This window comes from Mobula birostris, chromosome 2, assembly GCF_030028105.1.
Source record: "Mobula birostris isolate sMobBir1 chromosome 2, sMobBir1.hap1, whole genome shotgun sequence".
NCBI classification, from domain to species: Eukaryota; Metazoa; Chordata; class Chondrichthyes; order Myliobatiformes; family Myliobatidae; genus Mobula; species Mobula birostris.
In genome coordinates this window covers 33,172,719-33,312,672 of record NC_092371.1, presented here as the reverse complement: position 1 = coordinate 33,312,672, position 139,954 = coordinate 33,172,719, and the positions used below count along the sequence as shown (strand labels likewise).

The window sequence follows — 139,954 nt, the reverse complement described above, 5'->3', positions numbered from 1 at the left end:
TAGTATCATCTGCATACTTACTCATCCAATTTACCACCCCATCATCCAGATCATTCTTCTAGGGTGCATCACAACCTGGTATGGAAGTTGTCCTGTCCAAGACTGAAAGAAGCTGCAGAAGATCGTGAACACGGTGCAGCACATCACACAAACCAATCTTCCGTCCGTGGACTCACTTTACACCACACGCTGTTGGAGCATTGCTGCCAGGATAATCAAGGACACGACCCACCCAGCCAACACACTTTTCGACCCTCTTCCCTTCGGGAAAACGTTCAGGTGCTTGAAGTCTCATACGGCCAGATTTGGGAACAGCTTCTTTCCAACTATGATAAGACTGCTGAATGGATCCTGACCCCGATCTGGGCCTTACCCTCCAAATATCGGGACCTGCCTCTCGGTTTTTTTGCACTACCCTACTTTCCACTTTTCTATTTTCTATTTATGATTTATAATTTAAATTTTTAATATTTACTAATTTTTACTATTTTTAATATTTAATATTTGTAATCCAGGGAGCAGGAAGCACAGAAACAATTGTTTGGCGACAATAAAGTATAAAGTATAATGCATATGACAAATAACATTGGACCCAGTACAGATCCCTGAGGCACACCAGTAGTCAGCGGCCTCCAATCTGACAAACAGTTATCCACCATTACTCTCCGGCATCGCCCATTGAGCCACTACTGAATCCATTTTATTACTTCAATCTTAATACCTAACGATTGAACCTTCCTAACCAACCTTCCGTGTGAGATCTTGTCAAAGGTTTTACTGAAGTCCAGATAGATAACATCTACTGCTTCACCCGCATCAACATTCCTGGTAACCTCTTCAAAAAATTCAATAAGATTTGTCAAACATGACCTTCCCCGCGCAAATCCATGTTGACTGTTCCTAATCAGTCCTTGTCTATCCAGATAATTATAGATACCATCTCTAAGAATACTTTCCATCAATTTACCCATCACTGATGTCAAATTCACAGGTCAATAATTGCTATCTTTTCTCTTAAAACCCTTTTTAAACAGTGGAAGAACATGAGCAATACGCCAATCCTCCGGCACCTTCCCCTTTTCTCATGACATTTGAAATATTTCTGTCAGAGCCCCTGCTATTTCCACACTAACTTCCCTCAAGGTCCTAGGGAATATCCTATCAGGACTCAGAGACTTATCCACTTTTATATTCCTTAAAAGCTCCAGTACTTCCTCTTCTTTAATCATCATAATTTCCATAACTTCCCTACCTGCAGTAGTGAAGCATCACTGCCATTCATGCTATTGGGTTTTGCTTTGTAGCAAGTAATGTCTTGCAGACCCTGCCAGAGTTGCTGTGCATCTGATGTCACCTTCAACCTCGTTTGAAGTTGTCTCTTCACCCTTGAAATAGCCCTCCGCAAATCGTACCTGGTTTTCTGGTATAGGCCTGGGTCGCCAGACTTGAATGCCACAGATCTAGCCTTCAGCAGACAACGTTCCTCCTGGTTCATCCAAGGCTTTTGCTTTGGGAATGTACAGTAAGTCTTTGTGGGCACACACTCATCCACACAGGTTTTAATGAAGTCGGTAACAACTGCAGCATTACCCTATGACTCTATGGCTCCAATAAAATTCAATCACATTGTTGTGAATCAGCATTATGTTAAGGCCAGACAGCATGAGAACAGACAAAGTGCATTAGTTAATAAAGAGATTTAAAAATCCAATCCTATGGTACTGTGAGATCAGTTTATTAAATATACTCTATTTAAATCCTCCAAGGAGAAACTGAATATATACCTATAGTTGAGGCCCACTGGAACAGAAGTCCAGCGATATAAATTGCTTTGCTATTAGCCATATTCTTCAGACTTGACCCAAAAGATGCAAGATCAGAACAGCCATTGAACAGCATGATTAATCATGGGAACTAGATTAGCAGTTAGATAATCTGATTTAGTGTGGACCCCTGTGCTTATGAATATCCGTAAGTAAATTAAATCAGACCCCTTTTCTCCTCGGGCCAATACATAGGTTAAGGACTAGTAGATCGCTGAAGCTATTAACTTAAAATAGCTAGGAAAGGAGTCTTGATTTTTTCATAAAGCATACTTAGCCCCACCTTGGTTTGTTTCAAATTGTCAGCAGAGAACAGAGATGCAGATTGTTGACTTGGGTGGCCGAGGTTCGTCCTAAAGGAATCGGTGAAGAAAACCAGTGGGAGATCATTATTCACCAATTCAAATTTGACATCTGCTTCATACCACACAGATTTTTTTCTCATTGTGTTCAAATTGGTGCAGCCAAATATTCCAGAGGCATTTTTCTTTGCAATGAAAATAAAATCACACAATATGTTTTTAACATAGTCTCCCTTGAGTCCTGACGAAGGGTCTCGGCCTGAAACGTCGACTGTACTTCTTCCTAGAGATGCTGCCTGGCCTGCTGTGTTCACCAGCAACTTTGATGTGTGTTGCTTTTTATAATATTAGAATTATGCAAAAATAGGCAACTAAACAGCAATTGTTTTTAGCTTTCTTGGCTATTCTTATCTCTGAGGTGCATACTCCAATGGGTAAGCTTAAATCAAAATGCAAAATATTTCCTAAATGGGTTGGGGAAGCCTTCTTCCATTGTTGAATTGATGTGATATTTGAGGGAACCTGTTTCACAGTTCAGAAACAGACTGCCATTACTTCTTCTGAATGTCATCAATGTTTCAGAGTGACTCAAAGGCCTGAAGATTTCTACCTTAATAGAGCATTATATCATGTGAATGAATTTGGTCTGTGGCGGAGCTGCGATAATTTTAGTGAAGTTAAATACCCTAGACAAATCAGAAATGTTACCTGCTGTTTTACTTAGCATTCCTTATATTTTTAAAAGACTCACCTCCTGTCTAGTGTAGATTTTAAACTGCTCAAAATCCATTTGCAGCAGACACTTCACTTCCAAGTACATTAACTTCAAAGGCTCACCTATTGACTTTTAACACCTCTATTGTGAGTGGTGATTGATCTTGCAAGTAAGGAATTCAAACATATAAGCTATTTCAAGCAACACACATCAAAGTTGCTGGTGAACGCAGCAGGCCAGGCAACATCTCTAGGAAGAAGAACAGTCGATGTTTCGGGCCGAGACCCTTCGTCAGGACTAACTGAAGGAAGAACTTAGTAAGAGATTTGAAAGTGGGAGGGGGTGGGGGAGATCCAAAATGATAAGAGAAGACAGGAGGGGGAGGGATGGAGCCAAGAGCTGGACAGGTGATTGGCAATAGGGATATGAGGGGATCATGGGACAGGAGGCCCAGGGAGAAGGAAAAGGGGGAGGTGGGGGGAAAAACCAGAGGATGGGCAAGGGGTATAGTCAGAGGGACAGAGGGAGAAAAAGGAGAGAGAGAGAAAGAATGTGTGTATATAAATAAATAACGGATGGGGTACGAGGGGGAGGTGGGGCATTAGCGGAAGTTAGAGAAGTCAATGTTCATGCCATCAGGTTGGAGGCTACCCAGACGGGATATAAGGTGTTGTTCCTCCAACCTGAGTGTGGCTTCATCTTTACAGTAGAGGAGGCCTTGGATAGACATATCAGACTGGGAATGGGATGTGGAATTAAAATGTGTGGCCACTGGGAGATCCTGCTTTCTCTGGCGGACAGAGCGTAGGTGTTCAGCAAAACGATCTCCCAGTCTGCGTCGGGTCTCGCCAATATATAGAAGGCCACATCAGGAGCACCGGACGCAGTATATCACCCCAGCCGACTCACAGGTGAAGTGTCGCCTCACCTGGAAGGACTGTCTGGGGCCCTGAATGGTGGTAAGGGAGGAAGTGTAAAGGCATATGTACCACTTGTTCTGCTTACAATGATAAGTGCCAGGAGGGAGATCAGTGGGGAGGGATGGGGGGACGAATGGACAAGGAAGTTGCGTAGGGTGCGATCCCTGCCGAAAGCGGGGTGTGGGGGGGGGGGAGGGAAAGATGTGCTTAGTGGTGGGATCCCATTGGAGGTGGCGGAAGTTATGGAGAATAATATGTTGGACCCGGAGGCTGGCGGGGTGGTAGGTGAGGACCAGGGGAACCCTATTCCTAGTGGAGTGGTGGGAGGATAGAGTGAGAGCATATGTACGTGAAATGGGGGAGATGCGTTTGAGAGCAGAGTTGATGGTGGAGGAAGGGAAGCCCCTTTCTTTAAAAAAGGAGGACATCTCCCTCGTCCTGGAATGAAAAGCCTCATCCTGAGAGCAGATGCGACGGAGATGGAGGAATTGCGAGAAGGGGATGGCGTTTTTGCAAGAGACAGGGTGAGGAGTGGAATAGTCCAGATAGCTGTGAGAGTCAGTAGGCTTATAGTAGACATCAGTAGATAAGCTGTCTCCAGAGATAGAGACAGAAAGATCTAGAAAGGGGAGGGAGGTGTCAGAAATGGACCAGGAAAACGAGGGCAGGGTGAAAGTTGGAGGCAAAGTTAATGAAGTCAACGAGCTCAGCATGCGTGCAGGAAGCAGCGCCAATGCAGTCGTCGATGTAGCGAAGGAAAATTGGGGGACAGATACCAGAATAGGTTTGGAACATAGATTGTTCCACAAAGCCAACAAAAAGACAGGCATAGCTAGAACCCATATGGGTGCCCATAGCTATGCCTTTAGTTTGGAGGAAGTGGGAGGAGCCAAAGGAGAAATTATTAAGAGTAAGGACTAATTCCGCTAGACAGAGCAGAGTGGCAGTAGAGGGGAACCGATTAGGTCTGGAATCCAAAAAGAAGTGGAGAGCTTTGAGACCTTCCTGATGGGGGATGGAAGTATATAGGGACTGGACATCCATGGTGAAAATAAAGTGGTGGTGGCCAGGGAACTTAAAATCATCGAAAAGTTTAAGGGCGTGAGAAGTGTCATGAACATAGGTAGGAAGGGATTGAACAAGGGGGGATAAAGCCGTGTCGAGGTATGCAGAAACGAGTTCAGTGGGGCAGGAGCAAGCTGAGACAATAGGTCTGCCAGGACAGGCAGGTTTGTGGATCTTGGGTAGGAGTTAGAAACGGGAAGTGTGAGGTGTGGCAACTATAAGGTTGGTAGCAGTGGATGGGAGATCCCCTGAGTGGATGAAGTCGGTGATGGTGTGGGAGACAATGGCCTGGTGCTCCTTAGTGGGGTCACAATCGAGGGGTAAATAAGAGGAGGTATCCGCGAGTTCTCACTGTGCCATATAAGCCATTTCATCTGTCAGCTCCACCTGGTTAAAACAGATATTCTGAAAACATGGAAGTAGAGAAGCTGTGCCTTTATTTAACTATTTGTTTACCAACTTTTTTTTAAGCAAAATGCACCTCTAATGCACTTTCACACTTGCCGATACACCCCCTCCCCAAAGCACCTTCATACTTGCCAACATCCCTCTTGGGCACAGTATACTTTCCAGCACCCCCATAGTGTAAGAACTCTGGTTAGGCCACACTTGGAGTACCGTGTCCAGTTCTGGTCACCTCACTATAGGAAAGATGTGGAAGCATTGTAAAGGGGACAGAGGAGATTTACCAGGATGCTGCCTGGTTTAGAAAGTATGCATTATGATCAGAGATTAAGGGAGCTAGGGCTTTACTCTTTGGATAGAAGGAGGATGAGAGGAGACATGATAGAGGTGTACAAGATAATAAGAGGAATAGATAGAGTGGATAGCCAGTGCCTCTTCCCCAGGGCACCACTGCTCAATACAAGAGGACATGGCTTTAAGGTAAGGGGTGGGAAGTTCAAGGGGGATATTAGAGGAAGGTTTTTTACTCAGAGAGTGGTTGGTGCGTGGAATGCACTGCCTGACTCAGTGGTGGAGACAGATACACTAGTGAAGTTTAAGAGACTACTAGACAGGTATATGGAGGAATTTAAGGTGGGGGCCTATATGAGAGGCAGGGTTTGAGGGTCGGCACAACATTGTGGGCCGAAGGCCCTGTACTGTGCTGTACTATTCTATGTTCTCTGTTCTATGTTCTATGTCTATGTCTACCATACTCTGACATGAGAAAAATGATTCTGCTTCAAATTTCAGTTGTCTTTAAATCTAGCTTATATAGCATCTGTGCGCTGTACAGCAGCTTCGATATCAATGTGATCCTTGAGCTTGATAGTTTTTAGCAAGAGTTGAAATATCTGGATAAAGTTGTGACAGCAAAAGCCATAAGACCCATGTTTAGCAATGTCCAAGAGGTTTCTGTTTTTTTTTGTGTGAGTAGGTGGTTTACTGCATCTTTCAACAAGGTAGGAGGATGGAAATGAAAATGAAGAGCAGTTTGACTTTTTTCCAAAAGCCAACATATTTGAAAAGCATTTTTGCTTCTTCATCATTCTGAATTTCAATAATTTCTTCTTGGAAGCTCTCTTCCTGTTCTTCCATCTTGTAAAGAAGTGGGTTAATTACCCATTCTGGAATTTCCAGATCATTCAAATATTTGAATCAATTCTGAAAATCCTCTTTCATGAATACAGGTGTAAGCAGTACTCTTGCAAATCACTGTCTGTGAAAGAGAGTGCCATACTTTCATGCAGGAAAACTGAGAATATTTCTCTCCCAATATTATGTTTATATATTTCCAATTTTCTGATAAAAGTGAACACTGCATGTTTTGCCTGGATTAAATTGAAATTCTCACCCTCCATTTTCATATTTAGAATGTTCATTTTGTCATACAAATTGGTTAGTTATGCCATATCTCCATGTGGAAGTTTAATCTTTTTTCCCAAGATCTTAATGACTTTGAGTGAAAATTCAACCACAGATTCAAAAAGATCCAAGAAATGTTTTAAACAGCAGCCTTTTGACAGCCAATGCTTTTCAATGTGAAGAAGCAAGCTTTCAAAATCTTCACTGTTGTCTTGCATAACTAGCAACATATTCTGCTACTTAATGGATGAGCTTTAATTTTGTTGGTAGCAGATATTTCAAGAGCCATGCTTGAAAAAAGTCTCTGGCTGTGAGATGTTGACGATGAATTACACAATGGATTGCAAACAGACTTGGAGTTTCTTTTTTCATAAATGCCACCAAACCAACATGGCAACCTGTCATATATGGTGCTCCAACTGTTGCGCAAGAAATCATGTTCCTAATCGGATTACTTTTATCCTCAATTGTAGATTGATTCTCCATTGATGTTTGTTTTAAGTTTTTACAAAAGGGAATCTCTTCATAAACTTTTCCATTGTTGTTAAATTGTACATACGCTATTAGCAAAGTGCCGTTATCTCACACAGTTGACTCATTCAGTTGTATCCAAAAATCTGTTTTTTGGAGCTCTGTATATAGTTGTATCAGAAAGAACTACAGTCTGCAAATCAGTAAATTTGAATGAATCAATGACAGTGGAAGCAGACGGACCAGATGTCTTTGTTCTTGCCATGAGGGAGGAGATGGAGGCTGCCATTTTATGAAGGAACTGTGTTCTCCATTTTGTGATCTGAAGTCACTTGGTTTGATCAGTATTTTAAAGTCAACACAATGCATGCCTCAGGTAATCAGCTGAACTAGAAGTTATTTATGAGGTTTTCTTTTGTTGGATATAACATGCAAGTTTGTAACTGTTGGGGTTTCTATCTGTTCTGCATGATTCAAGCTGGTGGCTGATTGGGAACAAAGAGCCATAAATTACTGATTGTCACTTGCTGGGAAGAGGCCAATAACTGGATGCTGGCCTGGAGCAGAGCCAATAAAAAGGTGTTTAAGGTCAGACACATGACCTACAGCCAATGACACTTGAATGCAATATTTCAATTGATAAGTAATGAATATAAAAACAGACACTTCGAGTGTGCTGACAGTGATAACTCCGTAGGAAAACAAATATCGCAGATGTGAGGTACCCCACAGATATGTGAAGATTCAAATCGGAACTACGAGGAACTTGTGGCCAGCAGCAAAAAAGCTTCTTTTTAACTGCTGATATCTTTTCTGATCTTTGACTGTTCACGGAATGTCAGGAAAACTTAGTTGGTGTGCACACAGATATTGGCTGTGCAAGTTCACATGTTCTTTCATTGAGACAACAAAGGTACTTATTGGCAGTTACAGATTCTCACTGTGTCTCCCTGTTCAGTATTACAATGGGTGATTTGTGTAACAGTTGATACTCAATGTCTTCAACTCATTTTATCAATATAATGAGCTACAGAGTTATTACTCAGATGAATTGATTTTAAAATCCTGGTATCCATTTTGAGAACAGTGGTGAGCACTTTTGACACAGCAGGCACTATTAATCTCTCACTAATTGTATGAGATTTTCCATACTTTGCTCTAATTTTGGAAATGTTATAAGAAGCAATGAGACCACCAATCGAGGTCATTTTTAGCTTTCTTGGCAAATGACTTGAGTGTGCAATGCTTTTCAAATGCTTCTTTCTTCTTTTGGAACTGAGTAATACCATAAGTAGCCTTTTCATGGTGTCTTTTACAGAATTATTCCTGCAACCTTGATGGTTTCATGGCTTCATTGTACAGTATTACAAATAACACACATGAGATGTCGCTGATCTGATCAGAATGGAACAAAACCACACTCCAGGAATGTAACATTGTATTGACACACTTTCTGCAGTTTCTGTTTCTTAGCAGGATTAGAATTCAAGACTTCACTGCCATCAGATTCATCGAGGTCGTGCCCATCATATGAAGCCTCAAGAGGAATCCTCGGGATCGGCAGGTTCGCTGATTGCCTCTATTTCGCCGTTTGGTTCCGGCCAGCTCTGTATCGTTGCACGACCTGTTTTCCGTAGACCTGTAGAGAAAGTTGGGACTGTGTACTTGACTTACCAACTGTTAAATTGCATGAACTCATTCCATGCTGCAAGTCAAGGGAAACTGTTTGCACCCTGCATGCTACATTATGCATCCCCAATAATGTCTGTCTGGTCGGTAAGATTGCCAAATTTCAGACACGTTGTGACAATGAGTGCTCACCACCAGCAGAGGGGTGGTTCTTCCCGTATTCTAGTGGCCTTGTCTTTTTTTATTTGTAAGTCTCAGCTCTACTAACATTCTGTCAGCTCTTGTGTCTCAAACAAGAGAAAATCTGCAGATGCTGTAAATCCAAGTAACACACACAAAATGCTGGAGGAATTCAGCAGGGCAGGCAATATCTATGGAAAAAAGTACCATCGTTTAGGTAGACTCCAACATGATGGCATGAACATCGATTTCTCAAACTTCTGGTAATGCCCCCCAACACCCCCCACTTCACCATTTCCCATCTCCTTTTCTCTCTCTCACCTTATCTCCTTGCCCACCCATCAGCCTGTCTGGTGCTCCTCCCCCCTTTTTCTTTCTTCCATGGCCTTCTGTTTCTTTCACCGATCAACTTCCCAGCTCTTTACTCCATTCCTCCCCCTCCTGGTTTCACCCCTCACTTGGTGTTTCTCTCCCCACTCCCTCCACCTTTTAAATCTATTCCTCAGCTTTTTTTCTCCAGCCCTATTAAAGGGTTTCGGTCCGAAGCGCTGACTGTACTTTTTTCTATTTCTTCTAACTGGCATAATTCCAGTAGCATAATTACACACAAATTGTTTTTCAAATCTGAAAGGGTAGGTGTTGTCTTTCATCACTTTGGGAAATTTACAGTGCACAAGGTGGAGCAGTGTGCTCCCTTGATATTTGTCCAAAGTTCCTCCCTCAGCAGATGATGATCTAGATAAAATATCTCTCGTTTTCCAACTATGGAGCAATTTATTCTGTAGTGTAAACAGTCACTGCATCTTTAGTACATGCAAGATTGCATGGATAAGCACAATTTTGATGCTGATGGTACCACTGTTGGATGAATTACAGGTGGTGATGAGTGAGGTTGGGCTTCTCATTAGCGATGCCAGAACAACAACCGTATCGTCAGCAAAATGAAAGAACAGCTTGTTGACATCAAACAGTGTGGGAGGGGAACCATGTCTCGGTGTGCCCTGTGGGATCAGTGGTGGTGAGAATCAGCAGTTTTAAAATCCTGGACGTTGACAGTCCAGATGACCTTTTAGGGTCTGAGTGAAGGGATTTACTCGGGACCTGAGAGGGAGGCCAGTAAATGGAATAATTGAAGAAGATACATGAACGACATTTAATTGGGCAGGTAAATGGACAGTGATGCTTTAGAGGGATATGGCCAAATGCAGGGATATAGGACAGGCTTTGACAGGAATCTTGGTTGGCTGGGACCAGTTGGGCCATGTCGTGTGGCTCTCTATTATCTCACACCAAGTGCTGGCTCAGATACTTTCACTTGGGAGGAATTTGTAAAAAGTGGTATAGATTAAATTACTTGGTACAAGGTAACCAAATAAATAGGGTGAAGGTGCGACATGAACTGGGGTGGCACAGTTAGCGCTATGCTTTACAGAACACCAGCTGTAAGATCAGGGTTCAACTGCCATCGCTGTCTGCAAGGAGTTTGTACATTTTCCCCATGATTGTGTGGGTTTCCTCCTGGTTCTCTGGTTTCCTCCCATATTCCCACATTACTGAGTTGTGGGCATGTTATTTTCGGTGCTGGAGAAGTGGCAACACTTGCAGATTGCCAGGAACAATCTTTACTAATTTGATTTGATGCAATCAACATATTTCATCACGTGCTTCGATGTACATGTGACAAATAAAGCTAATATTTAAAATCATGTTTAGAAAGAATGCAACTTGGAGTGGACGCAGAAATTGTGGATAATGCAGCTGATGATAAAATGTCATTGTGTGTAAATTCAGCTTGCAGGCTCAGTCTCTGAGGGTGTATGCGCACTAACAATTGTGCCCTGCATAGGTAATTTACTAATCCTGTGATTTTTGGAAGGTTTATATTGTGACAGATGTTACTGAACTGTGCAGCGGTTCCACTACAATATGCAGCAGCTCCTTACTTAAGTAACCAGAGACCTTTGAATGCCTCCCTTTCTATGGAGAAGTCCAACCTTTCACCACTTGCCTGTGGGGTGCATGCAATAAGATTTATGTGCTCTTGCCTGCTCCCTACTTATCTGAAATTCTGAAGTGTTTTGATTTTAAGGAATGAGTGAGACCAGTTTCACAAATATTAGCCTGTAGATCTGGAAGAGTTCCCAGGCTAACATGAAATTTTGAGTTAGTGATTTAGCATTAGCTGATTTGACTTTCTGCACTCCAGAAGCTTATGGAATCATGTGAATTTCTGGATATCAGGACCAAGCAATATTTTATAAACAAAGAAACCCCCCGCTCCCTAAAAAAGCAGCATAGAATAAGAAAGTAATTGTTTGGGAAAAACTTCCACCCATATTACTCATTGATAATGTAAGGGCTCCTGATAGATAGATAGATAGATTCTTTATTGATCCCGAAGGAAATTACAGTGTCACAGTAATAGTAAAAGTGCACAGGTTTACAAATATACGTATATTAGAAGAAAAGTAAAAAAGAATAAAACATAAGTTCCCTCAAACAGTTTAACAAAAAGGGGTCATCACTTCCCCAGCTACAGGTTGACTCGTTGTAGAGCCTAATGACCAAGGATAAAAGTAACCTCATATCGCGCACTTTGGAGCAGCACAGTTGTCTTAGTCTGTTACTAAAAGTACTCCGCTGTTCAGCTCAGGTGGCATGCAGAGCGTGAGAAACAATGTCCAGAATTGACAGGATTTTCCGTAGGGTTCTTTGTTCTATCACAGCCTCCAGTGTGTCCAGTTTGACTCCTAGAACAGAGCTAGCCTTTCTAATCAGTTTCTTGAGCCTGCTGGCATCACCCATGTTGATGCCATTGCCCCAGCACACCACCGCATAGAAGATTGTACTAGTGACAACAGACTGATAGCGCATATGAAGGAGAGGTCTGTCTACTCCAAAGGACCTCAGTCTCCTCAGGAAGTAGAGGCGACTCTGGCTCTTCTTGTACACAGACTCTGTGTAGGTGCTCCACTCAAGTCTGTCATCCAGGTGCACCTCCAGGTACTTGTGGGTCCACATCACATCCACGTCCTAGTTACAGGGAGCAGTGCAGGCTTAGTCTTCCTATAGTCCATCACCTTCTCCTTTCTCTTACTCATGTTGAGCTGCAGATGATTCAGCTTGCACCATTTGACAAAGTCCTCCACCAGGGCTTTGTATTCATCCTCCCATCCTCCCTTTATACAACCAACTACTGCTGAGTCATCAGAGAATTTCTGCCGATGACATGACTCAGTGTTGTATCTAAAGTCTGAAGTAAACAGGGTAAACAGGAAGTCCCCTGTAGGGACCAGTGCTGCTTACAGCCATGTCTGGCACACAACTCTGAAGACACATGAACTGAGGTCTGTTAGTCAGGTAGTCCATCATCCAGGCTACAGTGGAAGTGTCAAGCTGCATTGGGCAGAGCTTCTCCCTCAGGAGTGAGGGCTGTATGGTATTGAAAACACTTGAGAAATCAAACAACATGATCCTCACAGTGCTGCCCTGCTTATCCAAATGGGAGTAGGTTCTGTTCAACAGGCGGATGACAGCATCATCAACTCCAGTGTGCTCCTGGTAGGGAAACTGCAGGGGATCGAGGGCTGATCTCACCAGTGGTCGGAAATGAGACAGGACCTGCCTTTCTAGGACCTGCTTCATGATGTGTGAGATCATTCAAGACTTTCGGTCAGCCCTTCTTGGGTACAGGGACCACACGTGGTGTTTTTCACACAGTCGGGACCTTTTCCAGACTGAGACTCAGATTGAAAATGCACTGGAGAACTCCACACAACAGCTCAGCACACTCCTTCAGGACCTTGGGGTTCACACCATCTGGTCCCAATATTTTGCCGTATCTGATTTTTCCCAGAACTCTTCTCACCTGATCAGTAGTGAAGATGAATCCATGATGACTGGGAAGTTGGTGGAAGGTGGCTCTGGGGTAGGTGAAGGTTGGGACAATAGTAGTTGGTATGTGGAGGTGTGGATGGTAGGCACAGGGCAAGGACGGGATGTAGACAGTGATAGCCTGTGTTGTCATTCACTTGTTGAACTGGGGGGAGGAGGGAGTAGGGGAGGCATTGGTGCTGAGGGAGCACTAGGTGCCTCGGCACTTGGACTGGTGTGAACAGGAGGGCAACGGTCAAACCTATTGAAGAATTAGTATAACTCATTAACCCATTCCCAGCTGAATTCCAAGGCTCTCAAGCTAGGCTGATTGAAGCCAGTGATGTTCTTCATGTCTCTCCACACCTCCTGTGTACTACTCTGCCCAAACTTGTTCTCCAGCTCTCTCCTGTATTCCTCTAAGCCCACCTTGATCTTCTCATTTAACTCCCTCTGCACATGTTTCAATTCCTCCCTGTCTCCTGATCTAAAAGCTTTCTTTGTGTGGTTGAGAAGAGCCTTTAGATCACTGCTGACCCATGGTTTGTTGTTGGGGAATCAGCAAACAGATCTTGATGGTAATACAGCATCCACACAAAAGTTGATGTAGCCAGTGATGCAATCAGTAAATCCATTAATGTCCTCCCCATATGGTTCACAAAGCACGTTCCAGTCCGTAACCTCAAAGCGGCACTTCAAGGCCTCGATGGCCTCTGGAGACCATTTCTTTAATGTCATGGTTGTAGCTAGCTGTTGCTGTACTTCAGGTTTATACACGGGCATGATGAGAACCAGGTTGTGATCTGATCTTCCAAGTGGGGGGAGAGCTGTGGAACTGCATGCGTCTTCAACATTTACAAACAAGAGACCCAGCGTTTTATTGTCTTGACAAACTGATCGAAAATAGGTAGGGCTCTCGAGAAAGAAGCATGGTTGAAGGCTCCCGATACTGAGTGTTGAGCCTGGAGTCTCGCGACGGTGGTGTGTACGGCGTCACATGCAGCATCGGGACTGCATCGGGAAGGGGAATGAGCAATAAGGCATGACTGAACTCATGCGGTAGATAGAATTGACGCAAGCTCACAGCAAGCAGTTGGTTGATGAGCCAGAGAGGTGCCATGAGCATCACAGCTACCTCATAGTTCCAGTGGCTTGCTTCTGATCCTGGCCTCAGGCATTGTCTGTGTGCAGATTAAGCATTCTCCATGTGGCCAACCTCAGGTGTGCTCGTCCCTCCCGTATCCCACGGGCGTGCTGGTTAGTACGTTCATTGATGACTGTGAATGAGGTGGCTGAAGAGAGAATTAGGGAGGTTGTACAATTGGGCAAGTGACAGAAAATAGGTTACAAAAAAAGAGGGAAAAAAGAATTCTGCTGATGTCTGGCATTGACTTGTTAGGGCGAATGTCTTTGTGCTATATTTTGCAAAGTCCTGTATAGAAAATGTGGAATATGGAATTAAGGAAACACCCACATAGCAAACACAAAGGGATAAAGCCGTATCACCTGTATGACACAGAATCTGTTTCTACAGTAAGTTGTGGCAGAACCACTACCTGCTGTACTGGAACAGACCTGGGCAGTTAATAGATGATGACTGATGCGCGGGCGAGGGCTGCTTCTGATATGCCACCCACCCACCCTCCACACCAACAGTTTGACATCAGTCCGCCCCACCAGAAATAGTGAGATAATAAAAGTCGTAAAGTGGGCAAGGGCTGCCTCAGCACCAGGGCCAAATGGTGTTACATACAAACTCTACAAAAATGCACTGAGTCCTAAACTACTTATGGAAACAGACGGAGGTGGTCTAGAAGAATAAACTTATTCCTAGAGCTTGGTGGCGGGAAGGAGGAATTCTAATTCCTAAAGAAAAAGGGTTCTTCAGAAATTGGACAGTTTTGGCAAATAGATCTATTAAATATTGAAGGGAAAATATTTTTCAGTGTTATAGCACAAAGGTTGTCTATTTACCTGGGGAAAAAAAAAAACAACTTCATCGACACTCGTGTGTAGAAGGCGGGGAAGCCGGGTTTCACTGGCCACTTGGAACACACAAGCTTAATTTGGCATCAAATACAAACTGCTAAAAGGGAAAGCATACACCTCCATGTCTTGTTCTTGGACCTAGCCAATGCCTTTGGGTCGGTCTCACATAACTCCTATGGTCTTCATCTAAATTCTTCTGTGTACCAGAATGTGTTACAACCCTGGTCAAAGCCGACTTTCAAGATCTCCAGTTCTCATTGATAACTGCCGAGTACAACACAGCCTGGCAACCTGTGGAGATAGGCATATTGGCAGGTTGTATTATCTCTTTGCTGGCCTTTACCATGGCAATGGAAGTAATCATTAGAGCTTCTAAATGGGTAGTAATAGGAGAAAGACTGAAGTCAGTACTTCGCTTACCACCAATCCGGGCATTTATGGATGATTTAACCATCCTGACAATGACCATCCCACGTACCAAATGGTTGCTTGAGAAGCTCCATTCAAACATCAAATGGGCCTGAATGATGATTAAAACAACGAAGTCTAGGAGCATTTCTATCGTCAAGGGAAGGCTGGTCAACTATAAGTTCCATGTGGATGGGAAAGTAATTCCTACTGCGTCAGAAATGCCTGTTAAAAAGCTTGGGAGTGCCTTCAGTTTGCATGGCTCCCTAAGGTGTTGTGGCCACTGACTCTGTATGAAGTCCCCATCACTCATGTTGAAAAGCTGGAGAGGACAGTTAGTTCCTTCATTAAGAAATGGATGGGTCTACCAAGATCACTAAGTAACATCTACTTGTATGGCAAAGGAGCTCTGGAGTTACCTGTTACGGAGCTGACTGAAGAGTTCAAGTGTGCCACCGTGAGGTTTGAGATGACTCTCTGGGAATCCCATGACAGACTTATCCAGGAAACTGCACCCAGGACCTTAGGGAGAAAGTGGTGTCCAGCAGAGTCAATCAAACAGGTGAGAGCAGCACTCAGGTTTGCAGACATGATGGGCCAGGTGCAATCTGGAAGCGGGAGGCCTTGGCACGGGCTCAAATAGACCCATTTGGCAAAAGGTGACAACAGAAAAGCAAAGACGAGCTATGGTAGTGGAGGAAATACAGCGACAGGAAGAGCAGATGAGGTATGCAAGAGCAGTATCTCAGGCAAAACAGGGACAGTGGGCAAGGTGGAAAAACATTCAGAAAAGAAAATTCAGCAGGAAAGACTTAAGGTAAAAAGAAGGCAAGGAAGATTAGCTTCCTTATAGGTGCTGTTTATGATGTTTGCCCAACTCCCAAAAATCTGAACCAGTGTCTCAGTGAAGACCCAGCTTGTCCATTCTGTGGGAGAACAGCAAACCTCAAGCACATCGTCTCATCTTGCAAAGTAAGCCTCACTCAAGGAAGATACACATGGAGGCACACGCAGATCCTCAGTTGTTTGGCAAAGGCTGAATAACAACTCTAAGCCCCACATGACTGGAAGAACCACCATCCCCGTTGCCCGGAAAGGACAGACAGTGCCACCCTCAGTGAGGTGGTTGGGGTCAATCATACTGGAGCCAGTTCGTGACTGGAACATGGCTGTCGACCTTGACAAAACACTAATATTTCCTCTGGAGATAGCCACTATCACCTTCAGACCAGACTAGGTCTTGTGGTCCAGCAGTCTGAGGCTGTGGTAATCTCAGAGCTCTCCATGCCCTGGGGTATGCAGTCTGTGAGGCGTATGAGGGGAAACATGTAAGACACGCTGTTCTGTCCACAGATACTAAGCAGTGTGGATGGAAGGTGCAGATTGTTCCAGTAGAGGTTGGCTGCAGAGAATTTGTGGCTACTTCCATGGTCAGATTGCTGAAGGGATCAGGAGTCCAAGGCCAGGGCCAGAGGCAAGCTATAAAAGAGCTCTGGGAGGCAGCCACTGGTTATGGATGAAGAGGAGTGATGGCAGCTGGGCCCTAAAATGACCATGGGTGGCCAGATGTGAAGTGGGTGCACCTGGGATGCTGGGTTGCACTGTTGAGTCCTCTGGAGATGCAGTGGGCTGAAACTGATGAAACATCTAAGAAGAGGGGAGCCCACCTGATGACCGCTGGGAAGCATCTACCACCCACCAAGTCCCACCTCAAGATTCCTATGCTATGAGATGAGTTACGATCTGCTTATCAAAGGGATTGAAACGTCTCGTCCTATGAGCTCAAACTGAGCTGCGCTGCTCTGAGAATTTATCTCTGCCTGTACTGGTTCAAGCCAAAATCTAAAGGATAGATGTAAGGTACAGAATAACCACTCTTGGGCACCTCACCACTTCCATACAGTCACTGCTTTGAAGAGGGATTTAGAAAGGCAGTTAAATAGACAAAGCAAGAAGGATACTACCTAATGCAAGCAAAGGGGATTAGTATAGAAATGTAAAAGGGTTCACACAGGCGTGATGGGCCGAAGGGCCCTCTTTCCTTGCTGTAGGACTCTATGACCACTGCCAATGGATGAATGAAATCATGCCTGCATTCACACTTGCAATAGAAAGAGAAGAAGAACAAATAAATGAAGTTAAAAGCAGTTGATATTGTATTCTGTGAGCTAGTTCAACACTGAGTTTGGGGCTTCCTGAGTCTGAGTTTTAACAGGCACAACTTTCTCGATTTAGCACTACAGATACATTGCTGTTCATTCCTTGCACACATGGTTGCACGTTCATACACCTGTGTAATCACATCGTCAAGTTCACCGATGACATGACAGCTCATCAGCTGCAACATTGAGATGGCCTGCAGAGAGGAGGTGGAAGAGCTCGAGGCCTGGTGCTCAGCTTCTTACTCAATGTCACTAACACAAAGGAGATGGTTATTCACTTCAGAACAACTCACACTAGTCATCCCTCTCTTCATATCAGTGTCACAGCAGTGGAAACTGTGAGCAGTTTCAAACTCCTGGGGGTGCACACCTTGCACAACCTCTCATGGTCCCAGAGCACATTCTACAAAGTCAGGAAAGTTCACCAATGCCTCTACTTTCTGAGGAAGCTGAAGAGAGCTGGACTATCTCCATCTATACTCACAGCATTCTAACATAATGCCTCACTGCATGGAACAGAAACTGCACTGCAGCAGGTAGAAGGCTCTATAAGGGTTTTCATCAAAACTGTCCAACACATCATCGGCACTAGACTATCCATCATCAAGGATATATGTACAGAAAGGTGCTGGAAAAGGATCCCTCATGGACTGTCTGTCCCTTTCCCATCAGGGAGAAGGATACATAGCATTCACAGGAGGACCACCAGATTTAGAAACAGTTACTTTCCCCAAGCAGTAAGACTGTTGAACACATCCACCCACTAACCCACCCCACCATCACTACATTATCATTTCCGGTCCATCACTTTATGTACAGACATTCCTGTGCCTTGTGTCACTTTATGGACAGGCAATCAATTCAAGTACATAAGCTATCTCATGTATTTATATTTATTGTGGTTTATTATTATTACATTCTTTAGCTTATTGTGTTTTTTAAGCTGCATTTGATCCAGGGTAACAATTATTGTGTTCTTCTTTACACTTGTTCTGAAAATGACATTAAACAATCTTGAATCTTGAACCTTGTCTGCAGAGCACAATCCTCCACTGGTTCAGTGAGAGAAGAGGCAAGCAGGTGAAAAATGCAATAGAAACCTGAACTGCATAGTTAGAATATTTGCAGGCAATAAATTACAGGCCACAACTTGGTAGAATGAGATAGCATTATGCTATCATTCTTGTCTGCCGGCAAAACAGGTTGGGCAACATTTGGCCAGGCTAATAACAGACAGAGACAACGTGCAGGAATTTTGCAACCAATCACATCATGTCAACAGTATAAATTTGATTGCAAATTTGCCTAGAATCAGTGAAACTGATGGAGCAGCAGAAAGGAGGATTACTTCATCGATAGGAGCATGGCAACATGTGAGTCGCTATAACACTTTTTGTTTAAGGGGTGAGTGGCTGCAGAGGTGGGTGGGTAGCACCGAAGTGGAAAGATTTGATTAAAGTAAGTTCAATGTTCAAATTAAATTTATCATCAAAGTACATACATGACTGTGTAAATGTCTTGGGCATATATGCATAGCTAGGGTGTCTTGGACCTTTGCACAGTACTGTATTTGGTCAATATGGAGCAGAGAGGGAGTTTGTAAATCTGGCAGGAGCAAAAGATGTTGGAAATGGCAAGGATGGAGTGCCTTAGGAAGGGTGTGGGACAGGTGGCAGGAGAGTGCCAGGGGTGAGTGTAACACGGGTGTAGACATATCTGGTCCTGAGACACCAGGCAAGATCTTTCGATTCCAAATAATTGGTTGATTGATCATTAGAAATTGCCTCTCTGGTGCTTTCCGCTCCCTCCCCTCTCCCTTCCCATTTTCTCAACCATGATTCCCCCTCTCCCTATCCCCTTCCCATTCTCAGTCCACAATAGAGACCCATATCAGAATCAGGTTTAACATCACTCACCTATGTCATAAATTTTTCTTTTTATGGCAGCAGTACAGAGCAAGTACTACCCTAGCTAAATACAGGTGCCTAAGACCTTTGCACAGTATTGAATTCACCATATACTACCCTGAGATTTGCTTTCTTGCGAGCATTCACAGTAATTGCATGAAACACAATGGAATTAATAAAAGACTGCCTCCAACAGGACAAACAACTGTGCTAAAGACAACAACCTGTGCAAATGCAAAGAGAAAAATATCATAATTGTAAATAACTATGCAATAAATATTGAGAACATGGGATGAAAAGTCCTTGAAAGTGATTTGATAGATTGTGAGAACGGTTCAGTGATAGGGCGAGTGCAGTTGAGTGAAGTTATCCCCTTTGGATCAAGAGCCTAATGGTTGAGGGGTATGAGTCCTGACGCTCCTGTACCTCCTTCTTGATGGCAGTAGTGCAAAGAGAGCATGACCTGGGTGGTGGGGGCCCTGATGATGGTTGCTGCTTTCCTGCAACAGCGCTCCACATAAATGTGTTCCGTGGACGGGAGGGCTTTGCCCGTGATGGACTGGGTCATGTCCACTGCCTTTTTATATGTTTTGTAACTACTTTTTATAATGTAGTTAACAACTTCATGCGAGTTTTAGAGAGATTGCTATGATTAAAGCCATATTTTTTAAAGAATAAATTTGTAAATGTGCCATTATTCAAAACATGTAAGAAGAGCAGACTTTTATTTTCAACTTTTCTTTTGACTTACTGTGTTGGAAGTTGTATCTATGGAAAATACAGACATGTTATTGCAGACCCAACTGCCTCATGTAAAAAGAGCACATTCAGCTCTTTCTCCTGGACCTATTTTTAAAGATATTCATTATTCCATCCCACCAGCACTTCCTTCATAACATATTAGCCTTTATTTCCCATATGAATTCGATTTTCTATCACTACTTCTGAAAGGCACCTCGAGCGAACGGGTTGTCTCTGAAACATTCAGATAGCAAATTCATGCCTTCTCACAGTCATCACCGATTAGTGCAATTTCCATGTAGCCTGTCTTATTTTGAGTGAAGTCCTCCGTTATTTCTGGTACATCCTAATCTAATGATTATCTGTGCAAAGCCCTTCAATGAAATAGATGCAGCATCAGCATCAGGTACAAACAAGGTAGTTTTCCTGTTCACTTTTATGCACAATAGGAGGAGAAACAGTCCATGGACGTTATCAAAAGAAATGTGTTATCAAGTAATATCAAATGATCATAATGTGATATAAAGAGTCCAGGAGTGGCATGTTCCTGTTATGATGAAGGGTAAACTTGGCAAATTAAAGGAACCTTGGCTGACAATAGATATTGAGGTTCTGTTCAGGGAAATTTAGGAGGTCATTTTTGAGTGAGTTTCTTGAAGACGATAAAAAGATAAAGAATATTCTTCATAGGCAAATTAAAATGGCAAAGAGGTGGTATGAATAGATCTGACAGGTAAGTTCAAGAAAATCCCAAAGAAATTCCATAGGCTATATTAAGAGTAAAGAGGTGGCTACTGAAAGAGTAAGTCTACTTCGAGAACAGCGGTCTTGAGCCGGAGGAAAAGGGTGGGAGTTTTAATAAATATTCCCCGTCATGGTTTAGCGAGGAGAAAACCATGACTGCTCAAAAAATACTAGAAATAATTGGAGATGTTTCGCAGAACATACACATTACTAGGGAGAAGTTATTTGAAAGTCTACAATGTGTTATGTTCGATAAATCCATGGGACCTACCCAAGTGCAACATTGGACTTTGTATCAGGTTAGAGAAGAAATTCAGGAGGCCTTTATAGAAATACCTGCTTCACTGTTAGCTAGTGGTGACTGAAAGGCAGCTAATATTGTTCTGTTGTTTAACCAGGGAGCAGAAGGCTGGTCAGCATGACAGCAGTAGTGGGGAAGTTACTGGAGGAAATTCTGCGGAACAGGATGACAACCAGTCAGCATGACTCTGCATGAAAAGTCATGCTTAATTAAGATTTTAGAATTTTTTGAGGAGGTAACTAAAAAGGTAGATAAGGGTAGAACAGTGAATGCTGCTCATTTGGACTTTATCTTGGCTTTTGGCCAGGTCCCACATGGTAGGCTGGTCTAGAAAATTAGGTCCTTTGGAATCCAGGGACCGCTAGTTACGTGGATTCAAAATTTTCTCAGAGGTAGGAGGAAGAGGGTGGTGGTTGAAGGTTGTTTCTTGGAATGAAGGCAAGCTGATGACTAATGGTGTACGGTACTGCAGGGGTCAGTGTCAGAACCTTGTTACTTGTTTTTTTATGTAAATGACCTGGAGGTGAATGCACAATGCCTGATCAGTAAATTTGTAGGTGACACGAAATTACGGGGAGTTGCTGATAATGAAGAAGGATACCATAGATCAGAGGGATTTAAATTAGTTAGGGAGGTGGGCCAAGGTATGGCAAAAGATTTTAACAGAGGTAAGTGTGAGGTGATGCATTTTAGAAAGTCAAAGCAGCGTAGTATTTATATTATGAACTTCAGCACACTAGGATATGTAATGGAACAGCAGAACCCTGGAGAACAAATACATATAGTTGATTGAAATCAGTGTCACAGATAGACAGTGTGGTGAAAAAGGTGCTTAGCACATTGAAGTCATAGCACTGCGCACTGGAATTTGGATTTTATGTGGCCATTGTCTAAGTTGTTGAAAAGACTGTACTGTGTACAGCTTTGATCACCATGTCAGGAAACATGAGGTTAAACTGGAAGAGTAAGGTAAGGTTTATGAGCTTGTTACAAGGACTAGGCCTGAGTTGAAGCGAGAGGTTGGCAAGGCTAGGTCTTTATTCCTTGGAGCGCAGGAGGGATGAGGGTGATGTTAGAGAGATTTATAAAATCATGAGGGGCCTAAACATGGTGGATGGCAATAGTCTTTTCCCCAGGGGAGGGCATAGATTTAGGTTGAGGGGAGAAAGACTTAAAAGGGATCTGAGGGGCAACTTTTTCACACAAGGGTACTGAGTATGTGGGATGAGCAGTCAGTGGAAGTGGTTGAGGCAGATTCAATAGTATCACTTAAGAAATACTTGGATAGGTACATGGAAGGCTGGGGCTGAGAGGTATGGGGGCTGGACACAGTAAATTGGGACTAGCACGGTGGTCAGCATGGACCCGTGGGACTAAAATATCTGCGTCCATTGTGTATTTCTCTCTGGATCCATGACTGGTGTTCACTTAAAATTCCTCCTCCTTTTTGAAGGAAATGTGAAGGGGTACAACTGACTAATGTCAAACGATGTCAGTTCAACAACTATCTCTTTATAATGCTGTTGATTTTAGACTGAGGCAGCCAATCTAAGGTGCAGTTGTTCGCACTCCTGTGTGAAATTCATCATCAAAGTCCGGCTGACTGGTATTTGGCCTCATATTTTGTCTCCCATTTTTGGACAGAGAACGCATTAAAGCTGTTGCACATTTCACATTCATTATGCTCTAAGTAAGAGCAACTGCAGTCCATCTCCGCACGCCACTACCATTACCATTAAACTTAATGCAAAGTTTGCAGATTTGCTTTATTGGTTTGCGATCCGCCATCATATCAAGTTGTTCACCTCTGCTGCTTTTCATAAGGAAAGCATTTCATGAAAATTTCCTGAATCTACAGAGGCCTAACCAGAAGGAAAGTGACTTTTGTGTGATTTTCCAAGGTTCTAGAAGGTGCTAACAGCATCTATTTCATGATTCAGACATCAGAGGCTCAAAAACTGCTGTAAGAGATTGCACATAGAAGCTGACTGCAAAGGTCCACCTTGAATAATGCCTTGATGGACAGGAGCACGCAGACACATGCATGAGAGTTCCGTCTATGAACTGCATAAAATTTGCCAGGACTCAATCTACTGGAAAGGAGACCTAAAAAGATGCTTGTGATATATTTCAATGCCCTATGATCAGGCACATTTCGTGATGTTGTCACCTGTGTCAAAGCTCTTCACCCTCCTTTCCACAAAACTTCTTAATGTTACAGAATATTGTGACGCCCTGGGGTTCTAGAACCTCGGAAAATCGCACAAGAGTCACTTTCCTTCTGGTTAGGCCTCTGTAGATTCAGGAAATTTTCATAAAATCCTTTCCACAAAACTTCTTAATGTTACAGAATATTGTGACGCTCTGGGGGGGGGTCGACAGCCCACCCCTGCATTTCTGATTACCAATATTGTTTATTGTTCTTGTGTTAAAATGCTTTTGTGGGATTATGGTGGAAAGTTCCAGTTCATTTATTGTTACATTTTAGCTTGGGTTATACGGTTATTCGCCTGTGTACTTGCATATTTGTGGGTCACCCTGTCACCTCCCCCGTCTGCGTGAGACTGGGTGGGTTCTCTCTCTGAGTCGTAGTGCCCGGGCTGTTTTGTGTTTATCACAATAAAATAGTTGTTGAGTTTAACGAGCTTCCTCGTCTGTCATTATGGACCAAATGCTCACCACAATATGTTAAGCCACTGAATCTAGTTAGAAATTAAGGGGCAGCACTTTCATTATAAGCCACATCAAGTGTGTATCATCAGCCTATAATATTGTATCGAAATACTGGTGAGATAAATGATGTTTTTGTTTATGTATATGTAAGGCTACAGTAACATTAGGCAATGATGTGGTGCTAGTGGGGTGAAAGTGGGTTTTGTACCAGGCCATAGCAATTTATAAAATACTTTGTACATACTAGAGACAGAGTTTAGCATATACATGTTTGCTGATCATACAGAACGAGACTGAACTTATGTTTGAAGAGGACACTAAAGGGATATAGACGGTTCAGGTGTTTGGCAGAAGCTGGCAGAGTAAGAATAACAGTTGATTCATTTTCTGAAGTTCACGATGTAATGGGTAATACTCTTGCTTGCTTTGGGAAAAATGTGATTCTAGCGTGGAATTTTTTTGTTAACAGAATACACATGAATCACAACTGATTCATTCATTAAAGTGGATATGTTTAATTGTCATATCCAATAGAGTGAATGAGCTTCTGTAAACTTACACCAGGAGCATTATCAAGTTACTACCTGAGTGTACATATCTGTTTGTTTGAACCATTCCTGCAGAAGAATCCTCCCTTATTGTAGAGTTAACTGAAAAGGAGATGGGTTGATTCGATCTGTCAGCACACCCACATTCAAAAAGATGGCAATAGAAGAACTTCCTGTAGATGCAGTAGTCTCGGGATTAATAATTCTATCATTACGTCACCCAAAAGTACCATTCCTTTCAATAGAAAAAAATCTAAGATATTGCACAATTAGAGGTGTGAAGAACCTTCCACACATCAAATAAGACAACTACACCACATAACCACTCTCAGAGATGTTCCTAACTGCCTCTTTCCTACCTCCACCATTCTACGAGAAAGCACTTCTGTTCAGCACGAACATTGTGTGATGACAACAAATCTTTAGTCCATAACTAGTGAATCCCCAAATATTTAACATCAAATTGTACAGTATTTTCTCCTCGAAAGGTAAAATGGAATATATTGTAGTTCACTTTAATCTTATCTGTTTAATTTCCTTCTGGTGTGGATTCTGTTACAGTTGCTGATTTTCACTGTGAGAAGAACAACCGGCAGCACAGGACCGATGAGATCACCACCGAGCGACTGATCATCAGGAGAGGACAAACCTTCCAAATCTCTGTGCAAGTGAACAAGGATGAATGTATCATAGACCACAACAATGTTTTCTTCACTGCTGAGACAGGTAGTTCGTCATCAATAAAATAGGGAGGGTTGCAATTTAAGATAAACGCAATGTATGAATTTTAATAAGGTATTTCTGTAACAAAAGTAATACACAGCAAATTCAACTGAAAAAGAAGCGCATGTTTTAGTTTCTTGTTATAAGTTGTAGTAAGAATTCATTGAGGGGTTAAACACTCTTCAGAAAGGAAGCAGAAACGACATATTCACATAAATCTGAAATACTTTATCTAAAATAGCCTGCGATATCAAGCCTCACTCCTTAAATGAGACTAAACTATGGAAAATGTTGCTGTCACGTCATTCGATGTTTGTTCAGTAAGGATGTTAGAAGATAAAACATACAACAGAGTACATCACAGTACAAGCCTTTCAGCCCACAATTTTATGCTAACACTAACCTACTCTAAGATCAATCTAACCCTTCCCAGATAACCCTCCATTCTTATGTCATCCACATGCTTATCTAAGATTCTCTTAAATGTCCCTAATGTATCTGCCTCCATTACCACCCTGACAGTGTGTTACATGCACCTGTCTCTGACCGCACCCCACCCCCCCATGTATTCCTCACAACACCTTAAAGTTATGAGCCTTTGAATTAACCAGCTCCACTCTGGGAAGCAGCTATCCAAAGTTCAAAGTTCATCATACATTTATTATCGAAGTATGTCTACGTTTTACAACCTTGAGATTCATTTCCTTGCAGGCAGCCACAAAATAAGAAATCCAATATAACTCATAAAAAAGACCATCAAGACCATCAATGTGCAGAGAAAATAAAACAAATCATGCAAACAATAAAAGTTAGCAAATCACATTCACAACTGAAGTTCACAAAAATGAGTCCATAGACATGAAGCCAGGCATCACTGCAGCTGATTCAGGAGCAGGCCACAGCCTTAGTTCAGCCTCAGGGAGCAGCCAGCTGAATCGACCCATCTCTCACTTCTGGCCCCAACATCCTGACCTCTTCGATCTGGTCTGGCACTTAAATTGTCTGGGTCGTTCCTTGCTCTTAGACATGGGCCCTGACACTTCGATATGTTCTCAGACCAGTGCCCCGCTGCTTTGATCTATGTCTCTTATCATATTGTACAACTCCACCAAGTCACCTCTCATCTCCCTTCCTTCCAAAGAGAAAAGCCTTCGCTTGTTCAGGGAACTATCTCATCACACATACTTTCTAATCCAGGCATCATCCTGGTAAATCTCCTCTGCACCCTCTCTAAAGCTGTCACATCCTTTCCTTAATGATGGGGAGAGAATTCAAAATGCAAAGATGCAAAGGGACTTGGGAGTCCTTGTGCAAGATACCCTAAAGGTTAACCTCCAGGTTGAGTCAGTTGTGAAGAAGGCAAATGCAATGTTGGCATTCATTTCTAGAGGTATAGAACAGGGGTCCCCAACCTTTTTTTGCACCGCAGACCGGTTTGATATTGACAATATTCTTGCGGACCGGCCAACTGGGGGGGGGGGGGGCCGGGGGTAGGGGGGGTAGGGTTGCCAACTTTCTCGCTGTGTTTACCCCAAGAAAGACTACCACGACCATGAAGCCTTGCGTGTGCACCTGTGTGCGCATACATTCCGTGTGCATGCGTGTACGTGCCAATTTTTTTTCTACAAATCGTTTTTGGCGATTCTGCACAGTGAAACCACACTGTACATACATTATTTCTACTTTATATAGGCTGTGTATTTATCATATCATTCCTGCTTTTACTATATGTTAGTGTTATTTTAGGTTTCATGTGTTAGTTGGTATGATTTCGTAGGTTATTTTTTGGGTCTGGGAATGCTCAAAAATTTTTCCCATATAAATTAATGGCAAATTGCTTCTTCACTTTATGCCATTTCGGCACGAAAGGTTTCATAGGAACACTCTACCTTAGCGGGGGAAATACGGGACAAGGGCAGTCTTGTATGGGACAAACCAATTTAGCCCAATATACAGGATGTCCTGGCTAATACGGGACAGTTGGCAACCCAATATCGCTGAATCAGTGGGAGCCCTGGGCTTGTTTCCCTGCAACAAGACGGTCCCATCGAAGGGTGATGGGAGACAGTGATACTCAACAGGGGTTCCTTATGTCCAGTCTATTTTCTGTAATTTAGTTTTCATTGCATTCATTGCAGAAAATCCTGCTTCACCAAGATATGATGTTGGAAATGGAAGCAACGTTTTCAGTGCTTTCATGGCTATCTCAGGGTATTCAGCCTTGACTTTGATCCAGAATGCCGGCAGAGATGCTATGTCAAACGTACTTTGCAGCCCACCATCATTTGCCAGCTCAAGGAGTTGATCTTCTTCTTGCACTGACATGAATGATTCACTGGAGACGTTCACAAATGGGTCACGGTCCCATTCTTTTGCACGTCTTGGGTCATTTGCGGTTGGGAAGTAACGCTCGAATTCTGTCAACAGCGAAGTTAGGTGATCGCGCACTAGCTGTGAGAAAGATGATGCAGCCTTAGTCTCTCCCAAAATCCCAGCTAATGTTGGGAACGTGTCAAATATACCCCTGTCCACTCACCATCCCCACAGTTCCAGTTTGGCTTTGAAAGCAGACACTTTATCTGCTAATTTGAAGACAGTTGTCATTCTCCCCTGAAGTGACAAATTGAGTTCATTGACCAGGTTGAAGATGTCAAACACATAAGCGAGTTTTGCTGTCCACTCCTCGTCACTGAAGTGTGCTGCCAGTGGTGACTTCTTTCCTGAAAGAAATCTCTGCCTCTGCTGTTAACTCAAAAACCCTGGCCAGGGCTCTCCCCCTTAATAGCCACCTGACTTCAGTGTGTAAGAGAAGGCGTTTGTGCTCTGCATCCATTTCCTCGCAAAGCTGCTCAAACAGATGTGGAGTTGAGGGCTTTTGCTTTGATGTGATTGATAACTTCAACAACACACTCAATGCGCTGTTAAGATCAGGTGATATTTTTTGGCTAGCCAGCATATCCCTGTGTTTGACACAGTGTGTGGACTGGCATTCAGGAGCAACCTCTTTGACTCGGGTAGTGAAACCAGACAGCCGTCCAGTCATAGCTGCAGCCCCGTCTGTGCATATTCCAACTCAGAATGACCAGTCCAGTTTGCCTGACATGTAGTGATTCAAAGACTTGAATAGTTCTACCCCAGTTGTGTTAGTTGGCAGCCGCGGTGCACACAACATATCCTCCTGAACATCGTCTTAAAATATATATTGCACATAAACCAGCAGCATTGCCTTGTTGTCGACATCGGTAGTCTCATCGACCTGGATAGCATACCACGGTGACTCGTTAAGCCGTTCCAACAGCTGTGCTTCGATGTCCTCCGCTATGTCATCGATTCTCCTTGAAACTGTGGTAGCTGAAAGAGGAACCTGTGCCATCTTGTTAGCTGCAGCTTCTCCCAACAGTTCTCCCAACAGTTCACGGCACATGCAGACAAAATCAATTCTTCACCAACCGTGAAAGGCTTCTTAGCCTTAGCAATACCACTAGTCACTAAGTACGATGCATTCAGAGCAGCAGCATTTGTGGAGGTGGTGGCTCTCAGCACTTGCTTCTGTCCTGCTTGCTCACGTTTTTTTCCGCTTAAAAAACTCAGCGGGTTTGTCTTTAAGTGTAGGGTGCTTGGACTCAAGGTGGTGAAGCAGTTTTGAGGGCTTCATTGCCTCATTAGACAGCTTGTCTCCACATATCACACACAGGGGACTTGCAGTGTGCGAGTCACTGGTCACAATAAAGCCATATTTTATGTACGACTCGTCGTATTTTCTGTTGAAGGAAGCTTTTTTTTTGCAGTCTCCGCCTCAGCTGTCTCTGCGTTATCATCATCGTTAGGCCTTTTATGTCCTCTTCCAAAGAAATTCTCAAGCGACATTTGTTTTTACTCATACTGGTTGATGACCTCCGGCGTGGGTGATGTCTGGCATGGGTAATGACCACGCGTGCGTAATGACCTCACATGCGTTCAAGCTCAACACTGGGCGTGACAGGGAATGAGGAAAGGTGCAGCTGACACATATTGCTTCGTATCGCCAAATCATATAGTTTCCTTGCAGCCCAGCAGCACATGCTTTGCGGCCTGGTTGTTGCGGACCACTGACAGGGATGTGATGTTGAAGCTCTATAAGGCACTCGTGAGACCACACTTGGAGTATTGTGTGCAGTTTCAGGCTCCTTATTTCAGAAAGGATATACTGACATTGGAAAGGGTTCAGAGAAGATTCTCGAGAATGATTCCAGGAATGAAAGGGTTACCGTATGAGGAACGTCTGCCAGCTCTTGGGCTGTATTCCCTGGAGTTCAGGAGAAAGAGGGGTGATCTCAGAGAAACATTCAGAATGTTAAAAGGCCTAAACAGATTAGATATGGCAATGTTATTTCTCATGGTAGGCGATTCTAGGACAAGAGGGCATGACTTCAGGATTGAAGGACGTCCCTTTAGAACTAAGATGTGGAGAAATTATTTTAGTCAGAGGGTGGTAAATCTGTTGAATTTGCTGCACGAGCGGCTGTGGAGGCCAGGTCACTGGGTATATTTAAGACAGAGATAGATAGGTTCTTCATTAGCCAGCACATCAAATGGTATGGGGTGAAAGTAGGGGAGCAGGGATGACTGGAAGAATTGGATCAGTTCATGTTTGAATGGCCAAGCAGATTCGATGGGCCGAATGGCCTACTTCTGCTCCTATATCTTATGGTCTTAATGAGGTGACCAGAACTAAACACAACACTCCAAGTGCAGTCCATCTAGAGTTTTATAGAGCTGAAACATGGATCTTGCACTCAATCCCCCCACTAATGAAGGCCAACACATTATACCATCCTATCAACTCATGCAGCATCTTTCAGGGACCTATGGACACGGACCCCAAGATCTCCCTCTACCTCTGCTCTGCTCGAAATCCCGAAATTAACCCTGTAAAGACATGCAGGTGAAGTTCTGCCTCAATTGGAAGGACTGTTTGGGGCCCTGAATGGTGGTGAGGGAGGAAATGAATGGGCAGGTGCAACACCTGTCGCGCTTGCAGGGATAAGTGTCAGGAGGAAGATCAGTGGGGAGTGATGAATGGGAAAAGAAGTCTCAGAGACAACGATCCCCATGGAAAGCAGAGAGTGAAGGTGTGTTGAGAAAGATGTGTTTAGTGATAGGATTCCATTGAAGATCGTGGAGGTTAGAGAATTTTCACATACTGACATGTCAGTCCATGGCCTCCTCTACTGCCGTGAGAAAGCAGCTCTCAGGCTGGAGGAGCAACACCTCATATTCAATATGAGGCTCCAGGCTGATGGCATGAACTTTGGTTTCTCTAACTTCCCCTAATTTTGCCCCCCACCTTCCATTCCCCATTCTGGCTCCCTTCTTACACTCTTTTTCTCCTCACCTGCCTATTAGCTATCGCTGGTACCCCTCTTCCTACTCTTTCACCCATGGTCCACTCTCCTCTCTTATTAGATTCTTTCTTCTTCACCCCTTTACCTTCTCCACCTATCATCCTCAAACTTCTCTCTTCATTAACTTACCCCTCCCTGACTTTCCCCCTCATCCAGCTTCACCTATTACCTGCCAACTCGTACTCCTTCCCCTCCGCCCACTTTCTTATTCTGGCTTCTTCCCCCTTTCCAGTCCTGATGAAAGGTCTCAGCCCAAAATATCCACTGTTAAGTTCTCTGCATAAATGTTCCTTGACCTGTTGAGTTCCTCTAGCATTTTGTGTATGTCATAGTCTGACTAAATGTTGAATTAACTTTTTTTTCTTATCCTTTGTTAGGGCCAAAACCCTTAGAAGTATCTGGAACAAAAGCCGTGTTTCAGATAAATTCAATTAATCCAAGACAGTGGAGTGGAGCCGTTGTTTCCAACACCGGAACCATGTTGGTCCTAACTGTATTCCCACCACCAAGTGCCAAGATTGGACGATATACTTTAGTACTCCTGAGGCCCAAAGGATCTCAGATGATGAGGTACAAACTAGGAGAGTTCATACTACTTTTCAACCCGTGGTGCAAAGGTATGTATAATTTTAATGCTGTAACCTATGGAGTTCAAAGCAGGTAGTTTACTGGAGAGGGCCGCTACTACACCAATATTACGTAATTCATGAAAACTTTGATGAGCTACTGGCAATTTGTAGCGTTGCCACAAGTAGCTGCTTCCAATTGCAAAAATTCATCAAGACATATAGGAATTCCAATCATGAAACATGCTTTAAATATTCTAAGTGGAGTTTCTTTTCCCAGAGAATGGCAAAACAATAGAAATTTTTTGCATATGGAGCAATTGGGAGGAAGTACATGGATGATTTAAAGAGAAAGCCAAATCGATATATGAAGGAGGAAAGAATGGAATGTTTGCTGAGAGAATTCAATGAAGTGGGGTGAAAAAATATAAGCATTGAATAATCAGGTCATTTGGCCCATTTCTCTGCTTTAATTTCCAAATTTGACCATTTATTAGTAAATGTGTATAACATGCCAGAGTCACTATGTTTCATAGTGCCAAACCAAATTCCACAGCAGATACTACCTTGTTAATTTGAATGACTGGAGACATCAGTCTTTTTACAATACACTCTTCCAAAATGTATAAGGCATAGAAGAATGTTGGAAAGCGGCCAGTGCGTCAGTGGGCCAGTGAAGGAGTGGAGCTTTGAGGCTTTGACTCGAGAGATTCTGGCAGTTTTGGCAGTTGGTCTGTGCAATCAAGTCAATCAAGATTTAAATAGCTCAGACCCAGCAGAAAGCAGCTGATTGGGCAGTTGAGGTCAGGTGACCAAACATTCTGAAAAGCTCAAACAGATAAATAGAGGGTTAGCTCAAGTGAAGCGGCCAGCGGAAAGGGGCCAGTGAAGGAGTGGAGCTTTGAGGCTTTGACTCGAGAGGCTTTGACAAGAAGAGGCGGAGGACAAGCTAGCTTGCAGTTAGTTTTTACAATGTCTCCTGAGACGGTGATATGCCTCTCATGTGAGATGTGGCAGTCTTGGGGGAACGTCCCTCTCCTGCAGAGTCACATCTGCCAGAAGTGCATATGGCTGGGCGATCTGGAAGACCATGTAAGGAATCCGGAGCAGCATCTGGATGACCTTCGACTCATAAGGGAGAATGAGGTAGTCATAGATGAGAGCTACAGGGAGGTAGTCACACCTAGGCTGTTGGAAGCAGGTCGTTGGGTGACAGTCTGAGGGGGGAAAGCGAAGGTGAGCAGACAGGTAGTGCAGAGCACCCCTGTAGCCATTCCCCTGAATAATAAGTTTATCGTCCTGGATACCGTTGGCGGGGATGACTGACCAGGTGTGAGCTATGGTGGCAGGGCCTCCGGCACTGAGTCTGACCCTGTGGTGCAGAAGGGTGGGACGGAGAAGAGGAGAGCTGTCGATTGGAGACTCTATAGTCAGGGGAGCAGACAGGGGATTTTGTGGACATGAGAAGGACACCCACATGGTTTGTTGCCTCCTGGGTGCCAGGGTCCGGGATGTCTCTGACCGGGTGCACGACGTCCTGGTATGAGAGGGAAAGCAACCAGAAGTCGTGATACATGTTGGGACCAACAACATAGGCAGGAAGAGGGATGAGGTCCTGAAGTGTGAGTTTTGAGAACTAGGCAGAAGGCTGAAGAACAGGACTTCAAGGGTGGCGTTCTCAGGATTGCTGCCAGTGCTACGTGACAGTGATGGTAAGAATTGGAGGAGATGGCAGTTGAATGCGTGGCTGAGGAGTTGGTGCAGGGAGCAGGGTTTTAGATTTTTAGATCATTGGGATCTCTTCTGGGGAAGGTGGGACTTTTACAGATTGGATGGGTTGCACCTGAACTCGAGGGGGAGCAATATCATTGCAGGTAGGTTTGCTAGCATGGTTCGGGAGGGTTTAAACTAATTTGCGAGGGGGATGGGACCCAGAGTGATAGAGCAGTGAAAGAAGTGCATGGAGTAAAGCCAGATCTAACATACAGAGAGGCTTTGAGGAAAGAGAAGCAGAATAAACGGTGTAAAGACAGTAAGGTAGAAGGGCTGAAATGTGTGTACCTCAATGCAAGAAGCATCAGGAACAAAGGTGATGAACTGAGAGCTTGGATACATACATGGAATTATGATGTAGTGGCCATTACAGAGACTTGGCTGGCACCAGGGCAGGAATGGATTCTCAATATTCCTGGATTTCAGTGCTTTAAAAGGGATAGAGAGGGTGGAAAAAGGGGAGGAGGGGTGGCATTACTGGTCAGGGAATACTATTACAGCTTCGGAAAGGGTGGGTAATGTAGCAGGATCCTCTTTTGAGTCAATATGGGTGGAAGTCAGGAACAGGAAGGGAGCAGTCACTCTATTGGGGGTATTCTATAGGCCCCCTGGTAGCGGCAGAAATACAGAGGAGCAGATTGGGAGGCAGATTTTGGAAAGGTGCAAAAATAACAGGGTTGTTATCATGGGTGACTTTAACTTCCCTAATATCAATTGGCACCTGATTAGTTCCATTTAGATGGGGCAGAGTTTGTTAAGCGTGTCCAGGATGGATTCCTGTCACATTATGTGGACAGGCCGACTGGGGGAATGCCATACTAGATCTAGTACTAGGTAATGAACTGGGTCAGGTCACAGACCTTTTAGTGGGTGAGCATCTGGGGGACAGTGACCACTGCTCCCTGGCCTTTAGCATTATCATGAAAAAGGATAGAATCAGAGAGGACAGGAAATTTTTAATTAGGGAAAGGCAAATTATGAGGCTATAAGGCTAGAACTTGTGGGTGTAAATTGGGATGATGTTTTTGCAGGGAAATATACTATGGACATGTGGTTGATGTTTAGAGATCTCTTGCGGGATGTTAGGAATAAATTTGTCCCGGGGAGGAAGATAAAGAATGGTAGGGTGAAGGAACCATGGGTGACAAGTGAGGTGGAAAATCTAGTCAGGTGGAAGAAGGCAGCATACATGAGGTTTAGGAAGCAAGGATCAGATGGGTCTATTGAGGAATATAGGGAAGCAAGAAAGGAGCTTAAGAAGGGGCTGAGAAGAGCAAGAAGCGGGCATGAGAAGGCCTTGGCGAGTAGGGTAAAGGAAAACCCCAAGGCATTCTTCAATTATGTGAAGAAAAAAAGGATGACAGGAGTGAAGGTAGGACCGATTAGAGATAAAGGTGGGAAGATGTGCCTGAAGGCTGTGGAAGTGAGCGAGGTCCTCAATGAATACTTCTCTTTGGTATTCACCAAGGAGAGGGAACTTGATGATGGTGAGGACAATATGAGTGAGGTTCATGTTCTGGAGCATGCTGATATTAAGGAAGAGGAGGTGTTGGAGTTGTTAAAATACATTAGGACAGATAAGTCCCCGGGGCCTGATGGAATATTCCCCACGCTTCTCCACGAGGCGAGAGAAGAGATTGCGGAGCCTCTGACTAGGATCTTTATGTCCTCGTTGTCCATGGGAATGGTACCGGAGGATTGGAGGGAGGCGAATGTTGTCCCCTTGTTCAAAAAAGGTAGTAGGGATAGTCCAGGTAATTATAGACCAGTGAGCCTTATGTCTGTGGTGAGAAAGCTGTTGGAAAAGATTCTTAGAGATAGGATCTATAGGCATTTAGAGAATCATGGTCTGATCAGGGACAGTCAGCATGGCTTTGTGAAGGGCAGATCATGTCTAACAAGCCTGATAGAGTTCTTTGAGGAGGTGACCAGGCATATAGATGAGAGTAGTGCAGTGGATGTGATGTATATGGATTTTAGTAAGACATTTGACAAGTTTCCACACGGTAGGCTTATTCAGGAAGTTAGAAGGCATGGGATCCAGGGAAGTTTGGCCAGGTGGATTCAGAATTGGCTTGCCTGCAGAAGGCAGAGGGTGGTGGAGGGAGTACATTCAGATTGGAGGATTGTGACTAGTGGTGTCCCACAAGGATCTGTGCTGGGACCTCTACTTTTCGTGATTTTTATTAACGACCTGGATGGGGGGGGTAGAAGGGTGGGTTGGCAAGTTTGCAGACGACACAAAGGTTAGTGGTGTTGGAGATAGTGTAGAGGATTGTCAAAGATTGCAGAGACATTGATAGGATGCAGAAGTGGGCTGAGAAGTGGCAGATGGAGTTCAACCCAGAGAAGTGTGAGGTGGTACACTTTGGAAGAACAAACTCCAAGGCAGAGTACAAAGTAAATGGCAGGATACTTGGTAGTGTGGAGTAGCAGAAGGATCGCGGGGTACATGTCCACAGATCCCTGAAAGTTGCCTAACAGATGGATAGGGTAGTTAAGAAAGCTTATGGGGTGTTAGCTTTCATAAGTCGAGGGATAGAGTTTAAGAGTTGTGATGTAATGATGCAGCTCTACAAAACTCTGGTTAGGCCGCACTTGGAGTACTCTGTCCAGTTCTGGTCACCTCACTATAGGAAGGATGTGGAAGCATTGGAAAGGGTACAGAGGAGATTTACCAGGATGCTGCCTGGTTTAGAAACTATGCATTATGATCAGAGATCAAGGGAGCTGGGGCTTTACTCTTTGGAGAGAAGGAGGACGAGAAGAGACATGATAGAGGTGTACAAGATAATAAGAGGAATAGATAGAGTGGATAGCCAGCGCCTCTTCCCCAGGGCACCACTGCTCAATACAAGAGGACATGGCTTTAAGGTAAGGGGTGGGAAGTTCAAAGGGGATATTAGAGGAAGGTTTTTTACTCAGAGTGTTTGGTGCGTGAAATGCACTGCCTGAATGATACAGATACACTAGTGAAGTTTAAGAGACTACTAGACAGGTATATGGAGGAATTTAAGGTGGGGGCTTATATGAGAGGCAGGGTTTGAGGGTCGGCACAACATTGTGGGCCAAAGGGCCTGTATTGTGCTGTACTATTCTATGTTCTATATTTCTAGGGCCATTCTTCCAACATTGGTGAAGTCACACTCTACACAAAAAAGGTCACACATTCATTCTGTTTTACTTTGAAGACGAAGTTGGCAGCATATTGGTTCAGCTGTTTATGGGAATGCCAATAATATTCTGCTGCCCTTCGTAGCCTCAGCTTTACAGTTTTTCCAAAGCAGTTGTACTTCAAACAGTGGACCCTCCCTGTCCCTGCTTCCATTTTGCACCACAAGTAGAGACTTGCTGTTGTTTTAATTGACTATAAGACCCATTCCCCCACTTAAAGTCATTACAATTACAGTTACTTTGTCAGGAATTCAAGACATTGTGAATTGATGCAGAAATGATAAATGAAGTATGAATACTAATTGCATACAAAATGAGCCGTGGTGTAAATTGACATGAGCAACAACATGGGAAGTCCTGTTGTACAGGTCTAAAAGTGTTGTTCAGGAGATCAGTTTGACCATGAATTCAGCCAATTTTTAATGTTGAAATAAATTAACTCAAAAAACTCATGCAACTGAGAGATATATTGAAGCTAATCTAATCTAATCTAATCTATATTGCTCTGGAAGCTGGAGTAGAGATCTCACCTGCCTTGGTCACAGGTGAAGACCTTCAGAAAGAACTGGTAATATGAAGACCATCAGTTGGGTGGCCAAGTAGCTCATTGCAGTAACATCCTGGTAAATATGCACTGCACTCTGCCTGAGAGGCTGGAAATGCAGAGTTCTCACAATGGTTAAGAAATATCTAAACGAGCACTTGAAATGCCAAGGCATAGTAGACTGGAGACCTAGATAAGTATAGATGGATACTTCATCAGTGACATGAATGAGGTGGGCTGAGAACACTTGTTTCTCTCCAGCCTGATTCTATGATTCCATGATGATAGGTTAATTGAAATAGAACCACATCTGATTCAAGAACATGTGCAAAATTAGACTGCAACTGATTGGAACACGTCTTTCACCTGTTGAAGCTGATGGATCCAGATAATCTCCAGTTTGCCAACAAACAATCAATCAAAGCTTATTTTCTGGCTGTACTATGATTAGTCAGCATTCTTCTGTCCCAGATCCACCAACTGACACTCTCCCTCCACATTCCCAATAATTATTTTTCATATTTAGAAATACAGCACAGTATCAGTCTATTACAGACCGATGGCCCCATGAGACTCTGCATCCAATACATTATTCTCCACAACTTCTGCCATCTTCAATGAGATTCTACCACCAAACACATCTTCACCTCCCCTCCCACTCTCTACTTTCTGCAAGGATTGCTCCCTCCAAGATTCCCTTGTCCATTTGCCCCTCTCACTAACCTCCCACCTGGCAAATATCCCTGAAGGTGACAGATATGCTACACTTGCTCATTTACCTTCTCTCTTATCTCCATTCAGGGCCCCAAACAGTCTTTTCAGGTGAGGCAACAGTTCACCTATGTATCTGTGGGGTTGTCTATTGTATTCCATGCTCCCAATGTGGCCTCCTCTACAATGGTGAGACCTGTCGTAAGTTGGGAGACCGCTTTATCAAGAATCTCCGCTCCATCTGCCGAAAGCAGTATTTCCCAGTGGCCAACCATTTTCATTCTTATCTCCATTCACATTTCGGTCCATGGCCTCCTCTTTTGCCATGATAATAGCACTCTCAGAATGACACGGTAACACCTCATACTCCGTCTAGGTGGCCTCCAACCTAATAGCATAAAGATCAATTTCACCTTCCAGTAAACTTTGTTTTCCCTCCACCTTCTCTCTCCTATTCCCCACTCTAGCCTCTTACCACTTCCTCTCACCTGCCTATCAGCTCATCCTGTTCCCTTCCTTCTTCCTTTTCTCCCATGGTCTACTTTCCTCTCTAATCAGATTCCTTCTTTTCCAGGCCTTTACCTTTCCCACCCACCTGGCTTCTCTTATCATCCCCATTTTTTTCATCTGGCATCTTCTCCCTTTCTTTCCAGTCTTGAAGAAGGGGTTCTCATTTCCATAAATGCTGCTTGACCTGCTGAGTTCCTCCTGCATTTTGTGTGTATAGCACTTGTATTTCTTAGTCCTTCAGTTCCATTACTCTCCCTCACCATAGTAGAAGTCCTACATTGGCCTGAGTTTCCAAAATACATCGCCTCAGTCGTATCTGTATTGAAGTCCATTTTCCACTCCTTGGCCCACTTTCCAAATCAATCAAGATCCCCCTTTAATCTATGGTTCATATCCCTCCATCTTCCTTTTTCACTATAAATAATATTGTGTCATCTGCAAAGTTAGTGATTTAAAAGTACTTTGGAAATTTTTGTGCAGGTCTTTTAAATTCATGTGTACACTTTGCAAAGAAATTAATAAGCTATTAAGCTGTTTACCATGTCAGAGGATGAAGTCTTTCTGGATAGTGAGGAACAACGAACAGAATATGTGCTAAATGAAGATGGAATCATCTACAATGGCAGTTATTACCAGATTGATGGTCGCTCATGGTACTTTGGACAGGTATGTGAAATCCTGAATCAATCCTGCATTGCAATCTGATTATTCAGTGAGGTACTTGTATTCATGTGAACTTCATTTATTCATCACTGTTCCTCTTTTGACTCTCATTGCCTCCTGATCCAACAATGATTCGAGCTCATTCTTGGAGGCCTTAAACTTAATTCTTTCCCAATCATCTGCATCTTTTGGTACACTAATTTAAAGCTATATATTTGACCATTCTTGTGCTCTCTGTTCCAATTATTCAACATAGTGTCAGTTTTCTGTCTACTCCTGTGAATATTTTACTACTTTAGAGGTGCAACCCGTGTAAACTATCATTTTTCAGATGAATGAGTTCCAGTTGGATGTTGGAGGGCTCTGGAACCATTCAACACTAGAGCAACACAAAAATACTCAAACCTCTTGCTGAACAAGTGTCATTTATTTTAGAATATTTGTAGCTCAAATCCTGCAGCAAATGTCAGCTTCCTACCAAGGATTCCAAACTGAAGATGAATGCTCTGAAAGTTAATGTAAAAACTCACAAGTAAAAACTCATAATTTATTTTGTTCCACTGTTAAATATCCTATGTCAGCAGGATTGGCTGAGAGAAAATGAATCAATTGTTTTATTCCCCCAGTGTTGCATTAAACAAATTCATACAGTACAGATGAAGAGCACTCACCCAAACCCTTTGCCAATTATTCCCAATTAGTTTTGAATTCTTTCCCAGTACCCTATCAGGAGTGTAATCCAAATGTTGACAATGCTTTCCTATATATTACTCTACTTCTTCGACCAATCACCTTACCTCTGGTCTCACTTTAATAATCAAGAAACATCTTTTTGATAAACCGCATTGGTTTAAACACCACTCAGGGGACTCCCTCTATGTAAATGTTCTAAAAGAAACATCACTAAACCTCCAGGGGATTCATTTAATTGTAATCAGTTAACAATGGAAGTGTTCTTCAAAGTTTACACCCTCTCCAAAATGTTTTCATTCTTCCCAAAGTGTGAGCCACCTGTTATATGTAATTCTTTGACTTTTTTTCTCTGCCTTAGCAGAGACCATGGAACATGGAACAGTACAGCACAGAAACAGGCCCTTCGACCCACAATATTGTGCTGAACCAACTAAAGAGCAAATCAAGAACACCCAAACACTAATCCCTCCTATCTTCATAATGTCCATATCCCTCCATCTTCTTAACATTCATGTGGCTCTCCATGCATTTTAAAAGCCTCCAATGCATTTGCCTCTACACCACCATAGCAGGTAGTGCGTTCTAGGCATCCATCACTCTTTAAATAAAAATTTACCCCTCACATCCCCTTTGAATCCACTCCCTCAAGTATTAGATATTTCAACACTAGGAAAAAAATACTCCTTGTCTACCCTACCTATACCTCTCATAATCTTATAAACCTCTATCAGATCTCCCCTCAGCCTCCACTATTCCAGAGAAAATAACCCAAGTACATTCAGCCTCTCATTAGGCACATGCTCTCTAAGCCAGGCAGCACCCTGGTAAACATCTTCTGCACCGTCTTCAAATCCTCAACATCATTCCTGCAGTTGGGCAAATTGAACTGTATGCAATACTCCAGATGTGGCCTAACCAGAGTTGTATAAAATTGCAACATAACCTCTTGACTTTTGAACTCAGTGCCTCGACTAATAAAAGCAAACACCTCATAAGCCTTCTTAACCACCTAATCAACCTGTGTAGCCACTATCAAGAAACTAAGAACTTGGATCCCAAGAACTCCCTGTTCAGCAATGCTGTTAATGATTTTGCCCATAATCATATATTGTCTCCTTGAATTTGCCCTACCAAGGTGCAACACCTCATATTTATATGGGTTAAACTCCATCTGCCATTTCTCTGCCCGTATCTGCAGCTGATCTTTATTGCACTGTGTTCTTTGCCAGTCTTCTATGCTATCTACAATTCTACCAATTTTGGTATCATCAGTATACTTGTCAGCCCACACATCTACATTTTCATCCATAAACAAGTCAAGTTTTCATTGACTAGAAATTGGATAGTATAGCACCTCAGTTTTTTGTGGTAATCAAACCACGTTCCATGGAAACGAAGACAAATGGATTTGTGGACTTACTTTATTAACTGCAAAATCTGCACTGTCATTTAAGGTGCCTCTGTGTACATCCTATCCTCATTATATGCAAGGGATACGTTCCTCGAAGTTGACGCATAATGTGAATAATTATTTAAATGGGAAAATAGGGATGCGTTCTAGAGGGCTTCCTAAATATGTTTTATTTGTAACTTATTCACATTTTTATACCAATATGACACAAAAGCAGAACTACAAGACAACATTTGTATTTTATATTTAATCAATTTAAAGTAATATTCAATGTAATAAATCATAGAAAGTTAACATCCTCTGTTGTACAGTACTCACCAACAGTGGCAGGTGTGTTCGCTCCGGGAGATGAGTGGTTGTTGTGGTGTCGGGCAGCTTTACATGGATAAGGTGGATGGTTGTGGTCGTCAGGATAATATCAAGCACAGCAAGGGGTGAAAGAAGACTCACAGAACTCTTAGAACTGCGGGCAGCAGAAAGATTACAGCGATTTGCATAAAATGGTGACGGTTGTTTGCTTGGCAGCATTTTGTTTTTCAGCATAAATTTGCTTGTAGGGAAGAAGGGTTGACGGCAGGGAACGACTGAAATGCTGACTCCATTCTAAACTTGGGTCCATGTCCATCGCCACTTGTGTTCCGACTTCCACCATTCCCTCACCGTTGGTAAACTCCCAGGATTTTCAAAATCGTCTGTTGCTTGCAGCATCTGAGAGATAGTTCGCCGTAAAAAAAATACGTATACCTTGAATGTGGATTATACCAACCAAGTGGTTGAATCAGCGATGTTGTGTTAGGCGGCAGGAAACGCACTGTTATGTTAGGATGAATGCTGTCCAAATGTTTAGGATGGGCTGGCGCATTGTCAAGCAACAAAAGAACTTTAAAGGCAAGATTTTGTTCCTGGCAGTAGATGCCGTGCTGTTTATAATTTCCAACTTTTTTTCAAGTGTTAAAGCGGTTCTCTGCCACTTGGCTGATGGCCCAAGACATGACTTTGGACGCTTAGGAGGCGTAATTAAATATTTCAAGCACAAAATCACTGCACCATAGGTAAAACCAACAAAAGTTTAAGATGGCGCATCCACACCTTGCCAAAACCAATGCGAGAGTGGCGGGAGAGAAATTGTGAGGCGCGCGCACCTGATTTGTATTGGCGGGAAAGCAGTGCTTCTCGTCCCAACAGTGAGACCGTGAAGCGTGCGCACGTGACTTGTATTGGCGGGAAAGCAGTGCTCCTCGCATACCTCTGAATTTTGGACGCATATAACGAGACCTTGGTAGAAATAGGTTCCTCGCATAACTGTGAATCCGTATAGTCTGAAGACGCATATAATGAGGATAGGGTGTACCTATTGCATGGTACATCATGATCCTTGGATGACACAAGATTATCCACTGTCAATTTACCACTTCCAAACTCTTCAGCCATACCTGCATGACCCATATAGTCCACAAGCTTCTCATGCAGGAGCAAGTTCTCAGTGCATCCATGAGGTCAGATATGCTTTTACATTGCTCTTGTTCTCCCTCCAGTTTCTCCAGGTTATAGACTTTCCACCATCATACTTACCTTCACACTTCCGTATATGGTATGCAAATTTGTCCCCAGTATAATTTTCAATTTATCCAGCAACTGCAACTGAGCTTAGGATGATTGCCAAGTCATTGACAACTTGGCTGACATTGTTGGCACCCTGGTTTTCCCCATCCCATGATAACATTGCCGGTTGCTTCCAAAAGGCTGAATTACAAGTAGTTCAATTTGCAGTGAAAGCTAGTCAAGTGAGCATCTATTTTGGATTCCACCAATGGTATTATAACAAGAGTTACTAAAGCAAACATGTACATTGATAGGAATGTCAGCAAGAGAAAATGAATACAGAGGGGACCATTTGGGCAAAATGAATATTGTAAAAAACAATTCAAAGTGGAGCAAATATATTGTCAAAGATAGAAACGATCATTCACTTGAGCAGGGGAGCAGCCTTGAAACTTCTGCATACTCCTTTTTTTCTTTGAATGATATAAGTTGGAGAGAGCTTCAGAAATCGAGAATGCTCAACTTGTAAAGATATATGCTTTGTCCTTTTAGACAAGTTTTGAGATAAGAGTGATTCTTATGTTAAGAGATACTGGTAAAATGGGTCATCCTGCTGCACTACAGCTAATGGATGAGGTAAATGGTTGTAACCCAGGGGCTGTCATCTTTGCAGTCCCTTCAGACTTCAGTGGCAGAAAAGGGCAGGTAGGCATTGTAATTTATTGTGGCAAGATGACCCCCAAGAGATGCCCATTTTCAAAAAGGGCCTGATTGAGGCCTGGAGTAGGATTGATGATTATCTGTTTTTGGGGGGGGGGATGATGAGGGTGGTAGTGGGGAGAAGAGGACAGAAACATAATCAGAATCAGAATCAGGTTTATTATCACCAGCATGTGACGTGAAAATTGTTAACTTAGCAGCAGCAGTTCAATGCAATGCATAATCTAGCAGAGAAAAAATAATAATAATAAATAAACAAGTAAATCAATTACGTATATTGAATAGATTAAAAATACGTGCAAAACAGAAATACTGTATATTTAAAAAAGTGAGGTGAAAGATTCAATGTCTATTTAGGAATTGGATTGCAGAGGGGAAGAAGATGTTCCTTAATCGCCGGGTGTGTGCCTTCAGGCTTCTGTACCTCCTCCTTGATGGTAACAGTGAGAAAAGTACATGCCCTGGGTGCTGGAGGTCCTTAATAATCGATGCTGTCTTTCTGAGACATAAATCAAGGAAATGGCCATTTTAATTTTACACTGGAAGAACATCACTGAATATTTCAAAAACTAAACAGCAACCTGTTCTGAAGATTAACCGTCGTTCTTATTACTGCACTTTTAATAATTTTACAAAAAATTATTCTCACTGCGCATTTTCAAAGTGTTCTCAGAAATATCAAAATGCTTTTGCATTTCAGTTTGAAGAAAATATTGTGGATATCTGCCTTATGATATTGGATAAAAACATCAAATGCCAGCAAAATCCAGCAAAGGATTATATACGCAGAAATGATCCCATTTATATCAGTAGAGTTGTGACAGCTATGGTGAGTGTTGAACTAGTATTCGTAAGAATAGTATTTGCAAGAATAAAGGTGTGGATAACTTGTGATAGGTCCAACTGTGGTCTGTTTTTGTTCAGTCGCATACTCACCTCTGTAATCTGAATAGGGTTCATGAAGTTGATGCCACCTTCCCTCATTTCTATAGACTCTGTGCCCATCTCCTGAGTAAAAGCAGACGCAAAATTATTTTAAGATCTCCCTCATCTCTTTTGGCTCCACACATGGATTACCATACTGATCTTCCAGAGGACCAATTTTGTCTCTTGCAATCCTTTTGCTCTTAGCATATCTGTAGAATTCCTTAAGATTTTCCTTCACCTTGTCTGCTAGGGAAACCTCACGTCTTCTTTTAGCCTTCCTGATTTCTTTCTTAAGTGTTCTCTTCCATTTCTTACACTTCATAAGCATTTCATTTCTTCCTTCATGCCTATACCTGCTAGGCACCTCCTTTTTTTCCTGAACCAAGGCCTCATTATCTCTTGAAAACTAAGGTTCCCTACATTTGTTATCTTTACCTTTTATTCTGACAGACACATACAAGATTGTGTTTTCAAAATTTCACTACCAAGTACATCTTTGCCAGAAAACAGCCTGCTGAAATCCACACTTGACAGATCCTTTCTGATACCATCAAAATTAGGCTTTCTCCAATTTAGAATCACTACCCGTGGACCAGACCCATCTTTTTGCAAATTTACTTTGAACCTAGTGGCATTTTGATCACTAGATGTGAAGTGTTTCTCTACATTCAGTAATAGCAGATCAAGTTTCACACACTCTCTTATTGGGAATTTTACATACGGTTGAAGGAAACTTACTGAACAGATTTAACAAACTCTGTCTCAACTAGTCCTTTTACTGTATGGGAGTCCTGGGCAATATGTGGAAAGTTAAAATCACCTACAATAACAACCTTATGTATCTTGCAAGAGTCTACAATCTCAATACAAATTTGCTCCTCTAAATCCCTCAGACTCTTGGGTGGGTTGTGATATAGCCCCATTAACACGGTCACATTTTTCTTATCTCTCAGTTCCACCCATAACACCTCACCGGAAGAGTTCTCCAGTCTATCCTGACTGAGCACTGCTCTGAGTAGTAACACCACCCCACCTCCTTTAATCCCATCTGTTCTGTCACGTTTAAAATAATGGAACTCAGAATACTGAGTTGCCAGTCCTGCCCTTCCTGCAACCAAGTCTCAGTAATGGCCACAAAATCATAATTCCAGGTTTTGATCCATGCCCTGAGCTCATCCACCTTTTGTACGATACTTCTTATATTGAAATATATACAGCTCAGGACATTTGTCGCACCATGCTCAACCTTTTGATTTCAGTCTTTATCTGAGATCTTACCAATATCTGTCTCCACGACATCTTCACTAACTGTTCTAGCACTCTGGTTCCCATCCCCCTGCAACTCAAATTTAAACCCCACTAGCTAGGATAGTGCTGCACTGTGGGGATATTCATGCTAAGATATTAGTTCCCTTCCAATTCAATTGCAACCCGTCCCTTCTGTACAGGTCCCACCTTCCCCCATTCTTTCTTTTTGTATTTGCACAATTTTTGGTATGTTTTTTCTACAAATTGGTTATTTGTCTGTCCTGTTGGGTGCAGTCTTTCTTTGACTCCATTGTGTCTCCTGCATTTACTGTGATTGTACAGAAGAAAATGAATTTCAGCTTTGTACGTACATGGTGACATATGTGTACCTTGATAATAAATTTACTTTGAGCTTTGAACTTTGAGTTACAAAGGAAGAAAACAATAAAATTTATAGAGGATGATGTGCTTTTCATGTTCGAAGGGATGTGGGAAAGTCTGACATCTTCAATGTAAGAAATGTTCAATGAAAAAGTGGAATGCAGTAACTTATGAATACACCCTTCAGGTGGAGCTTTCATATGACAGATACATCATTCATCCTTTTTCAGATAAATTCTGCTGATGACAAGGGGGTACTTACTGGCAAATGGAGTGAGCCATATACTGGAGGGGTGTACCCTTGGTCATGGAATGGAAGTGTTGCAATCCTCCATCAGTGGTATAAGAAAGGCCGTTGGCCAGTTCGCTACGGACAGTGTTGGGTGTTTGCAGCTGTGGCCTGCACAGGTAAGGATTTTATTCTGAAATTGAATTTATTTCTAAACTTCTGAACTTTTGGAAGGTGAGAGTGACTAGTGACAGGAACACAAGTAATTACACAAGCTTCATTGAATGTAAACAAAAGGAAAGAAAGACAAGTGGGGGCAAACCGGGGCCTCTTGAAAACAGAGACAATTATTAATAATGTGGACAAGTAACTGGATGAGCAAGTTTGGAGCAGCACAGTGACACACAGCAGAACTGCTACGTCCCAGCTCCAGTAAAATGGATGCTGTCCGTGTGCAAAGTTTGCACAAACTCCCTCTGACTGTATGGGGTTTCTTCATGTGCTCCATTTTCCCCTCACATTACAAAGGCAACTGGAGAAGATTCTTAGAGGCAGGATTTCTGATAACTTGGAAAAACAAGGATAGTCAGTATGGCTTTGTCAGGGGTAGCTTGATTGAATTCTTTGAGGATATGACAAGCACATTGATGAAGATAGAGCAGTGGATGGGGTGTGTATGTATTTTAGTAAGGCGTTTTATAAGCTTCCCTTTGGTAGGCTCAGTCAGAAAGTCAGGAGGCATGCGATCCAAACTTGGCTGCATGGATTCAGAACACGCCTGCTCATGGCAGATAAAGGGTGGTAGTACGTACAGCATATACTGCCTGGAGGTTAGCGGCCAGTAGTGTTCTGCAGGAACCTGTTCTGGGAGCCTTCCTTTAATGGTGAACCCACGGAAAACATCTAGCCTGGACGATGTACCTGACCAAGTACTGAAGACTTTTGCTAATCAACTGGCTGGAGTGTTTACTGACATCTTCAAACTCTTGCTTCTGAAGACTGAGGTCCCCACCTGCTTCATGCAGGCTTCAAACATACTGGTGCCCAAGAAGAACAAGGTAACCCGCCTCAATGACTACCTTCCAGTTGTGCTTACATCAGTGTGATGAAATGCTTTGAGAGGCTGGTTATGAAATATATAAACTCCTGCCTGAGGATCTGCTCAAATGTTGACTCTGCTATAACAAGTCATCAGCAAATGCCACTTCATTGGCTCTTCACTCAGCTCTGGAACACGTAGAGCATGAAGCTGCATACCTCAGAATGCTCTACGAGTTCAAATTTAATTACCAATCAGCTATACACATGAATACAGCCAAATGATGCAGCTTTCCTCTGGGGCTAAGGTGCAAAACACAGAACCATAGCACACAGCACAAAAAGCATATATAATTACGATAGCAGAAAAATCATAGTTACAATGAAAAACTACTGCTGAAGATTCTGAGTGTAGAGTTCTGTAGATTGATAGTGCGTGGATACTGTCCTGGAGCCACTGTTCTGCCAGAGCAGCCTGAAATATTTCCCCACATCTTGCAGTGCAGCTGCAGCTGAACGCAATCCACCGAGCAATCACAATAAAAACGTCCATGACAATCATTGGATCGTCCATTAGGTTACGCACTGTGTCCATGCGCTACTGATGCCTTCTTCCCTCGGTGGCTGAACACGTTGCAATATGGTGCGCAACAAGTCCAGCTCCATTGCAAACGGGCTAGACCCACAGTACCTGATGTTCATAGTATCCAGCAGTGTCTTGTGATCTAAAAAAAGACATGAAGGACAAACAATCACACCTTTGGTTAGACCCAAGGAGGTTGCTGCATTCAATCGCACCGCCATCGTACTGCCCTCTCCTTTCATGTCGGTGATGTCAAGGAAGTCCTTCTGCAGACTTGCTGTTTCCTGACCGCCACCTTTTTCCCCCACCCACCCACCTATCTTTGTATCATCATCATTAACTACAGATCAGTATTCAACACTATCATCCCCTCAAAACTAACCACTAAGCTCTGTGACGAGAATACACATAGATAAGATGTTAGCTGTCCTGTGTGATCAGCAGTTGGTCTGCCACCTGTCTTCAAGAGAGAGATAAGGAAGACAATGGAGCAGCATCTGGAGATGTGTAATGAAGGGACGGGGGAGAGAGCTGTCTGGAGCGGCTCCCCCTTTGAACCCTGAACTGTTTGAAGTGGTGGACAGGCAATGCCCCAGCAGGGGGATAAAAAGGGACAGGTTCGCTAAGGCAGGACACACACGACACCCGAGGTAGCGAGACCCTGGAAGCGGTGCGCCTCTCACGAGTCGGTGGGAAGTACCGGACAACGCACAGGGTGGAAAGGTACGATCAGTGGGAACCCGGTGTGTGTCCGCCCTTGCTTGGGGGCCGGGTTCACTGCAGAGGATCGACCGCATCTGGAGGAGGGGTCACAGTCGGTGACCTCAGGTGACATCACCAAGGACCCCCGAAAGTTGCTTGTGAGCAATATCGCCGGTCTGTGAGGGGAAGCCGTTTCTGAATGATCAGTCGTTCCCGTTCTCTCTCTCCCTCCCCCCACGTTGTCGATCGCCATGGCAATGATTACTGCGAACTGAACTAAATTGGACTGAACTTTTGTGTCACTTTGAAATTTGGTCATTTACCCCTAGACAACGATAGAGCTTGATTGATGCTGTTATTTTAAATTCTGTGCACATGTGTGATTATCATTGCTGAACTGTTGCATTTATTATCCTTTCGATTACTGTGATGCTTGTTTCTTTATTAAAATTTTCTTAGTTCTAGTAATCCAGACTCCAACTGAGTGATCCATTTCTGCTGGTTTGCCAACCCAGTTATGGGGTACGTAACAGCTCCAAGACCTAGCCCTTGATATCTCCCTGTGCAACTGGATCTTCAATTTCCTCACTTGTAGGCCCCAGTCAGTATGGATTATTTGAGGAAGTAACAAGCAGGATAGACAAAGGAGCATCAGTAGATGTTGTTTACATGGTAGGGGCAGCTATGTTAGGGATTTTAAAGAAATTCTTAGATAGGCACATAAATAATGGAAAAGATGGAGGGCTATGTAGGAGGGATGGGTTAGATTGTCCTTAGACATGATAAAACGTCAGCACAATATCATGGGCTGAAGGGCCTGTACTGTGCTATAAGGTTCTTTGTTCTAGGTCTATCTTTAAGCCTGGAGGTACCTGCTTTCAGGTTTATGTATATTCTGCCTGATCATACCAAGTTATATTGTGATCAGAGCGAATGCATAAGTGAGGTATTTGATTACGAGGTAGCGCTAAGTGTAGACAGAATCCATGGAGGGGAGGGTGGTTTTCCTGATGTGCTGAGCTGTGTCCACAATTCTCTGCAGCGATTTTGCAATCGTAGGCAGAGCAGTACCGTAACAAGATGTGATGCATCTGGATAGGATGCTTTCCAGCAACACACATAAAAGTTGCTGGTGAACGCAGCAGGCCAGGCAGCATCTCTAGGAAGAGGTGCAGTTGACGTTTCAGGCCGAGACCCTTCGTCAGGACACTTCGTTAGGATGCTTTCCAGTCTGGATCAATAAAAAAAGATTGTGTTAAAGGGGAAATGCCAAATATCTTTGGTTTCATAGAAACCATAGAAACTACAGCAAAGAAACAGGCCTTTTGGCCCTTCTTAGCTGTGCCAAACCATCTTCTGCCTAGTCCCACTGACCTGCACACGGACCATATCCCTCCATACACCTCCCATCCATGTATCTGTCCAATTTATTCTTAAATGTTAAAAAAGAACCCGCATTTACCACCTCATCTGGCAGCTTATTCCATACTCCCACCACTCTCTGTGTGAAGAAGCCCCCCTTAATGTTCCCTTTAAACTTCTCCCCCCTCACCCTTAACCCATGTCCTCTGGTTTTGTTCTCCCCTTGCCTCAGTGGAAAAAGCCTGCTTGCATTCACTCTATCTATACCCATCAGAATTTTATATACCTCTATCAAATCTCCCCTCATTCTTCTACGCTCCAGGGAATAAAGTCCTAACCTATTCAACCTTTCTCTGTAACTGAGTTTCTCAAGTCCTGGCAACATCCTTGTAAACCTTCTCTGCACTCTTTCAACCTTATTTATATCCTTCCTGTAATTTGGTGACCAAAACTGAACACAATACTCCAGATTCGGCCTCACCAATGCCTTATACAACCTCATCATAACATTCCAGCTCTTATACTCAATACTTTGATTAATAAAGGCCAATGTACCAAAAGCTCTCTTTACGACCCTATCTACCTGTGACGTCACTTTTAGGGAATTTTGTATCTGTATTCCCAGATCCCTCTGTTCTACTGCACTCCTCAGTGCCTTACCATTAACCCTGTATGTTCTACGTTGGTTTGTCCTTCCAATGTGCAATACCTCACACTTGTCTGTATTAAACTCCATCTGCCATTTTTCAGCCCATTTTTCCAGCTGGTCCAAGTCCCTCTGCAGGCTCTGAAAACCTTCCTCTCTGTCTACTACACCTTCAATCTTTGTATCATCAGCAAATTTGCTGATCCAATTTACCACATTATCATCCAGATCATTGATATAGATGACAAATAACAATAGACCCAGCACTGATCCCTGTGGCACACCACTAGTCACAGGCCTCCACTCAGAGAAGCAATTCTCTACTACCACTCTTTGGCTTCTTCCATTGAGCCAATGTCTAATCCAATTTACCACCTCTCAATGTATACCTAGCCACTGAATTTTCCTAACTAACCTTCCATGCGGGACCTTGTCAAAGGCCTTACTGAAGTCCATGTAGACAATATCCACTGCCTTCCCTTCATCCACATTCCTGGTAACCTCCTCGAAAAACTCCAATAGATTGGTCACACATGACCTACCACGTACAAAGCCGTGTTGACTCTCCCTAATAAGTCCCTGTCTATCCAAATGCTTGTAGATTCTGTCTTTTAGTACTCCCTCCAATAACTTACCTACTACCGACGTTAAACTTACTGGCCTATAATTTCCCAGATTACTTTTCGATCCTTTTTTAAACAACGGAACAACATGAGCCACTCTCCAATCCTCCGGCACCTCACCTGTAGACAGCGACATTTTAAATATTTCTGCCAGGGCCCCTGCAATTTCAACACTAGTCTCCTTCAAGGTCCGAGGGAACACCCTGTCAGGTCCCGGGGATTTATCCACTTTAATTTTCCTCAAGACAGCAAGCACCTCCTCCTTTTCAATCTGTACAGTTTCCATGATCTCACTACTTGATTCCCTTAATTCCATAGACTTCACGCCAGTTTCCTTAGTAAATACAGACGCAAAAAACCTATTTAAGATCTCCTCCATTTCCTTTGGTTCCGCACATAGCTGACCACTCTGATCTTCAAGAGGACCAATTTTATCCCTTACAATCCTTTTGCTCTTAATATACCTGTAAAAGCTCTTTGGATTATCCTTCACTTTGACTGCCAAGGCAACCTCATGTCTTCTTTTAGCCCTCCTGATTTCTTTCTTAAGTATTTTCTTGCACTTCTTATACTCCTCAAGCACCTGATTTACTCCCTGTTTCCTATACATTTCATACAACTCCCTCTTCTTCTTTATCAGAGTTGCAATATCCCTTGAGAACCAAGGTTCCTTATTCCTATTCACTTTGCCTTTAATCCTGACAGGAACATACAACCACTGCACTCTCAAAATTTCTCCTTTGAAGGCTTCCCACCTACCAATCACATCGTTGCCAGAGAACCTGTCCCAATCCACGCTTTTTAGGTCCTTTCTCATTTCTTCAAATTTGGCCTTCTTCCAGTTCAGAACGTCAACCCTAGGAGCAGATCTATCCTTGTCCATGATCAAGTTTCCTGAGGGAGAAAGGCACTGGTGATCTCTCTTATACGTGGCATCAACGTGGTCAGACTAATAAGGCCTTTGATGATGATTATTCCTAGATACTTGAAACTTTCAAACCCCTCAACTTCAGCACCATTGATATAAACAGGACAATGTGTACCACCCCTTTCTGTGTGCAGTAACTAGCTCTTTTGTTTTGCTCATAGTGAGGGAAAGGTTGTAGCTGTGACACCATGTCATAGGTGCTCGATTTCTTTCCTGTATCTCAACTCAACATCAGTGGAGAATAGAAGAAGAAGGAATCAATCTGGCCTCTTAATTCTCTTACCTGCAGCTGTGTTCGATATTGATGGGTAGGGCAGAGCATCCCAAGATGTCAGCCTTGCGGGAAATTCAACTGAACGTTATTGATAATGCTGCTTGTACAGTACATTAACGCCTCCCATGTGGGAGCGGCTAACTGAGTGGCATAGGAGTAACTCTATTAACCACCACTACATCTCCCATTCCTGAAAAAGGTAGAAAAACTAGGTACAGACTTCTTGACCATAGAACTGCATTGAAATTATAGTCACTGAAATTGCATGACTCAGTTCACTTTATCCACAGTACATAACTCATACTCCTTACACAAACAAAAAAAGAATTGTCAACATTATAACTGTCTTTCTCTTTGTTTTTAACAATGTCTCACTCTCTTTGTTTTCTTCCTTTTCTTCACTGAGTTTTTAAAAAATACTTCATTTTGCGAAATGCTTTCAACATTTAAAAAAGCATTAAATCTGATGGAGGTCAGGGTAGACTAGCTGAATACTCCGCAAAGTGAGAGGATTATTCTGCCTCTTTAGTCACTTGCCCTAAGCTATTAGGCTGTGCAGTATATCTCTGTGGTGGGGCAGATAAACGACCATATCTGGTATAGGTCCTGGAAGTGTTGGAGTGGATGGAGATTCTTGAACAGGTGTGTCCACCCCAAGTAAGTGGCCCTTGTTATAAGGGTCAGGCCACTCTATTTCTTTATCTTCCTTTTATGGACTTTGAAACTATAGAAACGCACACCTGTACCACCTGATTTCACTTGTGACGTTCTGATCACAAACAACCGTGGTGCATGCTGCTGGACAATTGTTCCTTTGGTGGATTGATTTTAAACCCAAAAACAGATTCACCACTCCTGAGTGGCCACAAAGACATTATTTATGTCCGAGGTCATGCATGATCTTCGTTTTCTCATGCTGTGTTGTCTCAAAATTTCTCGCTCTGTCTAAGTCCAGTAAGTGAGATTGGAGAAGGGAAGGAAGAACGGGCAGGCTTATTGTCGGTCTCCGGCCCATTGACAGCTCTTATGGACTGCAAGATTCACAAGAGGTGTGAAGTGATAAGCTAACAGTGGTTTGTAGGGGTATCTTGTCTTCAGTAGGAGACTCTTAACAGTTTGCTCTGTTCTGTCCACTTCTCCACTTGCCTGTGGGTACTTGTCTGCTTTTCAAACTCCTGGATTTTGAATTCTGAGCAGCTGAATTGTAGATTGGTGATAACGTATCTTCTTCGCTGACAATCAACACTGGCGCACCTCAAGGGTGTGTGCTTAGCACACTGCTCTACTCTGAATACACATGACTGTGTGGCTAGGCATAGCTCAAATACCATCTACAAATTTGCTGATGATACAGCCATTGTTGGTAGAATCTCAGGTGATGATGACAGGGCATACAGGACTGAGATATGCCAACTAGTGGAGTGGTGCTGTAGCAACAACCTGACACTTAACGTCAGTAAGATGAAAGAGCTGATTGTAGACTTCAGAAAGGGTAAGACGAAGGAACACATACCTATCCTCATAGAGGGATCAGAAGTGGACAGAGTGAGCAGTTTCAAGTTCCTAGGTGTCAAGATCTCTGAGCATCTAACCTGGTCCAAACACATTGATGTTGTCATAAAGAAGGCAAGAAAGCCGCTATACTTTATTAGGAGTTTGAAGCGATTTGGCAGGTCAACAAATACACTCAAAAACTTCTATAGCTGCTCACTACTCTCTGGCGTCTCTGACGGGCTGCATCACTGTCTGGCATGGAGGGGCTACTGCACAGGACTGAAAGAAGCTGCAGAAGGTTGTAAATCTAGTCAGCTTCATCTTGGGCACTGGCCTACCAAGTACCCAGGACATCTTTAGGGAGCGGTGTCTCAGAAATGAAGTGTCCATTATTAAGGACCTCCAGCACCCAGGGCATGCCCTTTTCTCACTGTTACCATCAGGTAGGATATACAGAAGCCTGAAGGCACACACTCAGTGATTCAGGAACAGCTTCTTCCCTTCTGCCAACCGATTCCTGAATAGACTTTGAAACTTTGGACACTACCTCACTTTTTTTATACAGTATTTCTGTTTTTGCACATTTTTAAATAATCTATTCAATATACGTAATTGATTTACTTATTTATTATTACATTTTTTTCTCTCTCTCTGCTAGATTATGTATTACATTGAACTGCTGCTGCTAAGTTAACAAATTTCACATCACATGCCGATGAAAATAAACCTGATTCTGATTGTGATTCTGGACTGTTGTCTGACACAAGAGTCTCTGGTATTCCATGGCAAGTGAATACAGCTTTCAGGTGCTGTATAACTGCTGCTGAGGATGGAGAGGACAGCTTGGACACTTCAACATTCCATGAGTTGTAATCATGTGAGGAGATATTTAACCATATAACCATACAACAATTAAGGCACGGAAACAGGCCACCTTGACCCTTCTAGTCCATGCCGAATGCTTACCCTCATCTAGTCCCACTGACCTGCACTCAGCCCATAACCCTCCATTCCTTTCCTGTCCATATAGCTATCCAATTTTATTTTAAATGACAATATCGAACCTGCCTCTACCATTTCTGCTTGAAGCTCATTCTACACAGCTACCATTCTCTGAGCAAAGAAGTTCCCCCCTCATGTTATCCCTAAACTTTTGCCCCCTAACTCTCAACTCATGTCCTCTTGTTTGAATCTCCCGTATTCTCAATGGAAAAAGTCTATCCACGTCAACTCTATCTATCCCCCTCATAATTTAAAATACCTCTATTAAGTCCCCCCTCAACCTTCTATGCTCCAAAGAATAAAGACACAACTTGTTCAACCTTTCTCTGTACCTTAGGTGCTGAAATCCAGGTAACATTCTAGTAAATCTTTTCTGTACTCTCTGTATTTTGTTGACATCTTTACTATAATTCGGTGACCAGAACTGTACACAATACTCCAAATTTGGCCTTACCAATGCCTTGTACAATTTTAACATTACATCCCAACTCAATGCTCTGATTTATAAAGGCCAGTATACCAAAAGCTTTCTTCACCACCCTATCCACATGAGATTCCTCCTTCAGGGAACTATGCACCATTATTCCTAGATCCCCGTGTTCTACTGCATTCTTCAATGCCCTACCATTTACCATGCATGTCTTATTTTGATTAGTCCTACCAAGATGCAGCACCTCACATTTATCAGCATTAAACTCCATCTGCCATCATTCAGCCCACTCTTTTAACTGGCCTAACTCTCTCTGCAAGCTTTGAAAACCTACCTCATTATCCACAACTCCACCTATCTTAGTATCATCTGCATACTTTCTAATCCAATTTACCACCCCATCATCAAGATCATTAATGTATAGGACAAACAACATTGGACCCAGTACAGATCCCTGAGGCACACTACTAGTCACTGGCCCTCAATCTGACAAACAGTTATCCACCACTACTCTCTGGCGTCTCCCATCCAGCCACTGCTGAATCCATTTTACAACTTCAATATTAATACCTAACGATTGAACCTTCCTAACTAACCTTCCTTGTGGAACCTTGTCAAAGGCCTTACTGAAGTCCATATAGACAACATCCACTGCTTTACCATCATTAACTTTCCTAGTAACATCTTCAAAAAATTCAATAAGATTTGTCAAACATGACCTTCCATGCACAAATCCATGTTGGCCTTTCCTAATCAGACCCTTTCTATCCAGATAATTATAAGAATACTTTTCATCAATTTATCCACCACTGACGTCAAACTCACAGTCCGATAATTACTAGGTTTACACTTAGAACCCTTTTTAAAGAATAGAACAACACGAGCAATACGCCAATCCTCCAGCATCATCCCCGTTTCTAATGCTATTTGAAATATTTCTGTCAGAGACCCTGCTATTTCTACACTAACTTCCCTCAAGGTCCTAGGGAATATCCTGTCAGGACCCAGAGACTTAGCCACTTTTATATTCCTTAAAAGTCCCAGTACTTCCTCTTCTTTAATCATCATAGTTTCCATAACTTCCCTACCTGTTTCCCTTACCTTACACAATTCAATATCCTTCTCCTTAGTGAATACCGAAGAAAAGAAATTGATCAAAATCCCCCCCATCTCTTTTGGCCCCGCACATAGCTGTCCACTCTGATTCTCTAAGGGACCAATTTTATTCCTCACTATCCTTTTGCTGTTACTATAACTGTAGAAATCCTTTGGATTTATTTTCATCTTACTTGCCAAAGCAACCTTGTATCTTCTTTTAGCTTTTCTAATTTTTTTCTTAAGATTCTTTTTACATTCTTTATATTGGTTGAGCACCTCATTTACTCCATGCTGCCTATATTTATTGTAGATACCTCTCTTTTTCTGAACCAAGTTTCCAATATCCCTTGAAAACCATGGCTCTCCCAAACTTCTAACCTTTCCTTTCAACCTAACAGGAATATAAAGATTCTGTACCCTCAAAATTTCACCTTTAAATGACCTCCATTTCTCTATTACATCCTTCCCATAAAACAATTTGTCCCAATCCACTCCTTCTAAATCCTTTCGCATCTCCTCAAAGTTAGCCTTTCTCCAATCAAAAATCTGAACCCTGGGTCCAGACCTATCCTCCTCCATAATTATATTGAAACTAATGGCATTGTGATCACTAGACCCGAAGTGCTCCCCAACACATACCTCCGTCACCTGACCTATCTCATTTCTTAACAGGAGATCCAACACTGCCCCTTCTCTAGTTGGTACCTCTATGTATTGGTGCAAAAAACTACCCTGCACACATTTTACAAACTCCAAAACATCCAACCCTTTTACAGTATGAGCTTCCCAGTCTATGTGTGGAAAATTAAAATCTCCCACAATTACAACCTTGTGCTTACCACAAATATCTACTACAGGTTTCCCCCGTCCTCCGAAGATAGAGCGTTCTTATGAAACGGTTCGTAAACCGAAATGTCGTAAAGCGAAGAAGCAATTACCATTTATTTATATGGGAAAATTGTGTGAGCGTTCGCAGACCCAAAACAACCTACCAAATCATGCCAAATAACACATAAAACCTAAAATAACAGTAACATATAGTAAAAGCAGGAATGATATGATAAATACACAGCCTATATAAAGAAGAAATACTTTTCCACAATCATTATTAAACTGTTCTCCATAGCGAAAATCTCATGCAAGCGCTGTTGGCAGAAAATCTCACGCAAGCGCTGTTGGCAAGAACACGCTCTCCAATAACCTTTAAGCTATGAAGCTGCCAAATCATACCAAATAACATGTAAAAATACACAGCCTATATAAAGTAGAAATAATGTATGTACAGTGTAGTATCACTTACTGGAATTAGGAAGACAGCGCCGAGCACACTGATGTTGGTGTGTTAGGCTGAGGCGTCGCAGGTTGGGATGGTGCAGTGGCCCCCACCCTCCAGGCTGCCGAGTGATACATTGCCATGAAGCATGCAGGAATGCAGCGGTAGCCGGGAGGCACACAGCACATCTTTAAGAAAAAAACTGAAATAAACAAGCTAATTAATTAGGTGCCTCCTGGCTTGTAATTGTTGGCCCAGATCAGTGCCAATTTCCGATTGCGTTGTCTCTGATCTGGGCCGACAATTACTTGTCGGCGGCACCTAATTAATTAGCATGTTTATTTCGGCTTTTTTCTTAAAGATGTGCTGTGTGTCTCCCAGCTACCGTTGTATTCTCCGCTAATCGGTATCTGTCTGTGGCCTGGGGGTTGGGGTGGTGGGACACTGGGGTGTCACCTTGTCATCGTCTGTTTCCATTAGAGCAGGCAACCCATCTTCTTCTATCTCTGCCCGCCTCGATGACGAAAGTCAAGGTTCGTTATCTGATGTGGAAGGCTTGCTTGACTGCTGAGCCTCGTGCATTTTTCTATCACACAGTTCTTTGTAAGGACTCAAACCATCCTGCAAATATCCCCTAAACCGACGTACCCTTTCAAAATTAAAGTTGTACTTTATCATTACTCATTTGGTTTCAATTTTTATCCTTTTTTCTTCCAATTGCATCAGCTCTTCATCTGTCAGTTCTTGGTCATGGGATGCCAAAACCTCTTCAACATCATGTTCGTCAGCTTCCACAAGCCAAACTCACATTGTCCTTACTCGTTCACCACGATCAAAATGCTTAATTATGTCTAGTTTTACGCTAAGTGTAACACCCTTACGAGCTCTTTCAGGCTTTTCTGATACCTTAGAACTGATCTTGCAAACGGCTGCTCACAGGCACGTGTTTAAGCAATGCCGACAAGAATGCAGTTCCGAATCTGGGGAGAGCGGCTGCTCGAGGCATGCGCTGCCTTTTATCGCGCGCTGCTTTTTTTCCGTAACAGTGAAAACACCTTCTGAAAGTGAAAACAGGGTACTAATGTAGGTCTTTCGTAACAGTGAGGTTTCGTAAAGTGAACGTTTGAAAAGCGGGGTACACCTGTATCTCCTTACAAATTTGCTCCACCACTTCTCGCTCCCCATTAGGTACTCTATAATACACCCCTATAAGTGTTACTGCACCTTTCCCATTCCTCAGTTCCACCCAAATAGCCTCCCTAAATGAGCCCTCTAATCTATCCTGCCAGAGCACCGCTGTAATATTTTCTCTGACAAGCAATGCAGCACCTCCCCCTCTTGTCCCTCCGATTCTATCACACCCGAAGCAATGAAATCTTTTCAGTTTGTCTCCTTTCACTTTGAAAATCTCTATGCCTGCCATTTGCCACAAAAAGATTGGGAATTCTGTGAGACAGAAAGACTCAGCATGAATTTTGTGCAGTTTTCTGCATGCTTCACACCACTTTACATAATCTCCCATGGTGAGAAATTTTGGGACAGCACCATGTGAGAAAATCAAGAGCATGCATGATCTCAGACACAGAGCAAAGTCTTTGTCACCACTCAGGAGTGGTGAAGCTGTTTGGATTTCAAAACAATTCACTAAAGGAACAATAGTCCAGCAGTGTGCAGAGCAGGCCACCAGCTGGTTTGTCTTGCTCTTAGGCAATAGTTTTCAATGCCTTGATGTCCTTGGTGGATTTGATTGATGATTTTTGGTGTGCATAGAATTAAAATTTATTTAAATCTTACATCCATCCCACAATGTGAGGGAGTAAAAATCTTTGCTTTTTGTCTCCGTTGCAATGTACAGACAAGTAAATCTGTAAGTCTAATTGCTATGGAAAGAAGCTGTTCTGTAGTCTGATGGTCCTGGCTTTAATGCCGTGGTACCATTTGCCAGGCAGAAGCAGCTGAAACAGTTTATGGTTGGGGTGACTGGTGTCCCCAGTGATCTTCCAGGCCTTTTTTACACACCTGCTGCCATAAATGTCCTCAGTGGAGGGAAGTTCACATCCACAAATGTGTCGGGTTGTCGGTACCACTGTCTGCAGTGCCCAGTGATCAAGGTTGGAGCAGTTCCTGTATCAGGCAGTGATACAGCCAGTCAGGATGCTCTCAACGGTGCCTTGTAGAAGGGCTTGAGGATCTGGGAGTTCATGCCGAACTTCTTCAGTCACTTGAGGTAGGAGAGACGCTGTTGTGCTTTTTTTTGCCACAAAGCGGGTGTGTGCAGTCCAGGTGAGATCATCGATGATGTGTATGCCGAGGAACTTGAAACTACTCACCCTCTCAACTGCAGACCCATTGATGTTGATCGAGCCAATCCTGTCTCTGTTCCTCTTGTAATCCACAATCAGCTCTTTTGTTTTTTGGACATTGATGGAGAGGTTGTTATCTTAGCACCACTGTGTCAGGGTGTCAGTTTCTCCTCGGTAGGCTGTCTCATCACTGCTAGAAATAATGCTGATCAAAGTCGTGTCATCTGTGAATTTGATTAGCAGATTGGAGCTGTGTGCAGCAGCACATTCATGGGTGTAAAGGGAGCAAGAAGGAGGCCCAGACCTTCAATAACCATCCTTCACAACTGGTGGCTGCATCTCACCAAGTTTTGCCTGTTAAATAAACACACATGCACGCGTACACACACTACTTTTATATCTACCAGTTCAGCTCTCCATATTTGTGATACCTCGTGTTCCCGTATATAAGCACCCAAATACACACAAGAAATGAATTTAACTCAACATTGCCTACCCATTCTTTCAGATTTTATCTTCAATGCATATCTGAATCTGAAGACCAGTGCCTGAAATCAGTTAATTGCTACATGGACTAACCCCAATAATCCCTCTATCAGAGTATAGTGGATGATTCTTCAGCAGTTCTAGTCAATTCCATTTCTTTTACATTCCTGCAGTTTTGAGATGCCTGGGAATTCCTTCACGAGTTGTCACAAACTTTAACTCTGCTCACGACACAAACGGCAACTTAACTATCGAGGAAGTAATAGATGAATCTGGAAAACTGCTTGGTGAACAAATATGGTGAGTCACAATGGTATTAATTAAAATTTAATACAGGAATAATTTCAATTGTTATTACTTCAAATTGAAACTAATAATCAAAACTATTGGATTAGACAGTGTACAAGATTTCAGTCTATAGTGAAAATGTTAGTTTAAGCTCTTGGATATTTATCCTTCAGAAATTATGATCCAATATTTGAGACCAACATCCATCAAGCACATTTAATCCATTACTTTCTGTACAAATGTGCATCTGCTCTGTCTGAGGTGAACATTTATACTCATAGAACATTGTGCTATTTCTTCAAGTATTCAAAGATTTTTATTTTCCTTGGCAATTGTGGTGAAAGGGTTAACTTGATTTTGGGGATGGTGGCAATATATAACTTGAGTGAAAGTCTTCATGTTGTAAGACACATTGGTATGTATATAATGTCCACATGGACATTAAAATGGTGTCCATCTTCTTCGGTTTATGTAAACTTATGTCAATTTATGTTTGTCTTGTTCATAATGTATTGCGAGGCTGTTGAAATTGGCTAGTTTTCATGGCACTTGTGCCTTGAGGGTATATGCCATATGACCATAAGACATAGGAGCAGAATTAGGCTATTTAAAGAATCAAGTCTGCTCCACCATTTCATTGTAGCTCATTTATTTATTCCTCTCAAGCCCATTCTCCTGCCTTCTCGCCGTAACCTTTGAGAGACAGTATATAAGCCAGAAAGTTTGACAGTATATAAGAAAAATGTCTTGGGGGATTTCTATCTGCAGGTAGATTGGGTTGGTGCTGGAATTTGTAGAATGTCTACACGATGGCTGTTTTAGAGCAGCTTGTGGTGGAGCCTACTAGGGAAAAGGCAGTTCTGGACTGCGAGTTGTGTAATGAACCAGATTTGATTAGGGAACTGCAAACAAAGAAAGAAAATTGGAGGCAGTGATCATAATATGATAGAATTCCCCCTGCAGTTTGAGAGGGATATATCAGATACCAGTATTACAGTGGAGTAAAGTGAATTACAGAGGCATGTGACAGGAGATGGCCAAAGCTGGTTGGAAGGGGACACAGTCAAGGATGACCATAAGACTCTAAGAATTAGGCATTTGACCCATCACACCTACTCCACCATTTCATCATGGCTGATCCACTTTTCCTCTCAGCCCCAATCTCCTGCCTTCTGCTTGTATCCCTTCATGCCCTGACTAATCAAGAATCAATAAAGCTCTCCATTAAATACAGTGCTTATAAAAATAATTCACCTCCCTCGAAAGCTTTCATATTTTATTTTTACAAAATTGAATCATAATGGATTTAATTTGACTTTTTTTGACACTGAACAACAGAAAAAGATTTTTTCATGTCAAAGTGAAAACTCATCTCTACAAAGTGCTCTAAATTCATTATAAGTATATGTCACATACCCCATGATGGGTTAAAGATCCAGCAGAAATGGAAAACACTTGGGAGTCCAGTATTGCTATTAACTAATGGTATTTATTAGTAACTACGCAATACAGTAATATAAAATCAGATATATAAAGCAGGTTAGCAATGATTATATATAAGTAAGTGTGGAAATATATATAGAAACATAGAAACATAGAAAATAGGTGCAGGAGTAGACCATTCGGCCCTTCGAGCCTGCACCGCCATTCAGTATGATCATGGCTGATCATCCAACTCAGAACCCTGTACCAGCCTTCCCTCCATACCCCCTGATCCCTTTAGCCACCAGGGCCATATCTAACTCCCTCTTAAATATAGCCAATGAACTGGCCTCAACTGTTTCCTGTGGCAGAGAATTCCACAGATTCACCACTCTCTGTGTGAAGAAGTTTTTCCTAATCTCGGTCCTAAAAGGCTTCCCCTTTATCCTCAAACTGTGACCCCTCGTTCTGGACTTCCCCAACATTGGGAACAATCTTCCTGCATCTTGCCTGTCCAATCCCTTTAGGATTTTATACGTTTCAATCAGATCCCCCCTCAATCTTCTAAATTCCAACGAGTATAAGCCTAGTTCATCCAGTCTTTCATCATATGAAAGTCCTGCCATCCCAGGAATCAATCTGGTGAACCTTCTTTGTACTCCCTCTATGAAAACCAAACTTCTTTGAGTCTAGGGGTAAATAGATAGCCTTACAAAGATGAGTAAAGTTCAGTTCAGTTTGTGGTATTGAGTTGAGTAGTGATGGAGAGACAGAGAGAGAGAGATTTGAGTCTTCAGGTAAGCTGACACTGTCAATCTTCCCGTTGTCCTCCGAAATCCTTTAGAAGTCACTGACTGTAACCACAACAAGGGGACCGTTCTTCTGTGGTAGAGCTATCAACCCAGGCGAGGGTTGGACACACAAATAATTCCCCACCGTCTTTGCACTGCGAGAGCCACTGATCGATTCTCCTGATCGATCCTCCAAAACCCACTTTTTCTGTGGGCACAACAAAGCTCATTTAGTATCCAAAACCATGTGTCTGTAGGTCTAACAGCTGACCTTCTATTTATCTCACCGTGCCGAGTACCAACTGTCCATCAAGCAGCTCCTCCCCTCTCTCTCTGTAAGAACTTGGAAGCTGCTAGTGTCCTTGTAGAAAGTATAAACATGCTGCGGAAAAACAATAACACCATCTCAAAGTAATCTTTGCCTCTCTCTCTCCTTCTTTCTCTCTCTTTTAACAATTTGTCTGTGTTGGACAACTCTCTCTCTCTTTACAAAAGCACAGTTCATAGGGGTAATTCAGGACCCCGTCACACCCCCTTCCTTTTAGAAAAAAATTTTGATGCAGTCAAAATTTTAGTTTAAATGTAAATTACAAAGTTTAAAACAATGCATGTATAGTCATCAGATAACAGAGCAAAAATATGTACAATTTCTAATTTAACAGCTAGATAAACAATCAGCTATAATGTTGTCAGTACCTTTCACATGTTTGATTTCTAAGTCATATTCTTGCAATATCAGACTCCAATTTAATAACGTATTCTTATCCCTCATCTTAGTTAGAAACACTAACAGATTGTGATCCATGTTAACCACAAGTGGTCTCTGGGCAGGACAAACATAGACCTCAAAATGTTGTAAAGCCAAAATAAGTGCTAGTAATTCCTTTCCAACAGTGGAATATTTTTTCTGATGCGCATTAAATTTCTTTGAGAAATAAACTACTGGGTGTTCAATGTCATCCACACCCTTCTGTAACAGTACTGCCCCAGCAGCTTCATCGCTAGCGCCTGTCGCTATAGAAGATGGCTTGGAAAAATCAGGTTCTTTGAGCACAGAATGATAACACAGGATGGTTTTCAGGCATTAAAATGCCTCCTGGCAAAGATCACTCCATACAAATCTTACCCTCTTCCCTAGGAGTTTCGTTAGGAGGCGAGCGATGTCTGAAAAGTTCTTACAAAACTTACGATAATACCCAACTATTCGTAAAAACCTTCTCAAAGCTCTCTTGCTGGACGGAACAGGAACCTGAGCAACAGCTTGAACCTTGGCCGGTACAGGAGCTGGTTGGCCCTGGCCTACTACATAACCCAGATATGTAACTGTGGCATGACCAAAATCACTTTTAGCGAGGTTCACAGTAAGATTAGCCTTGGACAGCCTTTCAAATCAGTTTTTCTACCACTGCAATATGCTCTTCCCTTGTGTCATTCCAGACCACTAAATCATCAATATAAGCCCCTGTGTTTTCTAACCCTCTAATCACAGAATTGATCATTCTTTGAAGTGTCCCTGGAGCATTTTTAACCCGGATGTTAAAACGTTGTATTCATACAGTCCAGATGGTGTCACAAATGCTGATATTTCTCTGGCCTTCTCTGTTAAAGGAACACACCAATATCCTTTTAACAGGTCAATCTTTGTAAGGTATTTAGCCTTCCCCACTGTATCAATACAGTCATCCACTCTCTTTCCTTGTTCCTTCTTGTTTCCAATTTCTTGTTCAACCATTTTACTTTTCTCTAAATTCATTCTGTAAGGATGCTCTTTGATCGTCTGGGCTGAATTTACAACGACGTCATGCACTTCAGTTGTACACCGTCTTGGAATGTCAGGGAATAAATCTTTATGCTTGCTAATTAATTCTTTCAATCGTTTTTGAGGTGTAGATTCCAACTGATGGACCTTATCAGTAATATTTTTCAAAACAATGGAATTCTTAAATCTTGATGATACTAGATTCAGCGGGTTAAAATGATTTTGCACCTCATTCCCAGCCTTCACGACTCCATTTGTTTTCATAACAATCCTCCCAAGTGCCATCCTATCAAACAAGTGTTTTATTTTAATTTGAACATTCTGCAAACTTTCCTTTGCAAGGTCACAAACCTTATTAAATCTTTTCTGGAATTTCAAAACATAATCTAATACGCTGACACACATTTCCAAATCAGACCACAGTTCTCTGAGTAGGGTCAAAGGTCCTTTGGGCCTATGGTTGAAAATGAATTCAAAAGGACTGAACCCCAGGGATTCTTGAATTAAGTCTCTAACAGTAAATAGGAGTAGGGGAACCCCCTCATCCCAATTTTTCCCATTTTTCACACAACATGTTTTAATCATGGTCTTAAGAGTGGACTTGACTGTTCCAAGGCTCCCTCTGTGTGAGATGCAGATGACACAATGTGCTTAGCTCCCAATTCTCCAACTATCCCCTGGAATGTTCTCGAAGTAAAGTTACTACCCTGGTCAAATTGAATTTCTCTGGGCAGAGCTACCAGTGTGAAAAACTTACTGAATGCTTTTACCGCAGTCTTGGCCTGGTTGTTTCCCAGAGATACCGCTTCAGGGAACCTAGATGCAGCACACATAACAGTTAGCACATACTGATGACTAGCTGCAGTCTTTGGCAATGGGCCAACACCATCCACTATGACCCTAGAAAAAGGTTCACCAAAAGCAGGGTTCAGTTTAAGTGGTGCTACTTGAATATCCTGATTAAGTTTCCCCTCAACCTGACAGGTATGGCAAGTCCTGCAAAAATTCACACCATCTTTTCTTAAACTAGGCCAGTAGAATTCCTTCATAATCCTGCTCACTGTCTTTCTCACTCCAAAATGTCCACCTAAAGGCATCTTGTGGGCCAAGTTTAAAATTTCAGCCCTGTAAACCTTTGGAACCACTACCTGATGCACAATAGCCCAATCCTCACTTTCAGGCACAGTGGCTGGTCTCCACTTTCTCATCAACACCCCATCTTTAAGGTAATATCCCACTGTCTCTTTCTGAATTTCATCCTCAGAGAGAGCTGTCTCTTTTAAAGCCACAGTTTCAGGATCTTTATTTTTTTCCTCTATGAATTCCTTCCTTTATAAGGACAAGTCTTTCTCATCCTCCTTACTCTCCTCAGTCTTACTACCCTCTAAGTCCTGTTGGTATAGGGACGGTAGGAAAGTTAGATAAATCAACACTGGCATCAGCAGACTTTTTAAACATACTTCTGGTTACTGCTCATGCGGGATACACATCAGCATCTATGGGTGGGTCTTCAGCAGCAGCAGGCTTACTTGTGAGCTAAACTGCAGGGTAAGCATCTCCACCTGCAAGGTCATTACCAAGTAAGACATCAACATGGTCTATCGGTAGTTCAGATCACGCCCCTATTGTGACTGGTCTGGATACCAATTCGCATTTCAAAACTATCTTATGCAAAGGCACGGCCCCAGTCCCCTTTCCAATACCTTTGATAATATTCACTTCACCAGTCTCTGTCGCAGCACCAAATTCCAAAACACTCTTTAATGCCAGGGACTGAAAAGCTCCAGTATCTCTCCAGATTCTCACTGGAACTGGGGTTGACCCCTCCTTTAGAGACACAAACCCATTTGAAGTAAATCTCTCGAGTTCCTCTTGAACTCCGTCGGACCACTCCTTCTTCAGCAGTGTTTTAACCGTCTGAACGCAGGCATTTGGGGTTTTCTCTTTCTCTTTTCCTTTTTCCCTCTTCATAGCAAAACAATTGGACACCACATCACCAGGTTTCCCGCAAAAGTAACACTTGAAACTGGGAAGTTTTCCCCCCGACTGCTTTCCTTCCTCCTTACTTTTGTCACTAGTCCCTGTCTTACTTTCTGGTTTAGCCGGTGCATTATCTCTACTACGTTTTTGGTAACTCCTATTCGGAAAAAACCTAACCTTATGAGTTAAGGCATACTTGTCTGCTAATCTAACAGACTCTGACAGTGTCACTGCCTCCTTCTCATCTAAGTACGTCCTTATACCATCAGGGACGCAACCTTTAAACTGTTCAATCAATATCAACTCTTTCAGGTTGTCAAGATCCTCACTTGCCCCTTTCGAGGTACACCAGCGATCAAAGTACATCTGCATCTCATGGTCAAACTCCAAATACGTGCGGTCCCAACGCTTCCTCAAATTTTGGAACCTTTGCCTGTATGGCTCTGGGACCAACTCGTAAACTTTAAGTACAGCACCTTTCACTACATCATAATCATCTGCGTCTACAACAGACAACGCCGAATACGCTCATTGGGCCTTCCCTTTAATCACACTTTGTAACAGAACAGCCCACTGATCTCTTGGCCAGTTCCGATTCATGGCCACTATTTCAAATTGTAGGAAATACCTATCGACTTCTGTTTCCTCAAATGGAGGTATCAATTTAATTTCTTGGCTAATATTAAATGGTACAACCGGCTCCCTACTACGGCTTGGCACTGGAATTCCTTGCCACACCATCTCCCTCTCAAACTCTCTGCGTTTGTCTGCCTTTCTAGCCTCATGGATCCTCTACTTCTCTGCTTCATCAGCCTCGAGCTGTTTTTATTTCAATTTCAATTGCAGCTGAACCTCAGTCTCAGTAAGTACCTTACCCTCAGCGAATAACTCCAACACCTCCTCATCAAACTTTCCCTTAGCTATATAATGCTGAGCTATTATCGTCTGCATCTGAGCTTGTCTCATTCTTGTGGTCACCGTTAGTCTTCACTTTTGAGCAATTCCCAACAGCACATCACTCTTAGCATCATCCAGTTCTTCAGGGGTTGGTTCCAACAGAAACCTCTCAACACTGATGTCCATTTCTGCTGTTTTTCCACACAAACAAATCAAAAGGGATTTTCCCCCAATCAATTCAGACAAGCCTCCCACAACTCATTCAAATGCCGGATATGCAGGCCCCAATTTTGTCACGTAACCCGTGACAGGTTAAAGATCCAGCAGAAATGGAAAACAATTTCGAGTCCAGTATTGCTATTAACTAATGGTATTTATTAGTAACTACGCATTACAGTAATATAAAACTAGATATATAAAACAGGCTAGCAATGATTATATATAAGTAAGTTTGGAAATATATATGTAAACCAAGCTTCTTCGAGTCTAGGGGTAACTAGTCTTACAAAGATAAATAAATTTCAGTTCAGTTTGTGGTATTGAGTTGAGTAGTGGTAGAGGGATAGAGAGAGAGAGAGAGATTTGAGTCTTCAGATGAGCTGACACCGTCAATCTTCCCGTTGTCCTCCGAAATCTTTTAGAAGTCACCGACTGTGACCACAAGAAAGAGGACCGTTCATCTGTGGTAGAGTTATCAACCCAGGCGAGGGTCGGACACACGAATAACTCCCCACCGGTCACACCCTTTTCACACTGCGAGAGCCACTGATCGATTCTCCTGATCGATCCTCCAAAACCCACCTTTTCTGTGGGCACACCAAAGCTCATTCAGTGTCCAAAACCATGTATCTGTAGGTCTAACAACTGACCTTCTATTTATCTCACCGTACTGAATACCAACTGTACATCAAGTGGCTCCTCCCCTCTCTCTCTGTAAGAACTTGGAAGCTGCCAGTGTCCTTGTAGAAAGTATAAACATGCTGCCAAAAAACCATAACACCATCTCAAAGCAGTCTTCGCCTCTCTCTCTCCTTCTTTCTCTCTCTTTTAACAAGGTGTCTGTGTTGGACAACTCTCTCTCTCCCTCTTTTCAAAACCACAGTTCTTAGGGGTCATTCAGGACCCTGTCACATAGAAAACACAAAATAATTACGTAAGTATTCACCCCCTTTAACATGACATACCAAATCATCACAGGTGCAGCCAATTGGTTTAGAAGTCACATAATTAGTTAAATGAACATCACCAGTGTGCAGCCAAGGTGTTTCAATTGATTGTAGTAAAAGTACACCTGTATCTGGAAGGTCCAACTGCTGGTGAGTCATTATCCTGGCAAAAGCTACACCATGAAGATAAAAGAACACTCTAAGCAAATCAATAGACAATAGACAATAGGTGCAGGAATAGGCCTTTCGGCCCTTCAAGCCAGCACCGCCATTCACTGTAATCATGGCTGATCATCCACTATCAGTATCCAGTTCCTGCCTTAGCCCCATAACTTTTGATTCCGCTATCTTTAAGAGCGCTATCCATCTCTTTCTTGAAAGCATCCAGAGACTTGGCCTCCATAGCCTTCTGGGGCAGAGCATTCCATATATCCACCACTCTCTGGGTGAAAAAGTTTTTCCTCAACTCTGCTGTAAATGGCCTACCCCTAATTCTTAAACTGTGGCCTCTGGGTCTGGACTCACCCATCAGCGGGAACATTCTTCCTGCCTGCAGCGTGTCCAATCCCTTAATAATCTTATATGTTTCAATAAGATCCCCTCTCAGCCTTCTAAATTCCAGAGTATACAAGCCCAGTCGCTCCAATCTTTCGACATATGACAGTCCCGCCATCACGGGGATTAACCTTGTGAACCTACGCTGCTCTCCCTCAATAGCAAGAATGTCCTTCCTCAAATTTGGAGACCAAAACTGCACACAGTACTCCAGGTGTGGCCCTGTACAGCTGCAGAAGGACCTCTTTGCTCTTGTACTCAATTCCCCTTGTTATGAAGGCCAGCATGCCATTAGCCTTCTTCACTGCCTGCTGTAATTGCATGCTTGCTTTCAGTGACTGATGTACAAGAACACCTAGATCTCGTTGTGCTTCCTCTTTTCCTAACTTGACTCCATTTAGATAATAATCTACCTTCCCGTTCTTACCACCAAAGTGGATAACCTCACATTTATCCACATTAAACTGCATCTGCCATGCATCTGCCCACTCACCCAACCTGTCCAAGTCACCCTGTATTCTCATAACATCCTCCTCACATTTCACACTGCCACCCAGCTTTGTGTCATCGGCAAATTTGCTAATGTTACTTTTAATTCCCTCATCTAAATCATTAATGTATATTGTAAACAGCTGCAGTCCCAGCACTGAACCCTGCGGTACCCCACTGGTCACCGCCTGCCATTCTGAAAAGGACCCGTTAATCACTGCTCTTTGTTTTCTGTCAGCCAGCCAATTTTCAATCCATGTCAGTGCTCTGCCCCCAATACCATGTGCCCTAACTTTGCCCACTAATCTCCTATGTGGGACTTTATCAAAGGCTTTCTGAAAGTCTAGGTACACTACTTCCACTGGCTCTCCCTTGTCCATTTTCATAGTTACATCATGAAAAGCACAAATCTGGAGATGGATACAAGTCAGAATATGACACAGCTGGGAATCTGCCGAGAGCAGACAGTCCTCAAAAAATCAGTGACCGTGCAAAAAGGGGACCAGTGAGGAAGGCTACAAATAACCTATGACAACTTTGGAGAAGTTACAAGCTTAGTGGCTGAGATAGGAAAGACTGCAAATACAACAACTGTTGCCTGGGTGCTTCACCAGTCACAGCTTTATTGGAGAATGGCAAAGAGAAAGCCACTGTTGAAAAAAACTCACATGAAATCTTGGCTAGAGGTTGCCAGAAGGCATGACATGAGGGAGACTACAAGAAGGTTCTATGGTTTAAGCTGAGCTTTTTGGCCATCAAACTAAATTATCACATGATCAAAATCATACCATCCCTACCATGAAACATGTTGGTGGCTGCATCATACTCTGGAGATGCTTCACTGCGGCTGGCCTGGAAGGCTTGTGAAGGTAGAGGGTAAAGTGAATGCAGCAAAATACAGAGAAATCCTGATGCAATCTGCAAGAGAACTGCGACTTGGGAGAAGATTTGTTTGCCAGCAAGGCAATGACCCTAAGCATAAAGCAAAAGCCACACCAGAATGGCTTATAAACAAAATTAATGTCCTGCAGTGGCCAAGTCTGAGTCCAGACCTCAATTTGTGGCTTGACTTGAAAAGGCCTGTTCACTCACGATTCCCATGCGATCTGACAAAGCTTAAGCAGTTTTGTAAAGAAGAATGGGAATGTGTCCAGATGTGCAAAGCTGATAGAGTCCTATCCACACAGACTCAAGGTTGTAATTACTGTCAAAGGTGCATCTACTGAATACTGACTTGAAGGGGGTGAATACTTACGCAAACAATTATCTTGTGTTTTATATTTGTAATTAATTTAGTTCACTTTGTAGAGATCTGTTTTCAGTTTGACATAAGAGAATCTTTTTCTGTTGATCAGCATCAAAAGAGTTAAATTAAACCCACTGTGATTCAATGTTGTAAAACAATAAAACAAGAGAACTTCCGGGGGGGGGGAGGGCAGGGTTAGTGAATGCTTTTAAAGGCACTCTATATACTCTGATCACAAATTTACTTTGAACTTTGAGAGGACATTGCTAGAAATCTGATCTTCCCCACAAATAGTTCTGAAATATTTATTTTACATGCTTTGCTCTTTGAGCAGTTCATCATTCAAAGTCCTGCTGAATACATTTTCAACTGAGAGATAAAAATATATCAGACCTATCACAAATACGTTATTGGGAGTAGGTATAAATGCTTTAGGATAAAGACTGGAGTTCACTTTGTAAAAGGAAATGTTCACTTTCTTTTTACTGAAATGAAAGAGACTGAATTTGTGACTAGTGTCTAGTGTAACCAGGAAATGAACCAAACACCTATAGTATCTGTGTTGCTATTATGAAGTTTGCTAAGACACTTCTTCCTATGATGCAGGAACTTCCACGTCTGGGTGGAGAGTTGGATGGCACGAAATGACCTAAAGCCAGGTTATGATGGATGGCAGGCTCTGGACCCAACTCCGCAGGAGAAGAGTGATGGTGTGACTAAAATAAAATATTGGTTCATTGCATGGGCTATAAATATAAAAGCCAATGGCAAAGAAAGTTCGTAAAATAATTCAACTGCAAGATCTTGCATCAGGATTATAGTTCTCCTAATGTATTTCATCTCTTTTCGTAATCCTGACTTAGTTACTCTGATATGATCAGTAACGGGTTATTTGGTTTTAGCTTCTCAGAGGAATTTGTCTTTTAGTTGGTAAGTTGACACAATAAATACCAAAATCTAATGTCTTCATGTCATTTTTGCAGCTTCCAGATGTGAGGGTTCACAATTATTTCAATGATCTTGCATAGCAAGAAAAGCAAAGCATGAAAGTGGAGCCTTGCAAATTCATAGCAGTGTGTCATTTCTAAACACCTCTAGGCAGTCTGGGCTTCTGGAAGGGCCTTGTTAAATTGAAGATAATTCTTACATTGACTGATTATTTTTTCTCAATCATTTTCCATGCTTTTCTTTTTAGGAATTTACTGCTGTGGACCTGCCCCAGTGAAAGCAATTCAAGATGGGGCAGTGGAGATGAAGTATGATGTTCCTTTTGTTTTTGCGGAGGTCAATGCAGATGTGGTAACATGGTTAAGATGCAGGGATGGCAGAAAAGTAAAGACAGCTGTTGATACTCAACGTGTGGGCAAATGTATCAGCACCAAGAGCTGCGGCAGTAATGATCGTGAAAACATCACACGCAATTACAAGCATCCCGAGGGTAAGCAAAGGAAATACCTGTCAGAAAATATACTTGCTGGAATTGTTTATTACTCCAGTACATCATAATACAACATTAAAAATTCACATTTCATAGCAAATATGGAAAAATAGCACCATGAAGTCCTGAGTTGTTCCCAAAGCACTCTAGTTTCATGCAGTCACGTGTAGGGCAGTTGCCATATCAAGCTGTTACACATCCAGTTAGGATGCTTTCTATCAAAGTTGCTGGTGAATGCAGCAGGCTAGGCAGCATCTCTAGGGAGAGGTACAGTCGACGTTTCGGGATCTTCAACTTTTCGACCACATTTTGACCTTCAACTTTTCAACCACATTTTGACACAGACTCGCTATCACAGCCATATACCCTTTCTTGGAATGTGCCTCCGTCGCCAACTTACTCCAGTTGGCTTTAGGGTTCGTTTTTGAGCCTCTCAATTTGGACCTTCTGAGGATCCCAGGTTCTCACATTTTATTGACTCTGCCTCTCGTCGCTTCTCCCGTCAAGCTCTGAAGGCGACCCTCTCCGCCATGAGGAGGTACTTGGTGTCCCTATCCCAGACCCTTCCACACCTTCGGGACACTTTCTTCACCGTCTGTAATGGTCCTACCCGTTATTTCATCCTCCGTTGGATCCATGCCTGCAATCGCCGTTTTTTTGACTTTGTCATGTTAGGCAAAGATCACAAGATCTTACATCTGCAGACCCCAGAGTCTGCTGGCCCTGATGCTAGCAGGCATGAACTTCAGATTGCGGTCGCTGCCATTGATCTCGCTGGTTCCAACACCTCAGGGCATATTCAAAACCCGGAATCCAGCAACGACCATGGACACCTTCAAAGCAATTGCGCAACCACCAACTGCGACTCCAGCCTTGAACTCCAGGCCGGGTCTTTATGTGCTGCTATTGTGACTCCTGTCTCCCCTTCCCCCACCACCACTCTGCAACCCCGTCTCCCTCAGATCCCACCGTCAGCTTCTGGGCCCTCAGAGGCTCCATCTTCCTCTTACCCCAACCCTACCCTCTCCACTGACACCCACAGCCTCCCCCCTCCCTCCTCTGATCCCAGCTGTCATCCATGCCAGGTCTTTACCATCTCCTCTGAACTTCAACTGTTGGAGGCATAACGCTCTGTCCTCAGTAAGGGCCTCACCTTTGGCCCTCTTCTCCCACACCTCAGCGAGTTCCACGTTCGCTATGATGCGGAACTCTTCTTCCGCCTTCTCCGTCTCCGAGCCTACTTCTTCGTCAAGGACTCTTCCACCCCCACCGATGACCCCTTCTCCCATCTTCAACCCTCCTCCTCTTCATGGAGACCCCGCTCTGGATCTCTTTATTGCTAACTGCCGACAAGACATCAACCGTCTCGACTTCACCGTACCTAGTTCCCATTCCAACATCACTCTTTCTGAACGGTCTGCTCTCCACTCCCTCCGCACTAATCGTAACCTTACTATTAAACCTGCCGATAAGGGGGGTGCTGTTGTAGTCTGGCGCACTGACCTCTACCTTGCCGAGGCACAGTGACAACTCGTGGATACCTCCTCTTATTTACCCCTCGATCGTGACCCCATTAAGGAGCACCAGGCCATTGTCTCCCAGCCCATCACAGACTTTATCCGCTCAGGGGATCTCCCATCCACTGCTACCAACCTTATAGTTCCCGCCGTTTCTACCTCCTACCCAAGATCCACAAACCTGCCTGTCCTGGCAGACTTACTGTCTCAGCTTGCTCCTGCCCCACCGAACTCATTTCTGCATACCTCGACACGGTTTTATCCCCCCTTGTTCAATCCCTTCCTACCTATGTTCGTGACACTTTTCGATGATTTTAAGTTCCCTGGCCCCCATTGCTTTATTGTCACCATGGATGTCCAGTCCCTATATACTTCCATCCCTCATCAGGAAGGTCTCAAGCTCTCCGCTTCTTTTTGGATTCCAGACCTAATCAGTTCCCCTCTACCACCACTCTGCTCGGTCTAGCGGAATTAGTCCTTACTCTTAATAATTTCTCCTTTGGCTTCTCCCACTTCCTCCAAACTAAAGGTGTTGCTATGGGCACCCGTATGGGTTCTAGCTATGCCTGTCTTTTTGTTGGCTTTGTGGAACAATCTATGTTCCATACCTATTCTGGTATCTGTCCCCCACTTTTCCTTCGCTACATTGATGACTGCTTTGGCACTGCTTCCTGCACGCATGCTGAGCTCCTTGACTTCATTAACTTTGCCTCCAACTTTCACCCTGCCCTCAAATTTACCTGGTCCATTTCCAACACCTCCCTCCCCTTTCTAGATCTTTCTGTCTCTATCTCTGGAGACAGCTTATCCACTGATGTCTACTATAAGCCTACTGACTCTCACAGCTATCTGGACTATTCCTCTTCTCACCCTGTCTCTTGCAAAAATGCTATCCCCTTCTCTCAATTCCTCCGTCTCTGCCGCATCTGCTCTCAGGATGAGGCTTTTCATTCTCGGACTAGGGAGATGTCCTCCTTTTTTAAAGAAAGGGGCTTCCCTTCCTCCACCATCAACTCTGCTCTCAAACGCATCTCCCCCATTTCACGCACATCTGCTCTCACTCCATCCTCCCGCCACCCCACTAGGAATAGGGTTCTCCTGGTCCTCACCTACCACCCCACCAGCCTCCGGGTCCAACATATTATTTCCCGTAACTTCCGCCACCTCCAACGGGATCCCACCACTAAGCACATCTTTCCCTCCCCCCTTCTCTCTGCTTTCCACAGGGATCCCTCCCTACCTTAATCCCTTGTCCGTTTGTCCCCCCCCATCCTTCCCCACTGATCTCCCTCCTGGCACTTATCCTTGTAAGTGGAACAAGTGCTACACATGCCCTTACACTTCCTCCCTTACCACCATTCAGGGCCCCAGACAGTCCTTCCAGGTGAGGTGACACTTCACCTGTGAGTCGGCTGGGGTGATATACTGCGTCCAGTGCTCCCGATGTGGCCTTCTATATATTGGCGAGACCTGACGCAGACTGGGAGATCAGTTTGCTGAACACCTACGCTCTGTCCGCCAGAGAAAGCAGGGTCTCCCAATGGCCATACATTTTAATTCCACGTCCCATTCCCATTCTGACATGTCTATCCACGGCCTCCTCTACTGTAAAGATGAAGCCACACTCAGGATGGAGGAGCAACACCTTATATTCCGTCTAGGTAGCCTCCAACCTGATGGCATGAACATTGACTTCTCTAACTTCCGCTAAGGCCCCACCTCCTCCTCGTACCCCATCCATTATTTATTTATATACACACATTCTTTCTCTCTCTCTCCTTTTTCTCCCTCTGTCTCTCTGACTATACCCCTTGCCCAACCTCTGGGGTTTTTCCCCCCTTCCCCCTTTTCCTTCTCCCTGGGCCTCCTGTCCCATGATCCCCTCATATCCCTTTAGCCAATCACCTGTCCAGCTCTTGGCTCCATCCCTCCCCCTCCTGTCTTCTCCTATCATTTTGGATCTCCCTCTCCCCCTCCCACTTTCAAATCTCTTACTAGCTCTTCCTTCAGTTAGTCCTGACGAAGGGTCACGGCCCGAAACATCGACTGTACCTCTTCCTAGAGATGCTGCCTGGCCTGCTGCGTTCACCAGCAACTTTGATGTGTGTTGGTTGAATTTCCAGCATCTGCAGAATTCCTCGTGTTTAGGATGCTTTCTATGGTGCATCAATAAAAATTGTTAAGAGTCAATGGGGCGTTCCAGATTTCTTTAGCCTCCTGAGGAAGTAGCAGTACTGGTGAAATTTCTTGGCCATGATGTCTACATGGATGCACCAAGGCAGGCTATTGGTAATGTTCTTTTCTAGGAACTTGAAGCTCTCAATCCTCTCAACCTGAATTCTATTGTTGTAAACTGGAGCAGTGCACCATCCCCCTGCTTGACATCAGTGACCAGCTCCTTTCTTTTACTGACATTGAGGGATAGTTTGCTGTCATGACACCATACTACTAGGCTCTCGTCCTTCTTCCTGTACTCCAACATGTTATTGTTTTCAATACAGCCCACTACAGTGGTATCATCTGCAAACTTGTAAATGGAGTTAGAGCAGGTTCTGCCCACAGAGCCATGAGTATGTGGCGAATAGAACAGAGGGCAGAGGATGCAACCTTGTGGAGCACCAGTATCTAGAATAATCGAACCAGAGGTGTTGCTGCCTAGACTTACTGATTGTAATGTTAGTCAGGAAGTCAAAGATCCAATTGCAGAGGGAAGCATTAATAACTTGGGTCCAGAGATTGGCTATGATTCACTTAAAATGTTACACTGTAGTCCATAAGCAAAAGTCTGACATCGATGTCTTTACCATCCAGGTGCTTGAGAGATGTGTTGGGCCAGGAGTTAGGGAGATGACATCTTCTGTAGACTGTTCTGAGGCAGGCAAATTGCAGTAGATCAAGGTTGTAAAAGATCTGTTCATAATTTCAAAATAAACAATTAGAAAAATGAATAAATTATTTATTGCCCGCTTTTTATTGTTTTAATAAATGTGTTTTTCAATATATTTAGGGTCTCGAAAAGAAAGAGAAATATTTCATGAAGCCCAATTCAGAAATAAACTGGAACCTGCACAAGAAGTGAAATTCCTTGTGCAACTGAAAGCTGATGCCTCAGTAAACCATGGATCTGATATTCACGCCGTTGCGAACATCTCCAATCACAGTTTAGAGACGAGGATTTGTAACATTCAGCTTAACGCCCAAATACTGAAATATAGCGGACAACCTGTGAAACAAGTTATGGCTCAGAGTGTGAACGAAGTTGTAATTGAAAAGAATGAAGGTAATGAAATTTCTAGTGCTATTGCATTGTGCCTCTGTTCTTTTGCTATTTTAGGAAATAATCTCTTTTAAGATTTAGTCGTATCTGCCCAAATACCCAAATGACAGTTGAAAATATCAGATTTACAGCACCAGCTGCTCATCAGTGATCTTCCTTCCATCATAAAGACAACAGTGGGAATGTTCACTGATATTATAAAATGTTCTGTCCATGCAGAGCTCTCAGCACACAAAGCAAGACCAAGTAAATATTCAGGCATGGGCTGATAAATGCCTCTCTTAATCCTATTCCATAACTTCAACTCCTTTGTGATGCATTGAGGCTTGTAAAGATATATGTAGTTGTGAAATGAATATTTCATATAAGCTATTACGTTATTTTAATATTCCCTGTTTTAATTTTTTTTGTTTCAGTTAAAACAGTGCCTCTAGACATACCATTCAGAGATTTTTGCAACTATCTGGAAAATCATCAACTGATCAAGCTGATTGCTGTGGTAGCTGATGCAAGAACAAAAGAAAATGTGATAGCAGTGAAAGACGTTACTGTGGTCAAACCTGCTGTCGTCGTAAATGTAATAATCTTCAACGAACTATGAACTACATTTTCACAGCAGACACTAAAATTATCAGTCCATCTATGGGGATACTTCATCATTTTCCCTGATCTCATTCAATGGTGTAATTGTCTTGTTTTGATATAGAGAAAGTTTCTCAATAATAACCTTTTACAGCATAAGACCACATCTGAATTGATATGAAGCTAAACTGGACAGCTTTCATTAATAACTTAATTTAAAAATGATTAGGTTGTTAGAAACAACCTAGACAATTTAGAGCTCTAAGTCTTCAAATTAGTAAGAGAATATTCCCCAGTAGTGAAGAAGGGTGATTGTTCTCTTATTCTTTAGAAATCTTTAAGATAAGATTTTATCTTACTTGGAAACAGAAAATGCAGTGCAGGTGTACTTAATGGTGGAATACAAGAAATTTCTTCTTCTTTTCCCTTTCTCTATTTGGGAGCAGTACACTGGTGCAGCTGATAGAACTGCTGTCACACAACTCAAGTAGCTCAGGATCACTTCTGAATCTCAGGTGATGCCTGTGAGAAATTTCTACAAAAGCTGACATGAGTTTCGCTCTGCTTTCCTCCCTCTTCCCAGAAACAACCAAGTTGGTAGGTTAATTCGTCGCTGTAAATTGCCCCTAATGGATAGATGTATGGTAGTGTTAGGGAGAGGAGACAAATGGGAATGAAAGTTCAAGTTCAAAATAAATTTATTATCAAAGTATGTTTATGTCACCATATGCTAGCCTGAGATCCGTCCTCCTGCAGAATAAAGAAATATAATGGAAAAAATACAAACATGTTTTATAAGATATCAGAAGGGCCTAATCTGGACTATTGTGTGGAGTTTTGGTCACCTATCTTACAGGAAAGATGTAAGTAAGCTTGAAAGAGTACAGAGAAAATTTACAAGGTTGTTGCCGGTACTGGGGAACCTGAGTTATTAGGAAAGATTGAATAGGTGAGGACTTCATTCCTTGGAATGCAGAAGATTGAGGGGAGATTTGATAGAGGTATACCAAATTATGAGGGGTATAGATAGGGTAAATGCAAGCAGGCTTTTTCCACTGAGGTTGGTTGGAACTACAACTAGAGATCATGGGTTAAAGGTGAAAAGTTTAAGGGGAACCTTCTTCACTCAGAGGCTCATGAGAATGTGGAATGAGCTGCCAGCGCAAGAACTGCATGCAAGCTCGATTTCAATGTTTGACAGAAGTTTGGACAGGTACAGTACATGGATGATTCAGGTATGGAAGACTATGGTTCCTTTTGGATGTGGAAGTTCATGGGATGGTAGGTTAGGAAAAGAGGAATTCTATCCCTGTTAGGTCAGCAGGAGGATGGGGTGGGCATGAATGTCTGGAAAATGGAGATGTGGGTGAGAGCAGCATCAATGGTGGAGGAAGAGAAACACCATTCTTTGAAGAAGATGTCCTCTGATGTCCTAGAAGGGGAAACCTCACCCTGGGAGCAGATCTGGCAGAGACGAAGGGATTGAGAAAACTGAATAACATTTTTACAGGAGACAGGGTGGGAAGAGGTACAGTCAAGATATCCATGGTAGCATTAGGTATTAGCAGACAGTTTGTCTCCAGAGACAGAGACAGAGAGATTGAGAAAGGGGAGAGAGGTGTCAGAAATGCATCAAGAGAATTTAAGGGCAGGGTGGAAGTTGGAGGCAAAGTTGATGAAATTTACAAACCCCAAAGCAGTCATCAATGTAGCAGAGGAAGAGTTGGGGAGCATGGAGAGTTGGTTAAGACGAGTGAAGTTACCTACACTGGTTCAGGAGACAGAGAATAATTGTTCCTGAACCTGGACACCTCTGCAATGGCAGCAATGAGAAAACAATATGGCCTGGATGGTGACTAGTGTAAAATGTGTACTTACTGTTCAGCATGAATTGTTTACATACTGTATCTACCATCCCCAGCCCCACCCTTCAGAGCTGACCTGCTTTGTGCTGGAACTCTTCCTCGTAAGGCTTTTAGCTGACACTGAGATTCATTCAGCACTATTTCCTGTTCATCCCAAAGCACCACCTCCAGGTTCTCCCATCGATCACAGAGCTATGAGTAAGATTGTGAGAATCGTCTTCCCCCTTTCCATCCACCATCAACCCCTATGGCTCTTCCTCTTTCTTCTCCAATATTCTTAATTTCTCTTGCTTTGTCTTTTACCCTCTCACTTTCTGCTCAAACTAGAAACCATCTGCAAATAGATTGATTCAGCTTAATAAACAGACAATGCAAAAGCCTTCATTTTCTTGGAAAATAACACAAACAGTGCAGTGGCTAAAATTACTTCAAATTAACAGAATGCGGCAAATAAGAGTAATCCTGAGGGAAGGAAGATTCCAAACTCATTTTTCAGTCTCTACTGGTTTTATGAATTCTCTGTCAAAGCTGCTGGCATCAGCTTATCTTACTTGGAAACAGAAAATATGACATATGGCCATAGACATATAACATAAATGAATTTTACTGTTTTTAGCAGTTTGGAATAATGAATAATCACAGCATATAACAAACCTGTTTCTTCAGGTACCGGGGAATGCCATTCTGAAGCGTCAGCAGACTGCAGAAATCACTTTTCAGAATCCACTGTCAGAGCCACTCTTTCATTGTGTCTTCACGGTAGAAGGAATAGGACTGATTGATGGAATGCAAGAAATCGGGTAAATGGAAAAAAGCAATTTCTGAAAACAGTATGGAACAAATAAATGATTAGCTTTTGAATGCAAAAATCTCTCTGGTATCCCTTTGAATTGTGCGCTATGTTTCTGTGCTCTTCTCTCTGTAAGCCTGTGCAAAACAGAAATCACTTTCACCAGCATGAAATAATTCAGTTTCTTCTGACATATAGCAGACATAGAGGATAGCTGAGGATAAAATTCAACTTCAAATGTGGAATGAAATGGATGGCTTCATACCAGCAAAGAAAATAACAGCCAACCAATGACCAATCTTTAAAAATAGTCAACAGAGAAACTTATTGCTTGAAAATACAGTGGATTCTAGTTAATTAGGCCACTGGTTAATCAGGGCAGCCACTAATTTGTTACAGCACTTAAAGGAAAAAAAAATCAAGAAAATAGTCAGGATACTCTTTGCTTATTTGGGACACTATGCTGCTTACTTGGGACAGGAGACTGTTGCTAAGCAGTTTCTAACTGGTGTCAGATGCATACACTTGTGTGGCTTTTAGAGACTACATCATGCTTAGAGTGAACAATTTTTAAAATAGTGTCACTTGTATGGACTTGTATTCAAAAAGCAGTGATTTTTGTCGCTGATAGTTGCTGAAAAATAAGCAGCAAGACTCACTGCAGTTTCAAGCAGTCAGGCAAGGAGATGCCAGAAAGGGCTGGGAGTAAAAGTGAAATGATTTTCACAACTTCAACAAGTTAGGAACTATGAAGAATTTGAAGGTGTCAACAATCATCTTGAACATTACAAAGGAAAGGAAGATTCCAATAACATTGGAAGAAGGTGTCTACGCTGATTTTCTTCATTTACAGTTGACCAAAAGAACGCGGCAGCATACATTGTATGAAGTCCTCCGTCAAGAATTTTTAGGAACAAATGCACTGTTTTATAGTATTATAGTAGTACTGATTGTTTTCTAATTTGTTCTGTATTTCATTTAAATACATCATTCGACACTCAGTTAAATGGTAGTTGGCTTATTTATACATTTTTAACTATTTCTGTGAAACTTCACCTAATTGGGATGGCTGCTTAATGGAGCCAAAATGTCCAAAATGTCCGATTTGTCCCTGTTAACCGGAATTCACATAGTTGATCCAATTTGCTGCCTCAAGATATTCCTTTTGCCCAGGAAAGGAATAAAACTTCAAACAACAAAAATAAAAATTCCATAAGATCTAATAGCATGGCTGGATTTGAGGTAAATATAAGAACTGGGTGGTGGTGGAAGATAGTTCTTCATAATGTCAGAAGAAATGTAATGTTTGGGAGTTGGAAAAGGTTATACCATTAATGACTGCTATAAAGGCTTCCACTATGTTCTGAAGTATGGAAATATAAGATTTTCATCTATCAATGTTTCAGGTTTAAATTTTGTTTATTTATTTTCAAATTCTTCTGTAGAATACTCTTAGAACCATGTTTACTCTTAGAACCCTTTTTAAACAATGGAACCACATGAGCAATACACCAATCCTCTGGCACCATCCCCATCTCTAATGACATTTGAAATATTTTTGTCAGAGCCCCTGCTATTTCTACACTAACTTCCCTTAAGGTGCTAGGGAATATCTTGTCCGGATCCGGAGACTTATTCACTTTTATATTCCTTAAAAGCACCAGTACTTCCTCTTCTTCAATTGTCATATTTTCCATAACTACCCCTCTTGTTTCCTTTACCTTACACAATTCAACATCCTTCTCCTTAGTGAATACCGAAGAAAAGAAATTGTTCAAAATCTCCCCCATCTCTTTTGGCTCTGCACATAGCCGTCCACTCTGATTCTCCAAGGGACCAATTTTATACCTCACTATCCTTTTGCCACTAACATAACTGTAGAAACCCTTTGGATTTATTTTCACCTTACTTACCAAAGCAGCCTCGTATCTTCTTTTAGCTTTTCGAATTTCTTTCTTAAGATTCTTCTTACATTCTTTATATTCCTCGAGTACTTCATTAATTCCAAGCTGCCTATATTTATTGAAGATCCCTCTCTTTTTCCGAACCAAGTTTCCAATATCCCTTGAAAACTATGGCTCTCTCAAACTTTTAACCTTTCCTTTCAACCTAACAGGAACATAAAGATTTTGAACCCTCAAAATTTCACCTCTAAATGACCTCCATTTCTCTATTACATCCTTCCCATAAAACAAATTGTCCCAATCCACTCCTTCTAAATCCTTTCGCATCTCCTCAAAGTTAGCCTTTCTCCAATCAAAAATCTCAATCCTAGGTCCAGTTCTATCCTTCTCCATAATTACACTGAAACTAATGGTATTGTGATCACTTGACCCAAAGTGCTCCCCAACACATACCTCCGTCACCTGCCCTGTCTCATTCCCTAACAGGAGATCCAACACTGCCCCTTCTCTAGTTGGTACCTCTATGTATTGCTCCAAAAAACTATCTTGCACACATTTGATAAACTCCAAACCATCCAGCCCTTTTACAGAATGGGCTTCCCAGTCTATGTGTGGAAAATTAAAACCTCCCACAATCACAACCTTGTGCTTACTACAAATATCTGCTATCTCCTTACAAATTTGCTCCTCCAGATCTCTGTCCCCGTTAGGTGGTCTATAATACACCCCTATAAGCGTCACAACACCTTTCCTATTCCTCAATTCCACCCAAATAGCCTCCCTAGACGAGTCCACTAATCTATCCTGCAGAGCACCGCTGTTGTATATTCTCTGACAAACAATGCAACACCTCCCCCTCTTGACCCTCCTATTCTATCACACCTGAAGCAACGAAATCCTAGAATATTTAGTTGCCAATCACACCCCTCCTGCAACCACGTTTCACTAATAGCTACAACGTCATATTTCCAGGTATCAGTCCATGCTCCAAGCTCATCCACCTTTCTTACAATGCTCCTAGTATTAAAATAGATGCATTTAAGAAACTCTCCACCTCCCACTCTCTGTTTATCCTTAATGGACCAAACTTTGTTATCTTTTTCTTCTTTTTCTCCTACATCAACCTCCCCTCTCCTAGTCTCCTTAATTTGATTCCCTCCCCCTAACCATTCTAGCTTAAAGTCACCTCAGTAGCCCTCACAAATCTCCCCGCCAGGATATTCATCCCCCTACGATTCAAGTGCAACCCATCCCCTTTGTACAGGTCACCCCTGCGCCAATAGTGGTCCCAATGATCCAAAAACACGAATCCCTGCCCCCTGCTCCAATCCCTCAGCCACGCATTTATCCTACATCTCATTGCATTCCTACTCTCACTGTCGTGTAGCACAGGAAGTAATCCCGAGATTACGATCTTTGCGGTCCTTTATCTCAACTCCCTTCCTAACTCCCTGTATTCTTCTTTCAGGACATCTCCCCTTTTCCAACCTATGTCATTGGTACCTATATGTACCACGACCTCTGGCTCCTCTCCCTCCCACTTCAGGATCTCTTGGACGCAATCAGAAACATCCCGGACCCTGGCACCAGGGAGGCAAACTACCATCCGGGTCTCCAGACTTCGTCCACAGAATCGTCTGTCTGACCCGCTAACTATTGAGTCCTATTACTACTGCCCTCCTCTTCCGTTCCTTTTGGTGTATTGTGTACAGTTCTTGTCACCGAATTATAGGAAAGATGTCAATAAAATTGAGAGAGTACAGAGGAGGTTTACTAAAATGTTGCCTGGGTTTCATCTCCTAAGTTATAGAGAAAGGTTGAACAAGTTAGGTCTTTATTCTTTGGAGCGTAGAAGGTTGAGGGGGGACTTGATAGAGGTGTTTAAAATTATGACGGGGATTGATAGTGTTGACGTGGATATGCTTTTTCCATTGAGAGTGGGGAAGATTCAAACAAGAGGACATGAGTTGAGAGTTAAAGAACAAAAGTTTAGGGGTAGCATGAGGGGGAACTTCTTTACTCAGAGAGTGGTAGCTGTGTGGAATGAGCTTCCAGCAGAAGTGGTTGAGGCAGATTCGATGTTGTTGTTTAAAGTTAAATGGGATAGATATATGGACAGGAAAGGAATGGAGGGTTATGGGCTGAGTGCAGGTCGGTGGGACTAGGTGAGAGTAAGAGTTCAGCCTGGACTAGAAGGGCCGAGATGGCCTGTTTCCATGCTGTAATTGTTATATGGTTATAGATTATCCATGTATCCTTCCTATTTCACCCTGCCCTAGAATCTATTAAGATACCTGAACTCTTCCAGCTCTTATCTATGGATGTGTGTTAAATTTAAGCAATTTACCTTGACGATTTTTCTGTGGAGAATCTAAGCTCCAAATTCCTCCCAAAACCTCGACAATTCCCAAACCCTCAGAGTCATAGAACCATACAGCTTCGTAGGAATCGGCCCTTTGTTCCACCATGTCCACGCCACACGTCAAGCATCCATCGTCAGTAACCCTCTTCACTAGTGAGGCGATTGAACCAATTGACATCTTTGGGATATGGGAGAAAACTAGAGCACCAAGTGAGAAAATGGACAGTCCTCGGGAGAACGTGTAATTATGTTAGCTCCTCTTAGGCCGCACCAGAGGTCAGGATCAAACCTGGGTTACTGGAGATGTGAGGCAGCAGCCATGAACCCTCTTTTCTTCTTAAGTTACTCATTAAAATCTCTTGCTTTCTCCAAGACTTTGACGAGCTGCCAAAGTCTCTCCCTGAATATTGCAGTATCAAAGGCTCTGCTGACAAATGGTTTTGGGTATGAGAAATGAATGCTGAGAATTCTACAGATCAATCCTATTTTATAGCTTTGCTATAGACTGACTTTAATTTCTTTTGAAATCCCTAAAAACTTTTTGTCAGCATGTTTCTTTAACCAGTAATGTTGTCTTTGTGTTGTACCAGGGTCCCAGAGATAAAGGCGAACCATGCAATTACAATTGAAGTTCAGTTCGTCCCTGATAAAACAGGATTAAGGAAATTAATGGTGGATTTTGACTGCAACAGAATGAAGGATGTGAAAGGATCCTGTAATGTTCTGGTCCGTTAGTTTTAAATTAAACTGATTAACTGATACATAATCCTCTATGTTTACTAACAGAAGTTGTATCTGTAACCTTATGTAAACTGTTTCAATCACCATTAATCAGAATGTTTATGATTATGAATCTATATTTCTGTTCTATCAGTGATTGTGATTGTGCATTCTAAGGATGGGCATTGTTAATGAAAACTGAGACTACACCGTGTCCAATTTCTAGGTAAAATACCCGACAATCAGAATGTTATTAGATTTTGTTCAAAATTCATATTTTGATTTTAAGTAGGTTGATCAGTTCCCAATGTCTCTTTTGGAATTCTCTGCAAAATTGGAGAGAAACAAAAATGTAGCAATCTTTTTCAGGACTAGGGCAACTTGACCAGCGCCCAAGCCCAATAAAGAGAAGTTTAGTCATTATTTCTGTTTTGTGCTTAATACAGAGTGAGAGAAGTAAATGCATTTCTGATGTCTTCGCAGCAACTATTCTCCACCCCACCCCCCAGCATAACCTGCAGATGTCTGAGACAGATAATTCACAAAACCACTGATGTAGGAACAACATCAAGGAACATGATTTACATCTGCAGTTAGCCATTATACAGATGGGGCCTCATTTCCAGCAAACCTTAGGCTTCTATATTTAGGCATGTATGGTGGTTCCCCTGTCCACTCATTGCCATTTTTGAAATAGGATTATTCATTAGTACGCTATTCAAATCTGTGTACATTTTAAATTTATATCCATTAAATATTTCCACATTATGATTTTTACCATCTGGATATTCTTATCACTGCTTTGCTTTCATTGCACATGAAAGGTACTGTTACTGCTAAAGGATGGTATACAAAAAGACAATACTATTGTTGATAAGAGATCATTAATTTAAAATTGCATTTCTCTGCCCACAAATCTGACCTCACTTGCAGAGAATTCTCAACATTTTGTGATTACGTTAGGAAGCTAGCATGTACTGTATTTTCCTTTCAGTTATTCATTTTCAGAGTACTGCCTATTGTACAATGTGTATTCAACTAATGAAGAAAATAAAGCAGATTCTTGTGAATTAATTCTAAGCATGTTTGGACTTGCTCTAATAACTATATTAATAATATAATTGGATTAATCAATAATTTGGGCATAGAGATTTGCATTTGCAAAGAACTTGCATTTGAATGGCGGAGCAGACTTGATGGGCCGAATGGCCTACTTCTGCTCCTATATCTTATTTTCTTATGGGATACTCCTCGTACACTCGATATTTATGTTCAGTATAACCCAAGGCTGTTTCATCAGCTCTTTGAATCACTGCCATTATCACTCCCCAGTTACTCTCACCTCCCCCCAGTCGCTACTCTCTTCCTCTCTTCCCATTTAAAGGAGCGATATGTTTCTTCATTCCTGACATTTCCTGTAGCTGGCCATGTACCATCCCACACCCCCTGGGCCATATTCTCCCACATACTCCTCGGCACTTTGTTTTTACCAAAATGTGTGTATCTTTAGTGTGCATCTGGTGAATTTCACGACATTTCCTCGAGCTTGCGCCAGAATCCTGAATACCCACATGTGACTTTAACTGAGGGCAACTCGGACAAAATGCTTTGTTTTTCCCTGGGGATGAAAGGCTTATGAATGATCATAATCAGAGTCAAGGGCTGGATTAGATCACCAGGGTTCTCAACCTGACCTTGCCTGATCTCAATAGGTGCCACCCTGACAGATATGTCTGGGTAAAACCTCTCCCTGAAATATTTCCACATTAATTCCCACACTCTGCAAAATATAAAGATGGGTACCAGTTAAACATCACATAATTAAAACTGCACAGTATGTACTCCGCAGTCTGCCACTTTTGAGCATCTGAACTCATGATGCCTGCTGTATTCCTTTGCATCACACTTGCCAAACGCATCGGTTAAAATGCAGCTCCTGAATGAGTACACACGATCCCACTCTGGCATGCCAAACCTTCGGTAACCACACTTCACAACTGGTGGTTCCATCACACCAAATTAACACACAAAATTTTGTCTCTTACATAATCACACATGCACGCGCACACTACTTTTAAACCTACCAGTTCAGCTCTTTGTGCATGAGATACCTCGTGTTCCTACCTATCACCAACCCGAACAGTAATTTAAAAAATACTCACCCACTTAGACTGCCGAGATTGCTGGCCATGCGATGATCACATGAAGGTATCCCACTTCTGACACTAAATACTATTGCATGGATGAAGTCACCAGAGAAAAGCGAAGCAGATAGATGCACAGCAGCTTCTTTATTCGTCAAAACAAGGTACGACAGGTATCATATGGAGACACTTTAGGTCAAAAGGTCTGCTGGCACAACATGGGGCTCGATATTTCATTTGCTAAACATCAAAAGACAATTCTATATTTACAATAGAAACCATAGAAACTACAGCACAGAAACAGGCCTTTTGGCCCTTCTTGCCTGTGCCGAACCATTTTCTGCGTAGTTCCACTGACCTGCACACGGACCATATCCCTCCATACACCTCCCATCCATGTATCTGTCCAATTTATTCTTAAATGTTAAAAAAGAACCCGCATTTACCACCTCGTCTGGCAGCTCATTCCATACTCCCACCACTCTCTGTGTGAAGAAGCCCCCACTAATGTTCCCTTTAAACTTTTCCCCCCTCACCCTTAACCCATGCCCTCTGGTTTTTTTCTCCCCTTGCCTCAGTGGAAAAAGCCTGCTTGTATTCGCTCTATCTATACCCATCAGAATTTTATATACCTCTATCAAATCTCCCCTCATTCTTCTATGCTCCAGGGAATAAAGTCCTAACCTATTCAACCTTTCTCTGTAACTGAGTTTCTCAAGTCCCGGCAACATCCTTGTAAACCTTCTCTGCACTCTTTCAACCTTATTTATATCCTTCCTGTAATTTGGTGACCAAAACTGAACACAATACTCCAGATTCGGCCTCACCAATGCCTTATACAACCTCACCATAACATTCCAGCTCTTATACTCAATACTTTGATTAATAAAGGCCAATGTACCAAAAGCTCTCTTTACGACCCTATCTACCTATGAGGCCACTTTCAGGGAATTTTGTATCTGTATTTCCAGATCCCTCTGTTCTACTGCACTCCTCAGTGCCTTACCATTAACCCTGTATGTTCTACCTTGGTTTGTCCTTCCAACATGCAATACCTCACACTTGTCAGTATTAAACTCCATCTGCCATCTTTCAGCCCATTTTTCCAGCTGGTCCAAATCCCTCTGCAGGCTCTGAAAACCCTCCTCACTGTCTACTACACCTCCAATCTTTGTATCATCAGCAAATTTGCCGATCCAATTTACCACATTATCATGCAGATCATTGATATAGATGACAAATAACAATGGACCCAGCACTGATCCCAAAGTATTGACAATGCTTTCTTTGAAACTACACATAAACTTCTCACCTCCTGATTTACACCCACACCACAGACATCCAAATGAATTTTAATCAGCATTTTCTTGTCTCGGTTTCATGACTTGTAGGAAACCATTGTTCAGAGCTCCATGTTAAATCCACAATTTGCCTATCACCACAATACGTCAATGGCAGAGGTGATCTCAATGGCACTCCACACGGCCATAGACCACCTGGACAACACAAACACCTCTGTCAGGATGCTGTTCATCAACTATAGCTCAGTATTTAACACCTTCATTCCCACAATCATGAAAAGTTACAGAACCTGGGCCTCTGAATCTCCCTCTGCAATTGAATCCTCGACTTTCTAACTGGAAGACCACAATCTGTGCGGATTGGTGATAACACTTCCTCCTCGCTGACGATCAACACTGGTGCACCTCAGGTGTGTGTGCTTAGCCCGCTGCTCTACTCTCTCCATACCCATGACTGTATCACCTGGCATAGCTGAAATACCATCTACAAATTTGCAGATGATACAACCATTGTTGGTAGAATCTCAGATGGAGATGAGAGGGCGTACAGGAGCAAGATATGCCAACTAGTGGAGTGGTGTCGCAGCAACAACCTTGCTCTCAACGTCAGTAAGATGAAGGAGCTGATTGTGGACTTCAGGAAGGGTAAGACGAAGGAACACACACCAATCTCATAGAGGGATCAGAAGTGGAGGGAGTGAGCAGTTTCAAGTTCCTGGGTGTCAAGATGTTCCACAGGGATCGGTGTTGGTACATTTCTTTTTATGCTGTATATAAATGATTTAGATGATGAAATAGGTGGCTTTGTTGCCAAGTTTGCAGATGACACAAAGATTGGTGGAGGGGCAGGTACTTTTGCTGAAACAGGTAGGATGCAGAAGGACTTAGACAGATTAGGAGAATAGGCAAGAAAAGTGGCAAATGAAATATAATGTTGGAAAATGCATGGTCATGCACATTGGTAGTAGAAATAAATGTGTGGACTACTTGCTAAATGTGGAGAAAATCCAAAAGACTGCGATGCAGAGGGACTTGGGATTCCTTGTGTAGAACACCCTAAAGGTTAACTCGCAGGTTGAGTCGGTGGTGAGGAAGGCAAATGCAATGTTAGCATTCATTTCAAGAGTTTTAGAATACAAGAGCAAGGATTTGATGCTGAGGCTTTATAAGGCACTAGTGAGGCCTCACCTTGAGTATTGTGTACAGTTTTGGGCCCCTCATCTTAGAAGAAATGTGCTGGCATTGGAGAGGGTACGGAAGAGGTTCACATGGATGATTCCAGGAATGAAAGGGTTATCATATGAGGAACATTTGATGGCTCTGGGTCTGTACTCCTGGAATTTAGAAGGATGAAGGGGGATCTCATTGAAACCTTTTGAATGTTGAAAGGCCTAAGCAGAGTAGATGTGGATAAGATGTTTCCTGTGGTGGAAAAATCTAGGACAAGAGGGCACAGCTTCAGAAGAGAGGGGCGTCCATTCAAAACAGAGGTGCAGAGAAATTTCTTTAACCAGAAGGTGGTGAGTTTGTGAAATTTGTTGCCACATGCAGTTGTGGAGGTTAGCTTGTTGGGTGTATTTAAGGCAGAGATTGATCGGTTCTTGATTGGACATTGCATCAAAGGTTATGTGGAAAAGACCAGAAAATGGGGTTGAGGAGGAGAAAAAAGGATCAGGCATGATTAAAGGGTGGAGTAGACTCAATGAGCCAAATGGCCTAATTCTGCTTCCATATCTTATGGTCTAAGATCTCTGAGGAGCTAACTTGGTCCCAGCATATCGATGCAGTGATAAAGATGGCAAGAGAGTGACTATACTTCATTAGGAGTTTGAAGAGATTTGGTATGTCAACAACTACACTCAAAAACTTCTATAGATGTACCGTGGAGAGCATTCTGACAGGCTGCATCACTGTCTAGTGTGGGGCAGCTACTGCACAGGATCGAAAGAAGCTGCAGAGGTTTATATATTTAGTTAGCTCCATCTTGGATACTAGCCTACAAAGTACCCAGGACATCTTCAAGCAGTGGTGTCTCAGAAAGGCAGCATCCATTAATAAGGACGTCCAGCACCCAGGGCATGCCCTTTTCTCACTGTTACCATCAGGTAGGAGGTACAGAAGCCTGAACACTCAGCGATTCAGGAACAGATTCTTCCCCTCTGCCATCCAATTCCTAAATGGACTGAACCCATGAATACTATCTCACTTTTTTATATATGTATTATTTCTGTTTTTTGCATGATTTTTAATCTATTGTATATATGTATACTGCAATTGATTTACCTATTTATTTATTATTATTATTTTCTTTTCTTCTTCTATATTATGTATTGCATTGAACTGCTGGTGCTAAGTTAACAAATTTCATGGTGCATGCTGGTGATAATGAACCTGATTCTGAATTTATACTCAGATGTGAAGACTGGTAGCTCAAGGCATTTGCTAAATGTAAATATGCTAACCTAAAAATAGCTCTAGCAACCATTTCTCTTCAATTATTTCCAGGTTCAGTTTAGCTTTACTTCTCACAGTGGCCACGGTACTGGCAAAACTAAGAAAGAAACTGTTACTTAGTTTTTTTCACACCTTTGCTTACGTCAGTGATGTAGCATCTTGTATATCCCAAACCCTAGGTATGTAGCAATATTTACTTGTCTTTCAATAAAATCACAATGTCAGCAAAAGTAATCTGATAGTTGTGTCTTTCTTGCAGTTCACAGACTCCTGTTTTCCATTTATTCCTCAGCATACAGGGCAATTTCTTTATATCAATTGACATATTGGCAGGTATGTCCAGCTTACATGTGTACTGCATTTCTCCCATGGCATTGCAACAGCCTCTAAAAAAAACAACTGTAGTCTTGAAGAGCTTTCACATATTCAGATTTGATAAATACCCAAGAAAGAGCCTTTTGCGTGTAGGCAGGCACAAGATTCTGTTCATTATCAAAATTTTCCTGTAATAAAGCCTTAGATTTTACATCTCCTTCCTTGGGATCAACATGCTGGCAAGTTCTGACAAGCTCTTTAGGGTGAACCCTATTGTACTGTTCAAGGAAATAAAGGCAGTCACTATAGCTGTCAGTCTTTTCAAAAGCCCTCATGAATGCATAATACTGAAATGGATGTCCATTAAAGATTTGAATCTCTTTTTTAGGCAAAGAATTTCTTCTGTTGTTATGCCACAATTTCTGCTGTTGTACCAATAAGGTTGTCATTTCATTTTGCTTTCTCATAATATTAATAATACTCTTTTGACATCTATTGTCTGAAAAAAGAGTATCTCCATGCTGTGAGTTAATGTCCCCATGAGCACTTTGAGCTGTTGAATATGACATGGGTTCAGAGTGCTGCATTCGTGCAAGCTGAGAGTAAACATCCTGAACTACCTCTTGGGCGTCTTGTACATGTTTCGCCGACACTTGAGGAACGAATAAATCAGCATTTGTCATAAGGAGGTGGCTGGGAACAGATCCAAGTGCAAGACACAGACACTGAAGTACTAGGGACAGGACTAGGATACAGGCTGAGGGCAAGGACATGGACACGAAAACTGGGAACCCGGAACAGGACTGGACCAGAGAGCTAGGAGCCCAGGCTTGGACTCTGAGCCAGAGACTGGATAAGGACCCAGTACCTGGGTCTTGCCTCTGGCTTGGAACCCAGAACTAGGCAAGGATGAGGCTTTGCAGGCAGGCAGGACGAGGCTGGAGTCTTCAGGCTTGAGGCTAGAGGCAAGGCTTGGCAGGAGGCAGGAGGCTGGAGTCTCCAGGCTTGAGGCTAGGCAGGAGGCTGGAGTCTCCAGGCTTGAGGCTAGGCAGGAGGCTGGAGTCTCCAGGCTTGAGGCTAGGCAGGAGGCTGGAGTCTCCAGGTCTGAGGCTAGGCAGGAGGCTGGAGTCTCCAGGCTTGAGGGTAGGCAGGCTCCTCCTGGTCAGGGCGCAGAACTCCTGGGTAGGATGCGGATCACCACCCGACGGAGGCAAGGGACAGGAGGGGACAGAACCAACCGCAGGTAATGGCAAGATGGCCTGGCTTACCTGGGCGGAGGCAAGGGACAGGAAGGGAGCTGGGTACAGGGTGGCTCCAGGACAAGACTGCAGGCGAGACAAGGCGAGAGTTACCAGCAAGACAAGGCAAGGCTTCAGGCAATGCAAGGCGAGACGAGAATTTCAGGTGAGGCGAGAGTTACCGGCAAGACAAGGCAAGGTTTCTGGTGACGAAACAGAAAGCAGAGGAAGGGATACAAGGAGTAAGGACAAGAACAATCCAGCAGCCATGCCCTGGTCTCTGAAGGTATTTATGCAGCCAGCCCCAATGAGCATCAGCTGACTCAATTAGAGCTCAACAAGAACAGAAACAGGGTAGACAGAAAAACCTGGAGCAAAGGTCGATGGACTGGACTGTGAACTGGAATACGGACTTCAAGGACCGGACCATGACAGCATTGACATTGGGTGTTTTTGTTCTTCTTTGTGCCTTTTCAGTATAGGAACTCAGACTATATGACTGTCCTACTGGAGTACTTTGAGCACTCACCACACTTAAAACTCTTACCACATCAACTTTGGCCAGATTGATAACAATTTCTTCCTCCAACTTAAACAGTTCCTTCCTTTCCGTAACTTTTCCAGGAGGTACAGCTCTTGCTCTTCGAGCACATCTTTGTCCTTCAATGACACTGGACAACAATGAATATCAATCGAGACAGATTATATAAAAACACGAGTAAACAATAAAACACAAACGAAAACCTGAACCAGAAGCTAACCGCTATGCAGCTGTTCAACAAACCGTCACTCGGTACTGGTTCTTAAAGCATTAAATGCGAAAACAGTTCTTAAAGCGGTAAAGTGAGATACAGTTCATAAAATGGTAAATCCGAAAGTCCAACAGATTTATATGTTCAATTGGGAGAGACTTCTCAAGAGAAGGATTTCTTCATAGACGTGACTTTCCTGCTGGTTCTGTCCAAAGGATTCACGATGAAGGAAATAAACAGCTTAAGACAACTGACCTTAGTTTCCAGACAGCGAATCCTGAATGAACTTCCGTTCCCTTTTGGCAAGAGTTATCCTCGATGCAGGTCGCTCCTTCTTCAACGAAGACGCAATAAGGTCGATCTTTTATCAAATTGCTGAACATTCCCAACTTATTTTAATCCTTCATATCCTGTACTTCGATGAAGTCTTCACTTTCCAACACTGCTGGAAAAAGGTACATCAACACATCTAGCAAAAATTGCCAGTCCAGCACTATTGTACCTTGCAACAGAATGTAATACTCCGTTTTAAAAATGAAACTGCATCATAAAATAAATATGCAACAGAAATAGAGACAGACTAACGTTCTAGCTGGAAAACTAAAAACTAAAAACTAACTGCATCATCTGAGGTCTCCCCTTATATACCTGTGGTGAACATGTCCTCATGTGACCTCACATTGGCAGGAAAATTACATCAGGTGACCTCCAAAAGAGCATTACACCATTCTCACAAAAAAAACAAGATCTTCTTGAAGTATGTAACAGTGGTATTCAGTTGCAATGAATATTGACGACTTTATGGATTCGCCTGACCCAGAGTTTTTAGCGAATGCGAGAAAACCTGTTGCATCAGAGATTGCTAGGAGGTTGGATATTAAAGGAACTATGAAGGGTACAACAAAGGCCTTAATTCAACGAAAAATCGCTGACCGTTATATAAGTTTAGAAATGTTTGATGATGAGGTGTTAGATAGGTTTCCATTGAGTAATCCGGAAATGCAGTTACATCTAGAACAGATAAAGTTTGAATGATTTAAAGCGGAAATGGCTGAAAGAGAGGCAAATAAAAAAGGGAATTTGATGAAAGAGAGGCAAATAAAAAAAGGGAATATGAAGAAAGACTGGAAAGTAAACTAAGGGAATTTAAAGAAAGAGAAGCTGAAAATCAGAGGAAATTTGAGCTAGAGATGGAGAAATTCAGGATGGAGAATCGGTCTTCTAGTTCTAAGAAACAGTTTATTGCTAGTCGTGAGGTTATTTTGGCTCCTCCATTTATTGATGCTGGTGGACAAATATTTCCAGCATTTCGAAACTGTTGCTCTGAGTTTAAAGTGGCCGAAAAAGCAATGGTCAATGATATTACAAAGTGTAATTAAAGGCAAGGCACAACAAGTTTCTACAGCATTAAATGCTGAGCAAGCACTGGATTATGATATTGTTAAACTGCATATATTGAAGGAATATGAGTTGGTTCTGGAAGCGTATAGAGAAAGATTCAGAAATTTGAAAAAATCTGTGGAAAAAACTTATGTGGAATTTGCTTATGAGAAATCTGTGTGTTTTGAGAGATGGGTTTCCTCTAAAAATGTGAATGGGGAGTATAATAAATTAAAAGAGTTGATTTTACCGGAGGAATTTAAAAGAAGCATTCCTGTTGAAGTGAGAACATACTTACATTGCAGGAGACTGCTAAATTAGCTGATGAGTATGCTTTAATTCATAAGAATAAATTTTCTCCAGGTAGAACATTTAAAAGGAAAAGTAGCACAGAGAGTCAAGGTAAACCAGGAATTAAATCTGAAGTTAGTGAGAAAAGTAAGGATGAAGGGAGATATGTGAAGGAAAGACATTATGGTATTATTTGTAATTATCGTAAGAAACCTGGACATGTAATAGCTAACTGTTTTCGATTGAAAAAGAAAGAGAAGGAAGCAGTCCCAGATGCTTGTGTGCAGCATATTAAAACACCTGTAAATACACAGAGTTTGATAAATACTAATAAAGATTTGTCAGATTCTGACCAAGTTAACAGGGGATATGAACATTTTATAACAGAAGGATTTGTATCCTTGAAAGAAGGATCCAATTCAGTATCAGTAAGAATACTTAGAGATACTGGAGCCTCTCAATCACTAATATTAGAGAGTGTGATAAAGTTTAGTGATGAGTCTGACATTAGTGAGGTAAACTATATAAGAGGAGTTGGGAGTGCCCTTATGCCAGTACATTTACATAGAGTAAATTTAAGGTCAGGATTAGTTACAGGGTTTGTTAAAGTAGGACTACAATCCAGTTTACCTGTGAATGATGTTTCTCTTTTGTTAGGGAATGATTTAGCAGGTGGACAAGTTTTTCCTGAAGTGCATTTAACAATAAATCCTAATTCCGAGGAACCACAGAGGGATTCTAACATAGATTCTTCCTGTGTTGTAACAAGAGCTATGGCTAAAAAGACTGATGTACAGGATGAGGTTGTTACCCATGACCGTTCAACTCAGGATGCAAATTTTGAGGATGTGTCAGAAACTTTCTTACCTACATTATTTGATCAGGATTTCGGTAGTAAGTCTGACCATGAAGATTTGTCTTTATCTTGGAAGGAGATGATAGCAGAGCAGGGTAGAGATCCTGAGATAGTTAATTTAAGAGAACAAGCTCTTCCAGATAGTGAAATTGAAAAAGTGCCAGTAGGATATTATTTTGAAAAGGGGGTATTAATGAGAAAGTGGAGATCGCCAACAATTCCTGCTAGTGAGGAATGGGAAGTTAATCATCAGGTAGTAGTTCCTAAAGTTTATCAAAATGAGATTTTAGCTATGGCTCATAGTATTCCTTTGGGTCGCAATTTAGGTGTAAAGAAAACTATGAACAAGGTTTCTAAACATTTTTACCGGCCTAGTTTAAGAAAAGATGTGGCGACATTTTGCAGAACGTGTCATACGTGTCAAATTGTGGGTAAACCTAATCAAGTTACTCCAGTGGCCCCACTGCAACCAATTCCAGCATTTGGTGAGCCGTTCTCAAAAATCATTGTAGACTGTGTCAGTCCTTTGCCAAAAACTAAAACTGGACATCAATATTTGTTAACTATTACGTGCACAGTGTCTAGGTTTCCAGAGGCAGTACCTCTTAGGAATGTAACAGCCAAAACTGTGACAAAGGCTCTTATAAAATTCTTTACTTATTTTGGGTTGCCTAAGGAAATACAATCGGATCAAGGTAATAATTTTATGTCTGGATTGTTTCAGCAGATATTTTTTAAACTGGGAGCAAAACAGATTACGTCATCTGTATATCATCCAGAATCACAAGGAGCCTTGGCGAGATTTCATTCTACCCTTAAAAATATGCTTAGGATGTATTGTGTGGAAAATGAAAAGGATTGGGATGAAGGCATACATTTACTACTTTTTGCAGTACAAGAGGCAGTGCAGGAACCATTAGGTTTTAGTCCTTTTGAACGTATTTTGGCATGGAGTTCGAGGACCTTTGGCCTTGTTGAAGGAACAGTGGATTAATAAAGAGGTACACACTAATTTGCTAGATTATGCTTTAAAATTTAAAAAAAAAATTATATAAAGCTTGTAGCTTGGCAAAGGAAAATTTAAAATTGGCTCAAGAGAAGATGAAGACTTGGTATGATAAGGAAGCTAGAATGAGGTTATTTAAGCCTGGCGATAAGGTGTTGGTTCTTTTCTAGGTGCAAATGAACCCATTACAAGCTAAATTTCATGGCCCTTATGAGATTAAATCTAAGATAAATGATGTGGATTACGTGATAAAAACCCCAGATCGAAGAAAGCCGACACAACTGTGTCATATAAATATGATAAAACTGTATTATGAGAAAGAAGCTACTACTATGACTGTTGTGATCAATAATGAGTCTGATCTTTCTAAAATCTTAATGGATGATTCATCTGAAACTCATTTTAAACCCAACATTATTTCTGCTAGGTTATCAAATTCAAAAATTCTAAAAAATATTGATGAAAAATTAGCTCATTTACACCAGGGCAGAGAGAGCAGATGAAACAGTTAATTTTTAAATATAGAGATTTATTTCCAGACGTTCCTAGAAGAACCACCTTACCTACGCATGATGTAGATGTTGGCGATGCAAAACCCCTAAAACAATATCCGTATCGAATGAACAGGGAAAAATGTGAACTTGCCGAACAAGAAATTAAGTATATGTTAGAGAATGAAATTATTAGACATTCTAATGCGAATTGGAGTTCACTGTGTGTTATGGTGCCTAAGCCTGACAATAGTATTAGGTTTTATACAGATTACAGGAAGGTGAATGCTGTGACAAAAACTGATGCATAACCAATCCCTAGGGTAGATGATTGTGTGGATAAAGTTGGACAAGCCAAATTCCTTACAAAGATTGATTTGTTAAAAGCTTATTGGTGTGTTCCATTGACGGATAGAGGTAGAGAGATTTCTGCATTTGTAACCCCATCTGGATTACATGAATATAATGTTCTTCCATTTGGGATGAAGAATGAAGCAGGTACTTTTCAGAGGATGATTAATAGTGTGATTCATGGATTAAAAAAATACAGATGCCTATATTGATGATTTAGCTACAGGAAATAATACGTGGAAAGCACTTATTACTGCGGTGGAGAAAATATTTGAGAGACTTTCAAAAGCTAACTTAACTATTAACTTAGCTAAAAGTGGATTTGGCCATGCCACAGTGACTTACCTTGGTTATGTTGTGGGTCAGGGAAAATTAGCTCTTGTTCAAGCAAAAGTTCAGGCAATTTTAGAAGTAGCCACTCCAACTGGTAAGAAAACTCTCAGAAGATTCTTGGGTATGGTAGGATATTACAGAAAATTTTGTAAGAATTTTGTGAATATTGCTCTTCCATTAACTAATCTTTTGAAGAAAAATGAGAAGTTTGTTTGACAGAGCCTTGTCAGGAAGCATTTGATAAATTGAAAACTATAATATGTAGTCAACCTGTACTCAAATCTCCTGATTTTGAAAAACCATTTTTGTTAGCTGTAGATGCTAGTGATGAAGCTGCAGGAGCAATGTTACTTCAAAGTAATGAAGGTGATGAAGTTGATCATCCGGCAGCTTATTTTTTCTAAGAAATTTAATCCCCATCAAAGAAATTATTCAACAATAGAAAAGGAATTATTATCCCTTGTTTTGGCTTTACAACATTTTGAAGTGTATGTTAGTACTACTCAAACTACTCACAGTTTATACCGATCATAATCCGTTAGTGTTTTCGAGTAAGATGAAAAACAAAAATAGAAGATTATTAAATTGGAGTTTAATGTTACAGGAGTATAATATTTTGATCACTCATATTAAAGTTAATGTGATCGCTGATTGTCTATCTAGATGTTAAATGTACAATGAAAATTTTTTATGGAATGGTATTTTAACATTTGTAACACTCCTACTGTATATTAGTTTTGTAAAGTGCTGAAAGGTAATACTGTGTATATTGTGTATGTAGTAAATTTTATACCTTTGTAAATTTTTTGTGTAAATTGTTAATTGTTAAAATTTTGATCCTTAAGAGACAATTTTTTTTTTTGGAGGGAGGTGTTACATACCTCAAGGAGATCTTGTGACTTTCCTGTGAAAATGATGTAATGGTCTTTTGGAGGTCACCTGATGTAATTTTCCCACTGATGTGAGGTCACGTGATGACATGTTCATCACGGGTATAAAAGGGAAGACCCCTGGCGATGTAGTTAGTTGATAATTCTGATCCAATCCGAACTTGAATTTTTCTACCAAACAAAAAAATCTTGAATCCAATTAAAAACTCTCCCACCAACCCCCACCTTGTGCAGTTTAATTAATAATCCTTCCTTCCACATCATATCATAGGCTTTTTCAATGTCAAAGAACACTGCCACTACTGACTCTCTATTTGCCTGGGCCTTCCTTATTTCAGTCACTAACATTATCACTGAGTCCATGGAATTCCTTCCCTTTCTAAAACCACTCTGATAACTTGCCAGCATTCGCCTTTTCTCAAGCTCATACGATAACCTTTCTGTTATCATCCTTTCCATTATCTTACATATATTTGATGTTAATGCAATTGGTCTGTAGCTAGTGGGTTTTGACGGATCCTTGCCAGGCTTCCTTATTGGAATTACTACTGCTTCTTTCCATACACTTGGTAATCTTCCCTCCTCCCACACTCTGTTATAAAAATGCAGCAACTTCAAGAGCACTCCTTCTCCTAGATTTTTTAGCATCACAGAGCATATCAGATCTTTCCCTGGGGAGGTTGGTCTCGATCCCTTTATTGCTCTCACCATTTCTGCTAATGTAAATGGATCATCAATTGTATCATCTGTACCTTCCCTCCTGTTTAACACACCTAGGTGTTGGCTCATTGTTCTTTGCCTTCTCCTTCTCCCTTCTTCAGACAAATTTTCTGAAAGGTGTATCAGTACAAATGACTTGGCCATGATCTCAGCCTTATCCCTACTGGAGACTGCAGTTTCCTCCTCAGATATCATTACTGGATATTCCCATTCCCTTCTATCTCCTCCCATGCTCTTAATCATTCCCCATATCTCTCCCACAGATGTTGTTCTTCCTATCTTGTCGCAAAAACTCTTCCAACTTGCCCTATTAGCTTGACGTATAGTTCTTCTCACCACTGCTTGTACTTTCTTATATTGGACCAAATGCTGCATATTATGGGTTCTTTTAACTAGCCTGAATGCTCTATTTCTGTTTTTTACAGCCTGACAACATTCCTCTGTCCACCATGGTACCAGTTTCCTATTCATCCTATTTTTACTCCTGGGTATAGATCCTTCTGCTGCCATGATAATTGCTGAAGTCACCTGACTGTTTAATTCATCTACATTTCCAGAAATATCAATCTTTGTCAATGCTTCTTCACTCAAATTCTGAAACTTGCCCCAATCTGCTTTTCCAAACACTCACTTCGGGATTCCACCACCTGGTCTTACTTCAACTCTTTCACCCACTGAACATAAAACTGGGTAGTGATCACTGTCTACTGTTGAAGCAGTCCAAACTCCCCAGTTACTAATGCCAGACAAGGTATTAGACACTAACGTAACAGCTAACATCGACTCAGTTCCTGTTGTTATATCTATCCTTGTACCTCTACCATCATTCATACACACCAAATCCCTTTCTTCCATCAAATCTTCAATTACTTTTCCATTCGGATCTGTAATCTGATCCCCCCATATTATGCTATGAGCATTGAGATATGCACACCACACTACTTTATGTCTGTTTTGTCCTTGTAGCCTTAATAGGCTGTCCAAATCCAACCTTTTACATGGATTGTAGTACTTAATTATAACCACTCTCTCCCACACTTCCACCGCTATGTATTCCTGATCATCTCCTTTATCCAGTACCCTATATGGTATACCTTGCTTGATTAACATAGCACAACCCCCTCCTCCCCCTAGATTTCTATCTTTCCTTATCATTGTATTCCCATATACCACAAAGTCTAAAGTTGGTTTCAACCAAGTTTCCTGAATACACACTACATCCGGTTTTACAACCATTTCTTTAATAAAGTGCTTGAATTCCTGGCTATTGGCCAGTAAGCTCCTTACATTCCATTGTAAAAGAATCACCATAATTAGTATTAACCAACAAATGACACTTCCTGGCTTGACTGATTAGTGATGTTCTCCCTCACTTCCTCCCATGTCAGTCCTACTAACCCTAAATGGATTACTGCTGCTTTTACCACCAGCTGAATTTTGTCACTTTTTGACTTTACCTCAGCTGTACTATTAATCACTCCTGCAATGAATGTTACTAGAGCCTTTTTGTCTACATAAATCCTGTCATTTGTTCTTTGTTGCATCTCTCGTATCCCTATTGCTCCCTGTTCATTAGGAGCATTATTCTGTTCTCTTGACATTCTTACAGCTTCTGCATAAGTGATCTTTCTTTTCACTCTTATTTATTGAATTTTAATCTCCTGTCTCACAACCTCACACCTACTATATGCCACATTATGAGCTCCTCCACAATTGCAGCATTTTGGTTGAACTCCTGTTCCGCACTTTCCATATTCATGATCACCCCCACATCTAGCACATCTCCTCTGCCTTTTACAGTTTTTAGCTATGTGGCCAAACCTTTGACAATTATAGCACCTCAGTGGCGTTGGCACATACACCCTTACTGGGTAAGTCAAGAAACCCAGGAACACCTTCCTTGGCACTCTTTCTTCAAATTCAATCAATACTGTTTTACTTTCCTTTTTCACTCCCTCCTTTGTTGTTTTCAGTCTTTGAACATTCATTACTTTTCCTCCTTTGATATTCCTCTTTAACACTTCCATATCTATACTCATTGGTACCCCCGTGATCACTCCTCTACAACCACTATTTTGTTCTCCCACCTTCCCAGTGTATTCCACCTTGCATTTTCCCATCTCTTTTAGCTTGAGTGCTTTCTCAAGTTGTTCCTCATTCACACATCTTACCAATAAGTTGCCATCATTAAGGACTTCTGCAAATACTATTTCCCCTATCTTATTTGCCAGAGTTGTTGTTAGCACAAACGGGTTAAATTTCTTCATATGTCCCTGAGCCTTCTCAGAATTATCAAAACAGTACATAGTGGAAAATGGCACACCTCAAGGTAGTGTGATTAGCCCGTTACTTTTCACCATTATGATCAATGATGTCTTCACAAAGGTACCAGTGGATATAGGTAGGTCACTGTTTGCGGATGATGGGGCCTTGTGGAAAAGAGGCAGGAACATGGACCATATAATCAGGAAACTACAAGAAGCAATTGATGAAGTGGTGGAGTGGGGTTATGATTGGGGATGTAGATTTTCAGTAGATAAAACTCAAACTGTATTTTTTACCAGGAAAAGAGTTGAGGTAGGGAAGAAGTTAAGGATGTATGAGGTTGAATTAGAAAGGGTTGCATCATTTAAATTTCTGGGAGTTATATTTGATTCACGATTAACATAGGCAGACCATTTCAGGAAAGTTGAGGAGAAATGTAAAAAAGTAATAAATGTGATGAGATGTTTGACTGGTAGGGAATGGGGAGAAAGTTGTTCAGCTTTGAAGAGAATGTATGTGGCTTTAGTGAGATCTGTGTTGGACCATGGAAATATAGTATATGGATCAGCAGCTAGGTCTCTTACAAGGAAACTGGATGTGATTCAGGCTCAGACCTTGAGAGTGTGCAGTGGGGCTTTTAAAACGTCACCAGTGTCAGCCCTACAGGTAGAAATGGGAATAATGCCTTTAGAACTAAGAAGGATGCAACTGATGGCAAATTACTGGGCTAACTTGCAGGGGCACAATGATTCTCACCCTGCTAAAGGAGTATTGCAGGAGTGCTGGGAAAATGGGAGATTTCAGAGGGATACCTTTAGTCGGGTAGGGAATGATATGGCGAAAGAATGTGGAGTGTTTGATCAAAGGATAAGTCCTTCAGTAGTTTATCCGGTTGTAGCTCCATGGAAGCTTGTATGGCCTGACATAGACTGGCATTTGTTAGAGGTAAAAAGGAAAGAAAGATATAAATCAGATTTGGTAAATGCATTTAACTGTCATGTGATGGAAAAGTATAGTGATTATACTCACATTTATGTGGATGGTGCGAAGGAACCTGAAACAGGAGTGACAGGGTTTGGGGTGGTTATACCAGTAAAAGAAATTGGAATCAGCAGAAGAACATCTAATAAGTTAGGGGTGTTTACAGTGGAGATGCTGGCAGTGTTGGTTGCGTTGCAATGGGTGCAGAAAGCCAGACAAGCCAAAGCATTGATATGTTCAGTTTCATCCTCAGTTCTAGCAAGTTTAAGGTGTTTTCACTCAAACAGTCAGCAAGATGTACTTTATGAAGTCCTTCAGTTAGTTACAAGAATTGCAAATCAGGGAGGTCAGGTAAAATTTCTATGGGTTCCAGCACATGTAGGGGTGAAGGGGAATGAGAGGGTGGATGAGTTGGCAAAGAGGGCGTTAAAGAAAGAAAATGTGGAAATATATCAGTAAATATCAGTAAAGCAGAGGTTAAGTGTGTAATCTGAGAAAAAATCAACCAAATGTGGCAAGAAAGATGGGACAGGGAGGGGAAAGGGAGGCATTTATATCAAATACAAAAGAGAGTTGCAGGTACTAGGGTAGGTAGTGGAAACAGAAGAGAGGAAACTGTGTGGACTAGGTTAAGGCTGGGGCACTGTGCATTAAACAAAACATTGAAAATGATAGGGAAACACCAGACAGGATTGTGTGAGGAATGTCAGGAAGAGGAGTCAGTAGAACATGTAGTTTTGAGTTGCAGGAAGTATGGGATACAGAGAGAGATGATGAGAATTAAACTAAGGGAGTTGGGGTGCAGGCATTCACATTAAAAGGGTTGCTGAGGATGGGTGACAGAGCACAGGTCCGGGTATTTTTAGCGTTCTTAAGGGGTACAGGGTTTTTTATAGGATATGACAGATAAACAGGAATAGGGTACTAGGATGGTCAAAGATGGGAGGGTAAAGTGTAGGTTTGTGTGTGTGTGTGTGTGTGTGTGTGTGTGTTTGTGCGCATGCACGATTGGGTGAAGGGATTTAGAATATATGTCTAGTGCACATTCCGGAGCAGAAGGTGGTGGTAATGCACCATTAAGCTGGATGCCAACCGCTGTAAAACAAGATACAGACAGACGCAGTTAGTTTTCCAGTTAGAATGTTAACCAAAGACTCTGCTCCATTGTGTGTTTTTTTAATGACACAGTTTTGATTTAAAACGGAGTTCTATGTTCTATTGTAAGGTTCAGCGGTGCTGGACTGGCAATTTCTGCCAGGTTTGTTGATGTACCTTTTCAGTAGTACTGGAGAGTGAAGACTTTATCAAAGTACAGGACCTGAAGGGTTAAGAGAAGTTGGTATCGTTCGTCAGTTTATCAAAGGATCGACCTTCTTGAGTCTTCGTTGAAGAAGTAGTGACCTTCATCAAAGATAACTCCTGCCAAAAGAGCAAGGAAGTTCATGCAAGTTTTGCTCTCTAGAAATAAAGGTCAGTTGTTTTTAAGCCATTTATTTCCTTCATTGTGAATCCATTGGACAGAACCAGCAGGAAAGTTGCGTCTAGGAAGAAATCCTTCTCCAGAGAAGTCTCTCCCAATTGAATATATAAATCTGTTGGACTTCCGAATTCACCATTTTAAGAACTGTGTTTGACCTTACCGCTTTAAGAACTGTTTTCGCATTAATCGCTTTAAGAACCAGTATTGAGTGGCGGTTTGTAGAATGTCCGCATAGCAGTTAGTTTCCGGTTAAGGTTTTTGTTTGTTTTTTTATTGTTTATCAGTGCTTAATAAATGTTTGGTTGTTTTTATATAACCTGACTCGATTGATATTCATTGTTGCCAGTTACCTAACAATGCACATGCTCTACATTTGTGGCATATTGCGAGTAGTCATTATAATAAATTAGTTGTATTTTCAGGAGTATTTGTGATTGCAAAATGTTTCGCCAGTGTTGCAACAGGCATGATATATTGTTATATTAGTGGCGTGTACGTGCTTAAATCTCAAAGGCGGATCATAACTCTTATTAAGAAAGCCTCTGAGCTCTAATTTGGGTGTAAAATTGGTGACCACAGCAAAGCCTGGGTTGCTCACATCTGTTGTGCTACATGCGCTGTCGATCTTAGAGCTTGGCTCAGAGGTACTCGGAAGTCAGTGCTGTTCATTATCCCAAAGATATAGTGAGAAGAGAAGGATCATGTGACAGACTACTACTTCTGCTTGACCAGTCATGTTTCTCTGCTAAAGACAAGAAATTCATTGACTACCCCAGTCTGCTTTCAACCATGAAACCTGCGCTGCATGATGATAGTCTTCCAGTAGCAAAGCCACCAGAAACATGAAATCTAGAGTTGGCAGGGACTTCCTTCTGGCTGTGGATGGAATAACAGCTCAAGGACATAACACGTTGCCTCAGCTGAGGCTTGAACTAGCAACCTTCAGATCACTAGACCGACACTTTAACCACTTGGCCACGTGCCACTCACAGCCCCTTTAGTATGACACACCAAATCATCGCTGATGCGGCCAATTGTTTTTAGAAGTCACATGATTAGTTAAATGGAGTTCTGTTTTTGGAGACCTGTGTGCAGTTATGGTGTTTTAACTGATTGTAGTAAAAATACACCCGTATCTGGAAGGTCTAAATGCTAGTGAGTCAGCACTTAACCACATATTGCTCTGCGATGATACTGGTGCCAAGCTGTATGGGTCCTAATGCCCTTCCTTTGGGCAACATCGGTGGCATGGAGAGGGGAGACTTGCAGCATGGGCAACTGCCGGTCTTCCATACAACCTTGCCCAGGCCTCAGTCAACATCGAAAATCCATGGACAGCCAAAGAAAACCTTAAACTAAAGGGGCTGAGTACTTATGCCATCAATTATTTTGTGTTTTATATTTGTAATTAATTTAGATCACTTTGTAGAGATCAGTTTTCACCTCAACAAAAAGAGTATTTTTCTTTTGCTCAATATCAAAGAAACCAAATTAAATCCACAGTGATTTATTGTTGTAAAATAATAAAACATGAAAACTCCCAAGTGATGTGGTGAATATTTTTTATAGGCATTGTATATACAGGCCTCTGAACAGTAGCCAAGATGTTCAGTACAAATTACAACAGGAGATAGAAAAGGCATGTAGACATGAGGGATTTCAATATGCAGGTAGATTATGAAAATCAGGTTGGTGATTAATACCAAAGAGGATGAATTTGTAGAATGCCTACAGCACAGCTTTTTAGAGCAGCTTGCAGATGAACCCACTAGAAAAAAAAGGAAATTCTCATTTGGGTGCCGTGTAATGAACCCGACTGAATAGAGAGCTTAAGCTAAAGGAACAGAGATCGTAATATGATAGAATTCACCCTGCAGATTTAAAGGGAGAAGCTAAAATCAGATGTATCAGTATTACAATAGAGCAAAGGAAATTACCGAGGCATGGGAGTGGAGCAAGTCAAAATTGACTGGAAGGGGACACTGGTGAGGATAACGGCAGACAATAGATGGAGTTTCTGGGAGCATTTCCGAAAGTGAAAGATAAATACATCCAAAAAAGAATTATCCTTAAGGGAAGATGAGTCAACTGTGGCTGACAAGGGAAGTCGAAGACAGCATAATAGCAAATAAGACAGCATGTAATATAACAAATCTGATTGGGAAGCTTTTAAAAACCAACAGAAGGTAACTAGAAGGAGAAAAAAGATGAAATATGAAGTTAAGCTAGCCAATAATATCATAGATAACAAAGATTTTTTCAGATGTATAAAGAGTGTAAGAGAGGTCAGAGTGATATCGGACTGCTGGAAAATGACACCGGAGAGATAGTAATGGGGGACAAAGAAATGGCAGACATTCTAAGTATTTCGCTTTGGTCCCTACTGTGGAAAATGCCAGGAGTATGCCAGAAACTGGACACTGTTGGCGGGTGGGGGGGGGCGGCAGAAATGTGTGTACTTGCTGTTACTAAGGAGAAGGTGCTTGGAAAGCAGGAAGGTCTGAAGGTAGGTAAGTCTCCTGGGGCAGATGGACTATACCCCAGTATTCTGAAAGCATATGCTTGAGTTCCTTTCTTACTTCTTGTCTGGATTACTGGTAGAGGATGACCACGAATGACATGTACCATGATGACAACTATCAGTATGGACAATAAGAATATTTTCATCTCAGCCTTGACTTTCAAAAAAGCTTTCAGACTGCATCATCTCTAGATCCTGCATTGACTTTAGGGATTGGGGCAGCTCATATGCCCTGTATGTATCTATGCTGCTGAGGGGAAGATATTGATAGCTTCAAATTTCTAGGTTAAACATCGCCAGTACCTTGTCCTGGTCCAAACGTGTAGACATTATGGCCAAGAAAACATAACAGCACCTCTACCTACTCAGGAGGCTCAGAGAGTCAGCATGTTCCTATTGAATCTCAACAACTTCTCTAGGTGCACCATAGAAGGCATTCTAACAGATGACTGGATGGTGGCAAATGTTATTCCTTTGTTCAAAAAATAGAGTAGGGATGACCCTGGGATTTTTAGACCAGTGAGTCTTACTTCAGTGGTGGGCAAATTATTGGAGAAGATTCTTGAGGTAGGACTTATGAGCATTTGGAAAAGCATAGTCTGATTAGGGATAGTCAGCATGGCTTTGTGAGGTGCAGGTCATGCCTCACAAGTTTGATTGAATTGATGGAGGATGTGATAATGCATATTGATGAAGGCAGAGTAGTGGAGGTGGTGTATATGGATTTTAGTAAGACATTTGAGAGGGTTTCCTATGGTAGGTGTTTCAAGGGAGTGTTGGGGCAGACCCAAGTGCAGGACACAGGCACGGAGACAGACTTGGACTTGACTAGGAACTCAGAACCAGGATGCAGACCTGACTTGGAACTCGCAACCAGGACCTGGACTTGACTTGGACTTGGAGTCTTGGGACTTGGACTCGGGACTTGGAGTGTTGGGACTTGAACTCGGGACTCAGAGCTTTGACTTGCACTGGACCGGACTGGAACACAAAGCCTAGACTTGGACTTGGACTCGGACGAGGAGCCGGGACTCCAACTTGGGCTTGGACAAAGAGCCGAGACTCTGACTTGGGCTCGGACACGGAATGACAAAGCAATGACAGTCCATTCGAGTGGCGGCAAACGGCCAGCCTACTGAGCTGGATATGAGATGACAAAATCCAAACCACAACAGTCCATTTGAATCTCGGCTCGGAGTAGTGGCAACGACCAACAAATCTGAGCTGGCCAGGGAAACGGCAGAACTTGTACCTTTGGCTCGGAGTGGCGGCAAACGGCCGGCAACTCATCTGGACTTGAAAACAACAAAATTCACAAAACACCCCGGACACTGAAGCCACTTAGAGTCCACAATGAACGGGGACCCAAATCGGCACAACTGTACTTGCTCAGGTGACGGTCCAGCACCAAGTAGCTGTAAGCCAGAGCTTTATGCTACAGGCTCAGATGGGAAACAGGTGCCTATATCAAGGCACCCGATGGACCACGGGGAAAAGGAAATAACTGCAATGAGGAGTTAACGGACTGGACCATGACAGTAGGCTCATTCACACAAAATAATCTGCGGATGCTGGGGTCAAAGCAACACTCACAACATGCTGGAGGAACTCAGCAGGTTGGGCAGCATCCGTGGAAAAGATCGGTCGATGTTTCGGGCCGGAACCCTTCGTCAGGCTCCATCCTGTTGTGGTGGAAACCTGGGATGATAGCTGACTCTCTCTTGGTTCTTTGTGGACAGGCTGCCTGTCACAGTAGCCAGCTGCTGGGAATGAGGTGCAGAGCTCAAGCCTGCAGCCCTGATTGGCATGTTGGTATGTTGGTAGGTAACCGCTGGGAATTAATGCTGACAGCCAGCACTCCAGTTATCTTAAAGTTATTCCCCCCTTGTATTAGCTGGAGGAAAGTGCCGGGGGGGGGGGGGTAGATGTCAGATGTAAACTTTTTACACAGACAGTGGTAGGTGCATGATGGATGAGACAGATATACCAGAAACCTTTACGATATGAAGAAGCGGAAGGGTGGGTTAGTAAGTTTGCAGATGACATGAATGTTGATGGAGTTGTGGATAATGTACGAGGTTATCCTAGCTTGCAGTAGGTCATTAACAGGATACAGAGCTGGGCTGAGAAGTGGCAGATGGAGTTCAATCTGGAAAAGTCTTAAGTGACTCACTTTGGACTATCAAATTTGAAGGCAGAATACAGATTTAATGGAAGGATCCTGAACAATAGGGAGGAAATAGAATGCTCAAAGTTGTTGTGCAACTTGATCGGGTGGTTTAGAAGGAGTTGGCCTTCATTAGACAGGGCATTAAATTTAAGAGCCATAAGGTGAACAGTTCTATCAAACTCTGATTCAACCACGTTTGGAATATTGTCCTGATGAAGAGTTTCAGCCCGAAACATTGACTGTTCATTTATTTCCATAGATGCTGCCTGACCTGCAGAGTTCCTTCAGCATTTTATGTGTGCTCCTCTGAAATTCCAGCATCTGCAGGATCACTTGTGTTTGGAATATTGTGTTCAGTTCTGACTGCCTCAATATAGGAAGGATATGGAGGGAGGGGGAACAGCCAGATGTCTTGGTACATATCGGCGCCAATGACATAGGTAGGGAAAACAAGAAGGTCCTGGAGAGATTTTAGAGAGTTAGAAAGAAAGCAGAAAGCAACACACACCACAGTTGCTGGTGAACGCAGCAGGCCAGGCAGCATCGGCCTGAAACGTCCACTGTACCTCTTCCTAGAGGTGCTGCCCGGCCTGCTGCATTCACCAGCAACTTTTATGTGAGTTGCTTGAAATTCCAGCATCTGCAGATTTCCTCGTGTTTGCGTTTTTAAAGAAAGCTGAAAAGCAGGATTGCTAGAGTAGTCATCTCTGGACTGCTGCCTGTGCCTAGCACCAGTGAGGGTAGGAATAGGAGCATTTGGCAGATAAATCCATGGCTGAGGAACTAGTGCAGGGGACAGGGATTCAGATTTCTGGATCATTAGGATCTCTTCTAGGGAAAGTAGGATGGTACAAAAGGGATGGGTTACACTTGAACCGGAGGATCATTCAATCATGGCTGATTTACTTTTCAAGTCCTTTTTCCTTTCTTCTCCCTGTAACCCGTTACTTCCTCATTACTTCCTCCAATGGCCTCTGCTCGAAATGCCACTCCATTGCAACAATGAGGACCCTGTAGTCACACTGCTTAGCTGGCATTAGGTCGAGGAGGCATCCCACTTCCACGCTAGGGCAGGGTGCACCGCCGTTTCGGTGGGGCTCCACCCATTGTGCCATGCGGCAAGTTTGGTTTGTGCCAGGTATAGCCTCAGGCAGCTGGCACCATTGTACCTGGGAGCTTCAGGATGAACCTTGTGGCATGAGTTGCTGAGGTCTTCCTCTTGCCCCAGTGGCATCAGTGGTGCCTGCCATGTTGCCCGTCCTCCCATGGCCGCAGCACCCTAGGTTTCCTGGTTCGGGTCATGGGGGTTGGAGAGCCTGTGTGCGCTTGCCCCGAAAGCGCAAGCCTTCCTGACTGCAACTGAATTGCATCTCTGTCTGCAGTTTCCATTGAAACAGCAATTTCCACTGCTCCTTTAAATGTAAACTGTCCTTCAGTTAGGAGCCATTTTGAAGGCTTTCTTTTAAGGTCCCACAAACTAACCTGTCTCTTAGTGCATCATTAAACCCATTACCGAACTTACAATGCACAGACAATCTTTTCAATTCAACCATGTACTTTACGCTGAAATGGACTTCCCTTTTTTTATTCTGCTAATGAAACCTAAAGTGTTCTGCATTCAACAATGGCTTCAGTTCAAAGTGTTTCTGCATTACTTTGGCTATATCAGGAAAGCTAATTTCTGCAGGTTTAGTGGGAGCAGTCAAATTTCAAAGGAAACTGTATGCCTTTAAACCTAATATACTTAGCAAAATTGGCTCTTGCCTTTCATTGGTTATTTCATTTACTTCAAAATACTGTTCCAATAGTTCAGTACACATGATCTGATTACCTGTGGTATAACCAAACTCATCAATCTTGCTGATGTAGCCAGCTATTTCTGATTTTTTAAATGATTATTATCACCTGGTACTCACTCTGTATGAACCCTGAATTCTTCCGTTTTCGTACAATTTAAGAAATGTCGACTGTGTCTTTCCTTCAAAAGATCACTTACTTCCTGTAACTCGACTGATTCTAGTTGTGTTTTATTTTATTTTGAACGTCTCACTGCATTTTAACAGGTTGGTAGCCGCGTCAGGTTCATTTAAAAAATACCTCATTGCCAATGCTATATTTTGTAACTTCAAAATGTAAAACTAATTCAAAGGAAGACACAGGAAATTGAAAATATGGGTATAACTTCATCTTTGTTTTATGTAAGCTGTGCACTTATCACGTGGTAAAATATGCAATTCACATATTTTGCATATAACCCATAATGAATTACTTAAAGAAACAAGAATGCTTAATTAAACAATGCATATGCAAGATTATTCAAATATTATTGAAATATTAAATACACAATATCAAATGTAAAGGAGATGAAATAATTGTTACTCCAGATCTGATACAACACAAAAAAATGAGATAAGCAATGCTATAATAATTAAACAAACAACAGACATACAGTAAATATATAAGGTAGGTTATATACATAGATCAATTGTATGTCCATAAAGTGATACTAGGCTCAGGATGTCTGCACATAAGGTGACTGAAAGAAAATGATAATGTAGTGGTGATGGGAGCTGTGCAGAGGTGGCTTAATGGGTGAGAAGGACTCTGCAGAGATTTGCTCCCATAAGGCGGCGAGGCTAGACAACATCCCAGGCCGAGTACTCTCCCTACCCACTATATAGCAATGCAATCAATACTTTAGTGATTATCAGTGTTGAGAAGCCTTGACCAATGGTGCTGTGTCTCACAGCCCCAGCAGCGTCGGTTGGATTCTGAATTCAGGTGCTGTCTGGGTGCAGATTGCACATGGTCTCAGCTTCTCTGAGGTGCTCTAGTTTCATCCAACATCTCAAAGGTTGTTGGGTCAATTGGATGCTGTAAGTTTCCATCGGTGTTGGTGGGGTGAGGAGTTCATGTCATGTGTGAGAGAATGTGGTGCAGATGGGAGATTAGTATTGAGGGATTCCCCTGCAGTCAGCGTGGACCGACAAGGGCCAAGTGGCCTCCTATGTCATTACGGAATATGATAATAGGATGAAATATGTGAAGAACAATGTTTACACTTGCAGGACAAAGCTACTCCAAAGGAAGGGTATTGTGCATTAATTGGATTTAAATACAGAAGGTGCCATTCATTGGGAAATAATCAGATGCTGAGATGTGCCATTTAAGTAACTGGGTTGTGTTGTTACAATCAATCAAGTGGGACTTGAACAGCAATATTATGGGAACAGTTTGCATCATCGGACTCTCGAAAATTATTTTTGATGTAACACTCATGATTTATTTGTTGAGGGAGAGGGTGAGGATCTTGGCACTAGTTTTGTGTTGGGTGCTGTTATTTTATGAGGCTTCTTATGAAAAACACATTTTATCATAAAGTTCCTCATCATCCTAGTGGCCATCTCCTCACTCTGGCAGTAATATTGATCTGGGATGTTGTGTTTCTGCTGTTCTTCTGCTCACTTCAGACTCTGCCACATGATGTTTCTCCTCTCTTACCAGCTGCCTCTATTTGATGACTTCAAGCACCTAATGTGATTTGCACCGTCCCCTTGGATTGATGCAGGCTATGAATCTCCATATAATGGAGGCCAAATGCTCTCTGTACAGCTTCATTCAGCAGCTACGGTTAGAATCCAAAACAGTGTCAGTAGCTATGGATCTAATGGTGCTGATTGTCCCCCTGGTATTTATCTCTGAGAGCAGGAGAAGCTCCCTCAGCTGCTTCCAGTGAACTTGGAACTGATCACCATGAAATTCCTCCCATGTTCAACAACTGTATTTAAGAAGTGAGAAAGGTATCCACTGGTAACTGAAGCTCAGGTAGTTGCACAGGTACAGTTGATAGCTGCTTGCTTGCTTAGGTAGCCAGCGACACTGCCAAATGTGAGAGTTTAACATCCCACTCTCTCTTCTTTTCAACTAAAATGAAATCAAACTGTTTGCCCATGAACAGAGAGCCACAATGACCTCTCTGATTCAGCAATAAGGCAATGATCTGCTGATCCAGCAGCCAGCTGCCAGTGTCATCATGATCTTTACTTGCCACAGAGAGGGCAATCCGAGCATGTGAGTGTGACCACAAATCATACATTGGAATGTCACAAATCCCTATGATGACAGATTTGAAAGTGTGAACCAATGAGTTAATTAATCTTCGGGTAGGTGCAGACAGATTGTGGTATCTCTAAAGAGTTTGCAAGAATAAGCTGACCACATCTTTCTCTTGTCCTGACCTTCTGTAAATAAACTATCATGTTTATCATGAAGTCATGAAGTATGACCACTTCGCCATTAATAACATGATCTGTTTAATGGGATTCTATTTCTGTATGAGTGTAATTATTCTTGATGTGTCTGTTGCTATGTTTTTTAAGGAATTTCCATGTCTGGATAGAATCTTGGATGGCACGATATGATCTGAGGCCTGGCAATGATGGATGGCAGTCACTTGACCCAACACCACAAGAAAAAAGTGAAGGCAAGCAGGAAATTAGCAGCATTTGCACTCTTAAGATTTGAAAACTATTGTAGGTTGTGACATAATACATGAGAATTAAATCAATAGTAGTCATTTTAACATCTAGAGTAAGCAGGAACTTATGCCTTACCATTCGAATTTCCAGCGCTTGAAAGGTGATATATTTAACTTTTCTAGGAAAAAGCATAGATTATCAAGTTATATTCAGACTACTCAATTTCATTGTAGTTTTGAATAAGAAAGATGTGCAGACATAACTGAAGGGATGTGATTTAAGTAAAGCATAATCATGTTTGGTAAATAGTAAATACACTTGTTAAATTCACTTAGAGTGGTTTTTAAACAACCATTTCTTTTGATAGGAGTTTACTGCTGTGGCCCAGCCCCAGTTAAGGCTATCAAAGAAGGGGACATAAATGTATTCTATGATGTTCCCTTTATATTTGCTGAAGTCAATGTAGACTGTGTGACATGGATTTGTTCTGATAAGGGGAAAAGGATGATAATTGACTCTGACACCAAAAGATCAGCACCAAGTGTGTTGGTGGGGATGAACGTGAAGATATCACGAACAATTATAAGTATTCAGAAGAGAAAATACTTTCATCTACCCAGATTACCATTGACAACTACACCTCAGTAAATGATAAGACTGAATGAACAATTAAAAACACTTGCGTAACTTCATATGTGGATTAATTTGCAGTGCTGAGAACATCTGAACCTGTTCTTTAACAGATTTGACATTGTGGCCCCTGCCCATCCCCCACATGAGTCATCTGTTGTCGGCCCCCAACCAACACATATTCCACTCTCCCCTCCTACCCCTCCTCACAGTCCCCCATCCTGCTGTCACGACTATACCCCTTCCCCACATGAAACCACCACAATGGGCTTCACAGCTGAACAGGTGAGAAGACAGCTGAAACGTCTCAACCCAAGCAAGGCTGCAGGACCGGATGGTGTCAGTACGAGGGTGCCCAAAACCTGTGCCCCTCAGCTATGTGGAGTACTTCGCCATGTATTCAACCTGAGCCTGAGGCTCCGGAGGGTTCCTGTGCTGTGGAAGACGTCCTGCCTCGTCCCTGTGCCGAAGACGCTGCGCCCCAGCGGCCTCAATGACTACAGACCGGTGGCATTGACCTCCCACATCATGGAGACCCTGGAGAGACTTGCTCTGGAGCTGCTCTGGCCTATGGTCAGGCCACACTTAGGTCCCCTCCAGTTCGCCTACAAGCCCCGACTAGGAGTTGAGGATGCCATCGTCTACCTGCTGAACCGTGTCTACGCCCACCTGGTCAAGCCAGCGAGCACTGTGAGGGTCATGTTTTTTGACTTCTCCAGTGCGTTCAACACCATCCTCCCTGCTCTGCTGGTGGAGAAGTTGACAGCGATGCAGGTGGATGCTTCCCTGGTGTCATGGATTCTTGATTACCTGACTGGCAGACCACAGTACGTGTGCTTGCAACACTGTGTGTCCGCCAGAGTGATCAGCAGCACTGGGGCTCCACAAGGGACTGTCTTGTCTCCCTTTCTCTTCACCATCTACACCTCGGACTTCAACTACTGCACAGAGTCTTGTCATCTTCAGAAGTTTTCTGATGACTCTGCCATAGTTGGATGCAACAGCAAGGGAGATGAGACTGAGTACAGGGCTATGGTAGGAAACTTTATCACATGGTGTGAGCAGAATTATCTGCAGCTTAATGTGAAAAAGACTAGGGAGCTGGTGGTAGACCTGAGGAGAGCTAAGGTACCAGTGACCCCTGTTTCCATCCAGGGGGTCAGGGTGAACATGGTGGAGGATTACACATACCTGGGGATATGAATTGACAATAAACTGGACTGGTTAAAGAACACTGAGGCTGCCTACAAGAAGGGTCAGAGCCGTCTCTATTTCCTGAGGAGACTGAGGTCCTTTAACATCTGCCGAACAATGCAGAGGATGTTCTATGAGTCTGTGGTGGCCAGTGTTATCATGTTTGCTGTTGTGTGCTGGGGCAGCAGGCTGAGGGTGGCAGACACCAACAGAATCAACAAACTCATTCATAAGGCCAGTGATGTTGTGGGGATGGAACTGGACTCTCTCACGGTGGTGTCTGAAAAGAGGATGCTGTCCAAGTTGCATCCCATCTTGGACAATGTCTCCCATCCACTACATAATGTACTGGTTGGGCACAGGAGTACATTCGGCCAGAGACTCATTCCACCGAGATGCAATGCAGAGCGTCATAGGAAGTCATTCCTGCCTGTGGCCATCAAACTTTACAACTCCTCCCTTGGAGGGGTCAGACATCCTGAGCCAATAAGCTGGTCCTGGACTTATTTCCTGGCATAATTTACATATTACTATTTAACTATTTATGGTTTTATTACTATTTATTATTTATGGTGCAACTGTAACGAAAACCAAATTTCCCCCAGGATCAATAAAGTATGACTATGACTATGACTATCTTCTGCTGCCAATCAGATTTAAAATGTTTGATAGAATTCTGATAATAATTTATTTAAAAACAATGTCTGGCATGGAACCATGATCAATTCCATAAAATTGATACTGGTTCCATGGAATTTCCCAGGAACTTCATCCCCCATAACTTCATCCCCCATTGTGAGGTATATATGTGTGTGTGTGTGTGTGTGTGTGTGTGTAATAAATGGTATTTTTCCATGAATTTCCTAAGGGAGGTTCCCAATTTATACAAACAGAATTCGGGGTGACCTACAAGGCCATTGTAATGTCCTTGAAAGAAGAATCATGAAACAATTTCTAGATTGAAATATTCTGTATTTAATTAACTGTTGTTTAGGATTTCAGAAAACATTTGCTGGATTTTTTGAGTGGGGTGCATGTTTAAGGGCAGATGGAGTCTTTCAATGGCAATTAAGTAAAAAAAAATAGCTGCTTTGACACCAGTGCTCTCCATTAGTACAACACAAAGTTGTAGCTTTAATATTTGCATCAGGCTTTGAAGTGTAGCCTGAATGTATAACTTCATGTTTTAAATTGAGAAAGCCACTCCTCAGTTACGGCCAAACGAATTAAAGTTATACATGTTTGTAATTACTGTTGGATTAATTATGTAAAAACTGTTTAAGATATGGAAATGGAGCTTTCTAGGGAAACAGAGAACTTCCAGAGAAGTGTAATACTACAGAGTGAGTTAGTGCTTAGTTCTTTGAAAGTAACTTCACAGGTAGACAGGGTGGTAAAAAATGTTTTAATGTTGTTGCTAAGGCTACACTTGGAGTACCATGTACAGTTTTGATAGCCTTGTTAGAGGCGAGATGTGGTTAAACCGGAAAAAGTGCAGAAAATATTTATGAAGAAAATTGACAAGACCAGAGGGCCAGACTTACAGGGAGAGGTTAACTGGGCTAGATATTTATTCCTTGATTTCTTGGAGCATAGGGGAACCTTACAAAGGTTCATAAGATCTTGAGGGCCATAGATAAAGTGGATATTCGTAGTCTTTTGCATAGAGTAGGGATTCCAATATTGTAGACATAGATGAAAGGTGAGAGGAAAATGATTTAAAAGGGAAATTTCTTCATGCAGAGGATGATGAGAATGGAACCAGCAGCCGTAGGAAGTGCTTGAGAGAGGTGCAAGAGTATCATTTAAGAAGCACTTGGATTGGTACGTTCAGAGGCAAGGTTTAGAGGGGAATTGGAACTAGGTGGTGTTCAACATTGTTGGCATTGATTTGCTGCTGTGACCAGTTTGTATCCGTTCTGTGTTGTTCTATGACTAAAACTAAGTGTATTAACTATGCAGTCAAAATGTGTAGTGAGCATTCAACTGCCAAGGATGGATTAAATTGTCGGACTTAATTATTGAATTTCTTTACCAGCCAATGAGCGTTTAACATTAGATGCACCCAGTACTGAAGAGGAAATAAGGAAAGCAATTTTTTCAATGAATTCTGGTAAAGCACCTGGCCTGGATGGGTATACAGATGAATTTTATAAATCTTTTTCAGATGTGCTTTCTACCTGGTTACGTAGAATTTTTAAAGATGCCTTATCTATAGGTAAATTACCACAATCCTTTTATGAAGCATCTATCTCATTAATTCCCAAAAAAGATAAAGATTCCACTGAATGTGCATCATATAGATCTATATCTTTGTTGAATGTGGTTTCTAAATTTTTTTCTAAAATATTAACAATTAGATTAGAGAAGGTACTACCACAAATTGTCTCCGAAGATCAGACAGGATTTATTAAAAATTGTTATTCACATTTCAATGCTAGGAGGCTGATGAACATTGTATATACTAATTCAGTTAAAACTCCAGAAAGTGTTATTTTGCCTGATGCCAAGAAGGCATTTGACAGACTTAAATGGGAATATTTATTTGAGATACTTGAGAAGTTACATTTTGGCTCAAAATTTACATCTTGGATTCAATTGATATATCGTACACCTCTGGCTGCTGTATTTACCAATAATCAGAGATCCCCGTTTTTCAGGCTTCTTCGAGGTACTAGACAGGGCTGTCCTTTAAGCCCTTTACTTATTGATATTGCCCTGGAGCCCTTGGCGATTGCTATTTGTAACTCACCTAATATATTTAGCATTATCCGTGGGAATGGAACACAAAATATCACTATATGCAAATGTCTTGTTACTATATACCTCTAGCTCAGGGAAATCCATCCCTGCAGTAATAACACTATTTGCTCAGTTTAGTAGTTTTTCTGGTTATAAATTGAATCATAATAAGAGTGTGCTTTTCCCATTAAATATGCGAGTTCCAATTTATAGACAATCACCATTTAGATTAGTTACTGATTATTTTACTTATTTGGGTGTTAACATTACTAAGAAGCACAAGGATCTATTTAAAGTTAATTTTTTACCCTTAATTGATCACATTAAACAAAGGTTTACTAAATGGTCCCCTTATCTATCTTTGCTTGGTCAAATTAATACTATTAAGATGATTATTTTACCTAAATTTTTGTATCTATTTCAGGCAGTATCAATTTTCATCCCTAAATCTTTTTTGATATTATTGTTTCTAAAATTTGTTCATATATATATGGCAGGATAGAAATCCCAGGTTAAGTAAGAAATATTTACGGAAATCAAAAAAAGAAGGCGGTTTGGCTTTGCCGAATCTTAGATTTTACTACTGGGCAATCAACATTTGATATTTAACGTCTTGGACACAAGAATTGGATGAACCTCGAGCAGGAGTCTGTACAGGGTTTTTCGTTGGCTTCTATTCTAGGAACTGTGCTTCCCTTTGCACTTACTAAATTGAATAAACAAATGATAAATCCAATAATTAAACACACAATACGAATATGGTTTCAATTTCGTGAATTCTTTGGATTGAACAAATTTATCCTGTCAAGTTCTATTATATCTGATTTTTTCTTTCAACCATCTAGAATTGATCAAGCTTTTCTTTTATGGAAAACAAAGGAACAAAGGAACAAAAAACATGTTTTTGTGATTTATTCATGGATGATTGTTTTATGTGTTTTGAACAGTTGTCTAATAAATATAATTTGCCTAGATCACACTTTTTCAGATATTTACAGATTAGAAACTTTTTGAACACTACTTTATCTGCTTTTCCGACATCACATCAAATTCAAATTACAGAAATTTTTTTAGGTTTAAACCCCTATCAGAAGAGTTTAATAGCAATTATTTATGATCTGATTACGAAAATATGTCTAGGTACATCTGATAAAATTAATTATGAGTGGGAAAGAGAACTTCAAATATCTTTATCTACAGAGAAATGGGAAAATATTTGTCAATTAGTCAATGCTTCCTCAATATGTGCCAGACACGCCTTGATACAAATTAAGGTGGTTCACAGGGCTCATATGTCCATGCATAAGCTAGCTCGTTTTCATTGCCACATAAATTCTGTTTGTGATAGATGTAAATCTGAGGTAGCTTCCTTGACTCATATATTCTAGTCTTGTCCTCTTCTAGAAAAATATTGGAAAGATATTTTTGATATTATTTCTGTAGTTCTGCGTATTGATTTACAACCTCACCCTATTACTGCAATTTTTGGACTACCAGTGATGGACTCTAGTCGTTTATCCTTGTCGTCAGCTTGTCGTCTAATTGCATTTATTACATTAATAGCCAGAAGATCCATTTTATTTAAATGGAAAGATTCTAATCCCCCCACTACATTTCAATGGTTTTCCCAAACAATAGCATGCCTAAACTTGGAAAAAATTAGGAGTGGTACTATGGATCCTTCGGTTAGATTTGAAGAAGCTTGGAGGCCATTTATTCAATATTTTCATATGATGTAAGTTGACTCTTTCTGAATCCTTTGAGTAATTTTTTTGTCCATGTCTAGAGGAGCGAAGTTAACGACAAATAATAATTTTAGCCGATGTAATATGACAGCCCAAGCTTTGTTTTTTTTTAGTTAGTTTTTCTTTAGTTCAGGGGGTTTTCTTTTTTTTCTCTTTATAAAATATCTTTGTCATGGTCAGTTACTTGAGATTGGGAGGCTAAACTATATTTGTTACTTGGAATCTGTGCTTGTTCATGTTAACTGTTATTATTGTAATCCCGATCTCTATGTATCATTACTATTATTGTTATATTTAATTTTGAAACTTAATAAAAATATTAAAAAAGAAAGAATCATTGAATTTCCAATGGGACTGGTTTGCAATTGTTAGAGATTATTCTGAAGCTATGAAATCATGGATATCAGCGATTAATTAAAATGAGAACATGAGAGACTACAGAACCTGTCTTCAGGAAATAATTTATTTTTTCACAATTTAACTTTAACAGACACTTTAAAGTTACTAAAACCAGTCACTGAGTGTGGGATTTGCGGGGGAAGATAATAATTGAATGTTCATGTTAATTGAAAACTTCAGAATGAGTACTGGGAAGTGTTAGCCTTGATGCAGGGTCTTGGCCCAAAATATAGACTGTCTATTCACTTCCATTGAGATTGCATGACCTGCTGAGTTCCTCCAGCATTTTATGTGTGTTGCCAGGGAAGTCGGGTATGTGGTTATATCTCATATTAACATGTCGTTAAAGGCATACCCCATTCTGATATGGCAGTCCATGGCCTCCTCCACTGCCATGATGAGGCCACTCTCATGCTGGAGAAGAGATGCCTGATATTCTGCCTGCGTAGCTTGCAACCTGACAGCATGAACATTGATTTTTCTCACTTCTAGTATTTCCTCCTTCTTCCCCTTTCTCTCTTTGTCCATTCTCTATGCTGTCCATCACTTCCCTCTTTTGCCCCTCCTCATTCCCTTCCTCCATGGTCCACTCTCCACTCAGTTACTATTTCCGTCTATCTCCGCCCACCTTCTCACTTTATCCCCCCTCCCCCATCCACCCATCCTCCCTTGTTAATAAACAAATAGGGTTTATTAATATCCATGTAAAATACATAAAACATTTGTGAGGAGTGTTTTGTTAGATTCTCTCCAGAAATCTACTGTGCTAAATTACATCTTTTATACTTGTCATTTATGGCTTCAGTTTGGTTTAACTTAGTCAGTCAAAACACTTGGGGGCTTGTCTGGGATATGTTGATGACTTATTACAAGGCCCGAGACCTCAGCAGTCATAGCGGATGAATATTTTTAAGTGTAGAACATGTGCTTGGATCTGTTCAGGTAAAAGACCATGGCATCTCAAAGCATCAAAAACAAAGTGGAGAGCTGGCTTAGTAGATATTAAGGTGTGGTGTGTGTGTCTGTGTCTGTATCTGTGTGAGAGACAAGCTGTCAGATACCACTTGGAAGTTTGGTAGAACAGGGCCACCAGCTGCAATAGGTGACTACTGACAATTGAGAATGTCGGAGGGGTGTGTGGATACTTGTTGAAGTGACCATATGGAGATACACTTGTTTATGATTATGTTTGTGTCTAGGTGGGATAAATATCTATGGAAGGATCAGGCACAGCAAGAGCTGCACCAGAAAAGGAAAAGGACAGGCATAGAGAGAATCAGACAGGATACAAGTAGAATAGGATATGTTTAAACAACAATTACAGCACATGCAAACAGAAAAGGATGGGGACAAGCAATATTTAGAGGAATTAGGGCAACATACGAGCAATATAAGTTAGTCAGGGACCTGGGTAACCTGAGAGATAAATGGGAAAGGGCCCAGTGGGCAGGTGCTCACTGTAGCAGTCATTGAAATGGCCAAAGATGAAGGTGAAGAGGTAGTTTCAGAGGTACTTCCCCTTCGAATTAACAAATGAGAACATGCCAGCAAGCAGGAGAGTTTATACCCAACCATGCCTGACAGGATGACACCTATAGACACTGGCTGACTCAAAATCTTGATAACCCCAGACAGCCCCTAACACTGATTCCCACTCTCCATAATCTCTTCACTTCTAGTCAGAAGCAAAGCTTTCTGTCTGATCGACCTTTGGTTAGAGTTTCTTGTGGGAATTCTGGTGTATACTCAAAGAAATGATCAAAATCCACCAGATGCACCCCAAAAATAAAGAGTAAAATATAAAGAGTAAAAGACAGGTGAGAGTAGATATAGGACCAATAGAAAATGATGCTGGAGAAATTGTAATGGGAGATGAGGAGATGGCAGAGGAACTGAACATGTATTTTGCATCATTCTTCACTGAGGAAGACAGCAGTATACCGGACACTCAAGGGTGGCAGGGAAGAGAAGTGTGCGCAGTCACAATTATGACAGAGAAAGTACTCAGGAAGCTGAATAGGCTAAAGGTAGATAAATCTCCTGGACCAGATGGAATGCACCCTCGTGTTCTGAAGGAAGTGGCTGTGGAGATTGCGGAGGCATTAGCGATGATCTCTCAAAAGTCGATAGATTCTAGCATGGTTCCGGAGGACTGGAAGATTGCAAATGTCACTCCACTATTTAAGAAGGGGGCAAGGAAGCAAAAAGGAAATTATAGAGCTGTTAGCTTGACATCCGTGGTTGGGACGTTGTTGGAGTCGATTGTCAAGGATGAGGTTACAGAGTACCTGGAGGCATATGACAAGATAGGCAGAACTCAGCATGGATTCCTTAAAGGAAAATCCTGCCTGACAAACCTATTACAATTTTTTGAGGAAATTACCAGTAGGCTAGACAAGGGAGATGTAGTGGATGTTGTATATTTGGATTTTCAGAAGGCCTTTGACAAGGTGCCACACATGAGGCTACTTAACAAGATAAGAGCCCATGGAATTACGGGAAAGTTACATACGTGGATAGGACATTGGCTGATTGGCAGGAAACAGAGAGTGGGAATAAAGGGATCCTATTCTGGTTGGCTGCCGGTTACCAGTGGTGTTCCACAGGGATCAGTGTTGGGGCCGCTTCTTTTTACATTGTACATCAACAATTTAGATTATGGAATAGATAGCTTTGTGGCTAAGTTTGCTGACTATACGAAGATAGGTGGAGGGGCCGGTAGTGCTGAGGAAACGGAGAGTCTGCAGAGAGACTTGGATAGATTGGAAGAATGGGCAGAGAAGTGGCAAATGAAGTACAATGTTGGAAAGTGTATGGTTATGCACTTTGGCAGAAAAAAATAAACGGGCAGACTATTATTTAAATGGGGAAAGAATTCAAAGTTCTGAGATGCAACGGGACTTGGGAGTCCTCGTACAGGATACCCTTAAATTTAACCTCCAGGCTGAGTCAGTAGTGAAGAAGGCAAATGCAATGTTGGCATTCATTTTTAGAGGAATAGAGTATAGGAGCAGGGATGTGATGTTGAGGCTCTATAAGGCGCTGGTGAGACCTCACTTGGAGTACTGTGGGCAGTTTTGGTCTCCTTATTTAAAAAAGGATGTGCTGACGTTGGAGAGGGTACAGAGAAGATTCACTAGAATGATTCCGGGAATGAGAGGGTTAACATATGAGGAACGTTTGTCAGCTCTTGGACTGTATTCCTTGGAGTTTAGAAGAATGAGGGGAGACCTCATAGAAACATTTCGAATGTTAAAAGGCATGGACAGAGTGGATGTGGCAAAGTTGTTTCCCATGATGGGGGAGTCTAGTACGAGAGGGCATGACTTCAGGATTGAAGGGCGCCCATTCAGAACAGAAATGCGAAGACATTTTTTTAGTCAGAGAGTGGTGAATCTATGGAATTTGTTGCCACGGGCAGCAGTGGAGGCCAAGTTATTGGGTGTATTTAAGGCAGAGATTGATAGGTATCTGAGTAGCCAGGGCATCAAAGGTTATGGTGAGAAGGCAGGGGAGTGAGACTAAATAGAGAAAATGGATCAGCTCATGATAAAATGGCGGAGCAGACTCAATGGGCCGAATGGCCTACTTCTGCTCCTTTGTCTTATGGTCTTATGGTCTAATATACATGTGCTGGTTAAATCTAGATGTCCAATGCATATGTGGGGAAGTATGACCCACATGGTGTGAGATGGTACATGGACAATTAATGTGAATACCAGTAATGAGGGAAGGAGAGATATCACAGCCCTAAGTTAAATATTGATAGCTGGAATAGCCTTGCGCTAATCATTGTGGTAGTATAGCAGTTAGCACGACACTATTACTGTCATAACGAGGGCGCTGGAAGCGGACCCAAATGCAAGACACAAACACTGAAGTACTAGGAACTGGACTAGGTGTGTCAGGAAAGCAAGGGAAATGAGGAAGAAACGACACTGGACAAGACACAGGCCCTGGACGAGACTAGAATACAGGGCCTGGGCTAGGACTAGACTAGGAAAGTGGGACCTGGACGAGGAACTAGGAACTTGGAACTTGGACAAAGACTCCGAGCCAGGGACTGGACAGGGACCTGGAACCTGGGTCTTGACTTGGGCTCAGACCCTGGATCTAGGCGAGGACAAGACATGGCAACAGGACTGGACGTGAGACTCCTGGACAGGACAAGAGAAACCCAGCACAGGATGAGGGAATCCTAGCACTGGGCTGAGCGAAGCACATGGACAGGATGAGAACACGAAGCCTTGACTTGGTCGAGGGAGAGAGGGTCGCAGAGCCTTGGTCGAGGGAGACAGGAACGCAGAACACAGAGCCTTAGTAATCTTGGGAGACAGGAACGCAGAACACAGAGCCTTAGTAATCTTGGGAGACAGGAACATGGAACACAGAGCCAGGACCCTCCTTGGGAACAGGATGTAGGGCCGGGACTCATACACAGAATACTGAACACGACGAGACTGTTGCTGACACAAGGTAGTGGCAAATGGCTGGACCTACCTAGTGATGGCGTGGACACAGAGACGGTTCCAAACACTAGGTAGAAGCAAACGGCCAGACCTACCTAGCAAAGGCATGGAGACAGAGACAGTTCCAAACAACGATAGGCAGTTCCTTATCTAGACACAGCAAGGCTCCGGTCTTGCTCTGGCGATAGAACTTGAGAGCGATACAGGCAAGGTTGGAGGCAAGTCGTCAGGCTAAGGCTTCAGGCAAAGGTTGCAGCCAGGGCTTCAGGAGGAAGGTGAAGTGAAGGGAAGGGAAGGGAAGGGAACAGTCTAGCCACTGAAGCTGAATCCAGGAGCTGTTTATGTAGCCAGCCCCGAAATGAGAATCATGTGCCTCAATTAAGGCACCAACAGAACAAGGGAAAACCTGAAAGCCTGGAATAAGGATCGATGGACCGGTCCGTGAAACGGAATGCGGACTTCACAGACCAGACCATGATAATTACAGCTCAGGGCAGTCAGAATTTGGGGTTCAATTCCAGCATCCTCTGTGAGAAAGTTTGTATCGCCATCCCGCGAAGCATGTGTGTTTCCTTCGGGTATTCCGGTATCCTCCCACAGTCCAAAGATGTACCGGTTAGTAGATTAAAAGGTCATGATTAGATTAAAATCAGTGGGATGCAGGGCAGCATGGATCAGTGGGCTGGAAGGGCCGTTTCCACACTGTATCTCAAAATTAATTAATTAATTAACAAACAAACAAATGAACAAATAACAGTGAGGCAGCAACTGTTGGGGGGGGGGGAGGAGTTGAGAGTAATTGGGAGTGATAATATCAGTGGTTCAGAATGCTGACGAACCTACCATGGAACACACATATTGGGCCCCAGAGAAATAGTCACAGAAAAACATCAGAGGAATGATCCACTCCTCCTGAAAATGTTGAAGGACGGTTTGAGCTTAGTGCACCAGTAGGTTTTAGACTTGGGGATCGACATACCATGATAGTATCATAGGCTGGGGAGATAGACCATAAGACGATAAGACAGAGGAGTGGTGGTTCAAAGGGCTGGACAGGCCTTTTCCATGTTGTATCTTAATAAATAAACAAATAAGTAAGTAAGTAATTGGTGACTTCTATCACTGTTGGATATGGATTGCAAGATCCCATGACCTATACATGGGACACAAGACCGGATACATGACTAGTCAGCTTAGACCAGGAGAAGAACTTTGACAGAATTTTGGTCATGTATGGTACATTATGGATGTACTTGATTAAATGGGCTTTGGGGAAAGAATTGGAAATTAGATACAATTGCTTAATGCAGACATCAGTAGTTCTGTCCAGAAAGAAGTTTCCCCATCATGTGAGGGGTCAGTCAGGTTTGTTCATTCTCATCCGGGGTGTGTGTGTGTGTGTGATGATGCCAGTTACTAGGACCACTCAGAACATAGCCTCCTGCTTCTATGTACATGGACAGTGTTTTCTGCCTGGGTCGATGATTGACCCTCAGTTTGATCAGCATGCATTACTAAATGACAATAAAAGAGGACTGTGTATCTTCATAATCTAAAAAAAAATCTTTGACCAGTTTGAGTTAGTCTCAGTGATCAGAGTCAATTGCAGAACGAATGAGGCCATATTGTTTGGCAGCTGGTTCCACTGATACTCTGTTCTATTTGCTGTCAAGTCTGACTACCTGAAAATGCTTGGAATCTAGCTCAGACAAGAATGACAACCTTCAGGAAACTATGTATTTCCAGTGCAAGGCCCCTCTGCACTCCCCAGGGCCCTATCTTTAGCTATGAAACTCCTATTATGATTTGATTTTCCAAAATGCAACAGCTCATTCTCTCTCACCTGCCCCACTGGATTCCTGATATTGTATTTTGACTTCATATTGCCCCTCCTTGGATCAGTCCCTTCCCAACTACCTCCAAGATGTTTTGCATGCTCTCTAATTTTTCAACAATTTTCAGTTCCCTGACCCTGACCTCCCTATTTTCACCACTGATGCATAGGTGGCCTTAGCTATGTTTCATCCATTTCAACTGAAACGGGCCCCACCCTCCCTGGATCCCCCGACCGACATGCAAAAATCTAATGCACAGCTCCCAGACGCCACAATATTCTCCTGCTATTGCCAGCCGAACCACCAGTGGGCACTCGCTGACTGACATATGAGAAAATACATTAAAATATTTACTTCACTTGTAAACATTGCTCCTAGCAAAGAAGGCTACTTTTCAATGAGAGGAAAATGAAACGCTCCTATCCTAGGTGGCGCTGAAAAACGGAAAATATTAGACAACAAAACAAAACGTCTAAATAGTCTCCCAAAAGTTACATCTTTCTTTGGTGCAGCATCTGTAAAAGGCCCGCCGACTGCAGTTGCTGCTGCACTATCTTTACAGCATGGGGCTGCAGTGCCAAGCGACAGTGTAAGCGGTACAGGAGATGTTGATAAGCAGAGCAATGAAAATGAGAAGAACAATTCTGCTCAAACAGATGGTGATAATGATGACCAAACTTTGTTTGATGAACAAGCACCACAGCATGATGACAGTCCTACAACTGAGACAGCTGAGGGAGATGCCGCCACCAGTACACCAGACAGAGAGAAAGCCCCACTAACGTTCACGGATACCAATCTGGAACATTGGCCAACGCATATTACCAGTGACCAACGGATCGACATTGTTAGAAGAGGTCCCGTTCAGTTAGAGGACATTAACTTTCCACAGAGCCAATCACGCCGTCGTTTTACCAAGGACAGATATCTTATGAAGATGAAAATGGAGAAACCATTCGTAGGTCATGGTTAGTGTACTCAGAATCATCTGATTCAATCTTCTGTTTCTGCTGTACCCTATTTGACAAGCAAAATCACAGTCTCACTTGCAAAGGTTTCAGAGTGTGGGAGCGACTCACGCTCACACTCCAGGATCATGAAAAGTAAAATGCGCACCATGCCAACACGGATAGCTGGCGCGAGCTGGAAACGTGCTTAAGAATGCACGGTGCCATTGACAGCACGTACCAAGAAATGCAAATGCTGGAAAAAAACCACTGGAATGATGTCATGACGAGGTTCATTGCCATTAGTCTGTCACCTTGCAGAGCGAAACTTTGCTTTCCGTGGCCACAATTCCATCCTACATGAACCAAATAATGGGAACTTAATAGATCTGGTGGAGCTGCTTGTCGAGTTCGACGCGGTGATGAGCGAACATGTCAGACGAGCAGAGAAAAAAGAGGTTGCTGATCACTACATGGGGAAAACCATACAAAATGAGTTAATCACACTTATTGGAGACAAAACACTGGAAGCGATAACAGAGAGAGTAAAACAATTACATTACTACTCGGTGATAATGGACTGCACCACTGACGCTGCACACACAGAGCAGCTCTCTGTGACACTGCGCATTGTCACGGGCCAAGTAAATGTCGGAGCTACTGTGAGTGAGCATTTTGTCCGTTTCCTACCAGTGCTTGACACACCAGGTGCAGGTGTAACCAACGTTTTCTTAACGCATATGGAGAAGTTAGGATTAGATATCTCAAAATGCATGGGGCAGGCATATGATAACGGGAGCAATGTGTGGGGGGAAATAGCGGGGTGCAGAAGTGGGTGCTAGATATTAACAAAGAAGCACTGTTCGTGCCATGCGCCAGCCACAGCCTAAACCTAGTCATTGTTGATGCTGCAAAATCAACAGTGGAGTCTGTGGGCTTGTTTGGGGTGCTGCAATGTCTATACACATTATTCAGTTCATCGACACAGAGATGGGAGCTTTTCAAGGAGAACATGCCACAGATGACCCTCGAGGCCATATCCAACACGTGATGGGAGTGCCGCGTGAAAAGTGTGAGAGTCCTGCGCTACCAGCTTCCCGATGTTGGCAATGCGCTCCTGTCACTGATTGAACATGCCACACAGAAAGGTGACAGTGAAACCACATCTGCAGCCAGAGGCCTAGAACAGGAGATCATGTCATGGAAATTCCAGCCGACTGTTATCATCTGGTACAACGTCTTACATGAGGTGAATCGTGTCAGCAAGCTGCTCCAGAGCCCACAAGTGGGAATCGTTGTGCTACAGCGCGAGGTGGAATATGTTCTGAAATTCCTCAAGGAATACAGAGAGAACGGCCCTTCATCCACCCAAACAGATGCCAGAGACATAGCTGAAGAGATAGAGATGCCACTGGTCTTTCCTACTGCAAGAATCAGAAAACTAAAACATCAGTTCCAGCACGAGTCCCAAAGTGCAGATCCTTCCCTGACAGTGGCACCCGAGGAACGGTACAAGAGAGAAGTTTTCCTTCCACTAGTGGACTCTGCCATCACAGGCATTAGTGAGTGCTTCAAGCTGATGGAGTCATTTTACAGTATGTTTGGCTTCATTTATGGAACAGAGGAAATGAAAAAAGCCACCCAAAGTCACGCACTGAAAGACAGCTGCGTAAACATGGAGAGGACACTTGGTGATGTGGATGCTGAGGACCTTTTGCGTGAGGTGTTGGCTGCTATCAGTGCCGTGCCTGCAAAAGAAACCACTGGCGAGGGACTGCCCCTGTCTGCAAATGCAGTAGCAGTAATTTTGTGCTGCTCTTTGTTTTCTTTCTCTCCCCCTAGTTTAAACTTTGAATTTAAAATTCTTATTTGCTGATTCTTGAGGGGGAATAATATGTCTATGTCTATGAGAAGTGGGAAGAATTTACCTGAACCTAGTGATAAAGGCAATGGGAAAGGAAAGGTGCAAAAGGAAAGATCTGATGAAATGCCATCATGGCCTGAAGATATCGTTCCAACACTGAATTCAATTAAGGATCAGAATGGATCAATTAAAGACCAATTGGAAAAGAATAGTAATGAAATGAAGTCATTTTTGGGAAAACTTAAAGACCTGGAAACTCAAGTTATTACACACGAAGAGGAAGTGAAGATAACTAAGCAAAAGTTGTCTGAAGCTACAGCTCGTTTGGAAAGATATCAAAATAAAATAATAGACCTGGAAACTAGGTCTCACTGAAAGAATATACAAATTGTTGGGCTGCAAGAAGGAGCTGAAGGTGGAGATTTAACTGCTTTCTTTGGTAAGCTTTTCCACACTTTATTTCCTACCATTCTATCAAAGCCGCCTGCCATAGAAAGGGCACACAGGGTGTTTATCTCAAAATTGAAGGATTCTAGTAAACCAAGATCTGTTCTGGTTTGCTTTCATCACTTTATGATTAAAGATCAAATAATGCGACAGGCAAGAAAACAGAGATTTTTTAGATTTATGGAATCTGAGCTCCACTTTTACAAAGATTATCCAAGAGAGATAATGGAACAAAGATCAAAACTTGCCCTGGTAATGAAAGCTGTGTACATACATCTATTGGTGCTTCTGGGCACATCTTCAGTGATGTTCCTGGAATCATCGGGTGTTTCAGGTCTTTCAACATCATACAACCTCCTCCAGGTGACCCAGCCGGGGCTGATCAGACCCCAGCTTGTGTTCAGATGGCTAGCTACCTATGACTCCATGGCTCCCCTCTTTTGAGCCACAGCCATCCTGAGGCCCTCTCTGCCGGAACACTCTCCTCCGCCCGTACCTCTCTAATCAGCTGCCCGAATGATGGAGGGGGGCTCCTCTTATATGACTGCCGGATACTCCAAGCCACCTTGTCATCCTCCCGGGAACCACTACATATCTGGCTCATCCTCAACTTCGCCACTTCGTCCGCCCTCACTACCCCTCAGCGCCGCAGCCCTGTAAACTTCCCTTCCAGCCGGAAAATGTATTCTGAGAGCTTTTCCCCTCTTCTCTGCCCCATCTCTTGAAACTCCGCTAGATGTTGCCAGGGATCTCCTGACAGTCCAAACACTTCCTCCAAGGCGTCCAAACACTCCGACAGGGAAGCCGAAGGGCATTCTGCTCTCAAATTGTGGACCACATGGGCCGCCCCGCCCCTTAAGCTTTCCACCAATCGCTGTCTCTTTTCCTCATTGGAAACCAGCCACACCTCTAACAACTGGGACGTGTCCTCAACCCGGGTCTCATATTCATCCTCCCCTTCCGGGGTGGGCCTGGCTCCCGAGAAAATTCTCAGCTCCGGGCGGGGCCCCTCAACCCTTCTTGCCAGGGAGGTAATAGCAGCCGCTAACTCGAAGGTCTCAGCCCTAAATGGGGGACGGGGCCGGCCAAGCCTTCCCACTCCACGCCTCCACCTCTGGCTACTGGCACCTCCCCTGGGGCCTCATCTAGCTCCTCCTCTGGCACCTACTCACTTTCGTCCTCCGGGAGGGTGTGGAGACCCCATGGCCCTGCCTCCCCCTGGACGTGGACTGCCACTGGTAGTTCCAACGTCATGACGTCGGCACTCGTCCGCACCAACATCCAGTTCTTTCCCACACCTTCTAGCTATAAGTTCTACCTGCCGGATACCTTTAATCAGACTCAACCCTCGCACCAGTACATCTGCCGAAATGCGAAAATCGACCCCACTTAGCACGCACGCATGATTCACCGGTACCTCCTCCCATTCACACCAATTTACAACCTTATCTCGATCCATCTTCGCACCACTTAACGCGACGACTATACAACTTTACCGAAAATCCAGATCCAGATCCCGGATGAGCCCCCACTTGTAACGTTCCGTTATATTGGCTCGTGTATGTCTAGGGGAAATCCCACCCAGCACCTGCCTCAACACTCCCCACAGTGTCGGTTGCTGCCTGAATCAAGCCAAAACAGCAATCATCCAGTAAATTCGCACACCCAGTAAATTTTAACAAGTACACTTTATAGATATTACTAATTCTATGACATTAACATAAATTCGATACAGAGAGGAAAGTAATGGAAAAAAAAAGGCGCCAACACTTATCAAAGTCCAAGTTCTTCGCACGAAACCGTTGGAGCTCAATCAATTCCTGACGACCACCCGAATCCTGTCGACTCACGGCTCGGGACCACCCGGAGTGATCGACCAGATCCTCTCCGCACGTCCGCGGTCCTGCCTGTCTCTCCTCCGACTCCCCCTCAAAACCACCGCACGTCCACCGTCCTCCCGGTCTCTCCTCCGACTCCCCATCTCTCCACCATCCTCCCCATCTCTCCTCCGACTCCCCTCCAAAACCCCGCACATCCACCGTCCTCCCCATCCGTCTTCCGACTCCCCGCCAAAAACCCCATCCACAGTCCTCCCCATCTCTCCTCCGTCCGCCCCGTCTCTCCACTGTCCTCCTCGTCTCTCCTCCGACTCCTCGTCTCTCCTCCAACTCCCCATCAAAAACCCCTACACGTCTGCCGTCCTCCACGTCTCTCCTCCGACTCCCCATCAAAAATCCCTGCACGTCCGCCGTCCTCCTAGTCTCTCATCCAACTCCCCATCAAAACCCCGTCCACCATCCTCCCCATCTCTCCTCCGACTCCCCATCTCTCCTCCAACTCCCCGTCAAAAATCCCATCCACCATCGTCCCCGTCTCTCCTCCGACTCCGTCTCTCCACCGTCCTCCCCGTCTCTCCTCTGTCCTCCCCGTCTCTCCGCCATCCTCCCGTCTCTCCACCATCCTCCCTGTCTCTCCTCTGACTCACCGTCAAAACCCCGTCCACCGTCCTCCCCGTCTCTCCTCCAAGTCCCTGTCAAAACCCCGTCCACCGTCCTCCTCATCTCTCCTCCGACTCCCCATCTCTCCTCCGACTCCCCATCAAAAACCCCCACACATCCGCCGACCTCTTCGTCTCTCCTTCGACTCCCCGTCTCTTCTCCGACTCCCCATCAAAAATCCCCGCACGTCCACTGTCCTCCTCGTCTCTCCTCCGACTCCCCATCAAAACCCCGTCCACCATCCTCCACGTCTCTCCTCCGACTCCCCGTCTCTCCTCCGACTCCCCATCAAAAACCCCGTCCATCGTCCTCCTCGTCTCTCCTCCGACTCCTCCCCAAAAATCCCGTCCACCGTCCTCCCCGTCTCTCCTCCAACTCCCCGTCTCTCCTCCGACTCCTCGTCTCTCCACCGTCCTCCCCGTCTCTCCACCGCCCTCCTCGTCTCTCCTCCAACTCCCTGTCTCTCCACCGTCCTCCCGTCTCTCCTCCGACTCCCCATCAAAAACCCCGTCCATCGTCCTCCCTGTCTCTCCTCCGACTCCTCTCCAAAAATCCCGTCCACCGTCCTCCCCGTCTCTCCTCCAACTCCCCGTCTCTCCTCCGACTCCTCGTCTCTCCACCGTCCTCCCCGTCTCTCCACCATCCTCCCGTCTCTCCGCCGTCCTCCTCGTCTCTCCTCTGACTCCCTGTCTCTCCACCGTCCTTCCCGTCTCTCCTCCGACTCCCAGCCAAAAACCCCGTCCACCATCCTCCCCGTCTCTCCTCTGTCCTCCCCATCTCTCTGCCGTCCTCCCGTCTCTCCACCGTCCTTCCCGTCTCTCCTCCGACTCCCAGCCAAAAACCCCATCCACCGTCCTCCCCGTCAAAACCCCATCCACCGTCCTCCCCGTCTCATCTCCAACTCCCCGTCTCTCCTCCGACTCCCCATCAAAACCCCGTCCACCGTTCTCCTCGTCTCTCCTCCGACTCCCCATCAAAACCCGATCCACCGTCCTCCTCGTCTCTCCTCCGACTCCCCGCCAAAACCCCATCCACCGTCCTCCCCGTCCCTCCTCCGACTCCCCGCCAAAAACCCCCCCACGTCCGCTGTCCTTCCCGTCTCTCCTCCGACTCCCCGTCAAAACCCCGTCCACCGTCCTCCCCGTCTCTCCTCCGACTCCCCGTCAAAACCCCGTCCACCATCCTCCCCGTCTCTCCTCTGTCCTTCCCATCTCTCTGCCGTCCTCCCGTCTCTCCACCGTCCTCCTCGTCTCTCCTCCGACTCTCCGTCTCTCCACCGTCCTCCCCGTCTATGCTCCGACTCCCCATCAAAACCCCATCCACCATCCTCCCCGTCTCTTCTCCAACTCCCCGTCTCTCCTCTGACTCCCCATCAAAACCACGTCCACCTTTCTCCTCGTCTCTCCTCCGACTCCCCGTCAAAACCCCGTCCACCGTCCTCCCGTCTCTCCTCTGTCCTCCCCGTGTCTCCACTGTCCTCCTCGTCTCTCCTCCGACTCCCCGTCTCTCCTCCGACTCCCCATCAAAAATCCCTGCACGTCCGCCGTCCTCCTTGTCTCTCCTCCAACTCCCCATCACAACCCCGTCCACCATTCTCCCCGTCTCTCCTCCGACTCCCCGTCTCTCCTCCGACTCCCCATCTCTCCTCCAACTCCCCGTCAAAAACCCCTTCCACCATCGTCCCCGTCTCTCCTCCGACTCCCTGTCTCTCCACCGTCCTCCCCGTCTCTCCTCTGCCCTCCCCGTCTCTCCGCCATCCTCCTGTCTCTCCGCCATCCTCCCTGTCTCTCCTCCGACTGCCCGTCAAAACCCCGTCTACCGTCCTCCCTGTCTCTTCTCCGACTCCCCGTCTCTCCTCCAACTCCCCATCAAAACCCCGTCCACCGTCCTCCTCGTCTCTCCTCCGACTCCCCATCAAAAACCCCCGCACATCTGCCGTCCTCCCCGTCTCTCCTCCGACTCCCCGTCTCTCCTCCGACTCCCCATCTCTGCTCCAACTCCCCGTCAAAAACCCCGTCCACCATCGTCCCCGTCTCTCCTCTGACTCCCTGTCTCTCCACCGTCCTCCCGGTCTCTCCTCTGTCCTCCCCGTCTCTCCACCATCCTCCCGTCTCTCCACCATCCTCCCTGTCTCTCCTCCGACTCCCAGTCAAAACCCCGTCCACCGTCCTCCTCGTCTCTCCTCCAACTCCCCGCCAAAAACCCGTCCACCGTCCCCCTCGTCTCTCCTCCAACTCCCTGTCTCTCCTCCAACTCCCCACGAAAACCCCGTCCACCATCCTCCCCGTCTCTCTTCCGACAGTCCGTAAAAAGACCCCGCACGTCCACCGTCCTCCTCGTCTCTCCTCCGATTCCCCAGCAAAAACCGTCCACCGGTCTCCTCGTCTCTGCTCTGACACCCCGTCAAAACCACGTCCACCGTCCTCCCTGTCTCTCCTCCGACTCCTCGTCAAAACCCCATCCACCGTCCTCCCCGTCTCTCCTCCGACACCCCGTCAAAACCCCATCCACCGTCCTCCTCGTCTCTCCTCCGACTCCCCGCCAAAACCCCATCCACCGTCCTCCCCGTCTCTCCTCCGACTCCCCGCCAAAAACCCCCCCACGTCCGCCGTCCTCCCCGTCTCTCCGCCGACTCCCCATCAAAACCCCGTCCACCATCCTCCCCGTCTCTCCTCCAACTCCCCGTCAAATCCCCGTCCACCGTCCTCCCCGTCTCTTCTCCGACTCCCCGTCAATACCCCATCCACCGTCCTCCTCGTCTCTCCTCCGACTCCCCGTCAAAACCCCATCCACCGTCCTCCCCATCTCTTCTCCAACTCCCCGTCTCTCCTCCGACTCCCCATCAAAAACCGTCCACCGGTCTCCTCGTCTCTGCTCTGACACCCCGTCAAAACCACGTCCACCATCCTCCCTGTCTCTCCTCCGACTCCCCGTCAAAACCCCATCCACCGTCCTCCTCGTCTCTCCTCCGACTCCCCGCCAAAACCCCATCCACCGTCCTCCCCGTCTCTCCTCCGACTCCCCGCCAAAAACCCCCCCACGTCCGCCGTCCTCCCCGTCTCTCCTCCGACTCCCCATCAAAACCCCGTCCACCATCCTCCCCGTCTCTCCTCCAACTCCCCGTCAAATCCCCGTCCACCGTCCTCCCCGTCTCTTCTCCGACTCCCCGTCAATACCCCATCCACCGTCCTCCTCGTCTCTCCTCCGACTCCCCGTCAAAACCCCGTCCACCGTCCTCCCCGTCTCTTCTCCGACTCCCCGTCTCTCCTCCAAGTCCCCGTCAAAACCCCGTCCACCGTCCTCCTCGTCTCTCCTCAGACTCCCCATCTCTCCTCCGACTCCCCATCAAAACCCCCGCACATCGACTGTCCTCTTCATCTCTCCTTCGACTCCCCGTCTCTTCTCCGACTCCCCATCAAAAATCCCCGCACGTCCACTGTCCTCCTCGTCTCTCCTCCGACTCCCCATCAAAACCCCGTCCACCATCCTCCACGTCTCTCCTCCGACTCCCCGTCTCTCCTCCGACTCCCCATCAAAAACCCCGTCCATCGTCCTCCTCGTCTCTCCTCCGACTCCTCCCCAAAAATCCCGTCCACCATCCTCCCCGTCTCTCCTCCAACTCCCCGTCTCTCCTCCGACTCCTCGTCTCTCCACCGTCCTCCCCGTCTCTCCACCGCCCTCCTCGTCTCTCCTCCAACTCCCTGTCTCTCCACCGTCCTCCCGTCTCTCCTCCGACTCCCCATCAAAAACCCCGTCCATCGTCCTCCCTGTCTCTCCTCCGACTCCTCCCCAAAAATCCCGTCCACCGTCCTCCCCGTCTCTCCTCCAACTCCCCGTCTCTCCTCCGACTCCTCGTCTCTCCACCGTCCTCCCCGTCTCTCCACCATCCTCCCGTCTCTCCGCCGTCCTCCTCGTCTCTCCTCTGACTCCCTGTCTCTCCACCGTCCTTCCCGTCTCTCCTCCGACTCCCAGCCAAAAACCCCGTCCACCATCCTCCCCGTCTCTCCTCTGTCCTCCCCATCTCTCTGCCGTCCTCCCGTCTCTCCACCGTCCTTCCCGTCTCTCCTCCGACTCCCAGCCAAAAACCCCATCCACCGTCCTCCCCGTCAAAAACCCATCCACCGTCCTCCCCGTCTCATCTCCAACTCCTCGTCTCTCCTCAGACTCCCCATCTCTCCTCCGACTCCCCATCAAAACCCCCGCACATCGACTGTCCTCTTCATCTCTCCTTCGACTCCCCGTCTCTTCTCCGACTCCCCATCAAAAATCCCTGCACGTCCGCTGTCCTTCTCGTCTCTCCTCCGACTCCTCCCCAAAAACCCCGTCCACCGTCCTCCCCGTCTCTCCTCCAACTCCCCGTCTCTCCTCCGACTCCTCGTCTCTCCACCGTCCTCCCCGTCTCTCCACCGTCCTCCTCGTCTCTCCTCCGACTCCCTGTCTCTCCACCGTCCTCCCCGTCTCTCCTCCGACTCCCCATCAAAAACCCCGTCCACCGTCCTCTTCGTCTCTCCTCCGACTCCTCCCCAAAGACCCCGTCCACCGTCCTCCCCGTCTCTCCTCCGACTCCTCGTCAAAACCCCATCCACCGTCCTCCCCGTCTCTCCTCCGACACCCCGTCAAAACCCCATCCACCGTCCTCCTCGTCTCTCCTCCGACTCCCCGCCAAAACCCCATCCACCGTCCTCCCCGTCTCTCCTCCGACTCCCCGCCAAAAACCCCCCCACGTCCGCCGTCCTCCCCGTCTCTCCGCCGACTCCCCATCAAAACCCCGTCCACCATCCTCCCCGTCTCTCCTCCAACTCCCCGTCAAATCCCCGTCCACCGTCCTCCCCGTCTCTTCTCCGACTCCCCGTCAATACCCCATCCACCGTCCTCCTCGTCTCTCCTCCGACTCCCCGTCAAAACCCCATCCACCGTCCTCCCCGTCTCTTCTCCGACTCCCCGTCTCTCCTCCAAGTCCCCGTCAAAACCCCGTCCACCGTCCTCCTCGTCTCTCCTCAGACTCCCCATCTCTCCTCCGACTCCCCATCAAAACCCCCGCACATCGACTGTCCTCTTCATCTCTCCTTCGACTCCCCGTCTCTTCTCCGACTCCCCATCAAAAATCCCCGCACGTCCACTGTCCTCCTCGTCTCTCCTCCGACTCCCCATCAAAACCCCGTCCACCATCCTCCACGTCTCTCCTCCGACTCCCCGTCTCTCCTCCGACTCCCCATCAAAAACCCCGTCCATCGTCCTCCTCGTCTCTCCTCCGACTCCTCCCCAAAAATCCCGTCCACCGTCCTCCCCGTCTCTCCTCCAACTCCCCGTCTCTCCTCCGACTCCTCGTCTCTCCACCGTCCTCCCCGTCTCTCCACCGCCCTCCTCGTCTCTCCTCCAACTCCCTGTCTCTCCACCGTCCTCCCGTCTCTCCTCCGATTCCCCGCCAAAAACCCCGTCCACCGTCCTCCCTGTCTCTCCTCCAACTCCCCGTCAAAACCCCATCCACCGTCCTCCCCGTCTCTTCTCCGACTCCCCGTCTCTCCTCCGACTCCCCGTCAAAACCCCGTCCACCGTCCTCCTCGTCTCTCCTCCAACTCCCCGCCAAAAACCCGTCCACCGTCCTCCTCGACTCTCCTCCAACTCCCTGTCTCTCGTACAACTCCCCACGAAAACCCCGTCCACCATCCTCCCCGTCTCTCTTCCGACTCCCCGTCAAAACCCCCGCACGTCCACCGTCCTCCCCGTCTCTCCTCTAACACCCCGCCAAAACTCCGTCCACCGTCCTCCCTGTTTCTCCTCTGACTCCCCGCCAAAAAGCCCCCAACTCCGCCGTCCTCCCCGTCTCTCCTGCGACTCCCCCGCCAAAAATCCCTACACGTCCACCGTCCTCCCCGTCTCTCCTCCAACTGCCCGTCAAAACCCCGTCCACCGTCCTCCCCGTCTCTCCTCTGTCCTCCCCATCTCTCTGCTGTCCTCCCGTCTCTCCACCGGTCTCCTCGTCTCTGCTCCGACTCCCCGCCAAAACCCCATCCACCGTCCTCCCCGTCTCTCCTCCGACTCCCCACCAAAAACCCCCCCACGTCCGCCGTCCTCCCCGTCTCTCCACCGACTCTCCGTCAAAACCCCGTCAACCATCTTCCCCGTCTCTCCTCCAACTCCCCGTCAATACCCCATCCACCGTCCTCCTCGTCTCTCCTCCGACTCCCCGCCAAAAACCCCCCACATCCGCTGTCCTCCCCGTCTCTCCTACGACTCCCCGCCAAAAAGCCCCCAACTCCGCCGTCCTCCCCGTCTCTCCTGCGACTCCCCCGCCAAAAATCCCTACACGTCCACCGTCCTCCCCGTCTCTCCTCCAACTGCCCGTCAAAACCCCGTCCACCGTCCTCCCCGTCTCTCCTCCGACTCCCCGTCAAAACCTCGTCCACCATCCTCCCCGTTTCTCCTCTGTCCTCCCCATCTCTCTGCCGTCCTCCCGTCTCTCCACCGTCCTCCCCGTCTCTCCTCCGACTCCCAGCCAAAAACTCCATCCACCGTCCTCCCTGTCAAAACCCCATCCACCGTCCTCCCCATCTCTTCTCCAACTCCCCGTCTCTCCTCCGACTCCCCATCAAAAACCGTCCACCGGTCTTCTCGTCTCTGCTCCGACTCCCCGCCAAAACCCCATCCACCGTCCTCCCCGTCTCTCCTCCGACTCCCCGCCAAAAACCCCCCCACATCCGCCGTCCTCCCCGTCTCTCCTCCGACTCCCCGTCAAAACCTCGTCCACCATCCTCCCCGTCTCTCCTCCAACTCCCCGTCAAATCCCCGTCCACCGTCCTCCCCGTCTTTTCTCCGACTCCCCGTCAATACCCCATCCACCGTCCTCCTCGTCTCTCCTCCGACTCCCCGTCAAAACCCCGTCCACCGTCCTCCCCGTCTCTTCTCCGACTCCCCGTCTCTCCTCCAAGTCCCCGTCAAAACCCCGTCCACCGTCCTCCTCGTCTCTCCTCAGACTCCCCATCTCTCCTCCGACTCCCCATCAAAAACCCCCGCACATCGACTGTCCTCTTCATCTCTCCTTCGACTCCCCGTCTCTTCTCCGACTCCCCGTCAAAAATCCCTGCACGTCCGCTGTCCTCCTCGTCTCTCCTCCGACTCCTCCCCAAAAACCCCGTCCACCGTCCTCCCCGTCTCTCCTCCAACTCCCCGTCTCTCCTCCGACTCCTCGTCTCTCCACCGTCCTCCCCGTCTCTCCACCGTCCTCCTCGTCTCTCCTCCGACTCCCTGTCTCTCCACCGTCCTCCCCGTCTCTCCTCCGACTCCCCATCAAAAACCCCGTCCACCGTCCTCTTGGTCTCTCCTCCGACTCCTCCCCAAAGACCCCGTCCACCGTCCTCCCCGTCTCTCCTCCAACTCCCCGTCTCTCCTCCGATTCCTCGTCTCTCCACCGTCCTCCCCGTCTCTCCACCGTCCTCCTCGTCTCTCCTCCAACTCCCTGTCTCTCCACCGTCCTCCCGTCTCTCCTCTGATTCCCCGCCAAAAACCCCGTCCACCGTCCTCCCTGTCTCTCCTCCAACTCCCCGTCAAAACCCCATCCACCGTCCTCCCCGTCTCTTCTCCGACTCCCCGTCTCTCCTCCGACTCCCCATCTCTCCTCCGACTCCCCATCAAAAACCCCCGCACATCCGCCGTCCTCCTCGTCTCTCCTTCGACTCCCCGTCTCTTCTCCGACTCCCCATCAAAAATCCCCGCACGTCCACTGTCCTCCCCGTCTCTCCTCCAACTCCCCGTCTCTCCTCCGACTGCTCGTCTCTCCACCGTCCTCCCCGTCTCTCCACCGTCCTCCCCGTCTCTCCTCCGACACCTCGTCAAAAACCTCGTCCACCGTCCTCCTCGTCTCTCCTCCGACTCCCCGTCTCTCCTCCGACTCCCCATCAAAAATCCCGTCCACCGTCCTCCCCGTCTCTCCTCCGACTCCCCATCAAAACCCCGTCCACCGTCCTCCTCGTCTCTCCTCCGACTCCCCATCTCTCCTCTGACTCCCCATCAAAAACCCC

General features: G+C 43.7%; 1 protein-coding gene across 1 annotated transcript; it reads left to right on the top strand.

Annotated features, from left to right (window-relative positions):
• Positions 1–18,642: 18,642 nt before the first annotated feature.
• LOC140185918 (protein-glutamine gamma-glutamyltransferase 2-like) lies at positions 18,643–85,829 on the top strand. Its single transcript, XM_072239720.1, has 13 exons — positions 18,643–18,719; positions 24,822–24,986; positions 30,745–30,984; positions 38,193–38,311; positions 43,375–43,503; positions 45,461–45,638; positions 59,875–60,001; positions 70,901–71,004; positions 71,490–71,732; positions 76,257–76,529; positions 76,943–77,103; positions 79,640–79,773; positions 84,620–85,829. The coding sequence occupies exons 1-13, from the start codon at positions 18,710–18,712 to the stop codon at positions 84,762–84,764; spliced, it is 2,028 nt and encodes a 675-aa protein (XP_072095821.1). The 5' UTR covers positions 18,643–18,709; the 3' UTR covers positions 84,765–85,829.
• The last annotated feature ends 54,125 nt before the right edge of the window (positions 85,830–139,954 follow it).

What these genes read in the sequence shown, in the direction of transcription:
- LOC140185918 (XM_072239720.1), top strand. An exon ending in TTTCTTCACTGCTGAGACAG is followed by an intron (nt 24,987 to 30,744) that starts GTAGTTCGTCAT and finishes ATCCTTTGTTAG; the next exon opens with GGCCAAAACCCTTAGAAGTA. An exon ending in CTGCTTGGTGAACAAATATG is followed by an intron (nt 60,002 to 70,900) that starts GTGAGTCACAAT and finishes CCTATGATGCAG; the next exon opens with GAACTTCCACGTCTGGGTGG.